This window comes from Oryctolagus cuniculus, chromosome 7 (assembly GCF_964237555.1).
Source record: "Oryctolagus cuniculus chromosome 7, mOryCun1.1, whole genome shotgun sequence".
In the NCBI taxonomy this organism is placed as follows: Eukaryota; Metazoa; Chordata; class Mammalia; order Lagomorpha; family Leporidae; genus Oryctolagus; species Oryctolagus cuniculus.
Window position 1 is genome coordinate 49,029,403 of NC_091438.1, and position 121,896 is coordinate 49,151,298.

Genomic DNA, 121,896 nt, shown 5'->3' on the forward strand with positions numbered 1-121,896 from the left:
CAATGGCAGAAGCTGGGCGGATCTGAAACCAGGAGCCAGGAGCTTCTTCTGGGTCTCCCACACAGATGCAGGGGCCCAAGCATTTGGGCCATCTTCTGCTGGGGCCATTAGCAGGGAGCTGGATTGGAAGTAGAACAGCTGGGAGTTGAATGAACATACATATGGGGGCTGGTGCTGCGGCTCAATAGGCTAATCCTCCACCTGCGGCGCCGGCACCCCAGGTTCTAGTCCTGGTCGGGGTGCAGAATTCTGTCCTGGTTGCCCCTCTTCCAGGCCAGCTCTCTGCTATGGCCCAGGAGTGCAGTGGAGGATGGCCCAAGTCCTTGGGCCTGCATGGGAGACCAGGAGAAGCACCTGGCTCCTGGCTTCAGGTCAGCGCAATGCTCCAGCTGCAGCGCACCAGCCGTGGCCACCATTGGAGGGTGAACCATGGCAAAAGGAAGACTTTTCTCTCTGTCTCTCTCTTTCTCTCACTGTCCACTCTGCCTGTCAAAAAAAAAAAATATATATATATATACATAAAATACATATGGGATGCCTACACTCCAGGCAGCGGTTTTACCTCCTCACACCACAGTGCCAGCTTCTTCAAATGAACTTTATTTTTTTTAAAAAGGATTTATTTATTTGAGAGGCAGAGTTTCAAGATAGAGAAAGACAGATATTCCACCTGCTGGTTCACTCCCCAAACGGCCACAACGGCCACAGCTGGGCAGATCTGAAGCCAGGAGCCAGGAGCTTCTGGGTCTCTCATGTGGTTGGAGGGGCCCAAGGACTTGAACCATCTTCCCCTGCCTTCCTAGGCACATCAGCAGGGATGCTGGATGGGAAGTGGGGCAGCTGGGACTCAAACCGTCACCCACATGATATGCCAGCACTGCAGGCTGAGGCTTTAACCTGCTGAGCCACAGCGTCAGCCCCTCAAATAAACTTTTTAAAGGAGTGCCCTCCTTTATGAAATCATTAGATTGATTTTCTCTTTAATTTTTACAGTTTTATTGAGCTATAACTGACATATGATAAACTTCACATATTTAAAGCAAAATGAGTGTTGTCAAGGACATAACCCTAAAACTATCGCACTCCCAGAAGTTTCCCCTTTGAACCCTCATTTTGTCCTCCCTCTTTTCCTCCCCTTCACAATTACTGGAAATTCTAGAAAATGCAAACTAATACGCAGTAGCTTTTGATTTTGAAAGAACAGATGAGTTCAGGGCCTGAAGAATAATCCTCAGCTGCTGGAAGGAGCAGCTGACATTTAGGACCAAATCCTTAGCTTCTAGCTTGAGGGGTTTATCAGTTCAGGCAGCAAAAGAGCAAGAAAGATCGTGAGTGGCAGGGGACAGTGGCCCTCTTCCTACAAAATCCATAAAGCATTCTGGTCTGACCCAGTTTCTGCAGGTACTGGGGATTTGCCTAGGTCAACACCTTCAGTCTATGGCTTGGGTGGGTGGTCTCCTGGGGTGCATTACACTGAAGGCTTAAGCTAAATGAAGGGATTATTCCTATTATTTATGAAAGCACTCCTTTTGTCTGCCGATTACAGGTTTAACATGTCATTGCCGCTGGACTGTGGGCTCCTGCAATGATTTTATGTCCTCAGCACCAAACAGTCCACCACTGGCTCTCGAATATTTATTTAACGAAAGATACGATCACTTAAGTGCCAGCCAACTTTAACTCGCTTGGAGGTTCCCAGTACCCAGTTTGGGAACATGCCCCAAAATTGGTATTTTCTTTTAGATTTTATTTATTTGAGAGGTAGAATTACAGATAGAGGGAGAGACAGAGAGAGAGGGGTCTTCCATCCACTGGTTCACTCCCCAAATGGCCGCAATGGCCGGAGCTGAGCCAATCTGAAGCCAGGAGCCAAGAGCTTCTTCCGGGTCTCCCACGTGGGTGCAGGGGCCTAAGCACTTGGGCCATCTTCTACTGCTTTCCCAGGCCATGGCAGAGAGCTGGAGGAGCAGCCAGGACTGGAACCGGTGAGCATATGGGATGTCGGCACCACCGGCAGAGGCTTAGCCCACGTTGCCACAGCACCCACAGTTGGTATTATCGTGGATATATAAAAGTGGTTTTACTCTGGGGGCTGCATGTGAGTCATCTCAGATGGGTTGAGACAGGGGTCTGGAGGGTCCAAGGCTTTGGAGGAAGGAGAGGAGGTCGCTCAGGGAGGAGCGGTAAGAACACTCTGCTCTGTCCACCTCCGGCCGCACCTAAGCTGAGCATTTGGCTAGGGGTGGAGGGGCGCACCTAGAGTTAGGGTGGGATACAGTTTGCATTCAGCAGCCCAGGCTCTCCCCCGGGGAGGCAGAGGTCGCCTTTCGAGGAAGAACCTCTCCACGCGGTCAGATCCCCGGCCCACAGTCTCAGTGGCAGCGCGCTGCCACCTCTAGTCCCGGCCGGCGCGCGGGTGTCCCAGAGGCACGGAGCGCCGCGGGGCCCGGGAACCTCGTCTGACCGCTCCACTCGCGTGAGACTCTCAACTCTCCGGCGCCGGACTCCGAATCCTCCCTCTCCCGCCGCGGGCTCCGCCCCCTCTCCCCTCTCCGCGGTCCTGGCGCGCTGACCCCGGAGGGGGCGGCCCCAGCCCAAGCGCTAGGCCGGGCGGAGCTCCGGCCCGGGCGGAGCTGCGGCTGCAGCGTCCGGCCGCCGGACCGAGACTCTGGCCGTGCCGACTGCGGGAGCGGCGCCGAGCCCCTTCCCCTGGCCTCCGCAGCCCACCCTCTGAGGCTCCTGAGCCCCCTCCCCATGTCCTGCAACGGTGCTGGTAAGTCCCGCTCTGCGCACCAAACTTTGTTGCTACGGAGTTGGAGCTCGTCGGCCGGACCGAGAGCTACACTGTAGTAGGTGTTGGGGGGGGGGGGGTAGGGGTGGAGGGCTGAGAATAGCCTCCGGAACTGAAGTGCCCTTGAATCCGTGGCTCCCCTAAAGTGGACCACCGCTCACCCCTCTCCGAGCCGGTGGCTGGTGACTCTTGATCTGAGCTGGCCGAACTCGTGGACATGCAGATGCAGGCGTCCGCTCCAACTCTGCCCACCCCCTCCCCCATTTCTCTGAAATCCAGCAGTTCCCGATACTTTCTCTCCATCTTTCGAGTGTCTTTGGCTCCCTAAAAGCTCATCCCCTCCCCACTCTGGCGTGGCAAAGCCCCCCGCCCCCAGGCACTTCGGGCCCGCCTCCTCTCGGTTACCCTCGGGGCCCGCGATCTTTGGGGCCGTGCACTCCCTCCGGGTCCGCCCGTCTTGCCAGCGGGCCAAAGACGTGTAGGGGCTGGGTCGGGCCGCGGAAGGAGGGGCCGAGGCCGGGGCTTGTCCGAAGCCGGGCGGGCGGGGCCGCGAAGGGGTGGTGTAGGGGGCTGGACGGGGCGGAGCAGGCGGCATTTGCGGCCGGCGCCGGGGTGGAGAGTTGTGCGCCGGTCCCTGGGCCTGAGCTCGGGCTCGGGCTCGGGCGCCTGCGATGTCTCAAGATGGCGGAGCTGGGCGAATTAAAGGTACCGACCCCCTCCCCCATCCCCATCCGGACTGAGCCCAGCGGTGCGCCGAGTCGGGGTGCGGAGAGCTCGGGTGGGCGCGGGAGGCGCGGCGCGGACGGGCTGCCCGGGCGGGGAAGGGGCTGCGGCGGGGCTCCGGGGGCGGGGCTGCGGGGCAGATGTAGGGGTGGGGCCGAGGGGAATTGCAGCTGTTGGGGGCCGCTGTGCAGGGGGCGGGGACGCGGGGTAGCAGCCGGGTTTAGTGGAAGGGGCGGCCGGAGGAGCTGGGCCGGGGCGGGGGGAAGCTGCTGTAGAGGCGGAGGGGACGAATCGATCCAGGCCGAGAGATGTGACAGTAGGGGGCAGATGCAGGGGTGGGACCGGGGCAGACGGAGGGGGAGGTTCCTGGGGAGATGGAGCTGGTAGGAGAGAGCCTGTGGCGCTGCCGTGGGAGACGAGCCTCGGGAAGCACCAGTGGGCGGCCGAGGTGGAGGGGGCGGGGCCGCGCGGGCCAGATCCTCGAGGGGTGGGGCAGAAGCATCCTGGCGGCAGAGGGGCAGGTCCTGGCTTTGGGCCGAGGCGTGTGAAGCTGTGGGGTAGAGAGGACGGGGTAAATAAATAAATAAAGACAGCTTGGAAGGGATGACAAGGATGGCGAGAAAGGTAGAGAGTAAGTTTCTCATCACGTTCTTCAAAAGGAGTCCAGGACAAGCCTCCGAGGGGAAGAACGGTGGACGGCTAGGAGGGCCTGCCCATGACCGGGGCTCCTCGAGAGCCACGGAGGGCAGGTGTCTGATGACGGAGCGCTCTCTGCCACACGGAGTGTTGAGGGCAACCACATCAGAGGATGCCTCCCAGCATCTTAAACCGCTGGTTCATCCCCACGCTCTGTGCTCTGCCCTTTGAAATGGAGCCACGTTCCAAGGCAGGCTTGAGATCAAGCCACAGGGCCCAGCTCCCTGGAGAGGGGCTGGCAGTTCTGCGCTCTGCCTCAGGGGCCCGACCCTCACTCTTCCAAGGGCCTCTGTTTAGGGCTTTTCCCTTCTCCTTCCCTCCCTCCCTCCCTCCCTCTCTCTCTCTCTCCCCTCCCCCCCTGTGTGTGTGTGTGTGTGTGTGTGTGTGTGTGTTGGAAACACCCATTTTCTCTCCAGGAGAGAAGCAGGATTTTAGTTCTTGGCAGATGGAGCAAACAGGTAAACAGGTGGGAAACGTGGACTTGGTGACTCATAGTCATCCATGGTTAACTCCTTCTGCCCCTCAAGTTTTGGTCCTGTGTCCTTCCCAGAAAATATAGAACTAGGGGAGGGTGATTATGTAAATGATGCCAGAAAGGATTTGGGGGTAATCAGCACTGAACCCTGACCTGAATGTCCTAGCCACAAGAGCTTCAACGACTCTGGGACAAACTGCTGAGCTGGGTGGGAGGGATGAGCTCTGGGACCCAATCCTCCAGACACCTGGTCCTTTTCTTCCCTGCGGGGCCGTCTGGCCTGAATCCTCTCTTCCCTCCCTCCTCCTTGCTGTCTCCTGTCCTTTTCCCAGGAGGCCGGGGTGGGTCTGAGAGTCTGAGAAAGCAGGAAAGGAGCTAAGCAGCTTACAGGAGAGACAGGCTTGAGGCAGGGATGGAGGTGTCTGAGGGTGGCTTGCCGTCTGCCATCCCCTACCTGCAGTCTGGGCTGCTCAAACGCCGGGGTGGTGGTGAGGCTGACCTGAGGCTTAGGACAAGGGGCCTGAGCTGTCCCTTTGTCCAGCTTACAGCAAAGCATCTTGCTGCTCGGGGCTGGTGTGGTCCCAGGATGGGCTGCCTTGTGCAGGCTAGCATTCTCAAGCTTCCCCGTTCTTCTCCCCAGCACATGGTGATGAGTTTCCGGGTATCTGAGCTCCAGGTGCTTCTCGGCTTTGCTGGCCGGAACAAGAGTGGACGGAAGCACGAACTCCTGGCCAAGGCCCTCCACCTCCTCAAGTCCAGCTGTGCCCCCAGCGTCCAGATGAAGATCAAGGAGCTTTACCGCCGGCGCTTTCCCCGGAAAACCCTGGGGCCCTCTGACCTCTCCCTGCTGTCTCTGCCCCCTGGCACCTCTCCTGTAGGCTCCCCTGGCCCGCTCACTCCCATTCCCCCTGCCCTCCTGGCCCCTGGCACCCTGCTGGGCCCTAAGCGGGAGGTGGACATGCACCCCCCTCTGCCCCAGCCTGTGCACCCTGACGTCACCATGAAGCCACTGCCCTTCTATGAAGTCTACGGGGAGCTCATCCGGCCCACCACCCTTGGTACGGCTCTGTGTGGTCCCTCAGGTGGCTGGGATACTATGCCTCTTTCCAAGCCTATCTTCAGCTTTTATCCTGTGTGCGAGGGCTTGGGAGTAATGTCCCTTTATGTCCCCAGCATCTACGTCTAGCCAGCGGTTCGAGGAAGCACACTTCACCTTTGCCCTCACTCCACAGCAGGTGCAGCAGATTCTTACTTCCAGGTATACCTACTGCAGTCCTCCTGCCTCACTCCTGGGTCGTTGCTCCTGGAGTCTGCTCTCTGACCCTCTGTGTTCTGCCTTGTTCGCCTCCCCATCCATCGTGTGAGCCTGCTCTGTCTCTCATTCCTGTGTATGTCTCTTCTCTACCCCTGAACATCTGACTTCCATCTCCACTCAGCCCTGCCATCTGCAAGCCACATGCTGACATCTCTCCCTCTCCCTACCTGTTACAGAGAGGTTCTGCCAGGAGCCAAATGCGATTACACCATCCAGGTGCAGCTAAGGTGAGTTGATCCTCCCTCCCTCCCCTGCTGGGCTCCCTGGGAAAGAAATCAGGGTATGACAGATGCTCCTAGGTGATAGTCCTGCTCTGCCATTGCCCACCCCACTCTGGGCCTCTCCTGGATGTGGAGGGCTACCGACATCCATGACTGATTTCCTGGAGATCTGTGCCGGATGCATTTCAAGAAAGTGCCTCCTACACTTTCATCCTCTCTCATCTCTCACCAGGTTCTGTCTCTGTGAGACCAGCTGCCCCCAGGAGGATTATTTCCCCCCCAACCTCTTTGTCAAGGTCAACGGGAAACTGTGCCCCTTGCCGGTAAATATTCTCTTCTCCGGCAGTAGCCCCTTCTTGTTTGGGTTTATTATGAACCATTACAAAGGAGCCATGCCCGGCACAGTGTGAGACCCAGAGTAGGTGCTTCGTTTACTGACTGCATCCACACAATCTAGAGAGTATTTTTTTTTTAGAGATTTATTTATTTATTTGAAAGAATTACACACAGAGAGAAAGAGAGGCAGAGAGAGAGAGAGAGGTCTTTCATCCACTGGTTCACTCCCCAATTGGCCGCAATGGCCAGAGCTGCGCCGATCCAAAGTCAGGAGTCTCCCATATGGGTGCAGAGGCCCAAGCAGTTGGGCCATCTTCTACTGCTTTCCCAGGCCACAGCAGAGAGCTGGATCAGAAGTGGAGCAGCTGGGACTTGAACTGGCACCCATAAGGGATGCTGGCACTGCAGGCAGCAGCTTTATCCGCTACGCCACAGTGCCGGCCCCTCTAGAGAGTATTTAGATGGAGCTGAACTACAGTTCTGGCAGAACCCAGAGGAAGAATAATGATTCAGGGAAGACTTCTTACAAGTTATTTCCCCAGAGCTCAGAGCTGGAAGAAGTGAGGTGCTCCTGTCCCCCTGGGCCTTAGTGAGTGGGTGCCTGTTTCCTTGATCAATAAATAAGCTCTTCTTTCTCCCCAGGAGTGAACCCCACACACAACCCTAGACAGTGCCCCAGTTTTGTGAATGGGCCCCCAGCCCTTTGGGCAGTGAGTGGGCTGGCCTTCCCTCCAGGGAGTGAGTAACCCGCCAAGATGCTTTTTATTGTTAGAGCAGAGCCCCTTCCCAGAGCCCCTTCTCCACTGACCGGTCCCTCCCTTCCTCAGGGCTACCTTCCCCCCACCAAAAATGGGGCTGAGCCCAAGAGGCCCAGCCGCCCAATCAACATCACACCCCTGGCTCGACTCTCAGCCACTGTTCCCAACACCATCGTGGTCAATTGGTCATCTGAGTTTGGACGGGTGAGCACAGCTGAAGCAGGTGTCTGGCAAAGCCTGCAGTGGGTAAAGGGGAACCATCTAGTGCCCTGGGTTGGGGAAATATCCTCCTCTTACGGGTCTCTCTGCCATTAACCCACTGTCTCTGGCCCTCCTGGGACAAATGGGGGTGATGGTGGTCTAAGAAGTCCAGGCTAATTGTGTCCCTCCCACCTCCAAGTAGAATTACTCCTTGTCTGTGTACCTGGTGAGGCAGTTGACTGCAGGGACCCTTCTACAAAAACTCAGAGCAAAGGGTATCCGGAACCCAGACCATTCCCGGGCACTGAGTGAGTAGCATCCTTCCCTTTCTCCCTCTGATCTACAGTCAAATCTTCCTGGTCCTCTAGCTTTCATAACCAAACCCATTCCCCATCTCTGACAACTTTGCTTTCATGAACCTCATCCCTTCTCCTTCCAGTCTTCGAGGTTGAGAAGTTGGCCAACTCCAGTGCATTCCCAGTCATACATCTGCTTTGCACCTCACAGAGCCCAACTCCAGCCCTGCTAGAATATGGATTCTCTGAACTGGAAAGTGTTGGGGATCAACTAATCTCACCTCACATGATGTTCAGTTCCTTCTAGATCCTTTCTAACACAGCCAAAGGTCACCTAGCTATGATTAAGCACCTTTAGGGATGTAGAAATCCTCCCAGCGTCCAGCCTTCGTAATACAGATTCCAGACCAACCCCATGTGACATCCCATGGGCCCCCAAAGACTCTACCCAGCTGCCTCTCAGCCAGAGCCATCTGCTTCTGGCCTCACCAACTCCTGGGTCTCTCCCAGCCTTGCTGACCCCATGATTCTGCCCTCACTGTTGTTTCAGTCAAGGAGAAATTGACCGCTGACCCTGACAGTGAGGTGGCTACCACGAGTCTCCGGGTATCACTCATGTGCCCGGTGGGTACCGGGGGATAAGGGACAAGGGAGGGAGTGGGGCTAATCCTCTGGACTCAGGAGGGGGGTCCCTGCAGATTCCAGAGTGGGGCCTCTGACTGGAGAACTGCTCTCCGCAGCTCGGCAAAATGCGCCTCACTGTTCCTTGTCGCGCCCTCACCTGCGCCCACCTGCAGAGCTTCGATGCTGCCCTTTATCTGCAGATGAATGAGAAGAAGCCAACGTGGACATGTCCTGTGTGTGACAAGAAGGCACCCTATGAATCTCTTATCATTGATGGGTAGGGCCACTCTGCTTCCTTTTACCTAGGCTATCTCCTCTACCTCGCCTTGTTTTACCTTTATGTGAGAGCCAGAGAGACAGACAGCAAGACAGCTCTCATTTGCTGGTTTGCTCCCCCAAAATGCCCCCAACAGCTGGGGCTGGTGGGCCAGGCTGAAGCTGGGAGTTGGGAACTCAACCCAGATCTCCCAGCTAGAGGGAGGGGACCTAACTTCTTGAGCCATCATTTGCTGCCTCCCGGGATCTGCAATGGCAGGAAGCTGGAACTGGGAGCCAGAGCCAGGAGCTGAACTCAGACACTGTGATAGGGGCTGCAGGCATCTTCACCACCAGGCCAAACACCTGCCCCAGACCCCCTTTAGTACATATGGCTTATTTCTCCTCACCAGGAGAACCCCACGTCTCACCGTGTCCCTCTACTACTCCACATATGTGGTGACATTAAGGACTTAGTATAGATAAGGCATCTTGATGCTAAGCACTTTGCATGCATTATTGCACTAGATCTTCCTCATAACCCTGTGAGGTAGGTACTTCATTACAGAGGGGGTAACTCAGGCTTGGAGATTCTTACTCAAGGCTGCACTGTTAGCAGCAGAGGCCAGTGTATCGCTCGTAACGACTCCCTGACCTCCCACTAAGGAGGCGGTGAGGTCCTCCTGAGGGCCTGGGGATGCTGATCTGGCTGGTCTCGGGCCCTGTCCTGAGCCTATGTATGGTTCTTGGTCCCAGTGCCTTTTTGGGGGTGGTTGGTGGAGTTCTGCCTCTCTGCTTCTGTCTTGTTCCTAGACCATGCATAGCTAGGGCTCAGCTTGTGTTCACTTTAAAACATACAGTTTGTAAAGCTCTTATTTGATTGCAACAACTCCAGGAGGTCCCGTAGTTTGGACAGGATCCCTCTATTGCCCAGGAAGGTGAGTCCTGCATCTCTCTGGCCACTGTGGCACTCAATTCCCAGCCCCATGAATTTCCACCTCTTCCCTCCCACAGTTTATTCATGGAGATTCTAAATTCCTGTTCGGACTGTGATGAGATCCAGTTCATGGAAGATGGCTCCTGGTGCCCAATGAAGCCCAAGAAGGAGGCGTCTGAGGTTTGCCCCCCGCCAGGGTATGGGCTGGATGGTGAGTGACCCCCTGTCCCCCAGATGAGCTAGACCTTGGCTGGCCTTTTCTCTGAGACACAGTCTTCTCACCACTTGCAGGCCCCCAGTACAGCCCAGTCCAAGAGGGAGCTCCAGCAGAGAATAAGAAGAAGGTGGAAGTGATTGACTTGACAATAGAGAGCTCCTCAGATGAGGAGGATCTGCCTCCCACCAAGAAGCACTGTCCTGTCACCTCGGCTGCCATCCCAGCCCTGCCGGGAAGCAAAGGGTATGAGAAAGTAGGCTGACTCCGCACTAGGGAGGGCACAGCAGAAGTCAGTAGTGCTCTCTGCTCACCGGGCAAACCTGGGGCCAAGGGAAAGGCAATGGGGACAGAGAGGACCCTTGGGGAGCTGGGCGGGGTGGGGCATCTGGGGTTCGCCGGCTGCCCCAGCTCCTTCTCTCCACTCGCAGGGTCCTGACGTCTGGCCATCAGCCGTCTTCGGTGCTGCGCAGCCCTGCTATGGGCACACTGGGCGGGGATTTCCTGTCCAGTCTCCCACTGCACGAGTACCCACCTGCCTTCCCCCTGGGGGCCGACATACAAGGTACGACCCTGCTACCCACTCCCCCGAGCCCAGCAGAGCCCTTGCTGCTCACCAGGGGCCGGAATCCCAAAGACTTGCCTGTCTTGGTGCTAAGAGGGTGGGACAGGAGGGTGATTTGTATTTTCCCTTTCCTCCCAGGTTTAGACTTATTTTCTTTCCTTCAGACGGAGAGTCAGGTACGTGGTCCCTTCTCCCGTGCAGCTCTGATTGGGGCCCACACAGAGACCCGGATCCGCTTTTCTCAGGGGAGGTGGGGTGCGGGCAGCACTGGTACTTCCTCAGATTGCCACTTAGATCTTCCTGGATCCCTTACTGTTCTGTCCCGAGGGATTCTGGTGAGCTTCTGGCCCTGCCCCCCCCCCCCCCCCCCCGCAACCTGTGTATGCTTAAGAGCACCAGACCTGCCCCAACTGGACAGTCCACATATTTCAGACACCCACAAAGGCCAAGAACCTAGCAACCCAGAAGGGCTGTGTCAAGGCCTGGAAAAGGGGTGGCGTGGCAGGGAGGCAGGGGGAAGAGTCAGAGAGAGGCTTCTTGCCTCCCAGGGAACACCTTAGGGTCCCCATAACAGTTCTGGACCCTGTGACCAGGAGGCGGGGCTGAGTAGGGGTAAAGTCTGACACTGTGCCCTTGATCCCTCCCAGCACTACGGCCCCTCTGTCATCACCTCTCTGGATGAGCAGGATGCCCTTGGCCACTTCTTCCAGTACCGAGGGACCCCCTCCCACTTCCTGGGCCCACTGGCCCCCTCGTTGGGGAGCTCACACCGCAGCTCCACTCCAGCGACTCCTCCTGGCCGGGTCAGCAGCATTGTGGCCCCCGGGGGGGCTTTGAGGGAGGGGCACGGAGGCCCGCTGCCCTCAGGGCCCTCCCTGACTGGCTGCCGGTCTGACATCATCTCCCTGGACTGAGTCCCTTGGACTGTGGAGCCTGTGCTGCCCCCCACCCCGCAGCAGGTATGCTGTGGCCGCCTGACCTTTCTGGGGACTGTGGTCAGAGGTCAGGCCTGACTTTTCCTGGAGACCTACTGGTGGCCTCATCTTTGCTTGACAAGGCCAGCACCCAAAGGGTTAATATTTAACCTCTTCAAGGACATGGAGGGGTCTATTTTTGGAAATAGTCTTCAGATGGCTGCACATTCCTTTGGGTACCTAGGCCAACAGGAGGGGGTGTGAGTCGGGGGGAGGGGCTGAACCCCTGGCCTCTACTCTGTCTAGAGCCTCTTGGCAGAGGGGCCCTCTCTTCCCATCCCCCAAACCCAAACTTTCATTGTTTCTTCTTGTCTATTCCGCTCCCTTTGGCCATGCAGATGAGATGGAGAAACTGAGACAGGCGATTTCAGAGATGGACAGAGAACTCTATTTTGGGTTGCAGATATTTTGTACATAAACAAGAAAAACCAAAATACTCCAAAGATGACTTTCCCAACCTCCTACTTCCCAGTATAACTGAGGAGATGAGGCCTTAGCCGCGATCCCCAGGGGTTTGGGAGCAGGGCCTAGCCTCTTGCCTGGGTCTCTATTTATATATTTAAGTTCACAGTGTTTCTTAAGCTGACTAGCCTGGGGCCTAAGCGTCTAGAGGCCCGTGGCCCTGTAGTCAGGCCTGGCTTATTCTGCACCTTTCCTGGGAAGTGGGGGGACCCACGTGCCCTCCTTTGTCGGGCCCCTCCAGGGCCCAGCATACGTGTTGCAATTTTACTTTGTATTCCCAAAGTTGTAGCAGGTTTCTCACCCATAATAAAGGTTGTGAATGTTCTGTGAGCGTCGTGGAGGTGGGCTCTGGAGGGGATTACCCACTTCCCTTTCCAGAGCGCTGGGGTAGGGGAGGAGGGTCCACGTTCTGTTCTTCCTTTGCGACCTGGGTCCACGCTTGCCACACTGAGGACTTCCCAGAGTAGTCGGTTTTCCCTCGCGCCCCCGCCCATAACACCACCAGACCACTGGAGCCCAGCGCCACAGAACCCTCTCATGCCCCCCCACCCCGAACACCACCAGAGCACTCCACAGTGCCACAGAACCCTCCCGTGCCCCCGCCCAGACCACCACCAGACCACTCCAGCCCAGCACCACAGAACCCTCCCATTCCTCACCTTTACCGGCCCAGCTGCTGTAGCCAGAGCCCGAGGGCAAACTTGGTGCCAGAGCTGACTCTCTCCGGGTTGTCCTCTGCGGTAGGGGGGGTGTTCCGCAGCAGCGTGGATGTGGGGAGCGCCACGGCTCGGGCCCTGCCCTCCTCTAGTTCCATTGCTCTGCATGGGGACAGCTCCTGTCTGGGCTTTGCCTTGTTGGGCTTTCATATGTTAGGTCATCTACTCTCAACTACTGTAGCAGGTGGGTGGCTAGCTGTGAACCTCATTTTACAAAAAGGAAGCATGTTCAAGGAGGGTTAAGGGACTGGCTCCCATGGGAGAGCTTTGAGTCAAACTCTGGACCTCCGTGCTAGGCAGCTGGAGTCCTTGATCTCATGTGGTTTCTTAATTCTCAGAAAATCAATGGGGTGGTGGGGTGGGTAGAGCTCAGGGAAAAGTTCTTACCCCACAGAGAGTGGTAGGTCCGCGGGGAGGATTCTGGGTGCTTCTGTCCCATCCTCCGTGGCAGCCACTGCAGCTGCGATATCTGGTCCCAGCCACATAAAAGCACTCACTTCACTTGGGTTTGGTTGGATCCTGGCCTAGGGTCAGACAGGACCCCTCAGTCCCGGCTTCTCCCTGGGAGGCCTGTCCTTGATACTAGCCTACTTGCAAGCGGAATGCTTAAAGACAGGGGAGGAACTACTGGATGCTCTTGGTGTCTCTGCCCCGCCCCCTGTGATCCCCTGAGCCCCATTTCCTTCCTCCCTAGCCAGCCTTACCTGCAGCTGCTGCTGTGACTCCTGGGAGATGACGAGTAGATAGAGAACAATGTGATGGTATTTGGGGAAACCCCAGCTCAGCCTAGGCGGGTAGGCAGACTGAGAAGAAAGGCAAAAGAGAGGGCTTCCTGTCTCTGATTCTGAGACTTAGTAAGTACAGCTCTGGGGTGGGCCCACAGCTGAGGAAGTGGATGGTAGACACGGTGCACCAGGGACACAGGTGAGGGTTTGGGCCTCTCCCACTTCCTCTGTGGCTAAGGCAGCGTCTGCGGACTTGCTGCTGGTGGCGGCAGTGGCCGTGGTGGTAGCAGAGTGTTTGCTGAGGTCTCTTGGTTAAGTGGGAAAGGATGGTCCCCAGGTCCCTGGCTCACCTCCCATAGTCCCAGAGGGACCCAAGAGAACTGGCCCTGTGCCAGCCGCAGTCCAGTCTCCTCCCAGAGCTCTCGGAGTCCTCCATCCAGCAGCTGGGAGTAGGAGAGAGGGCGGGTCAGGCGGCCAATGCCTTTTGCTCCCCCTGTCCTCAGCCCACACCCAGTGGAGGGGTGCCCGTTGGGTCGCTGACTGGTACCTCCTCATCCAGTTCCACATGTCCACCTGCAAGGAGAGTGGGGACCAAGAGGTGAAAGGTGATTGTCTTCACCAGAAGCCCCACCTCCAGGGGTCTCCAGATGCAGCTGCAGCAATGTGGACAGGCCACACTTCCGGGCCCGCGTCTCCATTCCAAGACTAGGAAGTGCAACGTGGGGTGGGGGGTGGGGGGAAGGCAGGTTTCTTCTCTGGCCTTGGGGCTTTGTCCCCAGAGTGCTCACCTGGGGGTACCCAGAGGTTGGGGGAAACGCGGAGGGTGCGTGTCCTTCTGGTCAGCAAGACAGTCTGGTCGCTGGACTGCAGAATGACGGCCACACCCAGATCCACACCTCGATTCGCGGGCAGCTCAGCACCGGGGGGCCTGGGCTGCTGGTCCAGTGCCGCAAAAGGGCAGAAAGGGGGTCGCTGGTGGGAGGGAGCCTGGGTTAAAGCTCCAGGAGCAGGGCAGGGCCACCGCGCGGAGAGGGAGGCCGGAACGCTCGGCCTCTCGCCGGAGGTTTCCCACCCGGTCGCAGTCCCTGTTTCGGACCTTCCCCACCCGTCGCGGGCCTCCCTCCTCCTGCCGACCTGGAGCGGAAGCTTAGCCGCGGAGCCTGGGAATGGCTTGTCCGAGAGGATCAGTCGTCCTCCTTCCAAGCCGCAGTACGTGGGCCACGGCCCCGGCCCGGGCCCAGCGCCCAGGAGGCCACACACGCTTCGCGCGAAGCTTACGGACTCCAGACGCCCGGCCAAGAGCAGCTGCACGCGCGCCGCGGCCATGACGCGACCCTGTGCTCGCCGCCGCCCCTGGCGCCCTCTGGCGGCCCAGCGGCGCCTTTCGGGAGCCTTCTGCGGGGTCAGAAGGAAGCCAGGTTTCCGGGCCATCTCCGGCAATTTAGGCGCAACCCTTGGGGGTGATCCCAGGGTGCATTGTTAATAAGCCACCGATACCTGTGAATCCTCAGTTCCTGTTTTCCTCCTGTTCCTCTTTTCTCCGTTTAGGACAATATCCCAGCCCAAAGCACTTCCGAGCTCACAGGTCACCTGCAACCAGCTGTGGGCTGAACTGTAAGCCCCCCCCCCCCCCCCCGCACACACCTGTCACGGCAGGTAGAATTCATTGCATGCCTCTACGCAGGAGACCTAACAAGTATTTTTAAGTATTTTTAACTCATTCAACTGACCGCCCAGTGCAGCAGATTTTACCTCCTTAGACTTTCACGAACCCCTCTTACGCTCCCTTTCCAGCCTCTCCTGCCCTTGATCAAGCCTGCCTTATATTCTGCCTGAAACACTGTTGCATCGCAATAGTCCTGCCATCACCAGTTCGTTCCCGACAGAGCTGCCAGTGATCTTCCTAAACCCCAGATCTGACCCCCTGCTTTCCACTGCTCTCAGGAAAAGATAAATCCCTTAGCACAGCGCGGCCAGCGCCCACCACTCCCTGCCTCCCCTGCCTCTCCAGCCTGATTCTGGCAGGGCCCATGCCCTAGTTTCCAGTCTTAAGCTATTGGTCATTTCTCCATGAACACGGCTGCTCCAGCCCTGGGATTCTTCCCCCCTTTCACCTGGTTAAAACCTTTTATCTAACTACAGATTAAATGTCACTTCCTCTATGCACTCTCTCCTTTTCTTGCCTCTCTGTACAAGGCACTTTTCAACTGTTGATGCCTCCGCCTCTTTCTTCCATGCACTTCTGTCTTCCCACTAGGCTCAAGGCTGATCATCTTTGTATGCCTAAAGGCCTGGCCCACTCCTTGGCACATAATGGGTGCTCGGTAAATGATGCTAAGTGGCTTGAAGACACAGATGGTGTCTTATTTATCTTGGTATATTTAGTGTAGTAGTTGGCAATTAGTTGGCCCCCAAATGTTTTAGGCATTAGAACAACTACTGGTAAGAAAAAACTGAAGAGATTATAACACAGTAACTTCTTTCAATGAACTGAAGCTGCTGGTACAAACTATATCCATGATACTGGAAGAGAATTTAGAGTTGCCACTTTTAAGGAACCATGGAGAAGAGAAAGGCAATAATTTATCATGAGCTTACCATATGCCAGGCAATGTGCGGTGTTCTACATACATAATTTCAGACATGCTGAGGCCTGGGGCTGGCAAATGTTGCTTCTATCCACAGATTCTGGTGTGCTTGCTTAGGCCACTCCACCTGCTAGCCCTGAAAACAGCTGTTCCTCCCAGTCCCATGGTAATTTTTCACATTCCCTACACAATGTGTGTGTGTGCATTAAAAATTAAAGCTCAACAGAACAAAGAACAGCCACTGACTTTTGGAAATGGAACCAATTGTTTAGGAAGATGTTCCCTACTGCCAGATACACTCAAATAGGCTTGGCAGACATCTTGACGGCATCTGATAGATGATGACTTCGGTTGATTTAAGGTTCTTTCCAGTGCCGAGAATTGACAGGAGAATACAGAATCAGCCGACTTTAACAAACAGGTCAAATTCTTGCAGGTGTCTCCTGGGTGACAGGTGTAGAGAGGGTGTCTTAGTACAAGAATCTGCAGCTTGGCCTGCGGCAAAGAATGCATCCAGGCACCTCCTTTGTTCTTCGTTCTTTCCCTCCAGAATTTTTAAGGAGTGGCTTCTTCTGGGTCATGGTCTCTTCATGGTGCTCTCGATGTATGACTCCAGCAGGAAGATGGTTTCATCCACCTGGATCTCACTGGCATCCAATCTGAGTAAAAAAGTGAAAGCATTTGCCCAGACTGAATTTTCATTAGCATATGTTTAAAACTTTTTATAGTTATTTTATCTTATTATTTTTTTTGACAGGCAGAGTTAGAGAGAGAGAGAGACAGAGAGAAAGGTCTTCCTTTTTCCGTTGGTTCACTCCCCAAATAGCCACTATGGCTGGTGTGCTGCGCCGATCCAAGGCCAGGAGCCAGGTGCTTCTCCTGGTCTCCCATGGGGTGCAGGGCCCAAGCACTTGGGCCATCCTCCACTGCACTCCCTGGCCACAGCAGAGAGCTGGCCTGGAAGAGGGGCAACCGGGACAGAATCCGGCGCCCCAACCGGGACTAGAACCCAGGGTGTGGGCACCACAGGTGGAGGATTAGCCAAGTGAGCGGTGGTGCCAGCCATTATCTTATTATTTGTTATAGAGTTTTCTGTCTCTTTTTTGAAAAGATTTATTTATTTTATTTAAAAGGCAGAGTTAGAGAGGAGGAGAGACAGGGAGAGATCCTCCATCTGCTGATTCACTCCCCAAATGGCCACAACAGCCAGAGCTGGGCCATTCTGAAGCCAGGAGTCAGAAGTGGGTGCAGGGGCCCAAGCACTTCGGCCATTCTCCACTGCTTTCCTAGGCACGTTAGCAGGGAAGTGCATCAGAAGTAGAGCAGCCAGGAGTCGAACTGGCACCCACATGGGATGCTGGCATCACAGGCAGTAGCTTAACCTGCTACACCACAATGCTAGCCCCCAATTTTTCTTATTTACTTGAAAGAGACAGAGATCTCCCATCCATTGGTTCAACTCTCCAAATTCCCAAAACAGCAGGGCTAGACCAGGCTGAAGCCAGGAGCCCGGAACTCAATCCAGGTGTCCCTTGTGGGTGGCAGGGACCCAAGTACTTGTTGGGTCCCAGGGTGTACATTAGTAGGAAGCTAGACTGAGGAATGGAGTGAAGACTCAAACTCAGGCACTCCAATATTGGACACAGGTGTCTTAACACTGTGCCAAACGCCTGCCCCTCGTTAGCATATTTAGATTGGAGATGGTAGCTGTGGCCAGGGCAGCTGCGTGGTTACCTCTCAAAGTAGTGGGCAGCAAGCAGGAGAACCAACAGATCATTCTCCCATTTACTGAGCGTCTCCTGTGTGTGCACCCTGTGGAGACAGCTGAGGATGCATAAGATGGAGCCCTGTCCTATGGGAAGCAGCAGTCTAACTTGCAACCAGGAGAAATAGCACATGTAAAGGCACAAGTATAAAGGGACTTAGTGTGTTTTCATATATGGAGAAGCTGAGAGTGGCTGAAGCATAAAGAATGGTGATTAAGAAGAGAAAGGAACTTCCTTAAGCTGGTAAAAGTCACCCAGGACAAACTCACAGACAACGACATAAGGATGAAAGACTGAAAGCTCTCCCCAAGATCCAGAATCAGACTAGGAGGTCTGTTCTTCCATGTCTATAAATAGAAATGAAACCTGGCCGGTGCCGCAGCTCACTAGGCTAATCCTCCGCCTAGCGGCGCCGGCACACCTGGTTCTAGTCCCGGTTGGGGCACCGGATTCTGTCCCGGTCGCCCCTCTTCCAGGCCAGCTCTCTGCTGTGGCCAGGGAGTGCAGTGGAGGATGGCCCAGGTGCTTGGGCCCTGCACCCCATGGGAGACCAGGAAAAGCACCTGGCTCCTGGCTCCTGCCATCGGATCAGCGCGGTGCACCGGCCGCAGCGCGCCGGCCGCGGCGGCCATTGGAGGGTGAACCAACGGCAAAAGGAAGACCTTTCTCTCTGTCTCTCTCTCTCACTGTCCACTCTGCCTGTCAAAAAAAAAAAAAAGAAATGAAACCTTTTTCTGGAGGTTCTGGGTAGGGCAATCAGGCAAGAAAAACAAGAAACATCCAAAATGAAAAGAAAGAAGTAAAACTATTCTTTATTCCTAGATGACATGATCCTATAGGAGGGACTTCAAAAACCTCATGGAAAAGATAAGTTGATTTTGGTGTCAAGAAATTTTGAAATCTATGTGCAGTTTTTTGCATAATTCACATTTCCATGAACTTTCTGAAGACCCCTTATATATAAAAACCTTGAAGAATCCACAAAAACTGATTAGAATAAATGAATTTAGTCAAGTTTCAGGATACAAGACACAAAAATCAGTTGTTTTTTGTAAACACTAGAATTGAACAGCCCAAAAATGAAATAAGGAAATACTAAAGCAGTATAAAACAATAGTTATGGAAGGGCCAGCATTGTGGCCCAGCGGGTTAATGGCTGCCTGTGTATCCCATATGAGCCTGGTTCTACTCCTGGCTATTCCTCTTCTAATCCAGTTCTCTGCTAACTTGCCTGGGAAAGCAGTGGAAGATGGCCTGATTGCTTGGGTTCCTGTCACCCATAGGGAGACCCAGTTGGAGTTCTAGGCTCCTGGCTTCAGACTGGCCCAGCCCTGGCTGTTGTGGACAATTTGGACAGTGAACCAGCAAATGGAAGACCCCTCTCTCTGTCTCTCCTCCTCTTTTCTGTTATTCTGCCTTTCAAATGAAATAAAGTAAATCTTAAAAAAGAGAGAGAGAGAGAGAGAGAGAAAGGAAGAAATGGTTTGGAGAGGAAGGCCACTATGCAGGTCTGGGAAAGAGGTAAGGAAGGCCTGCCTGGGTACCACGATGGAGACCAGAGTTGAGGCACATTACTGAAGCACAATCAATACTGCTTGGTGAACAGGTGTGATAATAGGCACAAAGCTGAGCATGTGCTCAGAACTGCTGGTTTAGGAAAACAGGTGGCTTAAATTGTTAACTGGGCTGGGGAAGAGTGTGCGTTTAGGTCTGCCCGCGTTAACCTGGAGAAGGGTATCCAGATGGACCTATCCGGAAGCTGTTGGAAGTACACAGGGCCTGCAGTTTTCCAGACTCACTTGTTGACGTTACGTTTCAGGGTCTCCAGCTGCTGCCGCTCAGGAGCTGTGATCATCTCCTCGATCTCCTGCAGCTGTGCCGCCTCGGCGCCGGTAGCCTGCATAGACGCGATGATGGCTTCCACCCTCTGGGACTTCTCTAGTAGACGCCTGTTAGACACAACTCTGAGGCGAGTTCCCAACACCGGGGATTCTCTTACCCCTCGTCTCTGAGGAACAGCTCCCGCTTCCCCCTTTACCACATTCCTGGTCAAGGCTGCTCTTCTACACATTGCACTGGGTATGTAACTTGACTCCTGAAACGCTTACTGTCCCTCACTTCCCCTCAGTTTGGTGCTGTTGTATGTTTCTCATAAATTTAACTTGCGAAATTATGTCATCGGAGGTCTATCAGGAAAGTGTAGGTTAATGCACGATGCATGCCCACATTAGCCAACAATTCAACGCTACAGACTGGTTACTGTCTCTATTGCTATAGACTGGCTATTGTCTCTATTGCTGTAGACTGTTATTGTCTCTGTTGGCTTCCATTTCTACTGGAAACTTCCCCTCAGGCCTTTGCTTGAACAATGTGAATGACTCAACTGAAAATGCTACTCACTTGTTCTCTTTGGTTTCAAACTGCCTCCTTTCTATCAAATTGGCTATGCTCTGAGGAAAGAGAAGAAAAGCACACAACTCTGTTAAGTAGCACAGGTAAGCTGGGATCAGGGGCCTATGGGTGAGCCATGTCTGGGGGAGGGGACGGGGAGCTGGTGCAGTGGGGTTACCTTGTAGCACCTGTGCAGTAACATTCGGGCAGCTGAGAGCACGTTCACAGTGTATAAGTAGAAGGTCCTGGAGGGGGCGTGGTCTGGCGTTTTGGGGATTTCCTGTTTATCAAGAGGGAAAAATGAGAGGAACCACAGCACGCTTCACAGCTGGCACTGCAGAAGCACTGCTGCCCGGAGCCGCCTAGCCCGCCTTTCCCTCGCACGCTCGGCAGTCCCCTGCCACTCAGCACCTGTGTTCCTGGTGCGTGGCTAGTCGCGTGCTGTCCATTTCACCTCCAGCATTCTAAGTGGCAAAGAGAGGGAAGGTAACTGACATTTACTGAGCAGCGCCATGTGCCGGGGAGGTTGCAGCTGATCCTTCTAGCAGGTGACATTATCCTACTACCCTCGCCCATCAGCATGTTAGAGATGGGAAACATGACGGTAGGTAACTTGCTCAGTGTAACTGGGGCAGAGGCTAAGCTGTGATCTGACTCCAAAAGCTGTTCTTTCTGCTTCTTCACAGACTCTCCTGCATGGCTCTGTGTGCACCCCCAAATGCTGTGAACAGATCTAATCCATTATCCATTTAAGTCATGAGGAGAGGGCAGGGTAGCTTTCCGGTGATTTCGTGGCTGTAACTCTTCCTATCAGGCCAGCTAAAGCTCCACATTATCCTTCACGTGCTTTCTACGTCTTATGAGTCACTTCTTCTGTCTCTAAGCTGGGTACAGAGCTTGTTTCAGGGTTCAGGATATTTTTTGTTTCGGAGTTTTTCTCACCCTAGGCCAGCTTTGCAGGTTGGCAGTGATTACACCATTGGTTACCTGGAGTGAAATGAAATTTTCTGACAGCATCTTATAAAGCATATCTTTTGCCTCCTTTGCAGGAATCATTGCAAAGTCTTCTACCTGCTTCTGCTCCAAGTGTTTCTTTTGCAAAACTAGACGGAATATTCTGGCACAGCGAGATCCAAACCTGGAAAGGAATGAAGAAAGCAACTGTGCATGCTAACACATATTAGCTTCAGCTCCTAACCACAGATGGTGATTGTTCTCTTCCATGTGTGCGGCAGACCAGAGAGGAACAGTGATCACGGATTCCTTTCACAGCTCCACATCACTCCACAGCGATGGTACTGTTAATCACAGTAAGGTAGTCACCAACTGTTGACTTGTGTGAGTGCCACAGTTCTTGCATGTGCCACAGGCTTAGGGAGGCTAGTTAATCTGCATCACTGGGAACTAAACAGATCTGCTAAGGCACACGGTAAAACAAGAAAGGATCCATAACAGTCCAGTGGGAAAATGGAGCAAAGTGTACCAAGGTGTGCATATATTAGCTGTTTACATAGTGGCCAAATTGCTTGTTTGAGTGGGGTATAGATAAGGAGGGTCTCATCCCAATCCCAATCAGAGTGACCCCTTACCTCTCCTGTACGACGGACTCCAAAGTGGCTGTGGCTAGGGATGCTAATGCCTTGTGGAGGTCTTTATGTAGAGGATTAAGGTCACTCACTAATGTTTGGCCTGGTCATCACTAACTTGAAGTTAAAATTTAAATGTTATTAGCCTATAAGCGTTATAAAATATTACCCGATGATTGTGTTTAAGTAAGGGGCTGGTGTGATTGCAATTTGGTTGCTGATAAGTCCGTTTCAGGGGTAGGCATTTGCTGCAGCAGTAGGGAAGCTGTGGCCCACGTTGCAGTGCCTGAGTTCGAATCCCGGCTCTGTTCCTGATTCTAGCTTCCTGCTGATGTGGTTCTTGGGAGTCAGCAGTGGTGGCTCGTGTGGTTGAGTCCCTGCCACCACGTACAAGATCTGGATTCAGTTCTGGGCTCCTGGCCTCAGCCTGAGTGAGCCCCAGTTGTTGTGTCTGGGGAGTGAAACAGCACATGGGAGATATCTGTCTCTCTTTCAAATAAACTAAATTTTTTAGAAGTATTTTTTACTTTATCATCAATGTGGTTCATTGAAAATTCATAGAAAATTACTTCAATTCAGTATACTAAACATTATCATATCCTTTTCTCCTAAGCTGTCATTCTGCTTCATGGTTCAGGCTGCCTGACTCGAAGGAAATAGCTGGTAAGGATACTGATGACATACATTCCTCCACCACTGTCGCCAGACTTCCCAACAAATTCTAGCTATTAAAAAAAAAAGAGACAAGAGAGTGTTAAGTGAATGGAAAGTCTAGCGATTCTGTTCCCAATGGAGCAAATCTAGCCAAGGGTCTACAGCAGATAGCCCTTCTATCAGATGATGGTGGAGACACTGAGCTGCCTAGGTAGAAAATGGGGCTACAGGAGAATGATACACAGTATCAGTGGCAGAAATAAATTGTAAATAGAGCAGAATAAAGGTGGGGGGAGGAGCAAAAATAAACTTACTGGATCGTCTGCCAGCAGAGTGAGATACTGATCAAGAACTTGCTTAGAGATGTTATAGCCAACAGGTAGGGATCTGAAGATCTATGTGGGAAGAAGAGGAAGTGGGTTGGAAACTTAGAATTATTGAAACAGAGATGTCTTAATTTTAGATGTCACAAATATAAAAATGTCTGGAAACAATCACAGCAGCATTGTTTGTAACAGCAAAAACTGAGAAACAATCCAAATGTCTGGTACTAAGAACTGACAGCAATAAAGGCCATCTCAGCCCTCTGTGGAAAATGATACGGCCATCACAAAGAATGAGGATGAAAACATGCATGAGACAGATCTACAAATACTGACATAAAACAAGTTTTACATATACTGTCAGATGAAAAATTGTACAACAATATGTATAGTCTCCTTTTTTAATTTAAGAAATATATACACATAAAGCTAGACTACGTCTATAAAAAAAGTCTAAATGGAGATACACACTATAAACTATCAACACGGATCTCTATAGACCTTGGATTATGTAGATTACAGACATTAAATTGAGATGTGTTATAGACTATAAGTAGCACAGATCTTAAAGGTTCAGCTTGATGAATGTTGGCAATTACATACAACAATGAGATACACAGCATTCGACCACTCTTGAAAGCTTGGGGAACTGTAACTTTTCTATTGTACTTTCTTAAAACATTTTATAAAGGCAGAGTTACACAAAGAGATGGAGATAGAGATTTCCTAACCACTGGTTCACTCCCCAAATGGGTACAATGACTAGGGCTGGAGCAGTACAATGACTAGTCAGGAGCCTGGAACTCCATCTGGGTCTCCCATATGAATGGCAGGGGCCCAAGTACTTGGACCATCTTCCACTGCTTTTCCCTAGCACATTAGCAGGGAGCTGCATTGGAAGTGGAGCAGCCAGGACTCAAACTCATATCAGATGCTGGTACTGTAGGCAGTGGCTTAACCTGCTGCATCACAATGCCAGCCCCCAAAATTACACATTTCTATGCTGTTTGAATATGAGTAATATAATTGCTGTTGTCATCAGAAAAAAAACCTTATATTTGAATTTTTTGTTATATGCACTGAAAGCTTTAACGATAATATAAACATAGTAACAATATTTAAATATAAATATGAAAGCAATAGAAATGTAAATGAAGGATACTTGATATATTAAATACTAATATTTAAAGACATAATATAAAACAAGCTTAAAACCTACAACATTAGTATACTGAGAAAAACAAACAGAAGGGGTCATATAATGTTCTGAATGGCAAGGCTCTCAGAGTCTAAATAGTTTTAATAGCTTCTTAAAACTATTAGGGTGCTGATGCTTGGTGCAGCTGTTAAGATGCCATTTGAAGGGCTAGGCACTGTGGCATAGTAGGCTAAGCCTTTGCCTGCAGTGCTGGCATCCCATATGGGCACTGGTTCATGTCCCGGCTGCTCCTCTTCTGATCCAGCTCACTGCCATGGGCTGGAAAAGCAGCAGAAGATGGACCAAGTGCTTGGGCCCTTGCACACATGTGGGAGACCCAGAAGAAACTCTTGGCTCCTGGCTTTGGATCATCCCAGTTCTGGCCATTGTGGCCATTTGTGGAGTGAACCAGTGGATGGAAGACCTTTCTCTCTGTCTAAAATAAATAAGAATTAAAAAAAATTATTAAAAAAAAGATGCTATTTGGAATGCTCACATATTGGAATGCCTGGGTAGGAGTCCCAGATCTGTGTCCCAGTCCAGCTTCCTGCTACTACACATCCTAGGAGGTGCAGGAGGTAGACAGCTGAAGTACATGGGACCCAGATACAGTTCTAAGCTCTTGGCTTCAGCCTGGCCTAGTCTCAGCTGTTATAGGCATTAGTAGGATGAACCAGTGGATGGAAGATCTCTCTCCCTCTGTTTTTTGCCCTTCAAATAAACAAATTAAAAAAAAAAAAAAAAAGGCCCTTTTCCCTGCCGCTCCCCCAGCTTGTACTTTTGTACTTAGTGAATAGGTACTTTGACAGAGAATGGTTTAAATTTTTTTAAAAAATATTTATTTATTTGAGAGGCAGAGTTAGGGAGACACAGGGAGAGATCTTCCATCTGCTTGTTCATTCCCCAAATGGCCACAACAGTTGGAGCTGTACAGATCCAAGAGCCAGAAGCTTCTTCCAGTCTCCTACGTGGGTGCAAGGGCCCAAAGACTTGGGCATCTTCTGCTTTCCCAGGCCCTAGCAGAGAGCTAGACTGGAGGTGGAGCAGCCAGGACTCAAACTGGTGCCCATATGTGATGCTGCAGCTGCAGGCAAATGCTTAACCTACTACACCACAGTGCTGGCCCCAAATGGTTTAATTATTTTTTTTTTTTTAAAGATTTATTTACTGGGGCTGACACTATGGTGTAGCGAGTAGAGCCGCTGCTTGCAGTGCCAGCATCCCATATGAGTGTCAATTTGTGTCCTGGCTGCTCCACTTCCAATCCAGCTCTCTGTTATGGCCTGGGAAAGCAGGAGAAGATGGCCCAAGTCCTTGGGCCCCTGTACCTGCATGGGAGACCTGGAAGAAGCTCCTGGCTCCTGGCTTTGGATCGGCGCAGCTCCTCTCTGCCTCTCCCTCTCTCTGTGTGTAACTCTAAAAAGATTTATTTATTTGAAAGGCAGAGTTACAGAGAGGCAGAGGCAGCGAGAGAGAAGTATTCCATCTGCTGGTTCACTCCCCAGATGGCTGCCAACAGCCAGAGCTGGGCCAATCTGAAGCCAGAACCAGGAGTCAGCCATCCGAATGATTTAATTTTTTAAAAGCTGTGTAACAAGGGCCCAGCCATTTCAGTGCTCACCACTTGAAGAGAATTCTTACCCGTATTAAACAATAACCCTTTTCTTTCAAGGTTCAGGTTTCCAACTAACCCCAGGCCCTGTGTATAACTGTTTTAAGACCTAATAGTATGAAAGAAAGAAAGCATGAGAACACAAACCCACCTCGTTGGAAGACAGTGGCTGGGTGAAGGGCGCGCTGGAGGGAGTGGTAATCTCACTCATCCGCAGCATGGTCCGCACGATCTCGCTGCTTGTCTGGGAGGGAGAGGCACAGGGAAGTTCAGCTTCACGGTGCCACCCTGGCTCTGTGTGCCAATGGGCACATCTGGCAAACAAGCGAACGTCCCTGGTGACCACTCACAGATATATTACCTGGTCCATCCTGTTGGCAACTGCGCTCACAATGGCCTGGTCACGAAAGTGCTGGTGGAATCTGTCAAGGTTGGCCTGCCAGTAAATCCCATCATCTGGAATGGGCTGAGAAGCAGACCAAGATAAGAGACATTTAAGAGTTTTCTGGTGAGGATCTTAGATTGTAACTGTTGACCATTTTTTTTCCCACACAGCAGCAACTGAACTGACTGGAGAAAATCAATCATGTGCCTTGACAAATCTCAACTTCAAATGGTTCTCCAAGCTCATCTTCAATTTTTTCTTTTAAAGATTTATTTATTTGAAAGAGTTCCAGAGAGAGAGAGAGAGAGAGAGAGAGAGAGAGAGAGAGATCTACTATCCACTGATTTACTCCCCAGATGGTGGCCAATGGCCTAGGGCTAAGCCAAGCTGAAGCCAGGAGCCTGGAGCTTCTTTCAGGTGCAAGGGACCAAACACTTGGCCATCTTCCTCTGCTTTCCCCAGGCCATTAGCAGGGAGCTGGACTGGAAGTGGAGCATATGTGATACCTGCATTGCAGGTGGTAACTTTACTCACTATGCCACAGTGCTGAGACTTTTGATCTTTTCTCTCCTATTTCAACTCTTCTCCACTTAACCAACGCCCTCCTGGTGCCCCGTCCCCCCAGTCCCTCATATAACCTTGCCTCTGACTTGAGAGAAAACAGAAATCGTTAGGTCAGAACTTACTCAACTTTGTGCACACATTACCACATCACGTTTCTTTCTTTTGTAATTTGTGTTTTCACTCACTTTTACCACAGTGGAAAGTGTCTCTCCTTTGGCCTACAGTTAAAGCCCCCATCCTGGTACTCTAGATCTCACTCATTCTCAGGGACCTGGCTCAGCTTTCCCTCCTGCCGTCTAAATGTTTACTTTCTCTTTCTTTACTGCTTTCTTCTGATTAGCTTTTGCCTTGTGCGAGTTTCTTCTGTTGTACAATTCTTCAACCTCAGGCCTTCCCTCCTCTTCCTTTCTGTCAGAGACAAATAGGAAGGTGACCATCCTATCTGTATCCCATCTGCAAGTGCTCACCTGGGCGTTCCTACCACTGTACTGAACGTCAACTGTCACTGACATTCCAGGCAGATTCCAGCACTGTCCTTATGGAAAGCCTTGTTGCTAAATTCAAAAAACATTTTTTTTGTTCTGATCCTGTTTGAAACACAAGACAGAGTTGAACACTTATTTCCTCTTAGCTCTTTATGTGCCCCTTAGGTTTTGTGACAATTTTTTCATAGGGCTACTTCTAACCTTCCTTGCTACACTTTCTCAGTCTCCACAGACTACTCTTCCAGATCCCATGTAGAAGCAGTAGTGTCTCTCCGAGCTCTGTCCATAGCCCTCCATTCTTTTCACTCTAGATGCTCCCCTCATATGATTTTATCCGTGCTCCAGACCTCAACTATGGCTACATTTTCAGATCTCTTACTTAATCCAATTAATCTCCAATTACAGAGATTTCAACTGTATTTGACACTTTTACCTGTTTCCCTAAACTGTTCTGTTTTCTAAGTTTTCTGATGAACTACACTATTATTAACTACACAATGTCTTAAGCATTAAACGTGGGTGACATCCCTAACCCCTTGCTCTCCTACACCTATCATTCCATTACCAAGTTCTCTGCGTTTTACATTTATCAGGTGTTTAGTTTTCTTTATCCTGTCATCACCTTATTTCAGGCTCTAATTATGCCGTAAATGGATTTCTACAACAGACTCCTAACTGGTTTTCACTTTTTTAAAATGTAGCAGCAAAGAGTAACCAGATTTTCTGCTTCTAATCTTGTTGCTTTCCCGTCATTCTCTCCATTTCTCAGAGTGATGCTTTTTATATTTTTGGGTCGCAGTCACCTTGAAGAATTTGCTGAAAGTTATGGGGAGCTCTGCTGCTGAAGAATGCACGTAAACACAAGTACAAGAGGACTCTCTGAGACCTACTCAGTCTGCTCTGGTTTGAACAGGACATGGCTCCCGAACTCATGAGGTCTTTAATATCCAAAATCCAAAGCCACAGGTTAATGCAACTAAGAGTGTGGAAATTTAATGTAATTATCATTCAGGTGGTGGGTCTAGTGGGAGGTCTTTAAGTCACTGGGGGTGTGCTCGTGGACAGGAGTTCTCATAAAGGGCTGGTTAGAAAAGCTGTGAGTTGGGCCCAGCTGCCCTTTCTGCTTCCTGCTTCACCCTGTTGCTCCTGGGCACAGGCTCTACTGGTGGCTGAACCAATGGGAACAGCCTAACCATGGCTATGAACCTCCAGAACTATGAGTCAAGATAAATCTCATTCCTTCCTAAGTAGCTTGTCCTGTGTATTTTAACAGTGACAAAAAGCTCACTAGTACAGAGTCTCAAAGTTAAGAACCTGTACTATATAAATCTCAGGGCGGGTGTTATGGTGCAATGGGTTATGCCACTGCTTGGGATGCCCACATCATGCCTGTTAAGGACCTGGCTACCCTGCTAATGCACCTGGCAGGTAACAGATGATGGCCCAAGAACTTGGGAGACTCTGATGGAGTTCCTGGCTTCAGCTGAACCAGCCCTAACTGTTGTGGATATTGTGGGATTGAACCAGCAGATGAAAGCTACCTCTCTCTGTCACCTCTCTCTGTCTCTTCCTTCCTGTCACTCTGCCCTTCATATATATATATATATATATATATATATATACACACACACATATAAATATATAAATTTATATAAATATACATGTGTATGTGTATAGAAATCTAGTGACTTCATTCCCCTTCTTAAAATCCATCAGTAGCTCCCCGCTGACTTCAGGATGAAGTTCAAACTTCTCCATCAACCAAGTAATACTTGTTGAGGTCCTGCTAGCATTCCAGGTGTCAGTGACATGATACTGTCCTCAAGGACCTTATTTTCTATTGGGAACACAAAGCTAAACACATGTTCAAAGAATAAATCATTTTACCTTTACACATAAAAGCTATGAAGGAGATGAAACAGGAGAATGTGGAGACTAGAGCAGCGGTGGGTAATGGGGCTTGTGCTCTTAGAAAGCAGCATTTCAGCTGAGATCGAACGATGAAAAACAAGCAGCTGCATGAAGATGTGGGCGAAAGCATGTGAAGCAGGATTATAAGGGTAAACTCTGAAGGTGTTTGAGGGACAGAAAGAAAACCTGTAGCTGGAACACAGAGAGCAAGAACAAGAGTGGAAAGAGCTGTCTCTGGCAGCTCATGGAAAGTCCTAGAGTATTAACGCCCGTAGCTTGCATGTCTTTTAGGAGCAATGGCAAGCTATTAAGGAATCTAATCAATGCTGTTTTTTTTTTCCCCCAACGGAGAAAGTAATTTTGGCTGCTACACAGGTACAAATGCAGATAGCCAGAGGCCATCAGGGAAAGTGTCAGTGAAGTGTTGACAGGAGACGACAGTGTCTTGGAGTAAGGAAGTAGCAGTGGAAAAGAAATGGCTGCCTGTGAGGTTAATTTTGGAAACTGGGTTGATAGGTTTTACTGTGAGACCAGAGGATTCTAAAGCTTTTTCCTGAGCAAATAAATGGTGGTGTCCTAGGAGGCTGGCCTGGGGTGGTGCCCTTTATTGCTAAGATTAAGACGCTTAGAAGGGAGCAGGTATTTTTTGGAGGGTGGGGGATTAATTATTGCTTTTTTGGCCATATTAGTTTTGAGATGCTTACTAGACAGCTTTATAGGGATGCTGATAAGGCATTTGAATACAGGAGTCCCCTCTGTACATCATTCTGGACTCATTCCCCACCCTGCGGCCCATGGCTCGGTATGTTCCGGCCACAGAGAACAACTTGAGACTTTTTAAGCTGTCATTTCTGTTCATTGAATGAAGACAGTTGAGTCTCAGAAGGGAGACACAATGGAGGTTGCTCTTTGTTGACGTATTCCTGGCACCATTTACTGAAGTTCATAACCTTGGGGCTCGTTATCTGAGTATACTCTGCCTGCGCCTGATCAGCCCCGTTACCTCTTTGTTATCTGTGCTTTGTTTCGGTCTCTTGGCCTTGGGCTCCCCAGCTGCATCTTCGTCAGATGATCGCCTCCGCTTACCTTTTCCTGACAAACACAGACACTGAACAGTTAGGCTGTATCTCATATGATGACAGGGAATGACCAGACCTGAGAATGGCTCTCTCTCTCTCTCTTCATCCCAAAGACATCCGTGGCTGCTGTTAGGTTATGAGTTTTTTAGGAGACTTCAGAACCATAAGAAACTCAAAGAAATGATGAAGTCATCTGAAGTTCAGCAAGTTCAAAATGGAATTCCTAATCTTTCTCCCTCAGACTGGGTCCTCTTTCAATGCTTCCTTTTTCAGTGAACGGTGCCACCATCCTCCCACATGCACAAGTCAGACACACACACGTCATTCTGGATCCCTCTGCCTCCCTCACCCCTTCTGTACCTAATTTTCCTCCAGGCTATCTACATTCACTTTTGTCTCATCCTCCTATCCTTTCTATTGCTTTTACAGATCTAAATTAGATTATGTTGCTCCCCTGCTTAAAATCCTTTAGTGGTTTTCCTTTGCTCTTAGGATAAAGAGTAGATGTTCTATCAGAGTATTTCAAAAATTTTGTAGAAAATGGAATTAAAATCTGCTGGCGCTGTAGCATAGCAGGTAAAGCCACCACCTGCAGTGCTGGCATCCCACATGGGCACTGGTTTGAGTCTGGGCTGCTCCATTTCCGATCCAGCTCTCTGCTATGGCCTGAGAAAGCAGTAGAAGACGGCCCAAGTGCCTAGGCCCCTGCACCCACTGGGAGACCGGGAGGAAGCTCCTGGCTCCTGGCTTCGGATTGGCGCAGCTCTGGCTGTTGTGGCCAATTCGGGGGTGAACCAGTGGATGGAAGACCTCTCTTTCTCTCATTCTGCCTCTCCTTCTCTCACTGTGTAACTCTGACTTTCAAATAAGTAAATACATCTTTAAAAAAGATAACTTGAGTGTACAATTTTGAAATTCATGCACAGTGTTTCCATAATATACATTTTCCACAAACTCTGAGAAGACTCCTTGTGTAAGCTTGCCTGACCTAGCCTCTTGACTTTCTCTTGACCCTTCTCCCATTTCTCCCCTTGTCCTTTGTTCGCCTTGCTGTAGCCACACTGACTACCTTTCACCTCTTCAAATGCCAATTTTTTTTCTCACTACCAAAAAGTCCCTTTGCCAAAAATGCTTACCCTCTGTTGCTTCACTGGTTAGCTCCAACTTGTGCTTTGAATCTTAGCTCAAATGTCACTTTCTCAAAGAAACACGACCCCTAAGTGCCCAGACAAATCCTGTTCTCCAACATATGTTTTTAGAATGCCTCCTAGTTTTCCTTCATAGTACTCACCACAGTTTGTCATATATCTAAGTGATTTTTGGTTAATGTATGTCTTTTGTATGACTTAGACCCCATAAGGGCAAGGACCATGGATTTTTCATTATGATAGGCTATAATGTCTGGTACACATCAAGCAAATACTTGACAAATGCTCAACTGATTCATTCAACGATCAACGAAGAAGAATCTACAATCAGGGTAAGCCACAGTTCCAGGGGTCAAAATTCCTTACCTATCAGGTTCAGTTTAGGAACCACGTACATGTCTTTCTCATTAATGACAAGCGTGGGGGCAGGCGGTGGAGGCCCAGAGTCTGAATCCTCAGTGGCAGGCACCACGGGACAGCGCTGTACGAAGTGTGTGTCTGCCAGTCGCACAAACGTGTTTGATACCTCAGCATAGTCCATAGTCTTGCCATCTGCACAATGGGAGTAAAGAGACAGGTGAGATGGCTTAGGGTAGCTGGGATTCACTCCTGTAGCCAGCCAGTCTATGCTTTCGCCAATAGCTGTGGATGTGGTACTGACCCTCCATGGTCTCTGTGAGCCGATCCGCCACTTTCTTCACAACAGCGGACATGGTCATTTTGCCGTTCAACAGCAGCTCTTCAACAATCAGCTCTCCAGTATCACTGTACAGTGTTTTGGTAGTATAGATGTACCGCGGATACCTAAGCATTCGCAACATGTGGCTGCACTGGGCTTCATACTCCACTACACCGCGCTTGTGCACTTGATATATCACCAGGTTATGTTGGATGAGGACGCAAAGGGCTTTCTTCACCTAGACAGGGCCCAAAAGAGAGAAAGGATCTGAAGACAGAGCTCATTATTGCTGCCAACTTTTTGGTTCAACAGCTTACTAAGCATCAAGATTCAGCTAGATGCACTGTGGTGTAGCGGATAAAGCTGCCACCTACAGTGCCAGCATCCCAAATGGGTGCTGTTTCGAGTTCTGGCTGCTCTACTTCCAATCCAGCTCTCTGCTCTGGCCTGGGAAAGCAGTGGAAGATGGCCCAAGTGCCTGGGCCCCTGCACCCGAGTGGGAGACCTGGAAGAAGCTCCTGGCTTTGTCCAGGCTCAGTCCCAACCATTGAGGCCATTTGGGAAGTGAACCAGTGGATGGAAGACCTTTCTCTCTATCTCTCCCTCTCTCTGTAACTCCATCTTTCAAATAAATAAATGTAAAAAAAAAAAAAAAAAGGAAAAGAAAAGAAAGAACATGTGCTTATTTCCTCTTTCTGATCCAGGAGCTAATAATAACAACACGCCAACAGAAGAAATCGGGGCCATCCTTGCTTTGATACTCATATTTCCTCTGGTCCTTATCTTTTGAACTATAATTTACTTTATATCATTTTCATTCCTTAAAGATAGTACTGAGATTAGTAGACTTATTGAAAATAAATCAGATATGGAATGGGAAGAGCAAATATTTGCTTCTTTTTTTAAAGATTTATTTATTTTTTAAAAAAGATTTTATTTATTTGAGATGTAGAATTACAGACAATTAAGAGGGAGAGACAGAGAGTAAGGTCTTCCTTCCGCTGGTTCACTCCCCAAATGGCCACAATGGCTGGAACTGTGCCGATCCTAAGTCAAGAGTCAGAAGCTTCTTCCCGGTTTCCTGTGCAGGTGCAGGGGCCCAAGCACTTGGGCCATCTTCTACTGCTTTTCCAGGCCATAGCAGAGAGCTGGCCTGGAAGAAGAGCAGCTGGGACTCAAATTGGAGCCCATATGGGATGCTGGTGCCACAGGCAGAGGATTAACCTACTGCGCCACAGCACTGGCCTCAAGATTTATTTATTTATTTTATTTGAAAGAGTTACAGAGAGGCAGAGAGAGAGAGGTTTTCCATTTGCTAGGTGGTCCAAACAGCTGGAGCTGGACCAGAGCCAGGAACTTCTTCCAGGTCTCCTACACGAGTGCAGGGGCCCAAGGACTTGGGCCTTCTACTGCTTTCCCAGGCCATAGAAGGCAGCTGGATTGGAAGAGGAGCAGCTGGGGCTAGAACCAGCACCCATATGGGATGCTGGTGCCACAGGCAGAGGATTAACCTACTGTGCCACAGCACCAGCTCCAAGATTTGTTTAAGAAGCCTTGATGAATTAGGAACACTTTGAGAAACAAAACCCTGGGACCTAAGTTTCATCCTCTTTCCCCTCAAGCAACACTGTTCTGATCCTAGGGCAGGCTTTCTGCCTTCATTTTCTAGGGTAGGGAGGAACACCATTCAAAGGCAGGTGAAAGAGAGCAAATTAATGTCACCTAAACATACCTGATCCGGTGATGTTCCCGTGTCATGGACAATTACTCTTAGCGGCTGGCTGCCAGTTCTGATTAGGTGGACTCCAATTTTTTCTACAATCTCTCCAAAATGCTCTTGCAGTAGCAAAGAACAGAGTTTAATTTCAGCTTGAGTCATTGTCCTGGGGAGTCTCAGAGCTAGGAAAAACAAAAATATATAATATAGTTTCCTTTTCATGTTTGGAGTAGAACTGCTTATTATAAATTTATGTATCTTTTCTGGGAAACACTGGGACAATACACATCAAAAGTCTTAAAGTCTTGCATAACAATTTCACTTTGGACATTATGTTCCAAAGACATAATTAAAAGATGTCACTATTTTCCTTATAATGCTGATACACTGGAAAAAACCTACTGTCTTATAAATTATGCCATGCCCATACAAAGGAATATTCTTCCAATATATAAAATTATTTAGAACAATATATATTAGAAAAATGTTCATATTACATGACGGAAGCAGTTGCAAAGGAAAATGTAGAGTAATTCTTGTTAGTTTTTTTTTTAAACTATGCATAGGAAAAAGACTGAAAGACTATACATCAACTTTATGGGATTACGAGTCACCGTGTTTTTCTGAAAAGACTGCGTATTGATCTTGCAGTCTGTCACAGACCCTAGATTCTACACTTCATTGTGGAAGCATTAAAGTCACTGTCACAGCCCACTGAGAGTGAACAGGCAGCGCCATTCCCAGTCCATAAAGGAAAAGACAACTGAGAAAAAGAAATCGGGAGATAAAGGAGAGCTTCTACACAGCGTGTTCAGCACAGGAGATGAAGTTACATTGTGGGTAGGGCAGAATTTAATTCTGACAAAGGCGACACAAACAGAAACGGACGCAGTTGGCTTTATGATTTCTTTCTTACCACTGCTGCTACCACTGTTCATTTATTTCTCCCAACTCCTTGGAAGCCACGTCTTTGTGCCCCGGCCTCAGGATCACCCGAGACCTAGTTCACCCATTCACTTGCCCTGACTCTGCGCCAGCCCTGGACGGGATTTACAAGACGCTTGGCTCCCGCTCCTGCACTCCCTTCACGCAGGCTCCCCTTCCGGTCCTGGTCTCTCTGTTCAGATCCAAGCCCGCTGGTTCAGACAGCATTTTCCACTAACCTCAGGGTCAACCAAGCCAGGGGCTGCAAACCAAACGCCGCCGAGGTCCCCACGTCGGCTTCCTGCGGCACCCGCGAGCCGCCAGGGCAGAGGGGGAGCCCACGGCCCTCTCTCGGAAGAGGATGGCCGCAGGGGCAGGACGCCGAGAGGGCGAAAAACGTGCGCCGCTCTACCCCAGAGTGTCGGTGGTTTCCGGGACGCTCTTTCTCTCTCTTCTCGCTGGAAGGTCGGAGGACCGGCCGGGGGCTGTCTGAGCAGCCGGCGGGCGGGCGGGCCGCGGGGTGCGGACGCGCCTTCCTGCGCTCTTCCGTGCCGGGGGCGGGCCGCGGGTTCGCCGTCCGCGCCGCCGCCTCGCTGGGCCCGGCGGGCTCACGTGACCGAGGCGGGCTGTGCTGTGGAGCGGCGGGCCGCGCTGAGGCGGTGGTGGCGGTGGCGGCTGCGGCGGCGACCGCAGCCCGGGACGTAGCGGCCTGGTGAGGGACAGACCGCTCGCCCTGTCGGACAGCCGCGGCGGAGGAGAAAAATGGCGGAGGCTTCGGCGGCCGGTGCGGACGCGGGCGCCGCCGTAGCCGCGCACCGGTTTTTCTGCCACTTTTGCAAGGGCGAGGTCAGCCCCAAACTACCGGTAAGAGCCCCGTTTCCTTTGCGTCTGGCTCCTGCTTAGATGCCTGGCCCCGATGTCCCGGAATTGGGTCTTAAGCCTCTCGTATCCACCTGACTCCCCTGACATCGGTCACCCGAGTACCTGCCGTCCACTGTCCCCGGTGCCTGGCCCCTACCCTGCAGCGTCACGGCCCTGGCTCCCTTCTTCCAGCCCAGCCCTTGTTCCCGGCTAGACTGCTTCACCTGCCCCTCGCTGCCTCTCTGCGCTTGGCCTGTGTCCCCTCCATCTTTTTGTCTTGCTCAGCAAGTTCTCCTCTGACAACTTTCCCCTGAATCTTCTCGCCCTCTTCACCTTGTCCGCTCCTCGCCGTGACCTCCCCTCCCCCAGTACTCTTTCCTCTGCTGCTCCTCGCCTTCCTCCGATTCCCTTTCCCACTTTTCGCCAGATCTTCCCGCTTCCCCCGCCTCGCTGGAGAAACATAGCGGATTGCTGAGGCTTGTCCCTGTTCGGTGGTCTCTAGGGACGAGCCAGGGGTGGGAGGTAACTGGGGAGAGGGGGTTTTGCCCTTCTCCTGGGGTTCATGTGAAAGTGAAAACAGCGGTGTCCTGATGACTTGCAGAGTGCCCGGCGCTCCTCTGACTGTCGGAGGCGAGGGCTTTGGGAAGCAGGCAGGAAGCTGTTGGAACTTAGTTTATGTGGGTTGTCCGCTTGCGGGTGTCTTCAGTGCCGCCTCCCTTACCGACCACCCCCCACCCCCGTCACTCAAGAAGAAGATCCAGGACAGATGTTGGGGACCGCTTCCTCTTACATCAGATTGGTGGTTTGTTTTTTTTTTTTAAACCAGTTTCTGCCAGACTGTCTCTTAGCCCCTAGAGAGGTAGTGCTGTGGTATGTAAAGAAAACACTTCCACCAGCGCCTGGGGCCCCAAACCCAGAAGCTGCTTTGGGTTGGGTTTTAGCTCCTGTGGGGAGCCCCAGCAGGGTGAATGTTAATCCTACCTTTGGCTGGCTGTCTTTAAATAATTAGTCTTTAGACAGTGGCTGCAGAACAGCTTCCCTGTGTATTACAGTGTCTCATGCAGTCTAGAAGCCCCACTGAAGTGTGTGTCCCCATCTCTTATTTCTTAGAAACACAATGGAGTCCAGTGAGTCAACACTTACCGGGTATTTGAGAGCCTTTTCACCTGACAAGTTGTGTTTTGATGGCATTTTCTGGTTTCTCTATTTGCTCCCACTGCACGATCATAGTTTCATCTCAGTGCTCCTGGCTTTGCCTGCTGATTTTGGTGTGTGTTTATGTGCGTTTTGGCATATTTCACCGTTGGGAAGAGCAGGTGCCTTGTGCTTTTCCAACAGACATCAGAGCCTCCAGAATTCTCTAACTACAGAGAGGCAGTTTGGAACGCAGCCCTGGTGTGTGTGACTGGCGACAGGTCGCTGACTGCGCCCTTTGCTCTTCGGATCTTTAAGTCGCTGTTCATTATTTTGCCTTCAAGAGGGAGAAGACTTGGTTTCAGTTTCCACAACTTATTATCTTTTTTTTCCCTTATCATCTAAAGTCCTAACTTCAAAGGGATAATATGAAAGGTTTTATAGATGTTTTTCTTATTCTTAGCTGCCTGGAGAAGTTCTTGGGGTTTTTAGTCTGATTTATTATTTGTTGTGCGTGAATTGTAAATTGAGACACAGTTGAATGTGCTTCCTACTCATGTGCAGTGTTTTCTGCTGGATGTCCTGGGTGACATGGGAGAATATGTAGTTTTTTAAATAATGTTTGTCCTGCTGTTTATCAGGTTTATGATTGCAGACTAGTGCCATGCTCTTTTATTTATTTGAAAGGTAGAGTTACAGAGAGAGGAGAGACAGAGGTAGAGAGAGGGGTCTTCCATCCACTGGTTCATGCCCCAGATGGCTGCAATGACCAGGGCTGGCCCAGGCCAAAGCCAGGAGCTAGGAGCTTCTTCTGTGTCTCCCACGAGGGGAGGGTCCCAGGGCTTTGGGCCATCTTCAGCTGCTTTCCCAGGCACATTAGCAGAGAGCTGATTGGAAGTTCAGCAGCCAGGTCTCAAACAGGGGCCTATATGGATTGTCAGCACTGCAGGCTGCAGCTTAGCCCACTGTGCCATAGCACTAGCCCCAGAATATGTAGTTCTTGCCCTTAAGGATCTCACAGTTTCTTTGGGAAGACAAGGCAGACATGGAAAAAGGTAACAATGTAGTCATGTATTCCCCTAATCTACAGGAATATGTTCCAAGAAACAAGAACTGTACTATCAGGCGATTTTTGTTTTTGTGTGAACATCAGAGTATATACTTAACCAACTAAGACCACTGTGTCACTAGGTGGTACGATAATGGAGCCACCATTGCATATATGATCCACTGTTGACTAAAACGTTGTTACATGGAGCATGACTGTAAAGTGGATGAGGATGCACTTTAGAATTCAGAGAGGCGGCTGGCATTGTGGTGCAGCAGGTTAAGCCACCGCCTGCCCCAGCACACAGTTCAAGACCCTTCTGCACCTCTTCTTAGGAGGCTTCCTGATAATGTGTCTGGGAAGACAGTGGAAGATGTTCCAAGTGCTTGGTTCCCAGCCACCCATGAAGGAGATCAGGATGGAAGTTTTAGCTTCAGCCTGGCCCTTCGCTGGCTATTGCAGCCATGTTGGGAGTAAACCAGCAGATGGAAGATTTCTCTTTCTCCATTTCTTCCTCTGTCACTCTGCCTTTGAAATAAATAAATTTAAAAAAATCAGGCGTATGGTGGTGTTGGTGTGGGTAGGGAAGGTATGACAGACAAGGTGGGATTTAAATTGAATTTTGAAGGGTAGGTGGAATTCAGATTGAGAATACCAGAGACTGGGAGGTGGAAAAAGGAAGAACAAGTTGAGGAAGAAGGGAAAAACATTTAGTAAATTGTTGGTTTTTTAAATTGACAAGTGAAATACTTTGCATACATATATTGCATTGTAGAATGGCTAAATCAAACTAACATGGATTACCTCACAAGCATCATTTTTTGGGGATGAGAGCTCTTCAAATCTGTCTTTGCAATATTAAAATGTACAATATATTGTTATTAATTGTAGTCATCACGTACAGTAGTGACTCATTGTTCTGCGCTTTTGGGAAAAGGCTCAGCGAGGTCAGGATTGTGTGAGTCAGTGAGTTTCATCTTTCATGGCCGTTTTTATGTACTTAATCTCATAGAATTGTCATGAACGTGTTGGCCATAAGAAAGACCAGGTCGGTAAGTGGCTGGTTCAGTGCGGATCTGAAAAGCCAGTTCAAACACTGGTAAATTTGTATTAGGAGCTCTGTGTGTATAAACACACATATGCTAACATTACTTTTTTTTAACTTTCATTTATTTATTTTTATTTTATTTGCAAGGCAGAGAGGCAGAAAGAGAAATAGAGACAGATGGACAGAGAGTGATCTCCTGTCTTCTGGTTCACTTCCCAATGCCTGCAACTGCCAGGGATGGGCTAGGCTACGGTGGAGTCCATTGTCCAGTCTAGGTCTCCCATGTGGGTGGCAGGGGCCCAAGCACTTGGACCATCTTCTGCTGCTTTCCCAGGGGCATTAGCAAGGAAGCTGGATCAGAAGCCATTACACTGGTTCCCCAAATTTTTATTGGAGAGGCAGGAAGTGGAGAAGAGAGAGAGACAAAGAGGGAGAGAGAAGGAAAAGGGTAAGTAGAGACATAGAGAGAGCTCCATATTACCCCATCTCCCAGGGTCTGCACTAACAAGAAACTGCATTCAGGAGCCAGAGGCAGGAATTGAACTCAGGCACTCTGATGTGGGACATGGTCATGGTGTCTTGGATGCTGGGCTAAGTGCCCATCTCCACATCGTGTTTTAAGGAGCTGTTACTTGGTTTCTTTACACATTCAGTAGGAAGAACTACTTCAGAGCTGGTCATCTCTTGCTGTTTTATTCACCATAGTACAGAGCCATAAGTGTTCTCAATGGGCTCGGGGTACAGGATTTTACAACACTTATTTCTTCTCCCTTCCCCAATTCCTAGGATTATAGCACTTCTAGATACATTTGGGTAAGTGAAAACTTACCCAAGGTGCATCTCTGAAACATCCTTAGGTTTTTATTTATCGTTTTTCTGATCCTGTTTGAATGGTTCAGTTTTTCTATTTACAGCAAAAATAATTTTACTGAAATTTAGTGTATAATCTCAAGTCCCCAGATTTCACATTTATACATGAGTGGATAAAATGGCATTGCAATTTTTTTTTGGCATCAAATGATAGAAGAAATACCTGGCCGGCACCGCGGCTCAATAGGCTAATCCTCCGCCTTGCAGCGCTGGCACACCAGGTTCTAGTCCTGGTAAGGGCGCCAGATTCTGTCCCAGTTGCCCCTCTTCCAGGCCAGCTCTCTGCTGTGGCCTGGAAGTGCATTGGAGGATGGCCCAAGTGGTTGGGCCCTGCACCCCATGGGAGACCAGGAGAAGCACCTGGCTCCTGCCTTCAGATTGGCACAGTGTGCCTGCCACAGCACACCAGCCGCAGCGGCCATTGGAGGGTGAACCAACGGCAAAGGAAGACCTTTCTCTCTGTCTCTCTCTCTCACTGTCCACTCTGCCTGTCAAAAAAATAAATAAAAATAAATAAATAAAATAAAAAAAGAAGAAATACCTAAAGTAACTCCAAATTTATAGTTTCAAAATAGCAGTTTCTAGGGCTGGCACTGTGGTGCAGCAGGTTAATGCCCAGGTCTGAAGCACCGGCATCCTATATGGGCACCCATATGGAATGCTGGCATTGCAGGTGGTAGCTTTACCTGCTAGGCAGCTCTGGCCCCTGACGCTTCTTTTCAAATAAATAAATAAATCTTAAAGAAAAGAAAAGAAGTGTCAAAGAGAGAGGGAGAGAGAGATCTTTTGTCTGCTGGTTCATTTCCTAAAGGGCCAGGGCTGGGGCAGGCTGAAGCCAGGAGCCAGGAATGTCCCAGGTCTCCCACATGTGTGGCAGGGGCTCAGCACTTGTACCATCATCTATTGCCTTCCCAGGCTCATTAGCAGGAAAGTGGATTGGAATTGGAATAGACTTGAACCAGCATCCAGTGTGGTTTACTAACGTCATGCTAGCCCCTTAAAATGTCATCCTTATCTATAAGTAACGTTACCTAGTTTGCTCTTTACCAGGTACTACACAAGACATTAATGATTGTGTTGTACTTGTAATGGCTCCAATACAGGAAGACTTCTGTCTGCTCTCTAATTAGAGTAGCTGAAAAAGATTTCTTAAAGACTTTGTAAGGGCCAGCACTGAGGCACAGCAGGTTAAAGCTCCTGCCTGCAGTGCCGCCATCCCATATGGGCACCAGTTCAAGTCCCAGCTGCTTCACTTCTGATCCAGCTCCCTGCTGATGTGCCTGGGAAAGCAGTGGAGGATGGCCCAAGTGCTTGGGCCTCTGCACCTACGTGGGAGACCCAGAAACTCCTGGCTCCTGGCTTCAGCCTGGCCCAACTCCAGTCACTTTGGCCATCTGGGGAGTGAACCAGCAGATGGAAGACCTCTCTCTCTGTCTCTACCTCTCTCTGTAAATCTGCCTTTCAAATAAATAGAAATAAATCTTTAAAAAAAAAAAAGACTTTGTAATTCTTAAAACTCTTAAACTCACTGACCTTGCTTAAATTGTGTGATTCTTAGAAATATCCCAGAGAGATATTTAAGTAATAGTAACAGTGTTGTTGAAGTAGGGGAAGCAATTTAGCGATTAATCTGTGTTTGGGAAATTATAATTCCTAGATTATCTCTCTCTCTTTTTTTTAAGATTTTTTTTTTTTTTTTGACAGGCAGAGTGGACAGTGAGAGAGACAGAGAGAAAGGTCTTCCTTTGCCGTTGGTTCACCCTCCAATGGCCACCGCGGCCGGCGCGCTGCGGCCGGTGCACCACGCTGATCCGATGGCAGGAGCCAGGAGCCAGGTGCTTTTCCTGGTCTCCCATGGGGTGCAGGGCCCAACCACTTGGGCCATCCTCCACTGCACTCCCTGGCCACAGCAGAGAGCTGGCCTGGAAGAGGGGCAACCGGGACAGAATCTGGCGCCCCAACCGGGACTAGAACCCAGTGTGCCGGCGCCGCTAGGTGGAGGATTAGCCTAGTGAGCCGCGGCGCCGGCCTTTTTTTTTTAAGATTTATTTATTTGAAAGGCAGAATTAAAGAGAGAGGCAGGGGCAGAGAGAGAGAGATCTTCCATCTGCTGGTTCACTCCCCAGATAGCCACAATGGCCAGAGCTGCGGTGTTCTGAAGCCAGGAACCAGGTGCATCCTCTGCATCTCCCACGCAGGTTCAAGGGCCCAAGGATCTGGGCTATCTTCTACTGCTTTCTCAGGCCATAGCAGAGAGCTGGATCAGAAGTGGAGCAGCCAGGACTCAAACCGGTGCCCATATGGGATGCCAGCACTACAGGTCGTGGCCTTACCTGCTATGCCACAGTGCCAGCCCCAAGATTATCTTAAACTCTGTTGTTAGTGACTTACTGCCTACCAAGTACTGGTTATCTAGCATCTTTTTGCTGCTGTATAACAGTTGAACATTAAGTATATTTTGATTCAGAGTGATGCAAATCGAACATCAAATAAAGATTTATTTATTTATTCGAAAGTCAGAGTTACACAGAGAGAGGAGAGGTAGAGAGAGAGAGAGAGGGGTCTTCCGTCCGATGGTTCACTCCCCAGATGGCTGCAACAGCCGGAGCTGCGCTGATCCGGAGCCAGGAGCTTCTTCCAGGTCTCCCATGCGGGTATAGGGGCCCAAGGACTTGGGCCATCTTCTACTGCTTTCCCAGGCCATAGCAGAGAGCTGGATCGGAAGAGGAGCTGCCGAGACTAGAACTGGCGCCCATATGGGATGCCGGCACTTCAGGCCAGGGCGTTAACCCGCTGTGCCACAGTGCCGGCCCCAAATAGTTCTTCTTTTTTTTTTTTTTACAGGCAGAGTGGACAGTGAGAGAGAGAGGTCTTCCTTTGCCGTTGGTTCACCCTCCAATGGCCGCCGCGGCTGGCGCATCGCGCTGATCCGATGGCAGGAGCCAGGTACTTATCCTGGTCTCCCATGGGGTGCAGGGCCCAAGCACTTGGGCCATCCTCCACTGCACTCCCTGGCCACAGCAGAGAGCTGGCCTGGAAGAGGGGCAACCGGGAAAGAATCCAGTGCCCCAACCGGACTAGAACCTGGTGTGCCGGCGCCACAAGGCGGAGGATTAGCCTAGTGAGCCACAGCGCCGGCTCAAATAGTTATTCTTAAAAAGTGACTTTGGGGCTGGTGCTGTGGTGTAGCAGGTTAAGCCTTTGCCTACAGTGTCAGCATCCCATAAGAGTGCTGGTTTGAGTCCTGGCTGCTCTACCTCTGACCCAGGTCCCTGCTGATGTGCCTGGGAAAGCAGTGGAGGGTGGCTCAAGTCCTTGGACTCCTGTGCCCACTTGGGAGACCCAAAAGAAGCTCTTGGCTCCTAGCTTTGGCCTGGCCCAGTCCTGGCCATTGGGGCCATTTGAGGAGTGAACTAGCAGAACCTCTCTGTCTTCCTCTGTCTCTGTGAAACTGCCTTTCAATAAATAAAATAAATCTTTAAAAAAGTGATTTTAGTTTTTTAGATCTTTATCTAAAAGATTACAGTGGTACAAAATGCAGATGCCATCATATGAAATTTGAGCATGCAGTGTCAAAAAATGTATTGCCTGTAAGATCTAGAATAAGAAATACGTATTCTTGTGGTAAAAGGGTAGTTCTAGCCTTGACGTTTTACTGATACATAGATATTTATACATGAGGGAAATTTGTGGGACTTTTTCAATATGAGGAAGAAAAAAGTCATAAACTCAATTTAGGTAAAATTGCTTGTCTTTTTTTGGGGGAAGTACCAACTGAATGCTCATACTTTGTGTTTCTTTATGTTTAGTTGGCTTTTTATGACCTTTGCTAATGTTTACGAAGTAGATGCTATAGATGCTAAGGTCTTTCAGATAGCCAGATTAGAAGAAGTTGTCAACTACTTCTTTTAAGAATAAGAAGCCTGTGGATGCTGGCTTTTATTTCATCTCTTCTCAGCTTAATAGTGGGCAATAAAGGCAAACATTGTGGTGCAGCCAATTAAACTGCCATTTGGGGTGCCTGCATCCTGTTTTGGAGTTCGTGGTATTGAGTCCCACTTCTACTTTTTTTTTTTTTTTTAAGATTCATTTATTTTTATTTGAAAGGCATAATTACAGAGAGGCAGAGAGAGAAAGAGGAGAGAGAGGTCTTCCATCCTCTGGTTCACTTCCCAGATGGCCACAATGGCTGGAGCTGAGAGAGAGAGAGAGAGGAGAGAGAGGTCTTCCATCCTCTGGTTCACTTCCCAGATGGCCACAATGGCTGGAGCTGCACCGAACCGGAGCCAGGAGCTTCTTCCAGGTCTCCCATGCAGGTGCAGGGGCCCAAGTGTCTGGGCCATCTTCTGCTTTTCTAGGCCATAGCAGAGCTGGATCAGAAGTAGAGCAGCCAGGACTCGAACCAGCGCCCATATGGGATGCCGGCACAGCAGGTGGTGGCTTTACCCACTTTACCACAGCATTGGCAAATTCTAATTCTTCTACTTCTACTTCTAATCCACCTTCCTGCTGATGTGCTTGGGTTGCCGCAAATGATGATTAAATACTCGGGTTCTTACCAACCATGTGGGAGACCAGGTGGAATTCTGGCTTCTGGCTTCAGCTTGGCCCAGCCCTGGCTATTGTGGGCATTTGAAGGATGAAACAGAGGATGGAAAATCTCTCCCTCTGTCTTCTGTGTGTGTGTCATTCTGTCTTCCAAATTAATTTAAAAAAAAAGTTAAAAAATAGTGAGCAGAAAGGAGGTAGAGTATAGAGCAGTGGTTTTCTTTCTTTCTTTTTTTTAAAGGTTTATTTTTATTTATTTGAAAGAGTTACAGAGAGAGGTAGAAAGAGAAAGAAAGATCTTCCATCCACTGGTTCACTCCCCAAATGGCTGCAATGGCCAGAGCTGAGCCGATCTGAATCCAGGAGCCAGGAGCTTTTTCCAGAGCTTAGCCGATCCAAAGCCAGGAGCCAGGAGCTTCTTCCAGGTCTCCCATGTGTGTAGGGGCCCAAAGACAGGCCATCTTCTATGAATGTGGTTTTCAACTGGAGGCAGGTTTTTTTCTCTCCAGGAAACATTTGACAATGACTGTAGACCTTTTTGATTGTCTTAACTGGGGGATGAGAGGTCATTACTGTCATCTGATGGGTAGAGGCTGGAGATGCTACAGTGCACAGGGCAGCCCTGCATGAAAGAGAATTATTGGGCCTCAAAAGGTCAAGAATGCTGATGTTAAGAAGCCCTGGTGTGCATAAAAGGATGGGTCATTGTCGTCTTGTGTTTCTGGTACTTAGGGTTTTGGTTTCTACTTTTGGGATCATGATGCGAATTTTTAGTAAGATAATTGAGACCATATAATTTTAGCCAAAACTCTCATGGGAGGAATTGTTTAGAAGATAGACTAGGGCTCTACAGTAGTTAGTGGCTATTGTTACTCTATTATAGTAGTATCTGTTGGGATTACTTTCTCTCCTTGTGGTTACTGAGACCAGAGAAATTGGATTACTACTCTCAAGTTACACATGGTAGGTCAATTTCTGAAAGAAAAGTATCTGAATTTTTTGTCAGCTGGGAATTGTGGTAGTAACACTGCATGTAATTTAGTAAGACATCTGGAAATTTGTTTGAAAACAAAGCAAACAACAAGCCTGATTTAGTTTTTCTGTAGTTTACCTTAACATTGATCATGGAAAATTTGTGCTTAAGTCATAGTTTTTTTAAACTCTGATCAGGAGGGTGGATTGAAGTCATTTGTCCTTTTCTAATACTAATTCTTCATGGACTGGAGCTGAGTAATCTGATGCTCTCATTTTGCTGTAGTGTATCCCACTGTAAAATGATACTTAGGTGTACCTATTGGAAGCCTGAATGAACAGAGGAATGGAGCTATGTAATCCTGATTGGAAGGCAGTGTAAGAATGAGTAATCCCTATTTGAGGAGAAATAGGATCTTTACCATAGTAGAAAGAGTTTAGATTGTTTCATGTGGAGAAATTTAGGTTAGGTGCTGAAAGAGTTTTCTTTTGAATTATTAGCAGTTCAGCATTTCTTAGAAGTCCACTGATGTGTGTAAGATTGAAGTGCGTTGGCTCTAGTGATTTTTTTTTATTTTTATTATTATTATTTTTTTTTTTTTTTATTTTTTGACAGGCAGAGTGGACAGTGAGAGAGAGAGACAGAGAGAAAGGTCTTCCTTTTGCCGTTGGTTCACCCTCCAATGGCCGCCGCGGCCGGCGCGCTGCGGCCGGCGCACCGCGCTGATCCGATGGCAGGAGCCAGGATCCAGGTGCTTTTCCTGGTCTCCCATGGGGTGCAGGGCCCAAGCACCTGGGCCATCCTCCACTGCACTCCCTGGCCACAGCAGAGGGCTGGCCTGGAAGAGGGGCAACCGGGACAGAATCCGGCGCCCCGACCGGGACTAGAACCCGGTGTGCCGGCGCCGCTAGGCGGAGGATTAGCCTAGTGAGCCGCGGCGCTGGCCTATTTTTTTTATTTTTGATAGGCAGAGTGGACAGTGAGAGAGAGAGACAGAGAGAGAAAGGTCTTCCCTTGCCGTTGGTTCACCCTCCAATGGCCGCCGCTGCAGCCGGCGCACCGCGCTGATCCGATGGCAGGAGCCAGGAGCCAGGTGCTTTTTCCTGGTCTCCCATGGGGTGCAGGGCCCAAGCACCTGGGCCATCCTCCACTGCACTCCCGGGCCACAGCAGAGAGCTGGCCTGGAAGAGGGGCAACCGGGACAGAATCCGGCGCCCCAACCGGGACTAGAACCCGGTGTGCTGGCGCCGCAAGGTGGAGGATTAGCCTATTGAGCCACGGCGCCGGCTTCTAGTGATTTTAAACCAGGCATCCTTTTCTTGTATCATGAGTTTACTGTTGAATCTTTTTTCCCCCAAATAGACGAATCAGTGTGGTCTTCCTGCATATCCATCAAGACAGGTAATCTGGGGGCCGGTGCCATGGCTCAGTAAGTTAATCCTCTCCTTGCGGCACCCACATCCTATATGGGCGCTGGTTCTAGTCCTGACTGCTCCACTTCTGGTCCGGCTCTCTGCTATGGCCTGGGAAAGCAGTAGAAAATGGCTCAAGTCCTTGGGCCCCTGCACCCGCATGGGAGACCAGGAAGAAGCACCTGGCTTCAGATCGGCGTAGCTTTAACCGTTGCAGCCATTTAGGGAGTGAACCAACAGAAGGAAGACCTTTCTCTCTGTTTCTCCCTCTCACTCTCTGTAATTCTACCTCTCAAATAAATGAATAAAAAATTAAAAAAAAACAGGTAATCTGTCCTTGATGATTTCAACAGGTGTTACGGGGAACTTCTTAGCAGACAAGATGTGCCTTATTTACCTTCTTGTCCCTCACTTTGATGTTGTGCAAACTTGAATAGACTTTAAGCCTATAAAACTATCTTCCAATAAAGATTTCATTATGTTCACTTTTTACCATACTAAGAAAAATTTTTTTCTAGTTACATGCTTTATTCTTTTCCCAGATGAACTGAGACTTGTCAGCATCTTGCAGTGATACTCGTCTTCTAGCCTGGTAGTTCTCAGATCTCTCAGACCCAGTGCCCCCTTTTAATAATAAATATTTTGAAATACTTTAATGAATTGAAATTCATAGGCAATACAATTTTCCTACAAATGTAATTTAGAAACTTTCTAGTTGTAAAATAAATGATAAGTAAAAATAAGATAATTCATGATAAAATATATTTCAGTCTCTTAATTCATGGTCATCTATAACAGGAAGATATAATGTAGTAGATATTGACACTAGGTACAGAGTCAGCCTGACATGACAGCTACTGTAGTCAGTAGATTCCTATAAAGATTTTTTTTTAATATTTTATTTATTTATTTGAGAGGTAGAGTTACAGACAGTGAGAGTCAGAGAGAAAGGTCTTCCGTCTGTTGGTTCACTCCCCAGTGGCCGCAACAGTCGGAGCTGCGCTAATCCGAAGCCAGGAGCCAGGAGCTGCTTCTGGGTCTCCCACGTGGGTGCAGGGGCCCAAGGGCTTGGGCCATCTTCTACTGGTTTTCCAGGCCATAGCAGAGAGCTGGATTGGAAGTAGAGCGGCTGGGACTAGAACTGGTGCCCATATGGGATATTGGTGCCACAGGCGGGGTATTAACCTACTGCGCCATAGCGCCGGCCCCCTATAAAGATATTTGTAATTTAAATACCATGAGACGGAAGCCACTACAATGATGATAAGTTCTTGGTAATAAAAGTACAACTTTCTCTTCCTTTATCCAGTAATTACCTTTCTAGACATTTGTATATATTAAAATTATGTAGAAAGTCTTGGTGTTTTTATGTAGAATGGAATTAGGTCCTAGGTGTTGGTAATTATGGAGATGTTTTCAATCCACTTAAACTGTTCATGTGTAAGTTTGAGAATAGAGACATTTTTTTTCTTGTGCTGGAATTCCCTATGTTTTCCTGGCCTTTGCTGTTAAATGTCAGTAGCACTTCTTTTTTTTCCCCCCAAATAAACCTTTTATTTAATGAATACAAATTTCATAAGTACAACTTTAGGAATATAGTTATTCTTCCTACCATACTTGCCCTCCCCCCCCCCCCCTTTTCCTCCCTCTCCCCTTCCCAGGTCCATTCTCCATTAAGATTCATTTTCAATTAACTTTGTACACAGAAGACCAACTCTATACTAAGATTTCAACAATTTGTACATACATGCACACACAAACTGAGAACAACTTTTACAGTTAACTCTTATAATATAACTCAATAAGGACAGAGGTCCTGCATGGGAAGTTAGTGCACAGTGGCTCCTGTTGTTAATTAATTAATTAAATTTTTAAAAGATTTATTTATTTATTTATTTTAAAGAGTTACACAGAGAGTTGAGAGGCAGAGAGAGAGAGGTGGGGGATCTTCCATCCGCTGGTTCACTCCCCAGATGGCCGCAATGGCCAGAGCTGTGCCAATCCGGAGCCAGGAGCTTCTTCCAGGTCTCCCATGTGGGTACAGGGACCCAAGGACTTGGGCCATCTTCTTCTGCTTTCCTAGGCCATAGCAGAGAGTTGGATTTGAAGTGGAGCAGCCGGGTCTCGAACTGACGCCCGTATGGGATGCAGGCGCTTCTGGCCAGGGCGTTAACCCGCTGCAACACAGTGCCAGCCCCTGTTGTTAATTTAGCAATTAACACTCTTATGTACGATGTCAGTGACTACCCAAGGCTCTTGACATAAGCTGCCAAGGCTATGGAAGTCTTTTGAATCCACACTGTCAGTATTTAGACAAGACCATAAGCAAAGTGGAAGTTCTCTCCTCCCTTTAGAGAGAAGTACATCCTTCTTTGATGGCCTGTTCTTTCCACTGGGATCTCTCTCACAGAGACCCTTCATGTAGAACATTTGCCACAGTGTCTTGGCTTTTCATGCCTGAAATGCTCTCCTGAGTTTTTCAGCCAGACCAGGATATCTTTAGGGCTGATTCTGAGATCAGAGAGTAGCACTTTTTAATTGCTGTAATAATCAAAATGCTTCCATAGATGTCCAGATTGTCTAATAGTCAATTGTATTGTCCTCATTAAGAATGATTTTTTTTTTTTGACAGCCAGAATTAGAGAGAAAGGTGTTTCCATTGGTTCACCCCCCAAATGGCTGCTACGGCTGGCGCGCTGTGCCGATCAGGAGCCAGGCGCCTCCTCCCAGTCTCCCATGTGGGTGCAGGGCCCAAGCACTTGGGCCATCCTCCACTGCCTTCCTGGGCCACAGCAGAGAGCTGGACTAGAAGAAGAGCAACCGGGACAGAATCCGGCGCCCCAACCAGGACCAGAACCCGGGGTGCTGACGCCGCAGGCAGAGGATTAGCCTAGTGAGCTGTGGCTCCAGCCATTAAGAATGATTTTTAATTGTACAGGAAAATATTCTTCCATTTTATCATTCACTGTTTCACTCTTTCTTTTGTTTATTATTTACTACTTTAACACAATATTTTTCCCATCTTAAAATATTCACTCTTTGTGTTTTAGACTTTTACAAGCTTTCCATGACAAAGATTTCCTGAATTTGCTTGTCTTTTAGATAGTTCCTACCATGTGTCTTTATTTTAAAATTTATTTATTTTATAATAATTTGGGGATTGGGAGAGTGGGCAGAGAGCACCTGTGCTTCTATCCCCTGATTGACTCCTCAAATACCTGCAGCAGCCAGGACTGGGTCGGGCTGAAGCCAGAAACTCAGTCCAGGTCTCCGCGTGGGTGGCCGGAATCTATTTACTGGAGCCATTACTGCTGCTTCCCAGGATCAGCGTTAGCAGGAAGGTGGATTTGGAAGCAAAGTTCGGAACTGAACTCTGGTACTCTAATGTAAGCATCTTAATGGCCAGGCTAAATACCCTCTCCTTGATTGCTTTTTATTTAATTTTTAGAGATTTATTTATTATCCAGTGCTGAGGCTCAATAGGCTAATCCTCCACCTGCGGTGCCGGCACACTGGTTCTAGTCCCGGTTTGGGCGCTGGATTCTGTCCTGGTTGCTCCTCTTCCAGTCCAGCTCTCTGCTGTGGCCTGGGAGGGCAGTGGAGGATGGCCCAAGTCCTTGGGCCCTGCACCCGCATGGGAGACCAGGAGAAGCACCTGGCTCCTGGCTTTGGATCGGCGTGGTGCGCCAGCCTCAGCGGCCATTGCGGGGTGAACCAACGGAAAAAGAAGACCTTTCTCTGTCTCTCTCTCTCACTGTCCACTCTGCCTGTCAAAAAAAAAAAAAAAAAAAAGATTTATTTATTTACTTGAAAGTCAGAGTTACACAGAGAGAGGAGAGGCAGAGAGAGAGAGAGAGAGAGAGAGAGAGAGATCTTCCATTTGCTGGTTCACTCCCCAGTTGGCCACAATGGCTGGAGCTGCAGCAATCCGAAGCCAGGAGCCAGGAGCTTCTTCTGGGTCTCCCATGCAGGTGCAGGGGCCCAAGGACTTGAGCCATCTTCCACTGCTTTCCCAGCCCGTAGCAGAGAGATGGATCGAAGGTGAAGCAGCCGGGACTTGAACTGGCACCCATATAGGATGCCGGCACTGCAGGCAGTGGCTTTACCTGCAACACCACAAGCAGCTATTTCATTAATCATTTGTAGCTGAATTTGTTGAAAGAAATTTTGCTTCTTGTAATGGATCATCTCCAGTTTAAATAGTAGTCTTACTTTCAGACAGACCAATTAAGTTGTTTGTTCCATGACTTTGAATTTATAGTGTCGGCTACTAGGTCTTTTTTTTTTTTTTTTTTTTTTTTGGTAAAGATTTATTTGTTTATTTGAAAGACAGAGTTATAGAGAGGCAGAGTCAGAGAGAGAGAGACAGAGATGTCTTCCATCCGCTGGTTCACTCCCTAGATGACCGCAATGGCTGGAGCTGAACTGATTTGGAGCCAGGAGCTGGAAGCTTCTTCCTGAAGCTGAAGCTCCCAGCTCGGAACTCAATCTAGGTCTCCCACATGGGTAGCAGGAACCCAATTAATTGAGCCATCCCTGCTGCCTCCCAGGAAAGGGCCTAAGAACCTGGGCCATCCTCTACTGCTTTCCCAAGCCATAGCAAGAGAGCTGGATCAGAAATGGAGTAGCCAGGACTTGAACCAGAGCCCATATGGGATGCTGGTGGCATTACCCACCACACCACAGTGTGGCCCCAGACTGCTAGTTCCTAATCTCGTGATATGGTTACTGCTGAGTGTTTCAAGGCATTAGACCAAGTTAAGAGAAGTTAGATTGAGAAATGGGAATTTTATACCTTACTCTTGTCAGTTTGGAAAAATTGACTGTTGTTTGGATTACTGATGTGTAAAAATTATAGTGGCATATTTACTTTCTGTTTAATAACATATAAAGGCAAATGCAGCAAATTAGCTGTCACTTATAGTCCTGATTTGCAAATTTTAGATTAAAAAGTGGTTGAATGTAATATTAATAAGCAGGAATCAAAGAGTTGTTTAATTGCATGAATTTTTCAATCTTTACTAATCACTGAAATGATTGGGTTATTATTGTCTCCCAAGTGTAGGTGCTGATTCAATGAGGGAACCTGTTTAGTACTAGACAAGCGTCCTGTTTTGACATATAACCAGTATTAGAAGGACAGATTCACAGTTCCCAAGGTTTTTAATAAGGTTAGCAGTATATCATAGATCTGTATCAACCTGAAACACTAGTGCCATAAATGCATTCCAGAAGTATGTCTCTTTCTATTCCTGAGTTGATATGAGTCTGGATTTTTTTGTTGTTGTTGTTGAGGACACCCGCTACTCTGTACTTGTGAATTGTAGCCCTTTGAAGTTGTTTTGTGTTTGAGAACAGCATTAAAATAATGAGTACTTTTAGATCATGCAGTAATAATACTAGTCCATTTGTCTCCATTCAGTAGCTTTATTTGTTCCTTTTTTATTCCAGGAGCTGTTCTAGGTATTTGGGCTGTACTTAGAAAGAAGTAAAGGTATTCATAAAATGTTGAGGAAAATGAATATGGAATTAACATTTAAGTATTTTTCTCTTCCTTTACTTTATTTCTGTCTAAGATTTATTTATTTGAAAGACATAGTGACACAGAGGTGGAGACAGTAATGGAGACTTGTCATCCACTGGTTCACTCCCCAAATGCCTGCAACAGCCAGGGTTGAACTAGGCCAAAGCCAGGAACTAGGAACTCCATCTGGTTCCCCATGTGGGTGGCAGGAACCCAGGTTTTTGGACCATCAGCTGCTGCCTGCCAGTCACATTGGTAAGAAGCTGGGCTGGAAGTACAGAGTAGCCAGGACTTGAACCAGACTCTCTAACATGGGAGGTCGGCATCCCAGGCAGCAGGCTAACCTACCTCTCCACAGTGCCCATACCTGTTTGTTTATGTGAGAGGGTGGGAGGGAGGTCTTCTATCTGCTGGTTCACTACCCACAAGGCTACAGTGACCAGAGCTGAGCCAGGTTGAAGCCAGGAGCTTCTTCTGGGTCTCCCAGTTGGGTATAGGGGCCCAAGCACTTGGGGCCTCTTTCACTGCTTTCCCAGGTGCATCAGCAGAGAGTTGGATCAGAAGTGTAGTAGCCAGGACTCCAACCAATGCCCATATGGGATCCTGGCGTTGCTAATGGCAGCTTAAACTCATTTTTTGAAGACTTGGGAATGAAAACAAATAAATTTGGCCTGAAATAATTTTCTTTTCAGAACTTTTTTATAAATATCCCCTTCGTTTAGCTTTTTTTCTTTCTTTCTTTTTTTTTTTTTTTTTGACAGGCAGAGTTAGAGAGACAGAGAGAAAGGTCTTCCTTCCATTGGTTCACTCCCCAAATGGCTACTACAGCCGGCACACTGCACCGATCCGAAGCCAGGAGCCAGGTGCTTCCTCCTGATCTCCCATGCGGGTGCAGGGCCCAAGGACTTGAGCCATCCTCCACTGCCTTCCCGGGCCACATCAGAGAACTGGACTAGAAGAGGAGTAACCAGGACAGAATCCGGCACCCGAACCAGGACTAGAATCCGGGGTGCTGGCACCGCAGGTGGAGGATTAGCCTAGTAAGCCGCGGTGCTGGCCAACTTTGAGGTTGCCTTTTTTTTTTTTTTTTTTTTTTTTAAGATTTACTTATTTATTAGGCAGATGCAGAGAAAGAGGTTTTCCATCCACTGGTTCACTCTCCAGATGGCTGCAATGGCTGGAGCTGGGTCGATTCGAATCCAGGAGCCAGGAGCTTCTTCCAGGTCTCTCATGTGGGTGCAGGGACCCAAGTGCTTGGGCCATCTTCCACTGCTTTCTCATGCCATAACAGAGAGCTGGATCAGAAATGGAACAGCTGGGTCTCGAACCGGTGCCCGTATGAGATGCTGGCACTGCAGATGGCGGCTTTTCCTCCTACGCCACAGCACCGTTCCGGCTTTTGTTCTTAACATCCTATTCAGTTAACTCATACAAATTTTGATTTACTAATTTTATATGAAAGGCAGAAAGACACAGAGAGAGACAGAGATTTTCTATCTACTGGTTCACTCCCCAGATGTCCACAACAGCCAGGGCTGGGCCAGGACAAAGCCAAGAGCCAAATTCACAATCCAACTCTCTCATATAGATGGCAGGGACCCAAGTACTTAAGCTGTCACTTGTTGACTTCTAGAGTCAGGAAGCTGACATCTGAGCCAAGCTGGGACTGGAAGCCAGACATTGTGATAAGGGATACAGATGTTCATATGTTCCAGCAGTGTTTCAACCGTGTGCCAGACACCTGCCCCAAACTTAGTGTTGTCTTACTCTGTAATGATCGGTGGCTACTTTTTTTTTTTTTTTAATTTATTTTTATTTTTTGACAGGCAGAGTAGACAGTGAGAGAGAGAGAGAGAAAGGTCTTCCTTTTCCATTGGTTCACCCCCCAATGGCCACTGCGGCCAGCGTGCTGCGGCTGGCGCACCACGCTGATCTGAAGCCAGGTGCCTCTCCTGGTCTCCCATGGGGTGCAGGGCCCAAGCACTTGGGCCATCCTCCACTGCCCTCCCAGGCCACAGCAGAGAGCTGGACTGGAAGAGGAGCAACCGGGACAGAATCCGGCAACCCAGCTGGGACTAGAACCCGGTGTGCTGGCGCTGCAGGCGGAGGATTAGCCTATGGCTATTGTTAACAACTGTTTGTAAATGATCTTTCCTGACTGTCCCTACTGTGAAGGGGTTGGAATCATACTTTGGAAGTTCTCTTATCTCCTTTGATGGCAAGTCAATACTAGAATTCCAAGGGTTATTTGTATCTGAACCTTTGGAATAAATCAGAGGTTCTGGATTGCTCAAGGACAGTGGAAAGGGGGACAATACTAAATGTATTTATTGTAAAGATCTGTTCTTTAGTTCATGTAATTTAAATGTTTGTACATTCTTCCTGCCTTTTTGGTTTTAAAATGATACTTTGAAAATGAAGTGGTGAGGGTGGGCATTGTGGTGCAGTGGGTTAAGCCAGTGGTCAGGATGCCTGCATTCCATATTGGAGAGCCTGGTTAGTATCTGGGCTACTCCATGCTTCCGATTCACCTTCCTGCTAATATGCCTAGGAAGCAGTGGAAGTAACTTGACTTCCTGCTTGGGAGACCTGGATGGAGTTCCTGGCTCCTGGCTTTCAGTCTGGTCCTGGCGTGGCTATTTTGGGTGTTTGGAGAATAAACCACTGGATGGAAAATCTTTCTCTTTCTGTCTCCTTCCCTGTCACTCTACCTTTCAAATAAATAGATATTATTTTAAAAAAATTAAATGGTAGCGATTTCATTTATTTATTTATTTATTTATTTTTTGACAGGCAGAGTGGACAGTGAGAAGAGAGAGACAGAGAGAAAGGTCTTCCTCTGCCGTTGGTTCACCCTCCAATGGCCGCTGCAGCCGGCGTACCGCGCTGATCCGATAGCAGGAGCCAGGTGCTTCCTCCTGGTCTCCCATGGGGTGCAGGCCCAAGCACTTGGGCCATCCTCCACTGCACTCCCGGGCCACAGCAGAGAGCTGGCCTGGAAGAGGGGCAACCGGGACAGAATCTGGCGCCCCGACCGGGACTAGAACCCGGTGTGCCATCGCGGCAAGGCAGAGGATTAGCCTAGTGAGCCACGGCGCTGGCCCAATGGTAGTGATTTTTAAAAAGACATTTTTACTTGACAAATAAAAAAATTGGTGTAATCTTTGCATTTTCTCGATTTTTAAAATTTTAAAATTGAACTGTTTTGTGGAATCTGAAAGGCTGGAAATGCGTAGTTTAAATCAGTGTTTCTCAAACTGTATAGCAAGAGGGTTAATAGGAATTCAGAATCATGATAAAATATTGTGTTCTAAATAATTTTCCTGTCTCCATCCTTCCACTTCCCTATATATGATACAGAATAACATATTAATGATTCTGGAAAATATTTAGTTATTCCAGATTTTTTTCTTTTTTAACAGGCCACTGATTAATATCTTAGGGAACATGGTTTGAGAAAGGTTACAGGTCCACATTGCTCAGAGGAATTTAGTAGAACCTATAATTTACTTATTTATTTATTTTTAGATTTTATTTATTCAAGAGAGTTACAGTCAGAGAGAGGGAGATAGAGAGAAAGGTCTTCCATCTGCTGGTTCACTCCCCAAATGGCCACAGTGGCTAGAGCCTGAGCTGATCCAAAGCCAGGAGCTGCTTCCAGGTCTTTCACGCTGGTGCAGGGGCCCAGGTGCTTGGACCAACCTCTAAGGCTTTCCCAGGCCATTAGCAAAGAGCTGGATCAAAGGTGGAGCAGCTGGTACTGCAGGTGGAGGCTTTAGTCTACTATGCCATGGCACTTGCTGGCCCCTGAAGCCTACATTTATTGAGAAGTTATTATGTTCCCAGTACTGTTTCATTCAGATAAAGTAATTTAGCCAATACCACACAGCTGGTTTGTTATTGTTTTAGTGTGGGTATGCGTATTAGTGTGGGTATGCGTATTTAAGGTAGACAGTGTGGTGTTTCCAGTAGATACTGAAATCATTACCTTTGTTAAGTTTCAGATTCATAACTCTTAACCATTTAGTGTTAGATCATCACAAAACACACCAAACACCAGAGTAAGGGAAAGGGTTTATTGGGGAAAACCCAGCAGGCTGGAGGGAAGGGGTGAGGAAGGAAGGAAGAGAGAGGAGAGTATAAGAGAGAGAGACAGAGACAGAGGTCAGGAGATGGAGAGGAAGAGAGAGAGGAGAGGAGCGAGGAGAGAAGAGAGCGCAAGCGAGGGGAATGAGAGAGGGGAAGCAAGTGAGAAGAGAGAGCGAGCAGGAGGTAGAAGAGAGACGAGAAAGGAGCAGACGAGAAAGAAGAGAGAGGAGACCAGAGGAGGAGGCGAGAGAGAGCCACGTGTTCAGGAACAGGTCCTTTTAAAACTTTGCTGGAGGGTGGGCAGGAAAGTAGGGGCAGGGGAATCCCATTAGGGTGGGGGTGGAGCTTGACACTGGTGGTTGGGCCATGTGGCCACCTGGCTTCCAGTAATGGGGACGGGGGCTAGAGCCTAGGATGGTGTCAGAGTGTAGATCACGCCATAGGTAAAACTGCACCATTTTCCTAACAGGCTATTCCAAAGCATTGCTGAGTTCTTATTTTGAGGCAGATACCTAAGATTAAGGTATTCAGAGAAGTTTGTTTTGTGTGCTTTTACTTCTGTAACTACTGGAATATAGGTCATAGAAATGTGATTTTATAGAGCATGTACTTTGTTGGTGATTTCAGTGACTTGATTCTAGGTTATTTAACTTTACAATGCTTGGAATGTGGGACAAATTCGTATTTGCTGAGTGAATGAATGTTGTCAGTTTGTGAAAGAAAATTCTATTAGCCTAAACTGAAAATGGAAAGATAAATTTTACTTCCAATCTATTATGCTACTCATCAGAGCTAAAGACATACTTTTTGGGTCATTACCATTTTATATCTGTGTCACTGGGTTCTTCTGCTTTTTTTTTTTTTTTAAGATTTATTTTTATTTATTTGAGTTACAAAGAGAGGTAGAGACAGAGAGGTCTTCCATCTATTGCTTCACCCCGCAGACAGCCACAATGGTCAGAGCTGAGCTGATCCAAAGCCAGGAGCCAGGAGCCTAATCTGGGTCTCCCGTGTGGGTGCAGGGGCCCAAGGACTTGGGTCATCCTCTGCTGTTTTTCCAGGCCGTTAGCAGGGAGCTGGATCAGAGTTAGAACAACCAGGACTTGAACCAGTACCCATATGGGATGCCAGCACTACAGGTCAGGGTTTAAGCCGTTGCGCCACAGAGCCGGCCCCTCTTCTGATTTTTATTGCCTTTAGTGTGAACAAGCAAGCAAAAGCCGGCTTAAGTAAATCTTTCCTGGCTATGTGTGTTCTTTGGGGTTTTGTCTTTCTGAGAGTTGTTGGCTGGGGACAGGGCATTTGGCACAGTAATTAGAATGTTGCTTGTGATGGACAGCATCCTATATCAAGTGCCTTGGTTTGAATTGTGGACCCACTTCTGATTCCAGCTTCCTGCTAATGTGCACACTGGGATGCAGCAGATAATGACTCAAATGTTTGGATCCCTGCCACCCATGCAGGAAACCCAGAGGGAGTTTCACGTTCCTGACTTTGGCCTCGCCCAGTCCCAGCTGTTGCAGGTATTTGGGGAGTGAACCAGCTCGCTCACTCATGCTTGCTTTCTCTCTCTGCCAAATAAAGTGAAAATAAATAAATAAAATTTTTAATTCTTTGTTTTTAAAGATTTATTTATTTATTTGAAAGGCAGAGAGAGAGAGAGAGGCAGGCAGTTCAGAGAGGCAGAGGCAGAGAGAGAGACAGAGAAAGAAAGAGAGGTAGGTTTTCATCCGCTGGTTCACTCCCCAGATGGCCGTAATGGCCAGAGTTAGGTGGATCTGAAGCCGGGAGCCAGGAGCTTCTTCCATGTCTCCCACACAGGTGCAGGGGCACAAGGACTTGGGCCATCTTCTGCTGCTTTCCCAGGCCAGAGCAGAGAGCTGGATCAGAAGTGGAGCAGCCAGGACTTGAACTGGCGCCCATATGGGATGCTGGCACTGCAGGTGGCAGCTTTATCTGCTTCATCACAGCGCCTACCCCAAAAAAATCTTAATTATTGCAGTTTGATTTTTACTTAGAAAATTTGACTTTCCCATCTGATCAAGCTTGTATTAAATAATGCTTTGCCCTGTGACCTGATTTTCTGCCCCATACACAATGAGTTAAAGAAGGTTGGTTGATTATACACTCTTGTTTGGAGTCCCTGGTAATGTCAGTGTTCAGTCAGGGCTTGGAATGAAGGAACAAAATGATGAGGATTGTGAATGTTACTATTTTAGAGGGTGAGATAAATCTAGGCAGTTTTGTTGGCCTGAAACGGAATCAGCTCTGCAAACAGTATTTAATTTGTATGTATGGCTATCATTGTATGTAACACTAAAACTGTCCTGAAGGTGTCTTTTTTTGGTAAATAGGTTTTCTTTCTGATTAGTAGTTTGGAGAAGAATTGCTTAAGGCTTCTTGAGCTCAGAGAACTAATTTCAAAATACTTAAACCACAGAGCTTTCCTTTTAGATGAGTGGTTGTGTGAATGAGACAGCTTCCTTGCTTTCCTGAGGGAGAGTTGAGGGAGACAAGTCAGTGAGAACAGCATTTGTGTTCTAGAAACAGGTCTTCAGAGACCTCAAAGGTGGTGATGTAACAGGAACAGAACTCAGAAGTTCTGTTGTCTTTGTTTTGGGGTTCATTTGATGCTGTTGAAAAGGGAGGAAGTGAGGCCAGCCTTGTGGCGTAGTGGGTTAAGCCACTGCCCGCAACACCAGCATCCCATATGGGTTCCGATTCAAATCCTGGCTGTTCCACTTCTGATTCAGTTCCCTGGTAATGGCCTGGGAAAAGCAGCAGAAGATAGCCCAAGTGCTTGGGCCCCTGCACCCATGTGGGAGACCCAGAAGAATCTCCTGGCTTCATCTTGGCTCAGTCCTGGCCATTACAGCCATTTTGGGAGTGAACCAGTGGATGGAAGGTATATATCTCTATCTTTCCTCCTCTTTCTGTAACACTGCCTGTCAAATAAATAAAATATTAAAAAAGAAAAGAAAAGGAAGTATAAACCTGGTCAAGAAGGGATAATTATAGGGATTATGGAAGCAAACTCTAGACGAAAGCAGAGTCTTTGACCTAGAGATCTGACATTGAATGAAAGTAAGGTTGAGGTCCGTGCTGTTTTAGGAGCTCTGATGTCTCAAAACATTTTGTGTTCCCAGTCCTTCTTTAATTAATTAATTAATTAATTAATTTTGAGAGGCAGAGTTAGAGACAGAGAGAAAGGTCTTCCTTTTTCTGTTGGTTCACCCCCAAATGGCTGCTATGGCCAGTGCTGCGCTGATCCGAAACCAGGAGCCAGGTGCTTCCTCTTGGTCTCCCATGCAGGTGCAGGGCCCAAGCACTTGGGCCATCCTCCACTGCACTCCCGGGCCACAGCAGAGAGCTGGACTGGAAGAGGAGCAACCGGGACAGAATCCGGCGCCCCAACCAGGACTAGAACCTGGGTGCCAGCGCCGCAGGCAAAGGATTAGCCTAGTGAGCTGGGGCGCCGGCCCCCAGTCCTTCTAATTAGGACTTTCCGAACTGTTTTGCCAGATGACACTCCAAGAGAATATAAACAGGGGGATGTGACTAACTTAATAATGTGATCTTAGATTTCAGCTCTGTCAGGTTAGAAAGAAAATAGGCTTCTTTTGTTTTAGACAAATTAAAAAACAAACATTTAGAGTTGATAATATAAAAAAACTATGGATACAAGAAGTAAATAATCTTTTTATTACATTTTTTTTAAAGATTTATATATTTATTTGAAAGGCAGAGTTACAGAGGCAGAGAGAGAGAGATCTTCATCTGCTGGTTCACTCCCCAGATGGCCACAGTTGCTGGAGCTAGGCAGATCCGAAGCCAGGAGGTTCTTCCGGGTCTCCCATACGGGTGCAGGGGCCCAAGGACTTGGGCCATCTTCTACTACTTTCCCAGGCCATAGTAGTGAGCTGGATTCGAAGAGGAGCAGCTGGGACATGAACCAGCGCCCATATGGGATGCCAGAGCCACAGATGGAAGTTTAGCCGACTATGCCACAATGCTTTTTTATTACATTTGATGGACTGAATAACTATTGGATACAAATTGTATAAAATTTAAGAGTATGCAGTTTTCACATAATGGGGATATAAATAGGTCCTCATTTCTAGCTCATTTTCCTGTTAAGATGTCATATATTGTGATAATCGATCTCTTGAAATATAGGAGGCAATAGAAAATAATGCATTAAAGCCATCCTTTCCCTTGACTTCCTATGTTATGTTGCTTTGTGTCCTCTTGTGCCCTAATTTTAAGTGGGTAAGTATCAGGGTTAAGTTATGCTTGGGGAATTGTTCTTGATTCAGACTGTTAATGGTGGAAAAGATTTGTCCTTGTGGGTATGTATTTTTTGCCTATTTAAAAGGTAGAGAGACAGAGACAGATGGACAGAGATCTTCTATCCACGGGGTCATACTCCAAATGCCTGTAATAGCCAGGGCTAGGTCCAGCCAAAGCCAGGAGCCTAGAACTCAGGAGTCTCCTGCGTGGGTGTTAGGGACCCAGTACATGGATCGCCGCCTGCTGCCTCCCAGGGTACACATAGCTGGAAGCTGGAATCAGAAACAGAGCTGGGACTTGAACTGAGGTACTCTAGAATGGGGTGCAGGTGTCCCAAGTGGTGTCTTAACTGCTATACCAGACACCTGCCCTGTGGGTATTTTTAGATGAAACAAGCATCTGAATGTTTAAATCACTTCCTTCAAATGTGCCTATTACTGAGTGTCTTTACTGGAGTTATTTATAATCAACTTCAGACCCTGGGGGGAAAGCTTAGTTTGGTGAAACAATTGGGTTCCTATTTCCAGTGATTCTGAATAAGTAGCTTAGGTTTGTTATGTTTTTCTTTTCAGATAGGGTGGTAGAAATTACTTGCTCAACTTTTTTGGGGTAAGATTTTTGTGACAATATAGGCTATATACATTGGAAATACTTTGGAGAGAAGGTTGATTGTGGAGATTTGATGTATTAATGTGTAAGCAGAGGAGAGTTTTTCAATACTGCTGGACATTTATCCTTGATTTACTCTCCACTTCTCTCATCCCCAACATATATCTGTTAGGCTTAAAATTCAGAATCCTGTGTCCAAAATTTTAGAATGATACTAAGGCCAAGGTCTGGATGTGTGGAGGCAGAGGAAGATTATGCTTTGTTCCTGTTTGATTACCTCTGGGGAAAAAAATAGAAAAAATTAAAATGCAAAGTTAGCAATTTTTATAACATTTGTCTATTAATTTGAAAGGCAGGGGGAGGTGAGATCTTTTTTTTTTTTTTGAAATGTATGGAATTTTATTGGAAAAGCGTATATCTCAGAATCAAAGACAGTGTGCTTAGACAATGTGCTGCTTCTGTCCAAGTGCCTGAAATAAAGCATTAGTCAACAGTCACTAAAACCACATCCCACTATACAGCTGTGTGTCTTTTTTTTTTTTTTTTTTTTTTGACAGGCAGAGTGGACAGTGAGAGAGAGACAGAGAGAAAGCTCTTCCTTTGCCGTTGGTTCACCCTCCAATGGCCGCTGCGGCCGGCGCGCTGCGGCCGGTGCACCGCGCTGATCCGATGGCAGGAGCCAGGTACTTCTCCTGGTCTCCCATGGGGTGCAGGGCCCAAGCACTTGGGCCATCCTCCACTGCACTCCCGGGCCACAGCAGAGAGCTGGCCTGGAAGAGGCGCAACCGGGACAGAATCCGGTGCCCCGACCGGGACTAGAACCCGGTGTGTGGGCACCGCAAGGCGGAGGATTAGCCTAGTGAGACACAGCGCCGGCCTAGAGTGTGTCTTTACACCCTGGGCTTAAAAGACTCATTTTTTTGTTTTTTAAGATTTTTATTTATTTGACAGGTAGAGTTACAGACAGTGAGAGAGACAGAGAAAGGTCGTCCTTCCATTGGTTCACTCCCCAAATGGCTGCAACAGCTGGAGCTGCGCCGATCCAAAGCCAGGAGCGAGGAGCTTCTTCCTGGTCTCCCATGCGGGTGCAGGGCCCAAGCACTTGGGCCATCCTCCACTGCCTTCCTGGACCATAGCAGAGAGCAGGACTGGAAGAGGAGCAACCGGGACTAGAACCCTGGGGTCTGGCGCCGCAGGCGGAGGATTAACCTAGTGCGCCACAGCGCCGGGCCCATAGCTTTTGTTTTGATATTGCACTTCCTAAACCCAGCTATCGCAACACATCCCAAGCCTTTGACACAAGACCAGAGGAGAGATCTTCTAATCTGCTCGTTCATTCCCCAAATGCCTGCAACGGTCGTGGCTGGAGGCTGAAGCTAGGAGCCTGGAACTCGATCTGGGTCTTCCATGTGAGCGTCAGGTTCCCAAGTACTGCAGCCACCATCTGCTGCCTCCTGAGGTGCACATTAGCAGGAAGCTGGAGTCAGTTGTGGAGCTGGAATTGGACCCATGCACCCTGATATGGGATGTGGGTGTCCTAGTGTCATCTTAACCATTCTGGAAATTAGACATGTTTAGAAGTGATCCAAGAGATAAACATTCAAAAATGCAATATGATTGTGGGCTCAGTGTAGAAAATTGTGGTTATAACTAAGAAAACAGTCAAGAAACTATATTTTATCAGGAGAAATAATGTGTATAATTAGAAGGGAGTGTAGGAGTGTGGATCAGCAGTGAAAGCATAGAGAAGTGAGAGTCAGAGGCCAACATAAACTGCTCTTCCTGGTTCTGCCACTTAGGGAGGAATTTTGAGGTTCTGGTTTATGCTTATAGTGTCAGTGGATAGATTAGGTTATATTTACATAATGATCAACTATGTATCCACTTATCCTCTTGCTCTGACTTCTTCCTTATTAAGCAGATGGTTGTAATCTAGGATAATTGATAGTTGTATTTATTGTCTTCTATCTAATGCACCAGGTACTGAGTTAGGTTTTTTGTAAACATCCTAATCTTTACACCCACATAGCAGCAAATCAAGCATCTCCATTTTATGGATTGAAGGTAATAGGATCTCCCTAAGTCCTGAGATTGGAATTCAGCTCTGATGCCAAAACTTTTTCCTCTATACCATGAGAAATATTGTGCTACATAATGGAAGGGCCATTTGATAACTTATTTTGTTGTAACCAAGTAAATTGGCAGTCTGGGTTTTAGGGTCTCCGGATGTAGTTTTGTATGAGTCTTTCTTCAAGAGGCATTGAAGACATTTCTTCAGGATCTGCCACGTGATGTTTCTGAGCTTGTAAGGTTGAAGTTCAGACCCCAATTTATGTGTTTATCAGAGTAATGCTTCACTGTTAGGGAAGAGGGGAATGAATGTTAGTCTAAATGACTGCTGAATTGCTCAAGGCCTTGGCTGACCCTACCTGAAACTTTTCTGTTCAGTTCTCAGCCAATTACAGTTATTATTCCTTCCTTTCAAAGTAGAGTTGTTTTCAATAAACATGGTTTAATAAAAAGAATATGGAGTTTTGAATTAAAAAAAGGCCAAGGTTTAAAGTTCTTTTTACAAGTCACTCAAAATTTAATGCTTAAAAATATCTCTCTCTCATGTTTCTGTGGATTGACAAAGCTCAACTGGTTGGTTCTCACCTTATGGTCTTTCATGTGGCTGTAAGCAGATAGCATCTGGAGATGGAGCCACCTGAATGCTATATGAAGCTAGACCTCTAAATTTTTTTTTGGCCTCTCTAACCAGCACAGTAGCCTGGACTTATCATATCTACTTAGGGTTGTTTTTTTTTTTTTTTGACAGGCAGAGTGGACAGTAAGAGAGAGAGAGAGAAAGGTCTTCCTTTTGCCGTTGGTTCACCCTCCAATGGCCGCCACGGCCAGTGTGCTGCGGCCGGCGCACCGCACTGATCCGATGGCAGGAGACAGGTGCTCCTCCTGGTCTCCCATGGGGTGCAGGGCCCAAGTACTTGGGCCATCCTCCATTGCACTCCTGGGCCATAGCAGAGAGCTGGCCTGGGAGAGGGGCAACCGGGACAGAATCCGGTGCCCCTACCAGGACTAGAACCCGGTGTGCCGGCACCGCAAGGTGGAGGATTAGCCTAGTGAGCCGCGGCGCCGGCCTCTACTTAGGGTTCTAAGAATTAGGAAGCAGAAGCTGCCTAGCAGATAAGGGCTTGAACTGGAACAGGAGTCTAACTGTTAAAGGATTCCAGGGCCTCCCAGATTCCAAGGAGAAATAGACTCCAACTCTTAAAAGGGAGTCAGAATTCACATTACAGATGGACACATGGGAGGCCGGCACTGTGGTGTAGTTGGTAAAGCTTCTGCCTTGTGGCATCGGCATCCCATATGGAAACCAGCATGAGTCCTGGCTGTTCCACTTCTAGTCCAGCTCCTTGCTAATGCACCTGGGAAAGCAGTAGAAAATGGCCCAGTGCTTGGGCCCTGTACCCACGTGGGAGGTCCGGAAGAAGCTTTTGGGTCCTGGCCTCTGGCTTTAGATCAGCCTAGCTGCGGCTGTTGCAGCCACTAGGGATTGAACTAGCGGATGGAAGACCTCTCTCTCTGACCCCACCCCGTAACTCTGCCTTTCAAATAAATAAATGAAATCTTTAAAACACACAAATACACATGCATAAACACAGAAGAAGAACACATGCTGGGTCTCCTAGAATGATAAACATTTAAGAAGTGCAGGGTGGGAAGTGGGGTTGGGGCCATGGTGTGGTCTCTGCATTACAAAATAAAGCCCTGGATATCCTCATTTCTCACTGTGGAAAAAAAAAAAAAAAGAACACATGGGTTGGAAGATTTCTGTAGAGCAAATCTTTGTAACATCATCTGCCACAGTTTATTTTCTTGTAAAATAACAGTAACAGTATTCACCTCACAGAGAGATGAGAGAATGCTACAGTATCTAGGACATCATAAGTGTTAAGTAAATATAGTAGCTTTCCCCATTAATGCTCTAACATGTTATTTCTAATATTCTACTTTTACCTTGAATGGTCACAGTTTAATGTACAGTTTGGTTAACAGTTTCTTGACCACCTCAATGTGTTTATCGGATTCTTGTAACTTAAAAACAGATAAAATTTTTTTTAAAGGTTTATTTATTTGAAAGTCAGTTATAGAGAAGGAGAGACAGAAGCAGGGAGCAAGAGAGTGAGATCTTCCATCCACTGATACACTTCCCAGATGGTTGCATCGGTCAAGGATAGGCCAGGCTGAAACCAGGAGCTTCATTTGGGTCTCCCACTTGGATGCAGGGGCCTAAGGACTTGAGCCATCTCTACTGCTTTTCCAGGCACATTAGCAGGGAGCTGAATTGAAAGTGGATCAGCTGTGATTGAATCAGTGCCCATTTGGGATGCTGCTGCTGCTACATGTCCACAGTGCCTGCCCCAAAACAGATAGACTTTATCATGGAAAATTTCAAGCAGCTCAAAGTAGAGAGAATACCACAATAAAGGTGAAGGACAAAAATTACATGATCATAGCAATTGATGCAGAAAAAAATGGACAAGGTGCAGCACACTTTCATGATAAAAACACTCAACAAACCAGGAATAGAAGGATTTTACCTCAACATAATAAAGTCCATATATGAAAAACCCACAATGCACATCATACACAGTGGTGAAATAGTGAAAGCTTTTTCCTATAAGAACAGGTACAAGGCAAAGATGCCTGTTCTCACCATTCAACATGGTATTGGAAGTCCTAGCCAGTACAGTTGGACATGAAGAAGAAACAAAAGGCATCCAAATTAGAAAGGAAGACATAAAACTATCTTTATTCTCAGATTCAAAGATTCCTCCAAATAACCCTGTTGAATAACTAACATTTAAATTTAGCAAAGTTGCAGGATGTAAAAATCATCACAAAAAATTGGTTGTTTCTACACACTGACTGAAAAATATGTAAAAGAAATTAAGAAAACATTTCCATTTACAATGGCATTAAAAAGAATGAAATACTTAAGAATAAACCTAACCAAGGAGGTGAAAAACTTGATGCTGAAAACTAAAACACTGCTGAAAGAAATTCAAAATGACACAAATAAATGGAAAGATATCCTATTCATGGATTGGGAGATTTAATATTGGTAAGATATAAATACCACCCAGAGTGAAGGGACCTACAGATTCAGCACAATCCCTATCAAAATCCCAATAGCAATTTTTTGCAGAAATAGAAAAAAATCATCCTAAAATTCATATGGAATCTCAAGTGTCCCTGAATAGCTAGAATAATTTTGAAAAAGAACAACAAAGGTAAAGGACTCACATTTGATTATTTTAAAATATATTGCAAAGCTACAGAAATAAAACACTGTGGTCCTGGCACACAGGCAGCCAGAGAACAATGGAGTTGAACAGAGAACCAGAAATAACCCCTCACATTTGTCAGATGATCTGCAGCAAGGGTGCTAGGACCACTCACTGGGGCAAAGACAGTCTCTTCAACAGATGTGCTTGGGAAAACTGGCTCTTCCCCTGCAAAGCAATGAAGTTAGAGCCTTATACCATACGCAGAAGTTAATTCAGAAGGCTTAAAGACCTAAACAGAAGACCCAAAACTATAGAACTCCTAGAAGAAAACTTAGAGGAAAAGATTTTGAATTTGGCAATGATTTCTTGGCTACAACACTAAAAGCTCAGGCATTGAAAGCAAAAATGGACAAATGGAGCTATATCAAGCTTAAAAACTTTTTTTTAAAAAATGATTTATTTATTTGAAAGGGTTACAGATGGAAAGAAGGAGAGGCAGAGAGAGATCTTCCATCTGCTAGTTCACTCCCTAATTGGCTGCAACGGCTGGAGCCGCGCTGATCCGGAGCCAGGAGCCAGGAGCTTCTTCTGGGTCTCCCACACGGGTGCAGGGGCCCAAGGACTTGGGCCGCCTTCTACTGCTTTCCCAGGCCATAGCAGAGAGCTGGATTGGAAGAGGAGCAGCTGGGACTGAACCGGCACCCATGTGGAATGCTGGCTGGCACTGCAGGCGGCAGCTTTACCTACTACGCCACAGCGCCGGCCCCTTCAAAACTTTTGTACATTAAAGGGTGCAACCAGCAGCATGAAAAAACAGCTTGTGATGGAATAGGAGAATATATTTGCAAATATTTGATAGGAGGTTAATATCCAGAGTATATGAATAACTATAACTCAGCAACAGCAAAAATAAATATTTGGATTAAAAATAGGCAAATAGCTTGAAGAGATGTTTTCCCAAAGATAATATACAGATGAACACAACCATTTGGAAAGATGCTCAGCATCACCTATCATCAGAGAAATGAAAATCAAAACCACGATGAGATACCATCTTGCACGCATTAGAATGGCTAGTAGAAAAAAACAACATAGGTCAGTAAAGATGTGGGGAAATTAAAACCCTTGTGCACTATTGATGGGAAGGTAAAATGGTGAACCATGCTGGAAAAAAGTATGGTGTTTCCAGAAACAATTAAAAATATATAAATTATATAAATTAAATATATATATAACAATTAAAAATAGAAATACCTTGTGATCCAGCAATCCCACTTATGTATATATATGCAAAAGAATGGAAAGCATGGTCCCAGGGATGTTAATACACCCATACAGTGGCACTAGTCAAAGTAGGTAAGAGGTGGAAAAAACCCAAATGTTCCTCAATGAATAAATACTTTTTTTTAAAAGAATTATTTTACTTACTTGAAAGAGTTACAGAGAGAGGTAGAGGTCTTCCATTCTGCTGGTTTCACTCCCCAAATGACGGCAATGGCCAGAGCTGAGCTGATCAGGAGCCAGATGCTTCTTCCGGGACTCCCACGCGGGTGCAGGGACCCAAGGACTTGGGCCATCTTCTACTGCTTTCCCAGGCCAGAGCAGAGAGCTGGATTGGAAGAAGAGCAGCCGAGATTCAAACTGGTGCCCATATGGGATGCTGGCACTACAAGTGGTGGCTTTGACCCGCTGCGCCAGCCCTGAATGAATAAATACATTTTAAAAATGTGATATATGCAGCAATACATTCCTTAACAGTGGGGAATATACTGTGAGAAACATGTTGTTTGGTGATTTCATCTTTCTGTCACATCAGAGTGACACAGATAAACCAGCCACTAGGTGGTTAAGCCTCATGACTACTTACAGTGGAATATTATTTGGCCTTAAAAAAGAACGAAATTCGGGGCCGGTGCTGTGGTCTAATGGGTAAAGCTGTCACCTGCAGTGCTAGTATCCCATATGGGCGCTGGTTTGAGTCCCAGCTGCTCCACTTCTGACCCAGCTCCCTGCTATGGCTTGGGAAAGCAACAAAAGTTGGCCCAAGGACTTGGGCCCCTGCATCCACATGGGAGACCCAGAAGAAGCTCCTGGCTCCTGGCTTCAGATGGGCGCAGCTCCGGCCATTGTAGCCACTTGGAGAGTGAACCAGGGGATGGAAGACACACACACACACACACACACACAGTAACTCTACTTTTCAAATAAATGAATCTTCAAAAATAAAAAAAGGAAGGAAATTCAGTCACATTTTTTGATTTAAATGAACCTTGAGTACATTTTGCTAAGTGAGATAAACTTGTCACAAAAAGACAAATACTGCATAATTCCACTTATATGACGTACCTAAAATTGTTACATTCACAAAAACAAAGTAGAATAGTGGTTACCAGGAAGTGAAGGGGAGAAGCAGTTATTATTTAATGGGTATAGAGTTTCAGTCTTGGAAGATGAAAGATTTTGGAGATCAGTTTAACAACAATGTGATTATGTTCAGCACTCTTGAACTATATGCTTAGAAAGGAGAGAGAGTGACTGTTTGGCCTAACAGTTAAGAATGCCTGCATCTCATCTCTTTGTCATTCCTCTCTCTCTCTCTACCTTTCAAATAAATAAACCTTTAAAATTTTTTTTTATCTGAAATAGAGTTCCTGGGTTCAAGTCCTGGCTCTGCTTCCTCTTCTGGTTTCCTGCTGAGGGTGGACCCTGGGAGGCAGCAGTGATGGCTCAGGTAGTTGGGTTCCTGCCATCTGTGTGTGAGACCTGGATAGAGTTCTTGGCTCTAAGCTGTGGTGCCCTGGCCATTGTGGGCATCTGGGGGAGTGAACCATTGGATAGGAGCTCTGTCTCTCTGCCTTTCAAATAAGTAAAAAAAAAAAAAAATTTTTTTTTGACAGGCAGAGTTAGAGAGAGAGAAACAGAGAGAAAGGTCTCCTTCTGTTGGTTCACCCCCTAAAAGGCCACTATGGCCTGCACGCTACGCCGATCTGAAGCCAGGAGCCAGGTGCTTCCTCCTGGTGTCCCATGCGGGTGCAGGACCCAAGCACTTGAGCAATCCTCCGCTGCCTTCCTGGGCCACAGCAGTGAGCTGGACTGGAAGAGGAGCAACCAGAGCAGAACCGGCGCCCCAACCGGGACCAGAACCCCGGGGTGCTGGTGCCGCAGGCGGAGGATTAGCCTAGTGAGCCGCGGCGCCAGCCGTCAGTAAAAATTTTAAAAATAAAGGGCCGATGCTATGGTGTAATGGGTTAGGCCACAACCTGCAGTGCCAGCATCCCACATGGGTGCTGGTTCAAGTCCCAGCTGCCCCACTTCCAATCTAGCTCCCTGCTAGTGCACCTAGGAAAGCAGCAGAGGATGGCCCAAGTGCTTGTGCCCCTGTACCCACATGGGAGACCCAGAGGAAGCTTCTGGTTCCTGGCTTCAGATCGGTTCAGCTCTGGCCATCGTGGTCACTTGGGGAGTAAACCAGCGGATGGAAGACCTCTTTCTGCCACACTTTCTTTCTCTCTAACTCTGCCTTTCACATAAATAAATAAATCTTAAAAAATGGTTAAAATGGTACATTTATTTATTTTATTTGAAAGGCAGAGTGACAGGGAAATATGGAGAGAGAGCGCCAAGAGGCAGAGGCAGAGGCAGAAACAGAGATCAAAATCTTCTATCTGCTGGTTTACTCCCCAAATGGCTACAATAGCCAGATCTAGGCCAGGCTGAAACCAGGAACCAAAAGCTCCATCCTGGTCTACTATGTTGGTGACAGGGCCGCAAGTACTTGGACCATCTTCTGCTTTCTCAGGCATATTAGCAGGAAGCTGGCACTCCAGTATGGAATGCCAGTGTCACCAATGACATCTTAACCTGCTATGCCATAATATGGGTCCCCTTTCTTCCCTCCCTCCTTCCTTCCCTTCATTTCTACCACAGAGAAATAGGAGTAGGGCCTAGTGGTTAAGATGTCTGTGTCACATATCATAGTGTTTGAATTTGAGTCCTGACTTTGACCTCTGACTCCAGCTTCCTGCTAGTGTGGACCCTGGGAAACAGTAGTGATTACTCAAGTGGTTGGGTTCCTTTCACCCATCTGGTAGCCTTGAGTTGAGTTCCTGGCTCCTGGCTTCTGACAGGTTCAGTCTTGGCCTCTGTGGGAATTTGGAAATTGAACCAGCTAATGGGAGCATGCATACACTTTCCCTCTGTTCTCTCTGTCTCTCCATCTTGTTGTCTCTTAAATAAGAATAATATTAACCTTTTTAAAGAGGTAGAAAATATAGTTTAACAACCCCGCATAATGTACAGCTTCAGAACAACTATCAGCTCACCTTCAGTTATCTTGTAGCCAATCTTATTTCATTTCTCATAAGATCCTGTCTCCAGACTAGTTTGAATCAGCTGATATAATTTTTAAAAAAGGTTTATTTATTTAAAAGACAGAGTTACAGAGAGAGATATCTTTCATCTACTGGTTCAACGTGGTTCAGCAGCCAGGGCTGGACCAGGCTGAAGCCAGGAGCCAGGAGCTTCTTCCAGGTCTCCCACAGGGGTGGCAGGGGCCCAAATACTTGGCCCATCTACTGCTGCTTTTCCCAGAATATTAGCAGTGAGCTGGATCAGAACTGGAGCAACTGGGACATGCTGGTGTCCATATGGGATGCTGGCATCTCAGGGGGTGGTTTTACCTGCTATGCCACATGCTGGCCCCAAAGAGCTTATAAATTCTAAAAAAATTCTGTGTATTTCCTGTAATGTTTGCAGGAGGGATAGACCACAGCTGTGGGATTTGTTTGTTTTATAGTTACTTATTTATATCAAGAACAACAACATTCAGAATAGTTTTATTTCTTTTATCTGTAAAGAAAATATAATAATTTAGAAATTTCTAAAATTTATTTATTTATTTAATTTGAGAGGCAGGGGGACACATTTCACAGAAACAGACCAAGTTCCCCTTTGTTGGTTCTCTTCCCAAATGCCTGCAATGTCCAGGACTGGCCAGGGCAATGACCAGGACTGGGCCAGGACTCAGTCCAGGTCTTGCACGTGAGTGCCAGCGACCCAACTGCTTGAGCCATGACCTGCTATTCCCATCTCCTGCATTGGCAGAAAGTTGGAAATGAGCAGGGCTGGAACTCGCATTGAGACTTTGTGGAATGGAATGTGGGCATCCCAACCAGTGTCTTTTTTTTTTTTTTTTTTAATGTGCTTGTCTCTCAAGGGGACATCACCAGTTTTTGTGGGTGAAATTGTATGTTCTCTGGGATTTACTTTTTTTAAAAAAATATTTTTTATTTATTTTAAAGAGTTACAGAGAGGCAGAGAGAGAGGAGGCACCAGCGGTGTGGCACAATGGAATAAAGCACAGGCCTCCAGCACTGGCATTCCAGCTAATGGCTGTAACTGTGACTTTCAGATAAATAAATAAATAAATCTTAAAAAAGAAAAGATAAACTTATTTTGATGCAAAAAAGTTTTGACATCCATGCATGATTTATTTTTTTTAAGATTTATTTATTTATTTGAAAGAGTTACACAGAGAGAGGAGAGGCAGAGAGAGAGAGAGAGAGAGAGAGAGAGAGGTCTTCCATCCTATGGTTCACTCCCCGATTGGCCGCAATGGCTGGAGACAGGAGCTTCTTCTAGGGCTCCCACGCGGGTGCAGAGGCCCAAGAACTTGGGCCATCTTTACTGCTTTCCCAGGCCACAGCAGAGAGCTGGATCAGAAGTGGAGCAGCTGGGTCTCAAACTGGCACCCATATGGGATGTCAGCGCTTCAGGCCAGGGCGTTAACCCATTGTGCCACGGAGCCGCCGGTCCCCATGCATGATTTTTTCAGGATATATATTTTCCATGACTTTTTTTGAAGGCTAATCTATATGCAAATATTCCCAAATCAAAAAACAAAAAACAAAAACACAACCCTCATCTGAAATACAACTGGTCCCAAGCATTTAAGATAAAGGATACTCAGCCTTTAATTGAAAGATTTTAAGCTGGAGAAATATGTGATGTGTTTTACATTTTTAAAAAATACTGTTCTGACTTCAGTATGCAGGACAGACAGGAAATGACTAAAGGAGAAGCAGCCCCCAAATTAACAGGGAAGGTACTCAGTGCTCAGCAAGTACTGACTGGTTAAGGTGGTGGCAGCAGAGCCTGGACTTGATGGTGGGATGTGGAAGAAAGGGAGGTATCAGGAATGAATCCCAGGTTCCAGTAGGAGCAAACTGGTGTGCCGTCTCCCAGTGGTGCATGTGTTTGTATATGAAATGGGGTGGGGGAGGGGGAGGAGGGAGCACGAGCAGGTGTGGGTGCGCTCATGAGGGAAAATACTTATGATAAATGAATCTGGAATTCAGAAAAGTAGTCTGGGATGAAGCTGTACCTTGGGAAGTTGTTGGCATATACAGGTACCATATTTAAAGCAATGGGAGGGGCTGGTGTTGTGGTACAGCAGGTTAAGCATCCATCTGCAACTTCGACATCCCACATGAGGTACATTTTCAAATCTTGGCTCCTTTACTTCCAATCCAGATCCCTGCTAATGTGCCTGGGAAGGTAGCAGAAGATGGTCCAAGGGAGAGCCCCTGTAGTTGTAGCCATTTGGAGACCGAACCAGAGGATAGATCTCTCACTCCCCTTCTGGTTCAGTGACTGCCTTTCAAATAAATAAATAAATCTTTATTTGAAAGTCAGAGTTACACAGAGAGAGGAGAGGCAGAAAGAGAGAGAGAGAGAGGTCTTCCATTTGCTGGTTCACTCCCCAATTGGCCTCAATGGCTGGAGCTGTGCTGATCCAAAGCCAGGAGCCAGGAGCTTCTTCCCAGTCTCACGTGGGTGCAGGGGTCCAAGGACTTGAACCATCTTCCACTGCTTTCCCAGGCCATAGCAGAGAGCTAGATCGGAAGAGGAGCAGCCAGATCTCGAACCAGGGCCCATATGGGATGCTTGTGCTTTAGGCTAGGGTGTTAACCCACTGCGCCACAGTACTGGCCCCAAATAAATAAATCTTTAAAAATAAATCAATCAATAAATAAATGGGGCTGGTGCTGTGGCGCAGTAGGTTAATCCTCCGCCTGTGGTGCTGGCATCCCATATGGGCACCTGTTCTAGTCACGGCCGCTCCACTTCCGATCCAGGTCTCTGCTCTGGCCTGGGAAAGCAGTAGAAGATGGCTCAAATCCTTGGGCCCCTGTACCTGTGTGGGAGACCCAGAAGAAGCACCTGGCTCCTGGGTTCGGATTGGCGCAGCTCCAGCCATTGCTGTCATTTGGGGAGTAAAAGGAAGACCTTTCTCTCCGTCTCTCCCTCTCACTGTCTATAACTCTACCTCTCAAAATAAAATAAATAAAATCTTAAAAAAAAAAAAATGGGCAAGATTTGGAAAACAAGTGAAGCCTCTGTCGGCAGAATGAATAAATATGCTTTTAAAAAATAAATAAATCAGTGGGAACAAGTAAGAGCTTTTTCATTAGATTTGATGAGCAAATCAGATGTAAAATTTAATCTAGTTAAAAAATAAATCATCCCAATTAAAAAAGAAATCTTTGATATTTTGTCTTTATTTTGTTTATTTTTTTTAAAGATTTATTTATGGTTCCGGCACTGTGGCATAGCGGATAAAGCTACTGCCAGCAGTGCTGGCATCCCATATGGTTGCAGGTTCGAGTCCTGGCTGCTTCACTTCTGATCCAGCTCTCTGCTATGGCCTGGGATAGCATTAGAGGATGGCCAAAGTCCTTGGGCCTTTGCACCCACATGGGAGACTGGGAAGAAGCTCCTGGTTCTGGCTTCGGATCAGTGCAGTTCCGGCCATTGCAGCCAATTGGGGAGTGAACTGGTGGATGGAAGACTTCTCTCTCTGCCTCTCCTCCCTCTGTGTAACTCTGCCTTCCAAATGAATAAATAAATAAATCTTTAAAAAAGAGAGAGAGACTTTCCAAACACTGGTTCATTCCCCAGTGGTCGCAGAGCTGGGCTGATCCGAAGCCAGGAGCCAGGAGCTTCTACGTGTCTCCCGTGTGGGTGGCAGGGGCCCAAACACTTGGAACATCTTCTGGTGCTTTTCCCAGGGCATTAACAGGTAACTGGATTGGAAGTAGAGAAGCTGGATATGAATAGTCACCCATATGGAATGCTGGCTTTGCAAATAGCTGCTTAACTCACTACACCAGAACTCCGGCCCTTGACCTTCCCTCTTCGATCTCTCAGTAGGAACCATTTAGGTAGCTATGAAACCATTCTGCAAACGTCTTTTGTTTATTTATTTTTGACAGATAAAGAGAGAGAGAGAGGGAGAGAGAGAGAGAGGTCTTCCCTCTGTTGGTTTACCCCCCAAATGGCCACTACAGGCGGATCTACGCCGATTCGAAGCCAAGAGTCAGGTGCCTCCTCTTGGTCTCCATGCAGGTGCAAGAACTCAAACATTTGGGCCATCCTCCACTGCCTTCCCAGGCCACAGCAGAGAGCTGGATTGGAAGAGGAGCAGCCGGGACTAGAACCGGCGCCCATATGGGATGCAGGCACTGCAGGCGGAGGATTAACCTACTGCGCCGTGGCACCGCCCCTCTGCAAACATCTTATGGAATTTTGTGTTTGTCAGAGTGTAGTCATTTCAGAAAATTAGCTCTATGCTGTGTGTTATTGTGGAACTACTGATTTAGGTTTCTAATGAAAAATTTTATTTCTTTCTTCCTTTCTTTTATAGGAATATATTTGTCCCAGATGTGAATCAGGCTTTATTGAAGAAGTGACAGATGATTCCAGGTATTGTACAAGCTCAGGAATAAATCAGGCATTCCGTTAATAAAATTATTGAATTGGTAGACATTTGTTTTATAACTTACACTGTGCTGAGATTAAGGTGGGAGGGAGAGAGAGAAAGGAGGGGAGAGGCGTGAGGGGAGGGCATGCATACACAAGAAGGGGCAGGAGAATGGGAGGGGAAGGGAAGGATAAGTGGGACAGTTTGGAAAGTGATACAACAGTAGGGATGGGCAGGTCCACTGTTCCTGATTATGTGTTGCATTCCTTGGGAACCCCTGTACCATATCAGAGTGAAACTGGTAAATTTCATTTAGTTTGAGATTTGGGGTTCTCTTAGATTATTGGTTGGTTTTTTAGTGACTGCTGTGTTAGCTGACAACTCTGAAGGTGTATCGCTATTAAATTTCTTTGTTGGGCTGGGAAGTGACTTCTGATCAACATGACTAGCAAGGTAAACAGGCTGCTCTAGCTAGGAAGCTGAGTTGTTACTCTACCTTTGTAAGTCTTGGGTCCTTTGTTCTTATTAATATTATTGCTGTCCAACTTATGCCGTTTGCCACCATAAAATTAACATTTGGGTTGGTATTGGTTTAAATTTGTTCTCTTTGTCCTTAGTAAAGAAATGTATAAAACTGATAAAAGGGGAAATACTTTTAGAAAGTGACAATATTATGTATTCCTTATTGGTTATTATGAGTAAAGCTATGAAAATAAATGGTAGAATGGTATTGATATTGCTACTGGTCTTTTTGTTTTTGGTAGACATAATGGCATATTTGTTTTTCTTGGGGGGGGGGCTGTCTGATTAAACACTGTTAGACAATTGTAGAAGTACTCCTTGCTTAAAAAGAATCTGTAACTGGAATGTCTTAATCTAGGAGTGATTTTGGGGATTTTAATGGCAATAGATAATTCCTTTACTGTTGCTGTTGGCAGAATCTAAAGTTGAAGGTCCTTTCCACAACCAGGGAAAACTACACGTTTTACAGTATGTACTATTAGTTTTACTCTGTTAATGATTGGTGATTATATGTGTAAATGAGCTGGAGCTTCTAGGGCAGTATGCGGCATGATATCTAGTTGGGTCTAGACAGTTCAATGTTGATGTAATAATTTTGGCTTTAAGTAACGCAGTACCAACACTAAACCTATAAGTGTAGCATGATGCAAAATTAGCAATTTTGTGTAAGTGGCTTGCTAACTTGGGATAGCTTTTTATTTGTGCTGTTATAATTGCACCAAATACTTATTTCAGGCATGTATGCTCTGCACGTGTTAAAGAGTGTATCAGTTGTACAGGAGCAGTTTTTTTTTTTTTAAGTTTTTAATAGTACTTCTGGTTTCTTTAGGCAGATAACACTTTTATACAAAGTACAGTTGTAAATGAGGATAATGATTAATTGGAGGATGAATCTTTGTCCAGCAGGGAAAAATGAATTCTGTGGATTATTTTCTCACTCGAGCTACTCATTCTTTTATTTGTGCCTTTGTCTACCAAAGGTTGTCCTGTTACTGGTAATAATTACCAAAATGCAAGGATTGTGTGTTTTGAAAGACATTATCAGTATTTTAAATGAGTGAATTTTTTTCCCTTAAAATCAGTGTTGTAGAGGCAGCATGCGATTCCCTTCTCTATAAACTTTATAAGCATTTGTTGATTGTTTAGCAATTAGAGTGATAAGTAGTTGATGGTAAAAGTTAGTAAGAAGTTCTTGCATGTAAATATTGGGTAATGAGCCCCATCTACTACTAAACATTCCTCTAGAGAGGCACCTTGTAAGTTTTCTTAAGCTTTGTAACATTTCTCAGAACAATGTGGCTGTTTTTATTATCCCTTCTCTATGATAAGCTGTTAAAATATAAAGAGATCTTAAGGAAAAGAAATGCTGAGGGAGTTTCAGGGGTAGTAGAACATCAAACAATAGAGTTGATGATTTCAGTTAGCATAGCTGAATCCCTGAAACCAGGCAGTAAAGGAAGGTCGAAGAGGGGCCAGCACAGTGGCTCACTAGGTTAGTCCTCCGCCTGCGGCGTTGGCATCCCACATGGATGGCGGTTCTAGTCCTGGTTGCTCCTCTTCCAGTCCAGCTCTCTGCTGTGGCCCGGGAAGGCAGTGGAGGATGGCCCAAGTGCTTGGGCCCCTGGGAGACCAGGAAGAAGCTCCTGGCTCTGGATCAGTGCAGCTCTGTCCGTCATGGCCATTTGGGGGGTGAACCAACGGAAGGAAGACCTTTCTCTCTGTCTCTCTCTTTCTCACTGTCTGTAGTTCTATCTTTCAAATTTAAAAAAAAAAAAAAAAGGGTAGAAGAGCTCAGGAACTTTGTCTAGGCTTGAGCAGTGAGACAGATACACAGTCATTCAACTTTGGTTTTTATGGTATACAGTACTCCAGTTGGTTATTTAGAATAAATGTACAGTTGCTTTTGGGCTGCTGTACACCTGAAGTGATTTTTACAAAAGCATCTTCAACTTCTGAAACAAGTACAAGTATTAAATAGCTTCTAATTATAGAGAATAAGCCCTGAGGATGATCACACAATGAATGGCATTCGCTTTGCGTTTTCCTGTTTGGTTTGACTAACCAGGGTGTGTTTGTTTCCTCCAGGAGCTCAGCACAGTGCTTGGATTTGGTTTCGTAATCCTTAAAAACAAAGTTACTTATAGTAGTTTGTGGACTTTTTATCATTAGATTGTGTTTGCATATATGTTGTATACTTATGCGTGTATCTCTCAAAGCTGTCCAGCAGTTCTTGTGATTATTTCTGCCTCCTTTCCCCTGAAGCATTCCCCAGCTTCTTTTCGTCTTTGCAAATTTCATGGGAACAGTGGAGTTTACGTCTCCCCACTCTTCAATGTCTTTTGGAATAGGTAGTTATTTTATCACTTGTATATGTGATATGGAGTTATCAGTACAGGATATGGTATTGTAGGATTTTCAGAGGTGATAGTGTGCCGTGTAATGTAACAAACACTCTTTCGTTCGAGTATGAGTATTTGAGATCTTTGCCCTTTAAATTTGTATTTATGAAAGAATGGAAAGGGGTTGACATGGGTGAGACAACCCATAGGTATTTATAGTATAAAGTAGAATCAAAGTGAGAGTGCAGGGGGGTATGGTGGAGTCTCATTTGGTTGGTGAGATCAGAAAAGACTTAGTGGAGGAGGTAGGATTTGAGCCAGGCCTTGAAGTTTAGGTAGGATAAACTGTCAGAAGAACTACTTTTATAATGGACTAAATGCAGAATACCAGAGCCCTTTCATTTGATTATTCCCCCAAAATCCTAGCTATTGTAACCTCAAATGTTATATACATTTAGTGGTTGACTGTTTTTTTTATGCGACATTATTTTGTTATCACAGCCCCTTTGAAGCTAGGTCAGATTTGAATTGTGTTGCTGGCAGTGGGTCCTCCTTCCTTTAATATAGCTTTCATTTGATATAGCCTTGACTTTGTGCTTTTGTTATGATTTTTTTTTTTGTAGATTGGTCCACTTTGCCAGTTCTTCATCATTTCCTTTGAAGGTGTTGTGTTGGGATGAGTTATTTTTCCTTATTGGGCTTTCTTGTTCTGCCATTCTATATTTAGCTTCTGGGAGGGTAGCTTGTTCCTGGGAATAGAATCAGCACTCATTCCTTTTTCTCTTTAGTTTTTTAGGTGGTGGTGGCAGCCGGATAGACAATAGCACATCCACACATTTCGCAGAGGTAAGTTTTTCTTTGGCTGTAAGGGATTCTTTAGGAAATGTGTGAGCGTTAAAATCATGGTAGCCATTCACTTCTCAGTGCAGCAAAACATTTAACTTTGAACTGAATGTGTAAGAAAATGTGGACCAGTAGCCCTTGGAAAGATTTATGTTTTCAGTCGCTGGGGCTTTGGTATGTTACTTTGGATAAACTCTTGATTAGAAGAAAGTAACAGCCTCAAGCTGCACTGTTTTAAGTTCCATATCTGTTTTCTGCTTCTTTATTGTGTATATGGGGTGAGAATAAAAAGCTTGTGCTGTTTTTAAAATAATAGTCCTCAGACTCTGCTTTATTGGCCTGACAGGTGAGGAGCAGGCCAGGATGAGTGGTTCTCAATGTCATAATGAAGCACAATCTGCAACCTTGTACAGTGCTGGTTTCTAAAGTTTACCTCTGGGCAACATGGTAGTTTGGTATAGGTCAAGGATAAAGTATTTACTTGTCTTTCACATCCCAAGACAAACCCATATAATTAATTTCTACTTAGTTATGAAATGTGGCATCTGTATTTTTGGGAAAAATACAAATCTTGATTATGATTTAAATAGGTTATTACTGTTTACCCTTTAATTTTGTATTAAATTCAGGATTTTTTTTCCCTTTGTCCATTGAACTAAAATCTCCTGTTTGATTGTCTTATTTATTTTATGACCATTTTAACCATTTTTAAGTGTGCCATTTGGTGGCATTTATGCTGTTTGTATGGGAACCCAGACAGGGCAAACGGGTTCAACCTACAGCAAATACTCACTTGCTTTTCTTTCTCTGTGTATACAACCTATTGCTATGCAGCTTCCTTGATTCTAGAAAGCTGATGGATGTTAAAAGAAAAAAAAATAGTTAAATCTCTTAATCAAAATTTCTTTGTGTTTCAGGATCACATTAGCTTTTTCCAGAGATAGCTAATGTGCCTGGGGAATTAGCAGAAATATTTTGCTGTTTCCAATTTTATGTGTAAATTGAAACTGTAGTAGCAGTGTTTTGAACAATGGTGTTCAATAAAAAGTTCATAGAGCTTTAAGTTTCTCTCCTTTAAAATACTCTGAAAATTTTCTTAAGGTCTGTGCTCCTTTAGATTTTGCTGATGTTAGATTTATAGCCAAGGAATTTAATGAATATTTGGTTAATGGTTCTGGTTTTTTTAGGGGTGTTTGCTCTTATGGTCTGTGGCAGTTCCTAATATCTAGTATAAAGTTTTTTTTTTTTGTTAACTCTGAATTGCCTAGTTAGATGGGTTCACTAAAATGTAATTCCAGACAGGTTATGTCTTGGAACTCCAATTTTTATTTTCTCATTTTTAAGATTTAATTATTGGCCTGCGCCACGGCTCAGTAGGCTAATCCTCCGCCTAGTGGCACCGGCACACCGGGTTCTAGTCCCAGTCGGGGCGCTGGATTCTTTCCCAGTTGCCCCTCTTCCAGGCCAGCTCTCTGCTGTGGCCCAGGAGTGCAGTGGAGGATGGCCCAACTAAGTGCTTGGGCCCTGCACCCGCATGGAGACCAGGAGAAGCACCTGGCTCCTGCCTTCAGATCAGCGTGGTGCGCCGGCCGCAGGGCGCTGGCTGTGGCGGCCATTGGAGGGTGAACCAACGGCAAAGGAAGACCTTTCTCTCTGTCTCTCTCTCTCACTATCCACTCTGCCTGTAAAAAAAAAAAAAAAAAAAAAAGATTTAATTATTTGAAAGTTCACTCCCTAAATGGGCTACAACAGCCAGGTCTGGGCCAGGCTGAAGCCAGAAGTCGGGACCTGCATCCTAGATGGCAGGGGCCCAAGTACTTGAGTCACCATCTGCTGCCTTCCCAGGTGCATTACCAGGAAGCTAGATCAGAAGTGCAGAAGTGGAGTAGCTGAGATTCAAATCAGAATTCTGATGTGGGATTCTGGGCATTACATGCAACAGCTTAACCAGCTGTGCCCCAATGCTAGTCACTATTTTCTCATTTTGATGGATTGAAAACCACTATTTAAAATTCTACTTGCTAGGCGTGGAAGCCTTTATGATTTCAGTATTTTACTCCTTGTATGTGCTGTTCTTGATAGCACAGGTTGCCTCTTACGGGTTATGCATATACAGAAAAAAAATTTCATTTGATTTTCCTTAAGTGTTAGTTCTCGTTTAGGAAATGGAAAGTCAGTTTTATAGGTATGACTCACCAGGAGGAGATGCATTGAGTAAGAAGAAAAATAAATGCAAGCAGTCAGTTTCCTAACTTTAGTAATGCTAAATCTGACACTGATGGCATGAGCTGTCCTTCAGGTGTTAAAGTAATTTTGCTGATTCATAGCCTGTGACTTCATGTTCCTTGGGAGGGACAGGGTTTGCAGCAAGGATGTGACCATGCCCAGTGTTCCCTCTTAGAACCTTGTTATCATACCTCATTCATATTTTATTTTTAAATGATATTTTACATTTCAAAATTAAAGATAATATTACAGAAATTGCCAGTGATTTAAAAAAATTAAGAAATGTATAAGAGTACTTCAGAAAGTTCATAGAGGAATGGCATTTGGCACAGTGATTAAAACACTACTTAGGACCCCCACATCCTACCCCGCTTCCAGTTCCACCTTCCTGCTAATGTGCACTCTGGTGGGCAGCAGCTGATGACTCCAGTTCTTGAGTCCCTGTCCCACAAGGGAGGTGTGGATGGACTTCCTGGATCCTGGCTTTGGCCTGGCCCAACCCTAGCTATTGTGGGTGTTTGGGGAGTGAGCCAGTAAATGGAAGATCTCTCTCTCTCTGCTTGCCTGTCTTTGTTTCTCTACCTTTCAAATAAGTAAAAATAATATTAAAAATTTTAAAGATCATAGAAAATGAAAATTGTAAAAAGCTATTGCATCAAAATAGACATCTTTTTTTTTTTTTTTTTTTAAATTTTTGACAGGCAGAGTGGACAGTGAGAGAGAGAGACAGAGAGAGAAAGGTCTTCCTTTGCCGTTGGTTCACCCTCCAATGGCCGCCGCTGCAGCCGGCGCACCGTGCTGATCCGAAGGCAGGAGCCAGGATCCAGGTGCTTTTCCTGGTCTCCCATGGGGTGCAGGGCCCAAGCACCTGGGCCATCCTCCACTGCACTCCCTGGCCATAGCAGAGAGCTGGCCTGGAAGAGGGGCAACCGGGACAGAATCCGGCGCCCCGACCGGGACTAGAACCCGGTGTGCCGGCGCCGCAAGGTGGAGGATTAGCCTATTGAGCCACGGCGCCGGCTCAAAATAGACATCTTTTAATTCTATTTTAAGCAAGCTTTTAGAAGGACTCTGGTTTATTCAGTATTTTCTACATAGCCGTATGTTAGAAGTTAGGTTAAGAAGCAAATGTCATTGTTGCCTTGCCTGCGGTGAATTTATAATTTAGTTGGGGAGCAAGTGCAAGCACACATGAAAGAAAACAAGGAGGAGTGCAGAGAATATCGTAAACTTCCTGTGGGGCCTATGTAACAGGGGCAGTGGAAAGAAGAGAGCTCTTAGGTGTAAAGGAAGGAAGAGGTCATGTAACATAGTGAGTAAGAACACAGCCTCTAGAATCAGATTACCTGAGTTCAAATCCTGAGTCTGTCACTTAACTGGCTGTGTAACCTGAGAACTACTTAGAATCTCTCTGTGCTTTTCTGTTTCCTTGTCTGTAAAATAAGAAAATAATACCTCACAGGGATGAGTTAATATGCATTTGCTAGGTATGTAGACACCAATGTACCTGTCATATAGTGAGTGCTCAAAAATTTTTAGCCATTACTAAGACATCATAAAGAAGGCAAAAACTGCACTGGAGACTTGAAGAGGAGGTAGAATTTAGATAAGCAAAGATGTGGAAACTATCTCAAAATAGCATTCATAGCTAAGTGGTTTTATGCTCGTATCCCTGGAGAAAAAAACCTTAGCAATAAAATCATGTCAGGTGGGTGTTGTGGTGCTTGTGATGCCTGTGTCCCATATTAGAATGCTGGTTTAGTCCTGGCTCCTCTACTTCTGATCCAGTTTCCTATGAAAACATTCTGGGAGGCAGTGGGTGATGGCTCAAGTGCTTAGGCCCCTGCCACCCACATGGAAAACCTGGATGGAATTCTGGCTTCAGCCTGGCCCAGCCCTGGTTGTTGTGGGCATTCAGGGAGCGAGCCAGTAGATGGAAGAACTCCTGTGTTTATCTCTGTCTCTCTCTCTGTCGTTCTGCCTGCCTTTCTTTCTGTCTCTGTCTCTCTCTTTTTTAAAGATGAAATTTATTTATTTGAGAGAGAGAGAGTTACAGAGAGAGGGAGAGACAGAGAAAAAGGTCTTCCACCTGCTGGTTCACTTCCCAGATGGCCCCGACAGCTGGAGCTGGGCTGATCCGAAACCAGGAGCCAGGAGCTTCTTCTGGGTCTCCCACATGTGTGTAGGGGTCCAAGCACTTGGGCCATCTACTGCTTTCCCAGGCCATAGCAGAGAGCTGAATCGGAAATGGAGCAGCCGGGACTCGAACTGGCAGCCATATGGGATGCCAGCACTGCAGGCACAGGCATTACCCACTGTGCCACAGCGCTGGGCCCTATCTCCTGCTTTTAAAGCTTTCATCGTGTGTGTTTTAAGGAATTTGTATCAATAGCTGAATTTTTAAAATACTGCAGGTGTTAGAAGAATCTTAGTCCAAGAGAATTTCTGACACAAAATCTGCAGTGTGGTTTTTTTTTTTTTAATTGGGGATGGAGTGGGAGATAGAGTAAATGGAATGATTGATTTGTGTGTGTGTGTTAGGTGAAGGTGGAGTGGAGAGTTAGATTAGGTGGGATGGGGAGAAGACAGGGGAAAGGAAAGGTTGCCAGTTAAATAGGAGCAATGTTTGAGTAATGTTGAGGGTCAGGAAGGAGTGAATCTAAAAGTGTTGCTGGCAGTGTGTAGAGAGGATACTGCTATTTTGAGGTTCCTAATGATAACCTGGGGAAGTGAGCCCTTAGCTACCTGAGGGTTTCATAGCTTACTTGAAAGCTCCGACCATGACCTGGTGCCAGTGAGACATCTGATCTTAAGAGTCTCAGGTTACTCAAATGGATCACTTCAACACTAGAATGGCTGTGGTCAGATTAGCAGAAAACAAGATAGATGTCTTTCTGGAAAAGAGAGCTCCCAGGTATGTGCAAGAGGACGGGGTGCTCTGAGCAGTCTAATTTGTGTTTATTTAAATAAAATTTGTTTCTGTTATATAAGAGAATAAAAAGATACTATAAATATCTTGAGTCTCACTATTCTAAAACTCCCTTTCTCCATACATTTACTTTCTGGTTTTGTCCTGAGGCATAGATATTGAAAGATATAACATTAAGAACATTTTTTAAAAATGAAAAAATTCCCATATTTTCATTACCTTCTTATAGCTTTATTTCTTTTTGACATAAAACTTCACATTTTTCATATGAATGTCTCATAACTGTTTTTAGTTGCAGTCATAGAGTGTACCATATTGCATTTCTACTTTTAAAATATACTTAGCATTATGTCATGAATTTTTTCTTGCCTCTGTCATAAGAATTGCATATTTATGACTTCATATTCTTTTCTGTCCACACTACATTTATTAAGCTGTCATTCTGTGTTGGAGATGTTTAGTTATTTGTGATGGTTGATCATTGGTCCTGCCATTTTCCTCCACCTCTGGATCTGGAACATATGGAGAAATAGAACAGAAACCAACAGATGGGAACAGGCAATGTGGCTCAGCAGGGTCAAACTGCTGCCGATGATTAGGCATCCTGTAATGGGCGCTGGTGCCCACTTCCAATCCAGCTCCCTGCTAATGTGCCTGGGAAAGCAGTGGAGAAGGCTGAAGTGCTTGGGCCTCTGATGCCCATGTGGGAGACCTGAGTCGAGTTCTGGACTCCCAACTTCAGCCTGGCCCAACTCTGGCCACTGGGTCAATTTGTGGCGTGAACCAGCAAATGGAAGATCTCTGCATCTTTGTCCCTCTCTTCCTCTCTGTAACTCTGCCTTTCAAATTAAATAAATCATCTTAAAAAAGAAACCAGACAGATGGAAATAAAAATCTCATTTTTCTTCAGCTGAGTTGGCAAGCACAATTGAGCTGTGGTCTAATGGACTCCCTAGTTTATCCAGGATGGCCCACCTGAGAATTAGAGGGTGCAGGGCAGATGAGAGTCACGTTTCAGTACCTAAGCTCCATCTGCTAGGGAAGTGTGAATCCGTGGAGATTAGGCTCTTGCTGCTTACCAACCAGATAGTCATTTCTCGGTGGGGATAAGGGACGAATGAAGAAAAAAGAGATCTGATTCTTCGTTCTCCTCCTTACCACTTAAACCTGAGGTGGTTGTGGGAGGAGATTCGTACTCGGGGGGGGGGGGGCAGTTTTGTGTCTGCCTCAAGAAGACCCTTTCCAGTGTCCACTCTTGCTTTCCGTGTGTGCTCCTGGGACTGGGAGGAATGTCAGCTTTTCCCTGCTGAACACTGAAGTGATCGAGAACAATACGAAAATAAATTGTTGGCCTAAATAGTTGTTGATACTCTGTTTTTGATCCTTAAAAATGGCAATTTTAAATGATTCAACCTAATAAAAAGAAGTTAGTGTGGAGCCAGCTTTCCCCTCTCCTTTGCCTGTTGCCATTCTTCATAGTCCCTGCCCTTGAAGGTCAGGTAGAGGTAGATTAGGTTCTTTGAGCAGCTACACCCCGGGTTGGGTCTTTAAGGTTGAATTGATTTAACCAAATCTTTCATGTTCACTCCCCAAATAATCATAATGGTCAGAGCTGAGCTGAGCTGAGCTGAAGCCAGGATCCAGGAGCTTCTTCTGGGTCTCCCACATGGGTACAGGAGCCCAAGGACTTGGGCCACCCTCTGTTGCTTTCCCAGGCTTGTTAGCAGGGAGCTGGATTGCAAGCAGAATAGCTGGGACTCTGATACATATATTTAAACTTATTTAGGAAAAGGTGCTTTTGAAAATTCTACTTATGACACAGTGTGTACATTATAAGAGGGCAGAGATTATGGCTATACATCACATGTTTGCCTTGTTAGTAGCATTTGAATACTTTGTATTCTTGCAAAATTTAGAAATGTCCCATGGTGTTAGTCATAGTTTTGAGATTAAAAACTTTTTTTTTTTTAAACTTGAGAGGTAAAGAGGAAGAAAGAGCCCTTGCCTACTGGGTTACTCCCTAAATGCTCACAATGGCTGAGGCTGGGAGCCAGGAACTCCATCCGTGTCTCCCACATGGTGGCAAGAACCCAGTTACACTTGAGCTACCACCACTGCCTCCCAGTGTCTGTCTTAGCAGGAGGCTGGAATTGGAGTCAGAGCCAGGCATTGCACCCAGTCACCCTGGTGTGGGATCTGGGCCTCTCAATTGGTGTCCCAGCCAAATACCCACTCTTGAGATGTTTCTTGAGGGCCTGCTCTCCTAAATTCAGCCTATTATAAACCTCTTGATTTCTGTTTACCTTTTGAGCCTATGTTCTAGGCACCCCAGAGCTAATTTGAGGGTGAGCTCTATTTTTATTTTTCTTTCAATATCCCACTGTTCCTATTCTGCTGATCATTCTAAAGCTGCTTGATTAAAAAAAAAAAACGAAAACTGTAAATTTTTCCTCAATTTATTGAGCAAACTATTTTCTAGATAAAGACCTTTTAAATTGCAGATCTTTTAAATTATACTCTTTGTGTTCAGATTTGTAATACTTTGTTCAACCTTCCATTCAACTCCAAATAGAAGCTTTATTTCTGTGGCATATTGGCTCCCCATGCTTCTTAACTTGTTTGTTAGTATGCACTATGGCCTTTCTCCAGATGCAGGTACAGTCTTAGGTTCCAGTGTCTGAAATCTGGCTGCAGAGTAAGCCCCTACAGAAATTTCTCATGGGTCCACATACAGTTCAAAATAAGATAAACAGGAGCTTGGAACAGCTAATTTAATGCCATTTGACTCATCTTCCAATGGCAGTTTAAAAGGTGTAATTCCTCAATAAGCATGCTAATTATGATATAATTATCTTCCAAATTGCAGTACTTTGAATGTGAAGATGCACTGAAAACAATAAAAATTATTTTTAAAAAATTTTTGACCAAAATATTTGTTTTATTATATTGGTGAACTTGTTAAATAATTCTGTTCAAATACCTCAAACATAAAATTCTGAAAAATTAAAAAAAAAAACTTAGATTCTCAAAATCTGACAAAGGGTCAGGCATTTAGCCTGGTGGTTAAGATGCTGATATCTCATATTGGAGGGCCTGGATTTAATTACCCCCTCTGGCTCCTGTTTCTAGTTCCCTACTAATGTGGACTCTGGGAGGCAGAAGTAATTGGGTTCTGTGGGAAACCTCGGATGAGTTCCCAGCTCCTGGCTTTGGTCCTCTTACCCAAAGCTGTGGTGGGCATCTGGGGAGTAAACCAATGGATGGAAGATTTCTCTGTTTTTTTCTCTCAAACAAATAAATAAAAATGAAAAAATAAAAAAGACATGCTGGGATTCATAGTTAATCAAATAAATGAAAAGAATTTTTTTTAAAGATTTATTTATTTGAAAGGCAGATTTAGAGAAGATAGGGAGAAACACAGAGAGAAAGAGGTCTTCCATCCATTGGTTCCCCCCCGCCCCAAATGGCTGTAATAGCTGGGGCTGGGCCAAGCCAGAGCCAGGAGCTTCATCTGGGTCTTCCACACAGGTTCAGGGGCCAAGGACTTGGACCATCTTCACTGCTTTCCCAGGTGCGTTAGCAGGGAGCTGGATGGAAGTGGAGCAGCTGGGACTTGAACTTGTGCCTTTATGGGATGTTAGCATTGCAGGCGTCAGCTTAACTCACTACACCACAGTACAGGTCCCAGAAATGCAAATTATAAGAACCCTAAACCTGACAGAAATAAGAAAAAATTACTGATCAATATCCCCTCCTGAACATAAGATGTAAGGATTCTATACAAAATTTTATTATTTTATTTTAAAGATTTATTTATTTGAAAGAGTTACACAGAGAGAGAAGAAGCAGAGAGAGAGAGAGAGAGAGGTCTTCTATCCGCTGGTTCACTCTTCAGTTGGCCACAATGGCTGGAGCTGTGCCGATCCGAAGCCAGGAGCCAGGAGCTTCTTCCAGGTCTCGCACATGGGTGCAGGGGCCCAAGGACTTGGGCCATTTTCTGCTACTTTCCCAGGCTATAGCAGAAAGCTGGATTGGAAGTGGAACAGCTGGGTCTGGAACTGGCACCCATATGGGATGCGAGCACTTCAGGCCAGGGCATTAACCCACTGTGCCACAGTGCCAGCCCCCTTTATACAAAATTTTAGCAAAAAGAACCAAAGGCTCTATTATTTCCAAGAATAACAATAATAAATGGTTCAACATTTCAAAAATCAATGTAACTGATTTGAAATCAGTCAGTGTAATTCACCATATTAACACATCAAAAAGTAAAAAACTATATGATCATCTCTATCAGTACAGAAAGAAATTTGATGAAATCCAACATCTTTTTTTTTATTTGACAGATAGAGTTAGACAGTGAGAGAGACAGAAAGAAAGGTCTTCCTTCCATTAGTTCACCCCCTTAATGGCCACTATGGTTGGAGCTACGCTGATCCGAAGCCAGGAGCCAGGTGCTTCCTCCTGGTCTCCCATGTGGGTGCAGGGGCCCAAGCACTTGGCCCATCCTCCACTGCCCTCCCAGGCCACAGCAGAGAGCTGGACTGGAAGAGGAGCAACTGGGACTAGAACCCGGTGCCCATATGGGATACCGGCTCCGCAGGTGGAGGATTAACCAAGTGAGCCATGGCACCGGCCCCCAACATCTATTTTTTTTAATTGAAGTTCTTTATTTTATGTACAAAAATGTAGCATGGCTTTTCATAGTGCTGATGTCTTGGAGAATCCATTCAAGGAAAATGACTTAACAACTTAACAAAGCTGATATCCTTCGGGTACTGATGGAAACACTGGCAGCACACGTAAAGCCCGTATTTCCGGATCAGACCATGCCGGTTTGAGCAGACGCGGCAAGAGCCAGAACCCTGGCTGAATTTTCACGGGTGGCTCCAGTAGAGCTGCCGGTGGCCCATCTTGCTTTCAGGAATGCAACAAGGTTCAAAAGGCCAACATCTATCCTTGATTTAAAAAAAAAAAAAAAAAACCCACAAACTATGAATAGGTGGAAACTGTCTTAATTTGACAAAGAACAGGTAAACCCTGTGGCCAATATCACAGCTAATGATGAAAGACTGTGCTTTTCAGCTAGAATCAGGAACAGGACCAGCATGCTCACCCTTACTGCTTCTGTCCCACTTTGTACTGGACGGCTTTGTCAGTGCAATAAAGCTAGCTAGGCAGACAAGCTGGAAAAGAAAAAGTGAAAATGGCCTTTTTACAGTTGACATATTCTTATGTGTAGAAAAATCTGATGGGATCGATAAAAAAGCTGTCAGAACTATTGAGTTTAATAGGGTTTCAGGGTAAATATATAAATAAAAATCTGTTGTGTTCTACATACTAGCAATGAACCATTGGAAATTGAAATTCCAAAAAATACCATTTATAGCAACCAAAATTTCAGAAAAGATACACAAGACCTGAACATGAGAAACTATACAGTATTGCTTAAGGAAATTAAAAATCACCTAAATAAATGGAGAAATACAGCCTACTCATGGAACAGGTTATATTGTTACGATGTCATTTATATGTTCACTTTAATTCTATTCAAGATCTTAGCTAACTTTTTTGTAGAAATTTACAAAAAGGTTCTAAAATTCATATAAAAACATAAGTATGTAGAACAGCTAAAACAATCTTGAAAAAGAAGTTGGAAGATTGTTAGCAATAGCTCTCCTCAAGACTTATTAAAAAGCTGCAGTAATCGAGACTGTGGTACTACTATTAAGATACATAAATAAAATGAAAGAACAGAGTCCAGCGACAGACCTGCACACCCAGGACAACCGATTTTGACAAAAGTATAAAGTCATTCCAATGGAATAAAAGGATAATCTTTTATTTATTTATTTTTAAATGATTTATTTATTTGTGAGAGATATCTTCCATCTGTTGGTTTATTCTGCAAATGCCTGCAACAACCAGGGCTGGACCAGGCCAAAAGCAGGAGCCAGAAACTCCAAGTCTCCCATTAGGGTGGCAGGAACCCAAGTACTTAGGTCATCATACGCTGCCTCCCAGGCACATTAGCAGGAAGCTGGATCAGAAGCATAGAGCAGATGGAATTCAAATCAGCCACCCTGTTATGGGATGATGGCTTCCCAAGTGGCCACTTAACCTACTGTGCCACAGTTCCTACCCCAGGAAAGTCTTTTTTAGTTTAGTTTTTTTTTAATCTATTTATTTATTTATTTGAAAGGCAGAGTTACAGAGAGGCAGAGAGAGAGAAAGATCGAGATCTTCCCCAAATGGCCACCATGGCCTGAGCTGGGCTGATGTGAAGCCATAAGCCATGGGTCTCCCATGTGGGTGCAGGGGCCCAGGGACTTGGGCCATCTTCTGTTTTTCCAGGCCATAGCAAAGAGCTGGATCAGAAGTGGAGCAGCTGGGATTTGAATCTACACCCATATGGGATGCTGACACTGCAGGTGGCTTTACCTACTACACCACAGTACCAGCTCTGGGAAAGACTTTTTAATAACTGATGCTGGAACAATTGGATATCTATGTACAAATATATGAATTTGAATACATACTTTTAAAAAAATATTTATTTAAAAGAGTCACAGAGAGAGGTAGAGACAGAGAGAGAAAGGTTTTCCATCCACTGGTTCACTCCCCAGATGGCCACAACGGCCGGAGCTGAGCCAATCCGAAGTCAGGAGCCAGGAGCCAGGAGCTTCTTCTGGGTCTCCCATGAGGGTGCAGGGGCCCAAGGGCTACTGCTGTCCCAGGCCATAGCAGAGAGCTGGATCGGAAGAGGAGCAGCCAGGACTAGAACCAGTGCCCATATGGGATGCTGGCGCTTCAGGCCAGGGCTTTAACCCACTGCTCTACAGCCCGGCCCCTGAATACATACTTTAAACCACATACAGAAAATAATTCAAATGGATTGTGAACCTTAATGTAAAACCTAAAACTATAAAACTTGTAAAAAAAAAAAAAAAACCATAGAGAACCTTTGTTACCTTGAGTTATGTAAAGATGTCTTAGCTATCACTCCAAAAGCTTCCATAAAGTAAAAAAATTTGATAAATTGAACTTTATGAAAAGTAAAAGCTTTCTGTTGTGCTTCATGGTAATAAAAGATAAACTACAGGAGTGGGTGTTTGGCACCGTGGTTAAGACACTGCTTGGAGCACATGTCCCACATTGCAGTGCTAGGTTTGAACTCTAGCCCCATTCCCAATTGCAGCTTCCTGCTAATGCACACCCTAGGAGGCAGCAAGTGATGGCTCACGTAGTTGGGTCTCTGCCACCCATGTGAGAAACCTAGACTGTGTTCCCAGATCCTGGCTTTGGCCTGGCCCAGGTCTGACTGTCGTGTGAACTAGTGGATGGTCGATCTGTCTTTGTTTCTGTCTCTGCCTTCCAAAAGAATGAACTAAATAAATTAAAACAAGATGAGTCGGGGCTGGTGCCATGGCATAGTAGGTTAATCCTCTGCCTGTGGCACCTGCATCTTATATGGGTGCTGATTTTAGTCCCAGCTGTTCCTCTTCCAATCCAGCTCTCTGCTATGGTCTGGGAAAGCAGTAGAAGATGGCCCAAGTCCTTGGGCCCCTGCACCCATGTGGGAGACCTGGAAAAAGCTCCTGGCTCCTGGCTTTGATCAGCGCAGCTCCGGCTGTTGTGGCCAACTGGGGAGTGAACCAATGGAAGGAAGACCTTTCTCTCTGTTTCTTCCTCTCTTCCTTCTCTTCTCAAATAAATAAATAAAATCTTAAAAAAAAAAAAAAAAGATGAGTCATAGACTAGGAGAAATATTTGAAATTCATTTATCTAATAAGTAACTTAAAATACAGTAATATGAAAACTACCCAATTCTAGAATTTTAATAATTTATTTGAGAGGCCAGTGCTGTGGCATAGTGGATAAAGCCACTGCCTGCAGTGCTGGCATTCCATTTGGGTGCTAGTTCGAGTCCCAACTCCTCCACTTATGATCTAGCACTTTGCTATGGCCTGGGAAAGCAGTAGAAGATAGCCCAAGTGCTTGGACCTCTGCACCTGTGGGGAAACCCAGAGGAAGCTCCTGGCTCCTGGCTTCAGATCAGCACAGCTCAGGCCATTGCAGCCATCTGGGGAGTGAACCAGCAGATGGAAGAACTAACTCACTCTCTCTCTCTCTCTCTCTCTCTCTCTCTCTCTGTCTTTGCCTCTCTGTAACTCTGACTTTTAAATAAATAAATATTAAAAAAAAATTATTTGAGAGGGGCTGGTGCTGTGGCATAGTGGGTAAAGCTGCAGCCTGAAGCCCCAACATCCCATATGGGTGTCAGTTCAAGACCTGGCTACTCCACTTCCTGTGCAGCTCGTTGCTAATGTGCCTGGGAAAGCAGCAGCAGATGACAAAGTGCTTAGGACCCCTGCACCCATGTAGGAGACCTGGAAGAAGCTCCTGGCTCCAAATCGGCCCAGCTCTGGCCATTGTGGCCATTTGGAGAATGAGTCAATGGATGGAAGAGTTCACTGTCTCTCTCTTTGTCTCTCTGAAACTCTGCCTTTTAAATAAATAAATAAATCTTTTATAAATATTTATTTGAGAGAAGGGATATGGACAGGGAGAGAGAGCAAGTGAGTGAGTGCGCTCCCATTTGCTGGTTTATAGCTGTAATGCCTGCAGTGGATGGGGCTGGGCTGGGAGCCAAAGCTGGGAGCTGAGAACTTAATCTAGGTCTCCAGTGTGAGGGCAGGAACCCAATTACTTTACCCATCATCACTGCTGCTTCTAAGAGTCCACATTAGCAGGAAGATGGAGTCAAGAGCTGGAGCTGGGAATTGAACCCAGGCACTCCAGTGTGAGATATGGATATCTTAGTGTCTTAATTGCTAGGGTAAAGGCACATACCAGAAAATGACCCTGTTCTAAAAAATGTCAAAAGATTTGAACAATCTGCTTCCCCAGCTAGAATGGACAGATGGCAAATAAATATATAAAGAGATGCTCAGCAGCATTAGTCATTAGAGAAAAGCAAATTAAAATCACAGTGAAATACCACTGCCTATCTGTTAGAATAACTAAAATTTTTAAAAATGACTGTATTAAATGTTGGTAAGATTGTGGAGCAACTGAACCTGGAAGGTAGAAGTGGTATAGCCACTTGGGAAAATAGATTAGTTGTTAGTTAAAGGATAAAATTAGTTTATATTTGTATGATCCAGCCTTTCTCTTCCTAAGTATTTACACAAGCGAAAAAAAAAGCATACCTGCTTGAATTTGTGTGTGTATACATATGTATACACACACAAATGTTCATAGCAACTTTATTTGTGATAACCAGAAACTAAAAACAACACAAATGCTCATCAGTAGGGGTAAACAAATTATATATCCATGATGTGGAATACTACTTAGCAATAAAAGGACATAAACCCTTAAAACATATAGAAGTAATGTCAAAATAGCTAAGTTGAATAAAAGAAACCAGAAAAACAGATATTATTCCCTTTACTTAAAATTCTAGAAAATACAGAATTTGAGAACATGCAAACCACAGAGAGATCAGTGGTTCTGTGGGGTGGGGAGGGGCATAATAGAAGGGTTACCAAGGGACACTAAGAGATTTGAGGATGATATGTTTGTTCTTTGTCCTGATTTAGTCTTTTCATAAAATTGTGAACTTTCAAATTGCATTTTGAAAGCCAATTTGACATTATCCTCAATAGACTCATCTTTGCAGACTACAGTGTTTTCAAATTAAGTTAAAATTCATACTATTGTAATTTGCCCATTTATAAAGTATACAATTCAGTAGATTTTGCATATTTACAAAGCTGTACAACCATTACCAGTAATTCTAGAGCCTTTTCATCTTCCCCAGATGAAACCCCATTCCCATTAGTAACCTCCACTTATTGCTTCACAATTTCCCCAGCCCTAGGCAACCATTAATCTGTTTTCTGTCTCTGTGGATTTGCCTGTGTAGGACATTTGTTGTAAATGGCATCATACAGTATGTGACCTTTTGTGACTGACTCTTTTCCACTTAACAGTGTTCCAAGGTTCATCTCTGTTGTCTCATGAATCAGTTCTTCATTCCCTTTTATGACTGTATAATGTTACGTTGAATGGGCATACCACGTTTTGTTTATCCGTTAGCTAATGGACATTTGGGTTGATATACTTTTTTGCTATTATGAACTTCTATGTAATTTTTTGTTCAGTCATATGTTTTCAGTTCTCTTGACTATATAATTAGAAGTGAAATTGCTGAGTCATATGGTAACGTTAACTTTTTGAGGAACTGTCTGTATTTAAAAGAGGTGCTGATGCAATCATGTTTAGCTCAGAGCGATTTCTGCTAAATGGAAGACTTTGACCATCCTGGTTTTGAAATCAGAACTGTTGTCTTTTTACTCTATTTAGAGAACTATTTTGGTTTTTATTTTCTTCTTTTTTTGAAGTAGGTAGATTTTTCAAAAATATTTTATTTATTTATTTGAGAGGTAGGGTTATAGTCAGAGGGAGAGACAAAGAGAGGAATAGACAGAAAGATTTTCAGTTCACGGATTCACTTCCCAAATGGCTGCAATGGCTGGAACCAGGCCAATCCAAAGCCAGAAGCCAGGAGCTTCTTCCGGGACTCTTATGTGGGAGCAGGGGCCCAAGCACCTGGGTATCTTCTGCTGCTTTTCCAGATAATGGCAGAGAGTTTGATTGGAAGAGGGGCAGCCAGGACTTGAGACAGTACTGGCCTCATTACTTTGGTTTTTCAAGGCAAAACTTTTCGAATAAACTATCTCTGTGATTATTTTAGATATTTTACCAAAACTCTGTAATAGGGTTCTCTATTACTTTTTGCTAATGTAAATCATGTCCTGAATACCCAGTTTTGCTGTATGAGCTATTTCTCTTAGGCTTATCTAAGTCTACTGAGAAACAGATGACCTGAAGCTAATTTTATCCTTAGTGTTGATTTGATATAAACTTGTGAAGTATGCTTTTTTATTCTGTGTTCTGTGACCACGGTATTCTGTTATTTTGGGATAAAAATAGGCTACAAATATCCTGATTGTTACTATTTGTTTGCATTAATTTGCACTGTCTGAACAAATAGTAAGATGCTTCATGTTAAGTTTGAAGCTGTTTCTAAGCTTAAAACCTTCAATATTTTTATGTACCATTAGGTTTGATGACAATGTAAAGTCATCTAAAGAATGTATATTATCCAAATAGATTATTTTTTTTTTTAAGATTTATTTATTTGAGAGGCAGAGTTACGCAGAGGCAGAGAGAGAGAGAGAGAGAAAGACAGAGAGAGGTCTTCCATCCACTGGTTCACTCCCCAAATGGGTGCAGTGGCCCAGGGCTGGGCCAGGCTAAAGCCAGGAGCCAGGAGCTTCTTCCGGGTCTCCCACATAGGTGCAGGGGCCCAAGCACTTGGGCCATCTTCTGCTGTTTTCCTAGGTACATTAGCAGGGAGCTGGACTGGAAGAAGAGCATCTGGGACTTGAACTAGCACCCAAATGGAATGCTGGCACTGCAGATGGCAGCTTTACCTGCTATACCACAGCCCTGGCCCCCTAAGTATATTATTGATATTAGCAATTTGGTGCATAGCTTTTCTTTCCTTCCTTCCTTCCTTCCTTCCTTCCTTCCTTCCTTCCTTCCTTCCTTCCTTCCCTCCCTCCCTCCTTCCTTCCTTCCTTCCTTCCTTCCTTCCTTCCTTCCTTCCTTCCTTCCTTTTTTATTTTTTAGATTTACTTTATTGGGACTAATCCTCCACCTGCGGCGCCAGAATCCCATATGGGCGCCAGGTTCTAGTCCTGGTTGCTCCTCTTCCAGTTCAGCTCTCTGATGTGGCCCAGGAGGGCAGTGGAGGATGATCCAAGTGCTTGGGCCCCTGTACCCGCATGGGAGACCAGGAAGAAGCACCTGGCTCCTGGCTTCGGATTGGCGCAGCTCCGGCTGTTGAAGTCATTTGGGGAGTGAACCAACAACGGAAGGAAGACCTTTCTCTCTGTCTCTCTCTCTCACTGTCTAACTCTGCCTGTCAAAAAAAAAAAAAAAAAGATTTACTTTATTTATTTGAAAGGCAGCGTGACAGAGAAGGGAGAAATAGAGAGAAGTCTAATATCGCTAGTTCACGCTCCAAGTAGCTACAATGGCTAGGGCTGGGCCAGACTGAAGCCAGGAGCCAAGAGCTTCATCAGGATCTCCCACATAGGCACAGAAGCCTAAGCACTTGGGTCATCCTCCACTGCTTTCCCAGGCCATTAGCACAGAGCTGGATCAGAAGTAGAGTACCTGGATTTGAACTGGTGTCCATATGGGATGCCAATCTTGCAGGTGGTGGCTTAACCTATTACACCACAACGTCGGTCTCCTCTACCCGACCCCTGTGCAAAGCTTTTGTTTTAGTCACAATTTAAAAAATTTTGGGGTCCAGTGTTGCAGTGCAGCAGGCTACCCTGCTGTCTGTGAAGCTGACATCCCATATGGGTACTGTCTCAAGTCCTGGCTGCTCCACTTCAGATCCAGTTCCCTGCTGATGCTGCCTGTGCAGCAGATGGTAGCCCAGGTGCTTGGGTCCCTGCCACCCATGTGGGATACCTGGATGGAGTTCTAGTCTCTTGGCTATGGCCTGGTCCAGCCCAGCTGTTGTGACCTTTTGGGGAGTGAACCAGTCTATGGAAGATCTCTCTCTCTCCCTCTGTCTCTACAACTCTGCCTTTCAAATCAGTCAATAAATCTTTTAAAATTAAGAATTTTTAAATTTCTACATTAATTTTGGTGGAAATAATGGATACTTTAAGATTTTCTTATTTTTCCCCCGTGAGTAAACGTTATAGAACTGTATATAGTATAGGAAACATGGATTTCTTCCTGTGGTTTGCATTTCTTCCTGTGATGTGGATGACTGGATCCATGAAGGACTCAGCTCATACTTTTTCACTTATTGAAGGCAGGTATAATTTTGTAGTTTCTTCTGTGACACTTACTCTGGAATTCTGAGTAAACAAAGGCCTTGTCTTGTAGACCACTTTTTAGACTCGAAGCCAGTGCTCTTTATTTATTTTTTTTTTTTTTGACAGGCAGAGTGGACAGTGAGAGAGAGAGAGACAGAGAGAAAGGTCTTCCTTTGCCGTTGGTTCACCCTCCAATGGCCGCCGTGGCCGGTGCGCTGCGGCCGGCGCACCGCGCTGATCCGATGGCAGGAGTCAGGTGCTTCTCCTGGTCTCCCATGGGGTGCAGGGCCCAAGCACCTGGGCCATCCTCCACTGCACTCCCTGGCCACAGCAGAGGGCTGGCCTGGAAGAGGGGCAACCGGGACAGAATCCGGCGCCCCGACCGGGACTAGAACCCGGTGTGCCGGCGCCGCTAGGCGGAGGATTAGCCTATTGAGCCGCGGCGCCGGTGCCAGTGCTCTTTAGTAATGGGTGGAGACTACCACTAGAAAGCAAAGGGAGGAAAGTCTGATACATGAAGTGTGGATGCCAGTTCAAATGAAAAAGTGCTTCACCTCACTAGCGCTCAGAGAAATGTTCTTGGTGCTTTTGCTGTTCATACTATTTTTTGATCTTTAGATTGGATATTAGAATTTTTAAAACTTTTCAGTGACGTTAGCCAAAATGTGGGAGAATGTAAGCTGTGGTACTCCAGTAGGACTGTCAATTGGTAGAGACTTTTGGAGAGTACATTGGTACTATCTAACAAAATTTAAAATGCATGTGCCCGCTAATTCTATTTATGTTGCTTAGTATGCTCATATGAAAGAAAATATATACTTCTTAGCACATTTTATCCTGCAATAACCTGGTAAAAAAAACTAGACAGTACACCAAAGGAAAGTCACAAACTCAATCACTCAGAAACCTAGGTACAGAAATTCACCCCAAACGGCAGATTTAGAATCTAGTAATGTGTCATAGCCAAATTGTGTTCATCTTGATAATTCTAGATTGAATTAATAGAAGATCTGGCAATGTAATTCTATACATTAAAATGAAAAACTGGGGTGGTGTTTTAATTTTTTATTTAAAAGGCAAAGAGACAGAGATCTTCCATACACTAGTTTACTCCCCAGATGCCCACAACAGTCTAGGTGTACCAGGCTGAAGTCAGGAGCCTGGAACTCAGTCTGGGACTCCCACCTGAGTGGCAGGGACCTAACTGTTTGGGTGATCACCTCGTGTCTTCCATGGTGTACATCGGAAGTAGCAAAGCTGGGACTGGCACTTGCACTCTGACAGGAGATACTGGTGTCTCATGTAATGCCTTTTTTTTTTTTTTTTTTGACAGGCAGAGTGGACAATGAGAGAGAGAGACAGAAAGGTCTTCCTTCCATTGGTTCACCCTGCCCCCCAAATGGCTGCTACAGCTGTGCATTGCGCCGATCCAAAGCCCAGGAGCCAGGTGCTTCCTCCTGGTCTCCCATGCGGGTGCAAGGCCCAAGCACTTGGGCCATCCTCCACTGCACTCCCTGGCCACAGCAGAGAGCTGGACTAGCACCTGGTGCCCTTATGGGATACCAGCGCCGCAGGCGGTGGATTAACCAAGTGAGCCACTGCGCTGGCGCTTTTTAAATAATATTTTTTGACAATGTAAAAGCATGGTCATCTCAGTCGATGTAGGAAAAATATTTGATTCAATTTATTATTAATTCACAACAGATATTCTTAGTAAACTAGGAATAGAAGGAAGCTGGTATCAAATGAAAAGTATTTATAAAAATCCTAGTGTAAAACATAATATTTAATGATGAAATGCCAGTCATATTTCCTTTAAAATCAGGTGCAGAAATGGAGTGCCGGCTGTCATTGATGCCTTGCAGTATTATATTGCAGATTCTGGCTAGTGCAGTTAGATAAGAAATGTAAAGATAAGGATTCAGAAGGAAATAAAATGTTGGCTTTCTCAGATGATAGGATTATATATGCTTTTGGATTTTCTGTGTAGACAAATTATTAGAATTACTAAGAGGTCAGAAAATTTCCTGTACCTTAAAGTCAATATATAAAAGGTCAGTTCTGTTACTAGCAGTTAACTATTAAAACAGAATTAATGGGGTGAGAGGGACTGGCACCGTGCTGTAGCAGGTAAAAGCCTGCAGTGGGGAATCCCATATGGGTGCCAGTTCGAGTCCCAGCTGCTTCACTCCTTTCCAGCTCTCTGCTATGGCCTGGGAAAGCAGTAGAAGATGGCTCAAGTGCTTTGGCCCCTGCACCAGCATAGGAGGCCCGGAGGACACTCCAGGCTCTTGGCTTCAGATCAGCCTAGCTCTGGCTGTTGGTGGCCAGCTGGGGAGTGAACCAGCAGATGGAAGACCTCTCTCTCTCTGTCTCTGCCTTTCTGTAACTCTGCCTTCCAAATAAATAAATAAATCTTGGAAACAACAAAAAAAAGAATTAATGGGGCCAGCACTGTGGCGTAGCGGATAAAGCTGTTGCCTGTGGCTGCAGCATACCATATGGAAGCCGCTTCAAATTCCGGCTGCTCCTCTTCCTATCCAGCTCTCTGCTAAGGCCTGAGAAAGCAGAGAAGATGGCCCAAGTCCTTGGTCCCCTGCACCTGCAGGGGAGACTCAGAAGAAGTTTCTGGCTTCTGATCAGCTCAACTCTACCCATTGTGGCTGTTTGGGGAGTGAATCAGCAGATGGAACACCTTTCTTTCTGGCTCTACCTCTCTCTGTAACTCTACCTCTCAAATAAATAAATAAGTACATCTTTTTAAAAAAGCAGAATTAAAAAGCACCATTTACCATTTGTAACAAGAAGAGAACAACAACAAAATAATCTAACAAAAGTTTAACTAAATAAAAGGTACTGGGACAATTTTGGTTATCTGCATGGAGAACAAATTAAATTGAATTCCTGTATTAGGCCATACAAACAATTAGTTTTAGGCAGATTAAAGATGTATATGTATAAGACAAAACTTTAAAACTTATTTATAGGGGCTGGCACTGTGGTATAGTGGGTAAGGCCACTGTCTCCAGTGCCGGCATCCCATATGGGCACTGGTTTGAGGCCTGGCTGCTCCTCTTCTGATCCAGCTCTCTGCTACAGCCTGAGAAAGTAGTAGAAGATGGCCCAAGTCTTTGGGCCCCTGCACCTGCGTAGGAAACCCAGAAGCGGCTCCTGAATCCTGGCTTTGGATCAGCGCAGCTCTGGTCATTGCAACCAATTGGGGAGTGAAGCAGCAAATGGAAGTCCTCTCTCTCCTTCTCTCTCTGTGTAACTCTGATTTTCAAATAAATAAATAAATAAAAATTTTAGTGGCTTTGTGCTAGGAAGAGATTTCTTAAGACCCCAGAAAGCACAAATCAAGAGAAAAATGGATTTAACTACATTAAAATTAGAATTTGAGAGCCTACAGAAAATAGGTGAAGCACAATTAGAAACTACACATAACACATGCAGCTGACAAAAGGTTAGTATCCAAAGTACATGGAGAACTGTTACAGATCAATCGTAAAGTCAGTTTCATAGGAAAAGACGTTTCTGAAAGGGAAGAAATGTGAATGGTGAATCCATGAAAAGATGTTTAGCTTCGCTGGTAGGAGGGAGAGCTACTGAAACCACAGTAAAAGGGTGATGTCAGTTAAAATGGCCAAGTAGGGACCTCTAGGAGCTGTCCCTCTGAAGAAACACCAAAAATCTTGGCAAAAACTGTCAGTCAAGCTTATCAGAGCTCTGGAAGACAAAGGTTCACAGCTACCAAGGAAGGAGCTGGAAGGGGTGAAGTAGGGGGAGTCTACCCAGAATTCTAAATCCAGTGAAACACACTTCAGGAGTGATGGAGAAATCAAGGCAGACCTGGGTGAACAGTAACCGATGGAGTTCATTACTGAGACATGTCCTACAAGAAATACTAGAGGGAGACGTCCAGGCACACCACACACCTACATATACTTGCTGGCATAGGGCCGAGAAATCCCTATTTTAAATAAAACCTCTGATTGGTTCTTACATACCCAAAATAAAAACTCTGCAATGCAGTAACATTCTCTATCCACTAGATTATTAAAAACTAGGGGGGGGGGGGGGGGGGAGGCGGCCCAGGATGTGGCACAGTAAATGGTACAGCTACCTTGGAAAATATTTTGGCATTACCTAGTAAATTCAAAAATATGAAGTAGCAGGGCCGTGCTGTGGCATGGCTGTTCCACTTCTGATCCAGCTCTTTGCTATGGCCTGGGGAAGCAGAGAAGATGGCCCAAGTCCTTGGACCCCTGCACCCGAGTGGGAGACCTGGAAGAAGCTCCTGGCTCCTGGCTTCGGATCAGCACAGCTCTGGCCGTTACTGCCATCTAGGAAGTGAATCAGCGGATGGAAGACTGACTTTTTTCTTTCTTTCTTTCTCTCTCTCTCTCTGCCTCTCCTTCTCTCTCTGTGTAACTCTGACTTTCAGATAATAAATAAATCTTTAAAAAAGAACATGAAGTAGCATGCAGTAGCTTTGCAGACCACTCAGAGAAACTCTGCAACAGAAGATACATAAATAGTGTTCACAGCAGCTGTTTTTAAAGACAGAAAACTGGAAATAATCCAAAGGTTTATTGATAGAAATAATAAACTTTTACGTTTGACCTAAAAGCAAAAGCAAATTGATAATGACTGTTATTTAGTTGGTGGATAGAGTACTTGAATATTGTTCTGTAGATTTCTTGATATCTAGAGTACAAATAAGTATAATTTATTTTAAATGCCATTCACTGCCCCACCACCACCATTTTTACTCTTTGCTTAGTGATTCTTCTGTCAAACCAACACCACTTGCACTTTCCCTACCCTTCCGCCTATTTAGTGGTGAAAATATGTATAACAGAATGCTTTTATCAGTCATTCTCTCTCCCTTTTTAAAAGATTTATTTTATTTGAAAAGGAGAGTTATAGGGAGAGAGAAGGAGAGAGATCTTCCATCCACTAGTTCATTCCCCAAATGGTTGCAACAGCCAGAGTGGGCCAGTCTGAAGCCAGGAGCTTCATCTGGATCTCCCGAATGGCTGCAGGAGCCCAAGCACTTGGGCCGTTTTCCACTGCTTTCCCAGGCGCATCAGCAGGGAGTCTGATTGAAAGTGGAGCAGCGGGGACTCGAGCTGATGCCCATATGAGATGTTCACATAGCTGCATCTCTGATATAGGTACAAAATCAAGGGGAATATTTTATAGATATCTATCTTCACTTTGAGGTGGCAGTACTTTTTTTATAGTGTATAAATGTTTATTTAAATCCTAGGTTATTCTATAGTGGGAATATTTGTGACAAAATACAAAGTTACAAGGTTTATCTGAATGGATGATTATGCTTAGGATAGAAGTCTGTGATCACCTTTTGCTCATGTTTGTATTTCAGAAGAGGAAGCTGGTCAGAGACATGTGGATATGAGCTAAGTGTTCAGGGACGATTCCAGCTATTGACTTGCTGTTTGTATATGAAGAAAATTAAGTTTCTCAATTTTTTTTTCTTGTATATGTACTTCAAAGACATCTGTTTCCTTGAAATTGAGGAAACATACTTTATTATTTTGGAGTTGCAAAGTGTTAAAAGTTATTTCTCTCTTTCCTGTCTCTTCCTCATTTTCCTAACATGTGATTTATTTCTGGTTTTACCAGCTCTGGGACCATTTGGATCACACGATGTTTTTCCAAGATTTTAGACCATTTCTAAGTAGCAATCCACTGGACCAAGACAACAGAGCCAATGAGAGGGGTCACCAAACCCACACTGACTTCTGGGGACCAAGCCGGCCTCCTCGGCTGCCGATGACGCGGAGATACAGATCTCGGGGAAGTACTCGCCCTGACAGATCACCAGCTATTGAAGGGTGAGTGATTTTGAAGTCCTTTTAAGAGTGCTTTCAGGGGCTGGTGTTGGGGTGCAGCAGGTTAAGCTGCCTTCAGTGTCTGAGTGTTCACGGTGTCGGTGTCCTAGCTACTCTGCTTCTGATCCAGCTTCCTGCTGATGCACCTGGGAAGGCAGCAGAGGGTGGCCCAAGTGCTTCTGCCCCTGCACCCACCTGAGATATAGAATGGTACTCCTGATGCCTGGCTCAGCACTACCTGTTGTGAACCAGCAGATGGGTCATCTTTCAATCTCTCTTCCCCTGCCCCCAAATAAATCAATACTTTCTTTTAAAGAGAACTTTCAATGAAGGACATGTTGGTGTAATTGAATCCATACAAGATTCTCGTACTTAATACCTTTGTGGAGCTAGATGGACAAGATGAAAATTCAGCTGAATTGAATGTCTAATATGAGCTAAGTGTTAAGAAACTGGTCCAGCTGTTGGCTTGCTAGTTTCTATATAAAAATATACATTTCCTAATTTATAATTTTTTTCTTATGTGTATACTTCAAACACCTCTCTTTTCTATGAAATTGTGGAAATGTATTTTATTATTTGGAACTGCCTACTACCAGTTAATGATGATAAACTAAAGGATTGTAACACTAATGTTACAGGTCTTTGATTAACATTTTTTTTATATTTTTATAAGATTTTATTTATTTATTGGAGAGGTTGAGTTATACACAGAGAAAGGGAAACAGAGAGAAAGATCTTCCAGCTGCTGGTTCACTCCCCAAATGGCTGCAGCTGCCGGAGCTGCGCTGATCTGAAACCAGGAGACAGAAGCTTCTTCCCGGTCTCCCATGCTGGTGCAGGGATCCAAGCACTTGGGCCATCTTCTACTGCTTTTTCATGCCACAGCTGAGAGCTGGATCAGAAATGGAGCAGCCAGGACTGAAACCAGAGACCATAGAGGATGCCAGCACTGCAGGTGGCAGCTTTACTCACCACAGCACCAGCCCCTCCTCACCTATTTCTTACAGGATTTTGTTTCATTCATTTTCTACTTTTTGCTCCCTTTCCCCCTTTATGCCACCTCAGCTACCTGTTTACCCTTTAGCTTTGTGTTTTTTTTTTTTTTTTTTTGGACAGGCAGAGTGGACAGTGAGAGAGAGAGAGACAGAGAGAGAAAGGTCTTCCTTTTGCCGTTGGTTCACCCTCCAATGGCCGCCGCTGCAGCCGGCGCACCGTGCTGATCCGATGGCAGGAGCCAGGATCCAGGTGCTTTTCCTGGTCTCCCATGGGGTGCAGGGCCCAAGCACCTGGGCCATCCTCCACTGCACTCCCTGGCCATAGCAGAGAGCTGGCCTGGAAGAGGGGCAACCGGGACAGAATCCGGCGCCCCGACCGGGACTAGAACCCGGTGTGCCGGCGCCGCAAGGTGGAGGATTAGCCTATTGAGCCACAGCGCCGGCCTAGCTTTGTGGTTTTTAAACCTGGCTAAACATTAGCATCATCAAAAATTGTTTTTAAAAATACTGATATGAGGATCCTACCCCTAGGGATTATAATTTAATTAGTCTGGTTTAAGGTCTAGAATTAGTAATGTTTTAAAGCTCCTAAAGTTATTCTTATTGTAGTAGGATTAAAAACCACTGCTCCAGTTATTACCAGCTCTCATTCCTTTTTGGTAAAAAAAATTTTTTAGAAGATTTATTTATTTGAAAGGCAGAGTGACAGAGAGGAAGAGACAGATTTATAGACAGTAAATCTGCTGGTTTACTGCTCACATGGCTTCAACAGCCGGGTCTGGGCCAGGCAGACCAAGAGCCAGGAATTCCATACTAGTGTCCCACATGGCTGGCAGAGTTCTTAGTACTTTGGCCATCTTCCACTGCCTTCTGAGGTATGTTAGCAGGAGGCTGGATTGGAAGCAGAATAGCCAGGACTCAACCGGCACTTTGATATGGGATGCCCATGTCACAAAATACAACTGTGCTTGGTTTGTGTACTTTCTCATTTCTCCTATTCTTTTACCTACTCTAATAAGTCCCTCCTTTGGTTAAAATTCCTGATGACTTCTTTCTTATTATTTATTTTTTAGATTTATTTTATTTATTTGAAAGGTAGTTACAGAGAGGAAGGGAAATACAGAAAGAAATCTTCCATCCACTAGTTTGCTCCCCAAATGGCTGCAGTGGCCAGGACTGGGCCAGACTGAAGTCAGGAGCCAAGAGCTTCTTCCTGGTTTCCAACATGGGTGGCAGACCATCCTCTGCTGCTTTTCTTAGGCCATTACCAGAGAGCTGGATCGAAAGTGGAGCAGCCAGGATATGAACCAGTGCCCATATGGGATGCCAGTGCCGCAGGCGGTGACTTTACCTGCTGTGCTACAATGCTGCCCCCACCTCTTCTTTTTTGATTAATGTATAATCTTTGAGAGTGATTCTCTAATGGTTTTTCACCTGATGGTATTTGCACTCACTGATGAATCTTACCTTAATTATTACTGTAATGACTGTAGGAAATTTTACAGTTTCTATGATTCCTTCTACAGATATTAGGCGTTCTTCTATTTAAAAAATTTTTTTTCTCATCTCCCTGCCCTACTTTGTTTATTAACTTATTTATTTTTAGCATGAACTCCTGGATTTTGTTTTAATCAGTGTTCATTTTGATGCTTGAATGGTCCAAATTTGTCTAAAGTAATTAGAGCTCAATGTTTTAGACAGCAGCTCCTGTCCAGAGCCTTTAAATTAATAAGGGAGCTGGGGTGTCAGAGAAGGAGATCAGATGAGGTTGAGTGTCTCTGATTGTTAGCTGATAATTTCTGGCCTATCAGACACATGTGTTTTCTGTTGGAGTTCCTTTAATGGAAATAAAATACTTTCAGGTGAGTGCTGGTGTTGTGGCATGGCGGGTTAGGCTGCAGCTTGCAATGCTGGCATCCCCTGTCAGAGTGCCAGCCCTGGCAACTTCTCTTCCATTCCAACTTTCTGCTAATGGGCCTGGAAAAACATAGACGATGGCCCAAGTATTTGGGCGTCTGCTACCTACATGGGAGACGCAGTTGGAGTTCCTGACTTGTGGTCTTGACCTGGCCTAGACCTGCTGTTGTGGCCATTTGGGGAGGGAACCTGCAGATGGAAGATTGATCTCTCTCTTGTCACTGTGCCTTCCAACTAAATAAATATATCTGTAAAAAGAGATACTTTGGAAGTTTCTTGGTTGCCAAATAAGAATGTGGAGAATTAACCTAATTTGTCCTATGTGAATGCTTCAAAACACAGTATGAGTACCCTTGGGCAGTCATACATTCTGACTGCAATCTAAGAAAGAAGGAGAAGGTAACACACGTACCAGATACATAGAATTTTCCAGATATTAGCCCTATACATTCTTGTTACAGAGCCCTTGACCTGCATCAGGTAAAGCTAAAGTAGAAAGGGGTTAAATTTTAAAATAATTTGTTAAAAAAAAATTCCTTGTCAGGCTGATAAAATATCAGTGTGAGTGCATTGGCTTAAATCAGTCTTCCTCAGCTGCTTTGCCTCTTCCATAGGAAATCATAGTCTTCTGTACTAATTGCCTCTTTGACCAGTAGCAAAGAGTAGGAGAAAAACTCAAGCTTCCTTTCCTTACCAATAATCATATTACCATCGTAATATGCAAGTTACATGTAGCCTGATTTAATGGAGGTTTACACACACAGAACAAAAGTCTGCAGGAAGGTAGGAGCATTTCAGTGTCTCAGTTCTATCAGAGGTGCATCTCCATGACTCTCCTGGTCTTCCTCTCGTACTTACTGTCTTAGGGGCTCAGGTGGGGAGAAAGGGGAAAGACATAACCATAGTTTATTTAGCCCATTTTTCTAAGGAAACCAAAACCTTTTCTACTGCCCCACTGCTATTCCATACCCCTGCCAAGGAAATTCCACTCACTGAGCTCTGTAGCACACACATGCTCCTTGCTTGAGCTGTAAGGAAAACTCAGAAAGCATGGGTTTGGTTTTTATATCCTTTGTAGTGGGAGCTGGCAAGGGAGAATGAAATGTCTGATAATTAGCTATTTTTTTTACATTGATAGACATTCACATTTTATGTCCTAATAATTAGCTATTATATTACCTATTTCAACTAATGGACTAATGGCATGCCATTTTAGATTAATTGTAACATAGAGTTAATATTTATTTCATATTAAGCAATGTTTTAGCAGTTCTGAAGATTTTTATCTTACCATAACTTATAAAATATGTTTTGTTTGGGCTGGCACTGTGGCACAGTGGGTTAAAGCCAAGGCCTGCAGCACTGGCATCTCATATAGGCACCAGTTCCCATCCTGGCTATACCACTTCCTTTTTATTTTTTAAAGATTTATTATTTATTTGAAAGAGTTACACATAGAGAGAAGGAGAGGCAGAGACAGAGATCTTCCATCTGCTGGTTCACTCTCCAGATGGCTGCAACGACTGGAGCTGGGCTGATCTGAAGCCAGGAACCAGGAGCTTCTTCCTGTTCTCCCACACAGGTGCAGGGGCCCAAGTCCTTGGGCCATCTTCTGCTGCTTTCCCAGGCTATAGCAGAGAGTGAGATTGGAAGTAGAGCAGCCGTGTCTCGACATGGGATGTTGGCACTGCAGGTGGCGGCCTTACCTGCTACGTCACTCTTCTTGCTAGGCACGTATGGAGTAGTGGATGATCATTTGATTTTTTTTTTTTTAGGACTGTACCAAGACAAAACTGGTTTGTATCCCTGATAAAGATCAGTCTACTTATGGTTCTTGCTTGGCTTTTGGAGGTTTCAGTTTAGAGCCTGATGCGTTTTGTGAAGCTTTTCTTCCAGTGGTTCGGGAACTTTAATCTTGGTTCCATTAGAGTGCTGTAACACTCTGCTCTATTTTCCCAAGTTCCGCTTTCTATATTTGCTGCCAGATGTAGCCTCAGATTTGGGAGATGTTCGGAGGGAAGATGGCTGTGTTATGCTGTGTGCTGTGTATGCCTCCTGAGCCTTTGCCAGAGGGTCTGGATTTGCTCTCAGTAGTGGTTCACCACCGAGGCTTTGCCCAGGAGTCTCCAGCTTCTGCTCTTGCCCAGCATTAACAGACATGGTCAGAGCAGCCAGCTCCTCCCCAGGTCCTCTCTCTAGAGTCCTAACCTTCTCTTCTCAGTGCCGTGGGAGCTGTCTGTCTTCAAACATATTTCCCAAATCTTCTGAGTTGTTCTAGGTGTTAATGCTCTTCTGCCACCGAGTGCTTTGTCCCACCTGAGAGTGGAACTGTTTCTTTAGGTCAGATTCTAAGCCAAAAAGTGCTGGGTCAGAGGGTAAAACCACTTAAACTGGTATTGTTAAGTCACCCTCCTGGAAGACTGTCTGTTTTAGTTCCACCAGCAGAAGTTGAAAGTGTACCCTGTGCCTGCAACACACTAGATGTTATCAGTCTTTATCTTTCTAGTCTGACAGACAAAAACGTGATAGTTACCTTTCTAAAACTTATGTCTGATTCCCCACTTGGTTAACATTATTTTCGTGTAATTATTAGATACTTATATTATTTAATATTCTTTGCCCAGCTTTCCTATTAAAGAGTTTAAAAAATATTTAGGAGCTCTTATGTATATATAGTTTAGATGCTAATCTTCTATATATTGCAAACATAAATTTTTTTCTATTCTGTCCTTTTTCTTGTTCTTGATCACTGTATGGATGTTTTCATTTTAGGATATCAGATTTTTAATCTTATATTTCATACTATGCTTAAAAACATTTTAGTCCTTTATTTAAAAAATTATTCCTTTATAATCTATTTTCTTTGCTTGGTCCTTTTGTGATTATATTAATCATAATTGTTTTTGGTTACAAGTGGTGGAAATCTAGTGTACTGTAACTTTTTAAAAATTAAAATGTATTGTTCACATAACTAAATGGGCTTTGGTTTATCTTACACTTAACAGATGCCTTTTAAACTAAATATTTTGTAATGCCCTCTACTAGCTTGATTAGAAATTCATTGATTATAACATGCAATTTAAAAAAATACATATGAGTATACATCCTATTACTCTCTAATATAAAGAAGAAATAAAAATTGTAAATATTTTATGTTTTGATATTTATGTTCATAGCCTTTACTATTTTGGTAGACAAAATGAAAAATCAGATGCTTGCCTCTATATGTGGAATCATTAAGAAGTGATTGCTGCAAAAGCCATGGGACAAGAGTATTATATTGACAGTCCATCTCCCATAGAAAACATTGGTATTATGATTTTCCAGAATGGTGAAGGACTCTTGGGAAAGTTCTGGAGTTGAAAAAAGTATGAACTTCTCTTATTTTTACTTTTTTGGGTAAAGATTTATTTATTTATTTGAAAGTCAGAGTTACACAGAGAGAAGGAGAGGTAGAGAGAGAGAAGTCTTCCATGTGCTGATTCACTCCCCAATTGGTTGCAACAGCTGGAGCTGGGCCGATCCGAAGCCAGGAGCTTCTTCTGTGTCTCCCGTGTGGGTGCAGGGGCCCAAGGACTTGGGCCATCTTCTACTGCTTTCCCAGACCGTAGCAGAGAGCTGGATTGGAAGTAGAGCAGCTGGTCTCAAACCAGCGCCCACATGGGATGCTGGTGCTTCAGGCCAGGGCTTTAACCTGCTGCACCACAGCGCCGACCCCGATTTTCACTTCTACTTGAGATATGTGGATGGATTTTTTTTTTCTTCTGTGAGTTACTAAAATAAAAATACATACCACATGGCCGGCGCCGCGGCTCAATAGGCTAATCCTCTGCCTGCAGCACCGGCACCGTGGGTTCTAGTTCCGGTCAGGGTGCCAGATTCTGTCCCGGTTGCCCCTCTTCCAGTCCAGCTCTCTGCTGTGGCCCGGGAGTGCAGTGGAGGATGGCCCACGTCCTTGGACCCTACACCTGCATGGGAGACCAGGAGAAGCACCTGGCTCCTGGCTTCGGATCAGTGCGGTGCACCGGCCGCAGCGGCCATTGGGGGGTAAACCAACGGTAAAGGAAGACCTTTCTCTCTGTCTCTCTCTCTCTCTCTCTCTCACTGTCCACTCTGCCTGTCAAAAAAAAAAAAATATATATATATATATATACACACCTCCCTTTCCCACCACGCTCTACCCCCATGTTTAACTTTAATGCAATTTTATCTTTTTTTTTTTTTTTTTTTTTTTTTTTTTTTTTGACAGGCAGAGTGGATAGTGAGAGAGAGAGACAGGGAAAAAGGTCTTCTGTTGCCATTGGTTCACCTTCCAATGGCCGCCGCGGCCAGCGCGCTGCGGCTGGCGCACCGCACTGATCAGAAGGCAGGAGCCAGGTACTTCTCCTGGTCTCCCATGGGGTGCAGGGCCCAAGCACCTGGGCCATCCTCCACTGCACTCCCTGGCCACAGCAGAGAGCTGGCCTGGAAGAGGAGCAACCGGGACAGAATCCGGTGCCCCGACCGGGACCAGAACCCGGTGTGCTGGCGCTGCTAGGTGGAGGATTAGCCTATTGAGCCTCGGTGCCGGCCTCAATTTTATCTTTTTAACCAAAAAAAGCGCATATCAGTGTAAACACTGTATGTATCAACTGAAGAGAATCTCATCTTATACTTAATATAATGGTGAGCATGTGACTTCCAAAGAGGAAGCCGCCAAGAAAGAGCAATCGTAATTGATCAGCTGCTGGTGAGGTGCTCCTCCAACTCCAAGCTTTTGTGTAGGCCAACTTTAGAGCTTCAAGGAGATAGGATATTTCTCAAACTTGATTAGTACCATTTACTTATTGATCAGTTCAAGCACGTCTGATTTGTTCTTCTTGTCAGTAGCAGGCAAGGAGAGTATATTAGTTAGCTATTGTGATAGAGCAGATTACCCAGAATGTAGCAGCTTACATTCATTATCTCCTATTCCTCAGCATCAGAAATTGGGAGCCGCTGAACTAGATGGTTCAGGTGAGGGGCTCCTGAGGTAATAGTAACGTGAGCTGCGGGCGCAGTCATCTCAACACTTAGCTGGGCTTGGCCAAGCTGTTCCAGGACTGCTCCTTCACAAGGCTGTTGGCAGGGGGCATCCTTCCTTACCAAGTGGCTTTCTCCCTGGGGCTCCTTGAATGTCGCCAGGATTTGCCGCTGACTTCTCCCAGACTGAGTGATCTGAGAGAGAGGAAGGAAATAGACCATAGTAATGCCTTTCTGTATCAAAATTTTGGAAGCTACCTGCTGTCACTTCTGCCATATAGAAGTTTTATCTGCAAGAAGTCATTAAGTCCAGCCCATGATTGAAGGGAAGAGAATTAAGTCCTATCTCTTTTTTTCCTTAGAATTATTTATTTACCTGAAAGTCAGAGTTATAGAGAGACAAAGAGAGGAAGAAGTGATGGGCGTTAGTTCTAGTCCCGGCTGCTCCTCTTCCCATCCAGCTCTCTGCTGTGGCCGGGGAAAGCAGTGGAAGATGGCCCAAGTGCTTGGGCCTCTGCGCTGGCTTGGGAGACCTGGAAGAAACTTCTGGCTCCTGACTTCAGACTGGCCCAGACCCAGCCGTTGTGACCATTTTGGGTGTGAACTAGTGGATGGGGGATATCTCTCTCTCTCTCTCTCTCTGTAACTCTGCCTTTCAAATAAATAAAATAAATCTTTACAAAAAATTGCTAAGAGAGTAGATTTTAAATGTACTCACAACAAATAAGTGTGAGGTAATGCATATGTTAGTCAGCTTTATTTAGCCATTCCATACTTTGTACATATTTTTAAAACATTGTGTTTATGCTGTAAATATGTAAATTTTGTTGTAAAAATAAAAATACAAAACAAAATAAGAAAGCACAGAGAAAATAGTGTAGTTAGCTATTGTTGAACTTCAGTAGTAGGAAAAATATAATATTCATGGCTGCCATTGTATTTTGTTTTGTTTTGACAGGCAGAGTTAGAGACAGAGAGAAAGGTCTTCCTTTCCACTGGTTTACCCCCCCTCCCCAAATGGCCACTACGGCTGACGCGCTGCGCCGATCTGAAGCCAGGAGCCAGGTGCTTCCTCCTGGTCTCCCATGCAGGTGCAGGGCCCAAGCACTTGGGCCATCCTCCACTGCCCTTCTGGGCCATAGCAGAGAGCTGGACTGGAAGAGGAGCAGCCGGGACAGGATCCGGCACCCCAACCAGGACTAGAACCCACGGTGCCGGCGCTGCAGGCAGAGGATTAGCATAGTGAGCCGCAATGCTGGCCTGCCATTGTTATATTCATTGGCCTAATGATAGTGAGAGCCAAGAGGGTGAAAAGCGCGTATCATTCAAAGCACAGGTGCGCTACGAAACAGTTTTCTCCTTTTTCTGAGACTTAGCTCCAGTATCTCTTTGGGTAACAAAGACCAACTCATTAGGATAAAGCAAACATCTAAAAAAGGTACATGTGCCATCCTAAGGGTTCAGAATGATAAATGCTAAACACATGTGTGTTTATAGAGTAGTCATCTGAAATTCCCTTAAAATAAAGTAATTCTCAAATTTAATAAAAAGATCCTTTAAATGATATATTTTTAAAAGTTTTATTTTCTTATGTATTATTTATTTGAAAAGCAGTGAGAGAGAAAAACAGAAATAGAGATGTATATTCAATCCACTGGTTCATTTACCAAATAGATACAACTGTCAGGTTTGGCCAGGCTAAAGCCAGGAACCCCACTGTGGTCTCCCATCTGGGTGGCCGGGCCCAGATTCTTTATTCTCAGGTGCATTAGCAGGAAACTGGATCAGAAGTGGAATAGCCAGGACTCAAAACAGGATGTCAGCATCACAAATGAAGGCTTCATCCAGTGTGCCACAATATTGGCCCCAAAATGGTCTCTTTAAATAAAGTTTATTGGTTTTTTAAACTTGAAAGGCACAGGGGAGGTGGAAATATAGATATTTTCCACTGCTGATTTATTACTCAAATGCCCACAATAGCTGGAGCTGGGCCAGGCCACAGTCAGGGGTCAGGAACTCTGTGTGTCCTTTCTGGAAAGCAGGGTCCCAAATACTTGAACTGTCATTTGCTGCCTCTAGGGAGGTGCGTTAGTAGGAAGCTGGATTGGCTCCACTGGGGATGTGGGGATGTGGGCATCTGTAGTGGTGGCTTAACCTGCTGCACCACAGTGCCTACCCCATAAATGATGTCTTATACAGAAACCTAACATGGGAAGACACACTGAAATGGAACTACCCTTGTTAAATGGGGATGTGCCAAGAATCTCAGTGGTTCAGCATCCCTCTCAGGCCTTTTTCATACTGGTGCCAGAGATTCCAGGAACATAATCTGATAACTGTACAATGCCATCAGATCTCATTCTAGCTTTATTCACAAAAATCTAGTAATCCATAAAATAACAGAGCTCAGGAGGGTAGCCCTAATAGTAAGATAGCTTACCACCAGGTAGCAGACTGATTTCTAGTGATGCTTACGTAATAGTGCAAAGCCATTGAGGTTGGGAAGTATTTGATTAGTCAGCCATGCTATCTGTAGTGTTTTCATTAGTTTGTTGTCTTATCCTTTTTTTTCTCTCTCTCTCTCCCCTCTAACAGAATAATGCAACAGATCTTTGCAGGATTCTTTGCAAATTCTGCAATTCCTGGATCCCCACACCCTTTTTCCTGGTAAGTAACTAATTGCTTTCTATCTTGCTCTGATGGAGTAGCATCATTTTAGGTGCTGTGGTGTCTGTGCAATAGGGAGCAAGAAAAAGAGCTGTGTAGGTGAGTATGTGGGTGTGACTGGGAGACTGCTAGACTGCGGTGTCACTGAGCTCAAACGTGCTGCTTTATTGTTCAGGCTCAGGAGAGCTGTCCTGGTCTCCCAAGATGTGTGGATATCTGATTCCTTTTATGTTCTTGGTCTGCGGACTGTGCTGAAGTGTAGAATAAAATGATCCCTGCCAAACTTGGTATCTTATTGGTGGGTTTCCCCTCTGTACTTTCTGCAGTTGAAATCATAACGGTTTTCCCCAAAAGTCAGAAGGTTTTTTTCACTAGAAACAAATGGCTATAATTCAGTATGAGAGTGACACTTACCTATGGCAGGGCTTAACGATGGACTTTCTTCTTGTCTGCCACTCCTGACTCTGCCCCAGAAGACTTCTTTGCTCAGAGAGACCTCAGTGCTTCCACACAGTTACCCTATGTTCCAGCCTCCAGTTCCTTTAAACATGTCCCCATCAGAGAGCCTGGACCGCACCCAGGGTGCTGCAGCCACGCTCCAGCAGCTGCGGTGCCGTTGAGTCCCGTTTGTCATCGCTCTGAGTGGTCATGCAGGGACTGCCATCGCTGCTTCCCTGCTAGAAAGCTCCTCATTGCCCAGGATCCTGGCAGCCTCTTGGAATGAGGGAAGTCTGCTGTAGATTTTGGCCCATGTTGAAGGGAAAACTCTCTTACAAAGCAGCTCCATTTGTGTTCTAAGAGAGTACAGAAAATGCAAGCTTTCCCGAACTAATAGGTAAAGAATCACTCTTTTTGCTCTTGTATGTCATATGGTACTTCAGGTAGCTTCACGTTTTATGTTCCAGTCAAATAAAATTCCTAGAGAATGAGAGGCTGTCTCTGGATGATCTGACTTTGAAAATATCGAGAAATCCTTTGCCTCCTGATTCTAAAGGTCGGGTGACTTTCCGGCTTTGAGAGAGAGAACAGGAAACCTCTGCCATTTTTTTTCTGTGGTGTAAGGCAGAGCCTGGTCACTCCATCTAATGCTGTCTGTCTCATCTCATGTATAGGAGCGGGATGCTGCACTCCAACCCTGGGGACTATGCCTGGGGTCAGACAGGGCTTGATGCCATTGTAACCCAGGTGAGGAGCTGCCTTTTGAGGGTGTCTGTTCAGTGTGTCTCATGGTTCCACAGGCTTCCTGCTTTCCTTCTGCTACTTTCTGAAATGGCAGTCACTCTGCTTTCTCTAACATTTTAAGCTTTTGGGTTCTCATTTTATAAAGAGATAAATGGTTTATGGGTTTAGTTCAGCATCCATGTATCTCCTAGTCCAAGAGGATTTCTAGAAGATTGTTTCACCTCCATAGGAAGAAAAGACTTTGCCTATAACAAACAATATATTGTATTTTTGGCCTCTTGTTTAGTCCTGTGAGGATCCTACTAATAAGTACTTCACAGAAAAGGAGGGTCGTCTCACATGTTGAAGCAGGGATTTCTGCTAGGTGGAGCAAAGTAGGGGAAGGAAGCAGAGAAAAAGGTATTCCCATACCATGTATAATTTCTTCTCCTTGTTTTTGTTCATTTTAATTTGATCGGTTTTTCATTTCCCATGTGGATTGCAGAGAGTAGAAAGCATGTTGTTTATATCCAAGTCTTCTTGTAGGCAGTAGTAATTCACCTGTTTCTTGGCTTACTTCATGCTACTTTCTATGCTCTCACCCTTTTCTTGCTTCCGGCAGAATGAAGCTTTTGGACCAGTTAAGTATTACTTTTTTTGACTGGGTGCTCCAGTGGTGCAGGCGGTTAGCACGTGGTACTTACAAGTATTACTTTTTATTGAGCTGTAGTTTTATTTATACTCACAACCCTTTTACTACCCGTAAAGTTGCTTTATGCCCTATGTGAGCATGGCAGCCATGTCTGTAGGCTTCTACTGATGTCACTCTGAACTTGTAAAGCGGTTGTCAGTGTTCTGACAGCAGGTAAGGGGAAACCCAAGTTCGCAGAGCCTCACGGAGTGAGAGTAACTAACACTTCTAATATCAGCACTGTTTGTTCTCAGCTGGCGCAGTTCCCTCTCCAGGGATATTGAGATGCCTTCCACTTCTTCTTCTTCTCTTTCTTTTTCTTTTCTGTAGCTTTTAGGACAACTGGAAAACACAGGGCCTCCCCCAGCTGACAAAGAGAAGATTACATCTCTTCCAACAGTGTCAGTAACTCAGGAACAAGTTGGTAGGTTCATTTTCATATTTATTCTGTTCTGATTGCTATCAAAACCCCAGTGCCTTCTTGTTCTAAGGATCTTTAGGTAAAGCTTTAGCCCCCTAAAATTCCTACATGGGCGCCAGGTATGGAAAGTGCCTACCCCTTCGTTTGGTTACTCAACAGATTTTTTTGAGCAATTACCGTGTCCCTTTTCTGGGTGTCATTAGGAGTAAAGAGGTACAAAGATAAATAAGATCTTGTTCTAATAAGTTGAAGCATTACTCACTCTAAATGATTTTTTAAAAAGTGCTGTAGGGGCCAGTGCTGTAGGCTAGCAGGTAAAGTCACCACCTGCTGTGCTGGCATCCCATTTGGACACTGGTTCAAGTCCTGGCTGCTCCACTTCCAATCCGGCTCTCTGCTCTGGCCTGGGAAAGCAGTGGAAGAAATGGCCCAAGTGCTTGGGCCCCTGTACCCACATGGGAGACGCAGAAGAAGCACCTGGCTCCTGGCTTCAAATTGGCCCAGCTTCGGCTGTTGCAGCCATTTGGGGAGTGAACCAGCAGACAGAAGACACCCCCCCCCCCCTTGTAGCTCTGCCTTTGAAATAAATAAATCTTTTTTTTTAAAGTGCTATAAATAGTGTTGGACAGATGATACTGACTTTGAGGAAAGAGAAAGAGAATTTGTTTCACAAGTACTTTGTATCGGATACAATTAGGAATGTTAGCCATAGATAATGTTTTACTTAAAAAGTCTGAAGCAGTTTAGTAGTGAGGGGCATTATTTTGGACTGGGAGTTTATTTCCTCAAATTCAAGTTTAGTGTTTGAGATTTAAAGACAAGATGGGCCATCTTAGGTCACTTTGTGTATTGAAAAGTATGAATCAGTATAATATCAATGTGGATATGGTATTTAAGTTATAGTATGATGAGAGTGACCTTGTTAGACCTGAAAATTGAATCTCATTTAGAGAGTAGGAGAATAGGTCTTGTTATAGAGGACTTTGACACTGCAAGAGACATTAGGACTGGACGTTTTTATGTAGTGGGTAAGTTTTGTAGATCCGCAAATGTAAGAGTGTGGGAACTTAAGTAGTCTAGAGGAAATATTAGTCCAGCAGTAGTATGTAAAATGGATTGGAAAGAGGAGGGAGCAGAAGCAAGGATTTAAGTCTGTTACAATGGTCTAGGGTTCGGGTGTTGGTGTCCAGTCTAACAAAAAGGAAAGGGGGAAGATTCAGATGGAGATTTTTAAAGAAAGACTTGCATCACTGATTGCCTAATGGGATGCAGGAGGGAGGGAGTCAAAGGTTTTTCTAAGATTTTGTAACTTTGTAACTATGATGGTGGTGCTGCCATCCTCCAGGCAAAGGAATCTGAATGGGCCCTGGTTTGGGTGAGGAGATGATACGATGTTTTTAATTTTTAATTTGTTGATTTTGAGGTGCCAGCTGACAATCCAAGTGAACATGAGCTAGGGGTTGCTATGAAGCTGGCTTTAAAGGAAATTAGTGGGTAGCAAAGTATAGTATCTATGTAGAGAGCTGCAGGTCTAGAATTCAGGACACTGGGAGGGTTGCAGTGGACTGGGAATGAGAAGTAAAAGAGTTAGGTTGGAGATGCTGGGAATGGGAGGAAGGAGTGTCGAGTTCTGAACGCCTTCATCACTGTTCAGGCCTGGAGCATATCCCAGCGCTAAGGACATAGACTAGCTGGTCTAACTTATTAGCCAAGCTTGAGAAACTTAGGTTTTGCTACCTAGAACTCAACTGTAGATTGTGACCCTTTCATCTCAGAAAAGGGGGCTTCCTGTCTCTTGACTTGGAGGCCTGAGCTACAATTGTACATTGAAAAGTGGGCCTTTATAGTTTTTTCTAGGCCTCATTGGAATAAGCTCCGTTCATCATTCCCCCTTTTCAAAATGACACTGTCCCCCCAGTTTCGAACTACAATTCATTCTTCTTACATGCCTCCTACTTGGATGGCCCCTTTTCTTTTACCTCTGTGTCTTATTTGTATGCATTCCTCAGGTTGTTAGATATCTTAGGGTAGTTTTTCCGTCCTTCTTTCGGCTTATTTACTTTAAAAGGCGTTCTTCCTCCCACAGATATGGGTTTAGAGTGTCCAGTGTGCAAAGAAGATTACACAGTTAGAGAGGAAGTCCGGCAGTTGCCCTGCAATCACTTCTTTCACAGCAGTTGTATTGTGCCGTGGTTAGAACTGGTGAGTACGCTCGGCTGGCGTCTCTGATGACAGCCCTGCCAGTCACATCTTCTCAGCGGGTTGTTCAGAGGAAAAGTGTAGTTCATGGAGAACCCAGTGGATCAGATTGTAGGCCCATAAATCCCTGAGTGACCCCTGGTGCCACCATTACTGTCTTTGCGAGATGGCTATCTGGGACATTTCTGACCAGGAGTTGGCAATCTCTAGTGTATGGGCTACTATAACCTGCAGTCTGTTTTTGCAAATAAAGTTTTATTGAAACATAGCTATACTTATTTGTTTACAAATTACCTATAGCTATTTTTGTGCTACATTGGCAGAGGTGAATAGTTACCGTGGAGGTGGTGTGGCCTGCAAAGTCTAATGTGTTTACTCTCTGTCCCTTGAAAGAAAAAGGTTGTTGTCACCTGCTCTAGACCATATCAAAAGTCCTGGGCAGTTGCCCTCCTGTCATAGTTCAGGTCACTGTTTTCTAGTTAGTTCTGTTTGATGGTATGTGTTAGCTATTGTTCAATTGCAGGACTAGAGAATTCTTGCAGTTCTACTTAAAGTTGTGTCTGAGAGCTGTTCTGGCGTCCTACCGTGGGACCCCCATGTGTGCTGAGTGGGGGCATATGCTCTTTGCCTTTCTAGCTTCCAGGTTACAGTTTTTCATGTGTTAACTCTTGTAGTTTCCTATGTGTTCAGTGCCCCCTCGCTTCTCCGGCCAGATGTTCACATGGACTGCTATCTTTCTTTTTCAGCATGACACGTGTCCCGTATGTAGGAAGAGCCTAAATGGTGAGGACTCTACCCGGCAATCCCAGAGCTCTGAGGCTTCTGCAAGCAACAGATTTAGCAGTGACAGCCAACTGCATGACCGATGGACTTTCTGAAACTAAAGAGCACACCTGCACCAGGGCTGTGGTGGTCTTCAGAACCATAGCTGCAAATTGTATCGAAACAAAAGAGAATAGATGGATTTAGGAGTCACATAAGAAACCCAACCCGTAATATTAATGCAATGAGTGTTTTTCTTCTCTAAATTTAAAGTTAGTATCTACAGATGAAATTGTGTCTACAACCAAATGCCTCTTATTCCTGAATTCAGAGTGATACTTTTATAAGTGTGAAACTTAATTATGTGGGTTTCCCTTGCCTGAATAGAATCAATTCCTTAAAGTCTAGCTAGGGCCCCGCTACCTGTCATGTCGCCTTGTAATGGATGTTCCTCCTCCTTCCCAACCTCTGCCCCTCCTTTAGCGTATTTTACAGTAACTACAGTGGAATCAGAGCCCTAAAGTCTCACCGATAGAAAGTCCTTTTGTCTTAATTGTACATAGCACCTGTTCTTGACCACATGAGTTGCAAGGTGAGGTCAGACTAATTCAGGAATCTGAGACTGATTCTTTTGTTTTGTCTTGATCCTCAGCAAATCAAAGAAATTACAGTGAGAAGGAAAAAAGTGGCTTATTGTCATATACATGGGTTTCTCATATTTTTAAAGTCTGCTTCAGGACATACAGTTTCCCCAGGAACTGATATGATTTCTCCTAGGAGTCTTATGTTGGTAGGAATCTGATTCTGATTCCTTTTTGGGATTGAGTTGGACAACATATAGGCACAGAAAGATAAGTGTTTGAAATCTGTGGTTCTGATTTTTAATGATTCCCAATCATTGTTTACTATCTTTTGCTCCAGGGACCTTAAAATAATTTCCTTTATAGAAATTGAGTTTTGTCATTACTGCTTCTACAGCCAATTCACTATTTTTGGTAACTCGGTGGTCTTGAGAAATGGAGATTTTCATTGCCTTATTTTAATTTTTAAGCCCATTTTTCATTTCTGGAACTTTGCAGTTCTGCTTGGTTCCAACTATACTTGGAGTCAAAGTGATTAATATGATCGTGCCCCAAACAGCGTAACCTGGGAGAGATAGGCCTTAGTTTATTCAGCCTAACAATGTCCCAGGTGCATGCTTTTTGAAGCATTTGAGTGTTTAAAGTTGAATAGGTGAAGAAGATCAAGAATACCGTTGGAACTTCAGAATCTCAAAGGAAAATAATGGCAACATGTAGCAGCTGTTGATGTACCAAAAAGGCTGTTAGTGGTGTGCAGAGGGGCATCATTTGCATGGTCACACCAGCCTTACGTAGTTTGGAATGATCGCAATAAGAATGCCACTCTTTGTTGAGTCTCTTTCTCGGCTAGGAGACTCTCCCTCGGTTTTGTCTTTTGTCGACTGCCATGCACTGGGTTGGTGGTAGGAGGCGGGGCTTAGAGGTATCTTTGTGTTTTGACAGAGAATGAAGGAGTTGGGGAGGGAAGGATGATTTAGGTTGGGCCCAGAGGGAATAAAAGATGTTTTCTTGTGCACCTCTCATACCATACCTCTGTGGCGATTGCTTTTTGGGGAATGGGATCTGTTTACTATGTCTAGCCCATGAAATGTGGCCTGAGAATACACACTGGTTTCAGAGGAGGATGGGGAGAGGAGAGACATATACTGCAAATATTTGGCCACTGTTTAGGTAGAAGAAGGCTGTTTTAAAGTTGGCGCGCATTACAGTTTTCAAGTAGAATAATATCAGCTGCCTTAGAAAAATTATGACAGGCTGGAAACTTTTGTCTGCCTGTTAGTATCAGGAGATGCCAGAACAGGTGGCATCTGTCCAGGATGGACACAGTGCTAGTTAGAGATCTGCCTTGGGAGCGAACGCTCTCTGTGGCAGACAGCAGCAGACTGAGTTACCTGGAGCCTCCTCCACTGGTTTGCTCTGATGGAAGACAGAGGCCCAGGTTCATAGGTTTCCCAGACTAGTCCCACTTAATGAATCTGTAGTGTTTCTTCCTCCAGGGAGCAGCATCTCCGATTTCCAGATTAATTTGTGTTAAGGAGTTAGAGTTCTTCACAGAAGCAGAACCAGTACGGAGGGTATATATGTCCCTATGGGAAGAAGTTTATTATAAGGCATTGGCTCACACAGTTAAGAAGGCTGACAGTCCAAGGTCTACAGTGGGCCAGCTGGGGACCCAGGAGAGCTGCTGGTGTAGCTCCGGGCCACGCATGAAGGCCTGAGCCAAGCGTGAGATGAAGGCCAGTGGTGTATGTTCCAGACTGAAAGCCAGCAGGCTGGAAACCCAAAGCAGAGCTGATGTTTCTGTTCCAGTCGGGTAGGAGGTCCCTCTTACTCCCAAGGGAGGGCCAGCCTCTGTGTTCTGATCAGGCCTTCAGCTGAGTGAATGAAGGCCGCCCTCGTCAGGGAAGATAGTCTGCTTTAGTCAAGTCCACGGCTTCATCCCAGCCGGCACACCCAGAATAATATGTGACCAAATACAGGACATCCCATGACTCAATCTGACACATACAGTTAATCACCCCAAGGAGGAGAAACAGGAATGATGCCCACAGAGTGACCCTCCTCCCGCTTAGGTTTTGCTAAGTTAGCAGTGTGTCTCTGAGAAATGGCTGCCTTGGCTCATATAGTGCTGTGGGTAAACAGTGGGAGGAGTGTCTGTGGGTTGTGGATCAGTTTGCTGGGTGTATAATTTGTTCTTCCTCCTTTCTTAAAAGATTTTATTTGAAAGGTAGAGTGATAGGAGAGAGAAAGAGATCTTTCATCCAGTGGTTCACTTCTGAAATGGCCACAATGGCCAGGGCTGGGCCAGGCCAAAGCCAGGAGCCTGGAACTCCATCTGGTCTGCCACATGGGTGGCAGGGGCCCAGTACTTGGGCCATCTTCTGCTGTCTTCCCACGCTTGTTAGCAGGTAGCTGGATCAGAAGCGGAGCAGCCAGGACTTAAACTGGTGCTTCAGTATAGGATTCCGGCTTAACCTACTACACCTTAATTTACACACCCCCTCCCCCGCCCTCATTTTTCTCCTTAGCCAAAATTAGTCTGGAATCTGAAGTGCCTCCCATTCTAGGAAGAAACATTTTAGATTCATTGGTCTAACACAAGAACATGGCTAGGGTTAAGAGTTGATTTCTAGGGATCCTTTGTCCTTAAATGTTTTGAACACAGTCTAGATAACAGTACTAGACAGAGGGTGGATAACCTGGGCTTCTCTCAGTGTTCATTCGTTTCCAGCTGGAAGGCTTACCTGCAGGTCTCGAGCCCTTGCAGTAGCCAAGGGAGAGAGAATTTAGCTTTCCCTGATGGTCAGAAGAGAAAACTGGTGATTCCTGATCTTAAGCCCTTAGTGTGAACTTCAGGCCTGTACATTCCTATTAAATGGCCTTCCCTTTGAATTGCATGATTCTGAATGTCTTGTCTTCTTAGCTTCTTGCCTTACACACACACACACACACAACGCATACTCGCCGTTAGCAATTTGAAACAAAGGAAAACAATTACTTGGTTAGTGTGTGATTAGAAGGATCTCCTAATGGGTAGACTTGGAAATTTAGAAGCTTCCTGTGCCAGAGCCTTTCTGTCCTACCAACAGTTAGCATTTCTCAGGTACCTCACAGA

The 121,896-nt window shown here is 45.8% G+C and overlaps 4 protein-coding genes, 1 long non-coding RNA gene and 1 pseudogene across 18 annotated transcripts; 3 read left to right on the forward strand and 3 right to left on the reverse strand.

The window, feature by feature from the left end:
• The first annotated feature begins 2,600 nt into the window (after positions 1-2,600).
• On the forward strand, positions 2,601-12,168 carry PIAS3 (protein inhibitor of activated STAT 3). 7 transcript variants are annotated; one of them, XM_070077776.1, is made up of 15 exons: positions 2,601-2,773; positions 5,326-5,743; positions 5,859-5,943; positions 6,177-6,227; positions 6,454-6,544; positions 7,385-7,519; positions 7,719-7,824; positions 8,363-8,436; positions 8,553-8,713; positions 9,706-9,839; positions 9,920-10,088; positions 10,274-10,407; positions 10,546-10,583; positions 11,055-11,366; positions 11,720-11,937. In XM_070077776.1, the coding sequence occupies exons 2-14, from the start codon at positions 5,329-5,331 to the stop codon at positions 11,319-11,321; spliced, it is 1,860 nt and encodes a 619-aa protein (XP_069933877.1). In that variant the 5' UTR covers positions 2,601-2,773; positions 5,326-5,328; the 3' UTR covers positions 11,322-11,366; positions 11,720-11,937. The 7 variants fall into 7 exon arrangements, with proteins under 7 accessions (XP_069933877.1, XP_051713286.2, XP_069933879.1 ...); XM_070077775.1 differs by lacking the exon at positions 2,601-2,773 and adding an exon at positions 3,344-3,496; XM_051857326.2 differs by having other exon boundaries at positions 11,055-12,168.
• Positions 11,747-14,838, reverse strand: NUDT17 (nudix hydrolase 17). 5 transcript variants are annotated; one of them, XM_051857331.2, is made up of 8 exons: positions 14,419-14,838; positions 14,073-14,256; positions 13,832-13,857; positions 13,635-13,727; positions 13,264-13,284; positions 12,947-13,083; positions 12,503-12,661; positions 11,747-12,297 (listed from the first exon to the last, which is right to left on the reverse strand). In XM_051857331.2, exons 1-7 carry the CDS (start codon positions 14,713-14,715, stop codon positions 12,505-12,507), a joined length of 915 nt encoding a protein of 304 aa, XP_051713291.2. In that variant the 5' UTR covers positions 14,716-14,838; the 3' UTR covers positions 11,747-12,297; positions 12,503-12,504. The 5 variants fall into 5 exon arrangements, with proteins under 5 accessions (XP_051713291.2, XP_051713290.2, XP_051713288.2 ...); XM_051857330.2 differs by having other exon boundaries at positions 11,747-12,290; positions 13,264-13,362; positions 14,419-14,836; XM_051857328.2 differs by having other exon boundaries at positions 13,264-13,362; positions 14,419-14,835.
• Positions 14,839-16,118: 1,280 nt separating this feature from the next.
• Positions 16,119-36,438, reverse strand: POLR3C (RNA polymerase III subunit C). 3 transcript variants are annotated; one of them, XR_011390464.1, is made up of 16 exons: positions 34,534-34,858; positions 33,386-33,552; positions 31,636-31,891; positions 31,341-31,526; positions 29,751-29,839; positions 25,764-25,868; positions 25,554-25,646; positions 22,584-22,664; positions 22,289-22,340; positions 21,619-21,679; positions 21,017-21,167; positions 20,441-20,493; positions 20,208-20,309; positions 20,039-20,088; positions 19,438-19,587; positions 16,119-16,531 (listed from the first exon to the last, which is right to left on the reverse strand). XR_011390464.1 is itself a non-coding variant. In XM_008264551.4 (15 exons), exons 2-15 carry the CDS (start codon positions 33,530-33,532, stop codon positions 16,450-16,452), a joined length of 1,605 nt encoding a protein of 534 aa, XP_008262773.1. In that variant the 5' UTR covers positions 33,533-33,552; positions 36,299-36,438; the 3' UTR covers positions 16,119-16,449. The 3 variants fall into 3 exon arrangements, 2 of the variants coding, with proteins under 2 accessions (XP_008262773.1, XP_002715432.1); XM_008264551.4 differs by lacking the exons at positions 20,441-20,493; positions 34,534-34,858 and adding an exon at positions 36,299-36,438; XM_002715386.5 differs by lacking the exon at positions 20,441-20,493 and having other exon boundaries at positions 34,534-34,866.
• On the forward strand, positions 22,216-30,786 carry LOC138850552 (uncharacterized). Its single transcript, XR_011390472.1, has 2 exons — positions 22,216-22,278; positions 25,958-30,786. It is a non-coding gene; the product is annotated as an uncharacterized lncRNA (long non-coding RNA).
• RNF115 (ring finger protein 115) lies at positions 34,887-121,678 on the forward strand. Of its 2 annotated transcripts, XM_008264550.4 has the most exons (10): positions 34,887-35,158; positions 74,696-74,754; positions 75,691-75,742; positions 78,402-78,459; positions 102,175-102,386; positions 112,895-112,966; positions 114,079-114,151; positions 115,149-115,242; positions 117,326-117,441; positions 118,185-121,678. In XM_008264550.4, the coding sequence occupies exons 2-10, from the start codon at positions 74,745-74,747 to the stop codon at positions 118,314-118,316; spliced, it is 819 nt and encodes a 272-aa protein (XP_008262772.1). In that variant the 5' UTR covers positions 34,887-35,158; positions 74,696-74,744; the 3' UTR covers positions 118,317-121,678. The 2 variants fall into 2 exon arrangements, with proteins under 2 accessions (XP_008262772.1, XP_002715695.1); XM_002715649.5 differs by lacking the exon at positions 75,691-75,742 and having other exon boundaries at positions 34,890-35,158.
• On the reverse strand, positions 88,256-90,202 carry LOC138850550 (small ribosomal subunit protein uS14-like; annotated as a pseudogene).
• Positions 121,679-121,896: the final 218 nt, after the last annotated feature.

What these genes read in the sequence shown, in the direction of transcription:
- POLR3C (XM_008264551.4), bottom strand. Translation starts at nt 33,532, where the DNA reads ATGACTCAAGCTGAAATTAAACTCTGTTCTTTGCTACTGCAAGAGCAT. An exon ending in AGCCACTGTCTTCCAACGAG is followed by an intron (nt 22,665 to 25,553) that starts GTGGGTTTGTGT and finishes CTTCCCACATAG; the next exon opens with ATCTTCAGATCCCTACCTGT. An exon ending in GAGTCCGTCGTACAGGAGAG is followed by an intron (nt 21,168 to 21,618) that starts GTAAGGGGTCAC and finishes ATTCCTTTCCAG; the next exon opens with GTTTGGATCTCGCTGTGCCA.
- PIAS3 (XM_051857325.2), top strand. Translation starts at nt 3,473, where the DNA reads ATGGCGGAGCTGGGCGAATTAAAG. An exon ending in AGACCATTCCCGGGCACTGA is followed by an intron (nt 7,825 to 8,362) that starts GTGAGTAGCATC and finishes CTGTTGTTTCAG; the next exon opens with TCAAGGAGAAATTGACCGCT. An exon ending in GGGTATCACTCATGTGCCCG is followed by an intron (nt 8,437 to 8,552) that starts GTGGGTACCGGG and finishes TGCTCTCCGCAG; the next exon opens with CTCGGCAAAATGCGCCTCAC.
- RNF115 (XM_002715649.5), top strand. Translation starts at nt 35,057, where the DNA reads ATGGCGGAGGCTTCGGCGGCCGGTGCGGACGCGGGCGCCGCCGTAGCC. An exon ending in AGATCACCAGCTATTGAAGG is followed by an intron (nt 102,387 to 112,894) that starts GTGAGTGATTTT and finishes CCCCTCTAACAG; the next exon opens with AATAATGCAACAGATCTTTG. An exon ending in TTGTGCCGTGGTTAGAACTG is followed by an intron (nt 117,442 to 118,184) that starts GTGAGTACGCTC and finishes TTTCTTTTTCAG; the next exon opens with CATGACACGTGTCCCGTATG.
- NUDT17 (XM_051857330.2), bottom strand. Translation starts at nt 14,715, where the DNA reads ATGGCCCGGAAACCTGGCTTCCTTCTGACCCCGCAGAAGGCTCCCGAA. An exon ending in AGTCACAGCAGCAGCTGCAG is followed by an intron (nt 13,084 to 13,263) that starts GTAAGGCTGGCT and finishes GTCTGACCCTAG; the next exon opens with GCCAGGATCCAACCAAACCC. An exon ending in GACCTACCACTCTCTGTGGG is followed by an intron (nt 12,662 to 12,946) that starts GTAAGAACTTTT and finishes GTCCCCATGCAG; the next exon opens with AGCAATGGAACTAGAGGAGG.